At 41.3% G+C, this 144,179-nt stretch overlaps 1 protein-coding gene, 1 long non-coding RNA gene and 2 pseudogenes across 5 annotated transcripts; 1 reads left to right on the top strand and 3 right to left on the bottom strand.

Annotated features, from left to right (window-relative positions):
* Positions 1-4,966: 4,966 nt before the first annotated feature.
* On the bottom strand, positions 4,967-5,821 carry LOC147235571 (uncharacterized; annotated as a pseudogene).
* A 42,864-nt stretch (positions 5,822-48,685) lies between these two features.
* LOC147235570 (uncharacterized) lies at positions 48,686-52,275 on the bottom strand (annotated as a pseudogene).
* A 27,847-nt stretch (positions 52,276-80,122) lies between these two features.
* On the bottom strand, positions 80,123-124,950 carry tshz3b (teashirt zinc finger homeobox 3b). 4 transcript variants are annotated; one of them, XM_086143677.1, is made up of 3 exons: positions 124,616-124,950; positions 123,619-124,159; positions 80,123-85,252 (listed from the first exon to the last, which is right to left on the bottom strand). In XM_086143677.1, the coding sequence occupies exons 2-3, from the start codon at positions 123,656-123,658 to the stop codon at positions 81,609-81,611; spliced, it is 3,684 nt and encodes a 1,227-aa protein (XP_085999803.1). In that variant the 5' UTR covers positions 123,659-124,159; positions 124,616-124,950; the 3' UTR covers positions 80,123-81,608. The 4 variants fall into 4 exon arrangements, 3 of the variants coding, with proteins under 3 accessions (XP_085999803.1, XP_085999804.1, XP_085999805.1); XM_086143678.1 differs by having other exon boundaries at positions 123,619-124,016; XM_086143679.1 differs by having other exon boundaries at positions 123,619-123,868.
* A 155-nt stretch (positions 124,951-125,105) lies between these two features.
* Positions 125,106-131,699, top strand: LOC147235568 (uncharacterized). The gene is made up of 3 exons (XR_015104193.1): positions 125,106-125,325; positions 125,404-125,467; positions 130,354-131,699. It is a non-coding gene; the product is annotated as an uncharacterized LOC147235568 (long non-coding RNA).
* Positions 131,700-144,179: the final 12,480 nt, after the last annotated feature.

Below are 144,179 nucleotides of genomic sequence, written 5' to 3'. Positions count from 1 at the left end.
CCCTTGGCAGTGTAAACAAAGAGAGATTACACCCTGGTGAGTGGAGGCAGTCTGCTTGTGTGCTCCCAGCATTGATAGGAGAAACTGAGGATGAGTGGTTGCAGTAGGAGGAAAAAGGCAGAGAGAGCGAGAGAGAGTGAGAGAGAGCGAGAGAGAGCGACACGGAAGGAGAGAGACAGAAAGAGACAGAAAGAGAGATAAGGAGTAGGTTGAGTCATTGACATGCAAAAAAGAATAAAATAATGGCCAACAGGACATTTCATAGGTAAAATCCTTAGTCCCATCACTTATTTTTAATGAATGATATTAAAGGTGAAACAAAAAGAGGCATTTTGTATTTTTTGGTCAGCTTATATATGCATAAATGTGTCTGTATGTAAGTGTGTGTATGTGCACAATCATGTGCGTGTGTGCTTGTGTAATGTGTAAACATATTAATCTACAAAAGACTGAAATAAGCAAATAGCTGTCATGTGCAGGTAAGAGTTTTTAAAACATGCGCCAGCAACATCACGCAGAATGATTTGAATGTACAGTGTGTCCTACAAAGGGAGCCCTGTCTGGGAAGACTAATAGGCATAAATCTGGTTTACTGTTTGTCTCATGCTAGAATGCGTTGTTAAAAAAGTACAAATAATTATTTCTTTAAAAATTGCAATTCATGGCACCACCATTGTTTTACTAGGGCAATACATGCTGGGTTTGTGACATATCGAGGTTGCTCATCTTTACTTCAGCTTTCCGCTATGGTTAACTTTTACTCGGTACGGTATGATGTAAATGGTAATAATGCCACATTGTGCAGCTTTTGGGTGCAATTTCTTGTCCCAGGGAAACAAAGGGACTGATGCTAGTCTACATAGCTTTCAAAGGGACAAAAAGAGGAGAAAGACATGGGAAATTACTTGTGGATGCTCATAGCTTCCTAGGGGTTCCCGGCTGTGTTCTTGCCGCTTCTTGCCAGATGCATTTGACGCATTTAGCAGAGCTAAGCTCCTGAAAGGGCTCACATGTGCTACTAGTAATAAACAGGCACTAAAGTCAATAACCGTGCCTAGAGTTTTCTTTCACAAGCATATAACTGGTCCTTGGAGAACAACTGAACCCCACTCGAAGAAATGTCACATGCAGGTGACGCTGGACGTTCAGTCAATGAAGCAATCTGTAAGTTTGCAGTGAACAGTCAATGACAAAAAGTGGAGCAGCCTACAAGAGACTCCCACTCTCCTTTAGCATAGCATTTCTCTTTGTGTCTTTATTTCTCTTCATTTTGAAGGTCATTTGGACTTCTGTCTTCAGCGTTATCCTCCTCCCTCACGTCTCTCTGAGGGTGAAATGTGAAGGGCTGCACAGATTATATGTTTTTGCATCGTACGATGAATGAATGAATGGGACCAAGCAAAGAGCCAATCTTGTGATGTCACTACCCGCCTGCGTTATGACTTAAACAACAATGGAGACCTATGAGTGTAAAGGGAGCTTATGGCAGAGTATTGGAAAGGCTTTTGGCCTACACTATTTCTAAACCAGAGATGCAGCTATTATTGTATTGTTGTGTTGTGTCCTACTTTTAAAGGTTGCTTGTGTCTGTTTTTGATTCCACTGAGCCTGAGAGATGCTCTTTCTAAATTTCTTGCACTCTGTGTAATGACAACAAAAGTCTTGAATCTTGAACCTTGAGGAATCTTAGCTAAAAGAGAACAATAGATTACACCCATGTCATTGAACAGTGGATCCGTTTGTTGGAATATGCTCAGCTTCTCTACATGAGTTTGTGGACCTGGAGAAAACTTGTATAAAGTCTAAAAGTATGTATAAAGTGATGTATACAAAAACGAGGATGTATTCCCTGAATTGCTGTTTGAAGCCATCTGGTCTGCTCAAATGTGGCAAGAGCTGTTTCAATGTTCAACATATTTTCAAGTGGGAACTAGAATTCACAAAAGCTGCCCTTTTGTTCTGTTTGTGATCTTTATTGGTAGAATGTCAGATATGAGGATTGCAGAATCATGCTTTGGCTTTCCAAGTCCTGTTGACCTCATATTACTCATAGGACCTCCTTCCGGTAATGGGATTGGCTTAGAAATGAGTGTGAAGTGTTCAAAAGGAAAGTAAACACTCCCAAGTCAGGGGACATACCTTTTTTACATGAAACAAGTACCATGGTGGTTTGCCTTTTGGTAGCATTCAGGTTTGGATGGGACATGTATTGGGTTGGTGGATTGGTGGATTGGTGTGTTATCTGCAGTCATGTGGGTAATGCATTGACCAGTAGATGTCAAAGGAGATCAAAGGAAATCTGTCAATTCCCAGGGTCTTTATCAAAATAACAAGTACTGCTTACATGTGGCGGAAATCAGTTGTGTGTATCTATGTGTAATGCTCATATATGCGACAGTACATTGATAAAATAGAAATGCTATAATTGATCAATATCCCCAATATTACTAAGGGGGAAGTCAGAGCAGCTATGAAGAGAATGAAGAATGGCAAAGCAGTTGATCCTGATGACATGCTAGTGAAGGTATGGAAGTGTTTAGAAGGCAAGTGAATGAGTGTTTTTAAAGATTGTCCAATACTATCCTGGAGAATTATAGGATGCCTAAGGAATGGAGAAAAAAATGTGCCAGTGCATTCACAAGGGTAATGTTTAGAGCTGCAGAGCTGCTATCTTTCTAGAAAAAAATGGTGAAGGTTATGTTAAAATAAGTGTCACAATACTGAATTTGTCACCATCCTGAATTTGCTTTGGAAGTGGGGTTGTAGAGGTCCGCAGAAGGTCAGATAGAGCTGCATTGTGTCTTTGTGGATTTAAACTATGCATTACACTGAGCGAGTGCCAAAGGTGGGATTGATGTATATTATTAGGAAGACCGGAGAGTGAAGAAAATGCGTGAAGAAATGAGTGCAGGAATGTGGAGTAGATGAAGAAAATTGCAGTTTTTACCAGGAATGAAGGGAAAAGTTTAAGAGATGGTGATGAGACAAGCCTCTTTAAGTCTGGTGTGGAGGCAACAGCTCTGACAAAAAGATAGAGCCGGAGTTGGGAAGTTAAAGGTGTTAAGATTTTTTTTCACTACATCTACAAATATAAAGCAAGATGAAGTGGAGTTTGGTTTTTCGTCTAATAGGACGACAATATTTCGTACAATATTTAATATAACAAACAAAATGTAATTTTATGAATTAATCGAATTCCTTATGTCCTTGACAAACTTACAAAAATCAAGTATGACTTTTAAAGAAATAATTAAAGATTATTTGGCATAGAAATCACGCTTTGCAGCTAGTATAGCATCATAAATTTGTGGAGTGGTCTTGGCATGATTTTTGTGAGATCGCAGGTCACAATGAGCCTGAACAAGGGTTGAAGGTCAGAGAGGCAAGCTGCAATCATATTTATATTTAGGTTTATTGTATTTGTTCATAAATGTTGTTCCTCGTGTCAAACTGCTTTTCAATGTCAAATATAATTATTTCTGTCCAGGGTTGAATATAATTTTTCTTCCTCAAAAGCTTGATCAAGATCAATATACAAGCCTAACCCTAACCCAATAAGCTCAAGATTTCCCGGCAATGTAAATAAGTCATACACTTCTTAAACAGTAAGGGGATTTAATCCACACACAGTGTTTTGGTATGGACTGCAATAGAGTTCTCAAATCCCTTAATTTCATACATGAAGATTGCATTTGATCTTCTCCTTCTTCTTCCCCTTTCTGCTTTTCTGTTCAGGGGTCGCTACAGCAATCAACCTTCTTCATCTTACCCAATTCTCTGTATTTTCCCCTCTCACACCAACTACCTTCATATCCTCTCTCTCCGCGTCCATAAATCTTCTCTTTGGTCTTCCTCGAGACCTCCTGCTAGGCAGCTCCAATTCCACCATCCATCTACCAATATATTCACTATCCCTCCTCTGCACATGACCGAACCATCTCAGTCTGGCTTCTCTGACCTTCTCTCCAAAACATCGAACATATAATGTTCCTCTGATAGACTCATTCCTGATCCTAACCATCCTGGTCACTCCCAAAGAGAACCTTGGCATCTTCATCTTGGCGACCTCTAGCTATGTGTCCTGTCTTTTCATCATTGTAACTGTTTTTAGGCCATACCTGGAAACAGCACTCACAACTGTCTTGTACACCTTTCCTTTCATTCTGGCTGATCGTCTTCGATCACAGAGTACACCTGACACTTTTATCCACCCATTCCAACCTGCTTGAACCTGTTTATTAATCTTTTTTCTACAGTCTTTGTTGCTTTGGACTTTTGACCCCAAGTACCTGAAATCGTCCAACTTCTTGATCTCCACTCCCTGTAGCCTCGCTGTCACACCCGAGTTCCTCTCATTCATAAACATATATTCTGGCTTGCTGTGACTAACTTTCATTCCTCTCCTTTCCAACGCATACCTCCTCCTCTTTAGATTTTCTTCATCCTGTTCTCTGCTCTCACTGCAGATCACAATATCATCTGCAAACATCATAGGCCATGGGGATTCTTGTCTAATGTCATCTGTCAGTCTGTCCATCAACACTGAAAAAGAGAAGGGGCTCAGAGCTGATCCCTGATGTAGTCCCACCTCCACCTTGAACTTCTCTGTTACCCTGACAGCACACCTTACCACTGTCTCACAGCTAGCATACATGTCCTGTAACAGTCTAACATACTTCTCTGCCACTCCATATTTCCTCATACAATACCAGAGCTCCTCTCTTGGAACCCTGTCATATGCTTTTTTGAAGTGTACAAAAACACAATGCAGCTCCCTCTTGCCTTCTTTGTACTACTTTATTAGCATTCTCAAAGCAAATACTGCATCTGTAGTATTCTTTCTGGGCATTTAGCCATACTGCTGTTCACTAATACTGACTCCTTCTCTCAATGTAGTTTCCACTACTCTTTCCCATAACTTTATTGTATGGCTCATCAACTTTATCCCCCTATAGTTTCCGCAACTCTACACATCCCCCTTATTCTTAAAAATGGGCACATCACACTTTGTCTCCATTCTTCAGTCATCTTCTCACTCTCTAAGATCCTGTTGAATAATCGAGTCAGAAATTCTACCTCTTCCTCTCCTATACATTTCCACACATCCACAGGTATATCATCAGGACCCACTGCCTTTCCACTCTTGATCCTCTTTAGTGCCTTCCTCACTCCACTTTTACTAATCTGTGCTACTCTGTGGTTTGCAACAGTCACCTCTTCTACCCTTGCCTCTCTTTAATTTTCCACGTTCATCAGCTCTTCAAAGTACTCTGTCCATTGCCCATTCACTCTTTTACCATCTGTCAGTACATTTCCCTCTCTATCCTTCATCGCCCTGACATGTTTTACATCCTTTCCATCTTTATCTCTGTGTTTCACCAACCTGTATAGATCATTCGCTCCCTCTTTACTGTCCAGCTGAGCATCCAGGTCATTGTACGCCCGTTGTTTTGCCTTTGCTACCTCTATATTTATCTTGAATTGTATCTTCCTGTACTCCTGTCTGTTCTCTTCAGTCCTCTCAATATCCCACTTCCTCTTTGCTAACTGCTTTTTCTGTATGTACTCTTGCACTTCCTCATTCCACCACCAAGTCTCCTTTTCTACTTTCCTTCAAGATTTCACACAGAGTACTCTCCTCCCTGTCTCCCTGAGAACATTTGCTGTTGTTGTCCAAATCCTTTGGAAGCTCTCCCTGACCACCCAGACCCTTTCTCAACTCCTCCCTGAAAACCATGCAACACTCCTCCCTGTTCGGCTTCCACCACTTTGTCCTCTGCTCTGCCTTTGTCTTCTTGATCTTCCTTGTTACCAGAGTCATCCTACAACCAGCATCCTATGCTGTCTGGCTACACTCTCACCTACAACTACTTTGAAGTCACTGATCTCTTTCAGGTTACCTTGTCTGTACAAGATGCAGTTTAGGTCCTTCAAGATCCTTCGGGCTCTCAGCTCTTATAAGTAACCCTATGATTTTTCTGGAAAAAAGTGTTCGCTATTGCCATTCCCATCAATTTTGCAAAACCTACCGCCATCTGTCCGTCTCCATTCCTATCCTGTATACCAAATCTGCCCACCACTTATTCAACCCCTCGATTGTCTTCACCAATATGCCAATTGAAGTCTGCTCCAATTACCAGTCTCTCATATCTAGGGATATTCTGCATCACTTCATCTAGCTCACTCCAGAACTTCTTCTCCTCAAATTTACATCCCACTTGCGGGGCAAGCCACTAATGTGTATCACAACTTCAATTTCAAATATCAGACTCATAAGTCTATCTGACATTCTTTTCGCCTCTAGGACGTTCCTAACAAACTCCTCCTTCAAGATAACTCTTTTCAATTTCTCTTCCTGTCAGTACCGTGCTAATACAACTTAAAGCTTGCTCCTAAGCTTCCAGCCTTACTACCTTTCTGCCTGGTCTCCTGGACACACAGTATATCTACTTTCTTTCTCTGTATCATGGCGACCAACTCTTTACCTTTTCTTGTCATAGTCCCAATATTCAAAGTCCCTGCTCTCAGTCCCAGACACTTAACGCTTCCGAACACGCCTTCCTCCTCTCTTTCTTTGATCTAAATCAGCCCAGTTTCCATTGGTTCCCTGTAGGTCATTAGTACCAATGGTGGCCAAAGTTAACCCGGGCCTCAACCGATCCGGCATGATCTGGTTGTTATGATTGATTCGCATATTTGGTTTTGTCCAAAGTTTTACGCAGGACGCCCTTCCTGACACAGCCCTCAGCATTTATCAGGGCTTGGGATCGACTCAGGGAGACACTGGCCCATCCTCCCCGCGAGCCTGGTTTGGGGAGACACCAGCCCGTGCCTCCCTGAGTTTGCACTATGAAGGTTGCATTGGTTAATAGCTACAAAATAGTTTGCAGTTCCCGAATACCTGAAATTAGTCCCCAGATGTATCTCGCTAGTCATTGTTCCAAAACAAAATCATCAAAATTTTTGTAATTGAGTATTAGGTACTCCAATGAAAATTGCAAGGTTTCATGACACATATAAAGACTAAGGACCTATCTAAGGCAGTGACATGCAGTCAGTAGAGGCAGGTGAGGCTGGGCCTCACTTGGCATCATGGAGAGAAAAAAATCAAATGAAAAAATAATTTGAATGGTTCTATTTATTCAGTGATTTGTACTATAAAGTTATTTTCAAACTAACTTCACCATTTTTAGTCTTTTTTTTTTCAAAATCGCTGAAAAAAATCACAATTAGCGTTAAATATCAAGAAGAGCCGTGCGGTGACGCGGCAGCCAGCAGAGCTATGTAAAGAATGCTGATATGATATTTTAAATAAAACACGTTAACTGCTGCCAATAAAATGGTGAATAAGCTACTCCTTAGGGTTCATATGTTTGTAAATCTGACTGATGACGTCAGTGCCTCACCAGCCATGAGCCTCACCGCACGTCACTAATCTAAGGGTTACAGTGTTTTGTTTATTGAAATTTGACATTTCATGGGGAGCCCACTACAGGCCATTTGGAATCTATAAGCCATTTGGAATCAGCCTTCTAATCACCTTATAGGGCACCTATCAATACCCACTTTAGATTTGGGCAAAAACTTCCCTATTAAAGGCCCTCTTTAGTAGACCAAACTCAATGAAACCTGATAGAAAAATCTCTAAAAAATATGCAGCAAAAAAAAGTCTACATGCAAAACTATAATGCCATTGCACAGCGCTACATGAGGTTAGAAAGCAATGTTGCGTTAAGCAACAGAGATGAAGAGTGTCATTTAGCTGCTGCTCTTATTCGGTGCTGGTCGTTTTCAATCATCACTATTACCTGCTGTGCAACACATCCCAATTTAACAAGAGAGGGAGGAGATGGATTGTTTGCCATCAACTCTGTGTGTGTGTGTGTGTGCATGTGTTGTGCGTGTGCGTGCATCTGTGTGTGTGTGTGTGTGTGTGTGTGTGTGTGTATTCTTACCTTGCTTTTTTCCCGGGACAGCTGGAGAACGTCAGAATGTTTGTGTCAGTGAACCATGATTGAGACAGTGTCATCTTGCCTAGCCCAAAGCACCAAGTGCATTATGGGTATGTCACACCATTATCCCAGACATTTGGCATATCTGCAAATAATACTGCCGCCTTTCCATTTCTCTCTCCCTCCCCCTCTTTGACTGAACAGTTCATATGTCATTGCTTGAGAGCTCTCTGTTTCAACATCCCCATCTCTTCCTTAAATCATCAGCCTCTAGCTTACGGCTGCAGTTCTGATCCTTCTTGTACCCCAGAGTCAGTGAAAAGTACATCACAGCATATTGCCTCTTCCTGTCCCCATTTCACAGCACTGTTGGAAGGTGATATGTTTGTTACAGTAATGTATTTATTCTGCCAGTAATGAGTAACACAGGAGGTATCATGATTTTTCATCTGGCAGTCACTCATGCACTTGCTGTCATAAAAAAAATAAAAAAAAATCGAAACAAATCACTTGGTTAAAAGGTTCACAGTCACTGTCAACATGGCACCAAAACAATTATTGATTCACAAATAATGCACTGGTCAAAAACATGAATAAATAAATACTTCTCAGTTAATTGATACATATGTTGAGCTTTCTTTATACACCTGGACTTTGATATCCATCCTGAAATCTGTTAATTCTACCAATATATTGATTGCAACTTTGTAATGTCTGAATGCATGACGCCAAGCTAACAACTCTCAGGTTTTCCAACTGGAGCTTTGTAATTACATAGTAACCAAAAGAATTAAGAGCCCCGGAGAATTGTCAGATATCACTAATTGATTGAACATGTTAGAAAAAGGCTGGCTAATTCCAACAGGATAGTGTGAAGAGAGACAGTGCACCATTTTTTCTTCTTTTTATTATTTTAATTTCCATCCATCTATTTTCTACCACTTATTCTGCACTTAGGGTTACGGGGAAGCTGGAGCCTGTCCCAGCTGTCATCGGGCAAGAGGCGGGGTACACCTTGGACTGGTTGCCAGTCAATTACATACAAAGACATACAAAATTCATATTCATTCCCATTTTTTTTTCCAATTAGCCTGCCACCATGTTTTTGGACTGTGGGACGAAACCAGAGAACCCACGCAGACACGGGGAGAATATGCAATCTACACACAGAAGGGTCCCTTGGTGGAATCAAACCAGGGTCCTTCATGCTGTGAGGCCATAGCACTAGCCACCGTGCCGCCCCTTATTCTAATTTGAACTATTAATATACACAAAGACATTGAGGAAAAGACAGGAAGGAAGGATGGATTTAGCAGAGATGAAGATGTTATGGTTCCTCTTTGGAAGTGATGAGGATGATCAAAAATGAGTTCATCCACTACATGTTAAAGTGGTGGATATATTAAAAGAGATGCATAAAAGGTTAATGGTGACTTTCAGGTGCAGCATGGTGGCACAGTAGTTAGCTCTTCAACCTCACAGCATGAAGCACCCTGTCTTGATTCAACTTTTCTGTGTGGAGTTGGCATGTTTGTATCTTTGTTGGTTTCCTCTCACATGCTGCTGGTTAATTGGAATAATTGGGACAATCACCCTTTTGTGTGAATGGATGTCTGTCTGTATATGTGACCCTGCAAATGACAACCAGTCCAGGGTGTACCTCGCCTGATGGCAGCTGGGATAGGCTCCAACATCCGCTGCCAAACTTAGTAAGATAAGCGGTAGATAATGTATGGCAATTTTCAGTTCCCAATGTGAATAGGATGTTGATTGTATTTTGTGAATTTTCAGGCGTTAATTATACAAGTATCATTAAGAGATATGTGTATTATGAATCGTTTGGTTTTGCCTTCTCTGCTTCGCCTGGAGGGGGAGCACCGCTGAAGAATCGCTCACTACATGGTGAACTTGGAGAAGGTAATATCATGTCTGCGTTTATTTAGTTTTCACTTCCCCTTTACAGGTGAGTGTGTGGTCTGTGTTCTGTTGACAGAAACATCTAATCACAGTTGGGCCAAGCCTGTGATTGGAAAATGAGGGCAGACATTGGCAACGAGCTGGTGTTTCCTACCAAAATTGTCATCACAACCAAGAGAACTGACCTCGTGCTCTGGTCCCCATGTCAAGCTTACAGTACCCTGGGAGGATTCAGTGGAGGAGGCTTATGAAAGAAAACAGCTAAGATATACTGTGTTGACAGCCGAAGCACGATGCTGTGGCAGGGACACTGAAGTCCAACCTGTGGAAACGGGGTGTAGAGGTTTTGTGACAATGTCTACCAGCAGACTGCTGACTGATGTTGGAGTCAGAGACCAGAGACCAGTGGCCACTTCTAATCAGAGATGCCACGATAGAGACAGGGGCCAATGCCAGATTATGGACAGTGCGGAAATTTCAACCAGCATAACCACATACGTGCCGCCCAGCCCTTATTTCCAGCACGCAGAAGGCAATGTTTTATGTGCCTGCAGAGTTACAATGACAGCTATGTACACTGTTACGGGTGTGGAAACAGTGACCACTCCTGTCCCAGCTGTCCCAGCTGTAGGATGAGGAGAGCAAGACAGTTCACAGGGACTTCTTTAAACGAGCAGGGGTTGCTCCAGCAGGCTGGGAATGACTTGTCCTATGACGTCATCCCAGAGTTGTGCTCACTGGGGAAGGAGAGATTATAAAACACAGCTGAGACAATACAGCCTTATATGAAAAAGCACTTTATCGCTCCAAATCTTGCCAGGTTGGAGACACTCCAAGCCAAGTGACCAAAACAAAAAACAAACGCAAGAGTGGTGTGAGAAATTGGAAATGAATATTTAATTATTTCATCCAAGGTTAAATGACCAGTATGTTTTCTGATTCTGGGTCTCAAGTGACGATTATAGGTGGCTGAGGTTATTGTTCAGATGCTTGCCATGACAGCTGCCAGGCTATGGAAGCATATAGGTATCAAATTAAAATGCATCAGCAGACCGATTTTTCATTTTCAGAATGTGGCAGCACATTTTGACTCATAACTAAAATGAGTAATAAGTATTCCAAACTGTATTTTCAATTTATTCTTCCAAACTGCTCATTCTGTGACATAATCCAAATTTAAAAACAAAATACATTTATGATTTCATTTTCAAAACATACCAAGCAAATTGTTCTCAAATATCAATTAGAAATGTCAAAATGAAAAGTAAAATGCATGAGCAGAAATGCTTTTTTTCATTTTCAGAAGGTGGCAGCATATTTTGACTCCTAACTAGTAATCCAAACAACATTTTCATTTTCATGTCCCACCGCACAAAAAAGGTATCAAAATTCAATTTGCATTTGCATTCCCAAGCGGCACCGGAAAGTGACGTCAGTAGCTGACTTTTTCGCGGTTTGTTTGGGCACTAAATACAATACACACTCAGCTATTTATCTGCTAGCTGACCACAGAGTTTTGTTAGCATGACACTCCCTCACATTGTCCGGCAAATCACACAATTATAGAACCAGATAGAATTGCAGAACAACTTCTGAATTGGATGCCCCTGATAGACGTGAGCAGATTATAAAAAGCTTGGCTGAATACTCTGCCCTAACAGATGCTGTTATTACAGTACATTTCGATAGCGCCAAAAGGGATACTGATGGCCGGGTGTCCCCTTCCAGTCAGGACTGCACTGAGTTAATGAAGAACTGAGAAGAGGCTAGCTACAGCAATGTTGTTGATAATGTTGTCTATGAGGGAAAAGTGTTGAGCCAAGCTCTCTATAATCTGCTCACATCTGTCATGGGCATCCGATTCAATAATTGTCTAGCAGTGTAATGGCAGTGTACTGCTAACGAGTATCAGTGATCAGCAAGCAGATAAACAGCTGAGTGTGTGCTGTATTCAAATGCCTAAAACAGCTGAAGAAGAAGATCAGCCTCTGACATCACTCTTCTGCGCCACTCGGGAATGCAAATTGAAATTGAATTTTTACATGAAAATGAGACATGACAGACATGAAAATGAGAAAGCAGTAGTCTTTTTTTTGGTTGTTTTTTTAATTGTGACATGAAATGTGCATCCTCAAGAAGAAAATCAAAATGCAGTTGACGTAATACTCATTTTAGTTGACTCAAAATTTGCTGCCACATTCTGAAAGTGAAAAAAAAAGCATTCAGCTGTTGCATTTTAATTTGATTTAAGATACCTATGGGCTTCCATACCAGCCTTGCTCAAACCCATGATCAGCTTGATTGTAATGATCAAGAGTCTTATTGCAGCTTTTTCAGGTTGTGAGAAAAGTGAAATTCAAGCCTCAGCGAAACAAGTGAGTGTCTTGAACAAGCATTACATTACATTACATTGCATTACATTACATTTGGCAGATGCTTTTATCCAAAGCGACTTACAATAGAGTACATAAGGACTGCAACACTTGAGTAGATGGTTAAAACTCCAAAAGAGAGATTAAATCTGCCCAAACACTTTCAGTCCAAGTAGAATGTTGCATGCAAGCATCTACTTTTTCAAGGGAACACAACCCTCCAATTCAAGTTGGATGTGAATCCACAGTGGGCAGAAGGGTTCAATTTGCTAACCTGAGAAAAAGTGAAACCATTTATCATTGTTGATGTACAGAATCCAACAGAATTTTGATGGTGCCCATTTTTAAGAATAAGGGGCATGTGCAGAATTGTGGTAACTATAGAGGGATAAAGATGATGAGCCATACTATGAAGTTATGGGAAAGAGTAATGGAAACTAGACTGAGAGCAGAATGCATTAATTGTGAGCAGCAGAATGCTCTCATGCCTGTAAGAATTACTATAGACAAAGTATTTACTTTGAGAATGCTGGTAGAGAAGACCAGCGAAGGTCAGGGGGAGTTGCAATGTGTTTTTGTAGACCTAGAAAAAGCATACGAGAAGGTGCAGAGAAAAGAACACTAATATTGAATTAGGAAGTCTGGAGTGGCAGAGGTATGATAGAAAGGGGTAGGACATGTTTACAAGGTGTGAGACAGTGGTGGGGTGTGCGCTGTAGGTGTGACCGAGAAGTTCAAGGTGGAGGTGGGACTACATCAGCTCTGAACCCCTTCGTGTTTGCAGTGGTGGTGGACAAGACTGACAGATTAAATATGACAGGAATTTCCATGGACCATGATGTTTGCAGATGTCGTTGTAATACGTAGTGAGAGGGGAAGGGAACAGGTGAAGAAAATCTAGAGAGGTAGAAATGTGCGCTGGTAAGAATAGGAATGAAGGTTAGTCTCAGCAGGACAGAATATATGTGTGTGAAAGAGAGGGATGCAACTGGAAGAGTGAGGGCTCTCCAGTCAACTTAAGTCAAGCTGAAGCCTCGAAAATATGATCTGTTTAGGCAGGAATTGAGCTATTTGGGACATTTTTTATCTGAGGAGGGCAGCAAGATGGAATCTGCAGTTGCAACTGCTGTTACAACTGCTGTGAGAGCTGTAAAAGAGAAAAGACACAGCTTTTCTACTTTTCTTACTTTTCTACCACTCCAGACCTCCTCCTATATTATCAGAGTTCCTCTCTTGGCACCCCACCATATGCTCTTTCTTGGTCTACAAAAACACAATGCAGCTCCCTCTGGCCTTGTCTGTACTTCTCCAATAGCATTCTCAAGGTAAATATTACAAATATTACAAATACTACAATATTACTCTTTCCCATAACTTTATTGTATGGATCATCAACTTTACCCCTCTTTAGTTGTCACAACTCACAACTTGTCACAACTCTGCACCTCCCCTCATCACATCCATTCTTCGGTCATCTTCTCACTCTGTAAGATCCTGTTGAATGATCAAGTCAGAAACTCTACTGCTACTTCTCGTAGACACTTCCACACTTCCACGGGTATGTCATCAGGGACAAAGGGCTTTCTAATCTTCATCCTCTTCAATGACTTCCTCACTTCACTTTTATTAATATGTGCTATTTTGTTATCTACAATTATCACCTTTTCTACCTCTGCCTTTCTTTCACTTTTCTCATTCATCAGCTCTTCGAAGTACTCTTTCCATCTTCCAATCACTCTTCGGGCATCTGTCAATAGAGCCTTTAATCACCTGGACCTGTTGTACATCCTCTGTCATCTCTATCCCTTTGTTTCGCCAAGCTGAATAGATCATTCTCACCCTCCTTACTGTCTAACCAAGCATATAAGTCATCATACGCCCTTTGTTTTGCCTTTGCTACGTCTATCTTTATTTTACCTTTTATCTCCCTGTACTTCTGTTGTTCTCTTCAGTCCCCTCAGTGTCCCACTTCAGTGTCTCCCATTTCTTGGCTAACCTGTATACATCCTTGCACTTCCTCATTCCACCACCAAGTCTCCTTATCCACTTTCCTTCCAAATGATACACCATGTACTCACCTACCTGTACTCCAGATAGCATTAGCTGTAGTTGTCCAGTCATCTTAAAGATCTCCCTGACCACCCAGAGCCTTTCTCAACTCCTCCCTGAAAACCATACAACACTCCTACCTTTTCAGCTTTCACCACTTTGTCCTCTGTTCGAACTTTGTCCTCTTGATCTTCCTTGTCATCTTACAAACCGCCAGCCTATTCTGTATGGCTACACTCTCACCTACAACTATTTTGCGGTCACCGATCTCTTTCAGGTTACCTTGTCTGTACAAGATGTAGTCTACTTGTTTGCTCCTACCTCTGTTCTTATAAGTTACCCTATGTTCCTGTCTTTTCTCTAAAAAAGTGTTCACTACAGCCATTTCAATCCATTTTGCAAAGTCTACCACCATCTTCCCTTTGCGTTCCTATCTTGTATACCAAATCTGCCCATAACTTCTTCATCCCATCTATTGTCTCCACCAACATGCCAACTGGAGTCTGCACCAATTACCACCCTCTCATCCCTGGGGATATTCTGCATCATTTTATCTAACTCATTCCAGCACGCCTTCTCCTCAAACTCATATCCCACCTGCAAGGCATAGCCACTAATAACATTGAGCATCACAACTTCAATTTTCAGTTCCAGATTCATAAGTCTATCTGACACTCTTTTCACCCCCAGAACACTCCTAACAAACCGCTCCTTCAAGATAACTCAATCACTCTTACTCGTAATAGTACAACTTAAAGCCTGCTCCTAAGCTTCAAGCCTTACTATCTTCCACACAGTATCCTGGTCACACAGTATATCCACTTTCCTTCTCTGCATCATGTTGACCAACTCTGCAGCTTTTCCTGTCATGGTCCCGATATTCAAAGTCTCTACTCTCAGTCCCAGACTCTTGCCTTTCCTCTTCTCTCTTTGCTCCCTAACATGCCATCCTCCTCTCCTTCTTTGGTTAACAATAGCCTAGTTTCCGTTGGTACCCTGTAGGTCAACGGTACCAATGGTGGCCGATGTTAACCCGGGCCTGTTTATGCAGCTTGAGAAATTTCTTGACTGCTTGGTAGAACTGCCAATCCTTGCATTCCCAAATTTCACCATAGATTTCTACTTACATACAAATGCTTCTAATCAAGGCCTTGGTGAAGTGGCTGGAGTGGGCTGGAGAGAAGTAAGTCATCACATATGAATCACGCTCACTTACTAGGTCTGAAAAGAACTTGCATTTGAGTCAGGGCTCTAAAGCTGGCTGTCTGTGAGAAAAAGTGAAGATTACATGATTGCATCTTGCATGGGTGTCTACCTACAACAGTCCACTAACTTACGTGTTGCCCACAGCCACAACCATTCCACTACTGGATGCAGGTGGACAGCAGAGCTGGAAGATTTCCCTATTACCATCAAATGACGCCCTGGCGTCATAGGGCATCATAGATGCTGACAGTCTTTCCCTGATGCCTATTTATATTGAGACTATGATGCAGAGTGCATGAAGTGCAAGTTATGGCACAGTCTGTTGAAAAAAAAGTTTCATCACATCCCAATGTGACTGAGTTGGGATATCAGCCTTTTCCCCTAGAAAAAAACCCATTTGGCTCAAAAAGAGGATCAGTGCATCATCCCTGTTGTTGATAATATACGGTCTGGTACCACACCAACATGCCCACAACTGAATGAATTGGTGATGAGGATGATTGATATTATTATGTGTTAATTCACCCTGTACCACCAATACAGCCACAGGTAAAGGAAACTTCAGACTTACCTGAGATCAAGGATGTTATTGGGGCAGTGAACTCTGAATCTAGTCAGGATTCAGTGCCATAGAGAGATGAGGATCAAGGAGATTGACCTTGTAAGATCAAAATGACAGACCAAATTAGGTGAAAACTATCTTTCCAGATGAGTTTGCTGCAGAGAACAGTAGAATTGCTCCCACATTATCTAGTCTTGAATTTGTGATCCTGTGAAGACTCTCTGCAAGGGAAGGAGAGAGAGACAACCCCCAAAAGTCTTCACATACCATGAAACCAGCCTGCTGTGGCAACAGCCCCCCAGCTCACTATATGCCCAAGTATCAGCCATGGCCTCATAAACCTGAGGGGGAGTGTTTGGTTGAAGTATGAAAAGTGAATGGTTATTTTCAGCTAAAATCCATTCTCAGTGTAAATAGCATGTTTGTTGTATTTTGTTAATTTTCAGGCGTGAATTATGCATGTATTTTGTTAATTTTCAGTTGTTTATTGTACAAATTGAGTATCAGCAAGAGATCAATATATTTTGAATTGACTGATTTTGCCTTCCATGTCTTGTCGGGGGAAGTGCCACTGAACTCTGAGACAGTAACAACATGACAATGTTTGTTTACTTTCACTTTCTCTTACAGGTGAGAGTGATGTTAGAATCCATATTGAAATCACTGTGTTTTTTTATTGTGTGATATTGTGTCACACAAGCAGCTTAGAGCCACTTGCCAGAGACATGTTTGGTAGTGCCGGTAGCAGCCATTCTGTTGGTGTTCAGTCAATGTCTATGTACACAGAATGACTGTAGTTAAAACATGTTACTCACATAGATCTTAACTGTGTGTATGTATGTGTGCTAGGGTTACAATTGTCATAATGTAAATGAGGTTGATTCAAAGAGTGATGTATGCCTTTTTGTATATGATTATTATGTTCGAACTTTATTGGTGAACTGTACATGGCGAACTTTATTTTTCACTTCCCCTTTACAGGGGTACAACATTAGATATTTTGGAGATAAGGTTAGAGATGCCAGACCCAGATGGTTTGTTCATATACAGAGAAAGGACAGTCAAAATATTGGTGGAAAGATGCTGGGTTTGGAACTGCCAGGTTGGAGGCCTAAAGAAAGACCAGAGATTTAGGGATGCAGTCAAAGTGGACATGAAGTTGCTTGGTGTAAGAGAAGAGGATACAGAAATTACAGTTAGTTGGGCAAGGTTGATTTGCTGTGGTAACGCCTGGTGAGAAAAGCCAAAAGGACAAGACGAACATACAAAAAATTGTCAACTTTTTTTGTACTGTGAGAGAAATTGTTCTAACATTTGAGGTAACATTTAGATGATGCTGGCCACAGATTTGCTACTGTATGTTGCGAGTGACTGAAAGGGACCCTTCCTGTTCTCTGGCACCTTTTTTTAAATACATTTATTTATTTTCATATTTTTTCAACCTGGCTGGTGAAAGAAATATAGTTCTTGCTTAGAAAAAGCCACACAGTAATCTTAAAATATATCTAAAAACAACTCAGGTGTCTGCAAACACCAAGCTAAGTTCTGAAAAAAATAATGCAAGTTGTAACAATCCATTTCTGCAAACACAGCCATGCTATCCTGTGATAAATATATATATCCCATTATTAATTTGCTTTCCATTCGTCTGGTTCTTTTGTTTTTAGTTTCGCTAAATTTGACGTCACAACTTCAGCTCTTAAAATAATAATTTTGGGATTGATAAAAACGACATGGTTTTACTCAAACACCCTGAACCCAGCATGTTTTAAGTGGCAGGACATTGCTTTACCAGACAGTATGCTTCTTCTCTTACATTTACTTCAAACCTCCCTATCCCCATCATTCTGCTCCTATCAGGGGCTATCTCTGTCAACAGATCCTACTCTTGTCTATATTTCCCCCTGTCAGGGGCTATCTAAGTCAACGCCCCCCCATCTACCCCGGCTAATAGGCTTGTCAGTGTGGTGAAATGGTGAGGCTGAACCATGTGACAGTGCTGGACGTCAAATCCATTAACAACTGTGATGGGCCTGTAATGTCAGCACCATGACACACCTGATTCGCTCACTTCCACACCAACCATGATATTATGTTATTATGTCAGCTGAGGGGGTCAAAGTGGGGCGACCCTTATGAATACCAATCGGAAGTCAGAAGACATGTGAGTTTGTGCTCAGCTTTGAAATAGCAGGTGAAAATTTTCACATTCCCTTCAAAGACACAGCGAGGTCAGAGGAATCATTAGTGACAGGGAGCACTAATCATTTAATAATCTATATTAATGTTCATTGAAGGACCTCCATACAAGTTGAAAGTAATTTTAATAAAAAGAGCTACAATGGTTATGTTAGCAAGGTGATAAAAAAATAACATGAATATAATCAAGCTAAATAAATGGGGGTTGTCTAAAACCACAAAATTATCAAGAGCTGATGATGCCTGAAAATTAAGCAAAGTTGATCCATCTCTATGCTTAAAATAAAAAAAACAAAAAAAAAACTATGAAACTACATGTTATACAAACAAGTAAACAGTTGTGTAAGTTCATCCAAGATAGTTGCAGAGATGCACCATGAGAAGTAGGCTGCCGTCCATCAGCATCAGTTAGGGACTCAGTGTCTTGCTCAACAACACTTCGAGAAGCTGGAAATCAAGCCAGGAATGTTCAGGTCCAAAACAATTGCTCTACCTCCTGCGCCGCGCCACACCGCTTCCACATATATAGGTTTTCTCTTAGCGGCTCCCTTCAGGGATCATCACAGTAAATCAACTTTCTCCATCCAGCCCTATTTTCTATCTTTCATTGGGCATGATAAATTTCTACATCCGTTTCCTCCCCCACACTGCCCACCTCCTTCAGTCACTTTGAAGTGCCGTTCAGACAGGTAAAGGACACACTTAATTGGACTCCGGAACGGATACATGCTTTTGACGGGGCTAAGTGTGACCATCTTACAGCTATGGCTCCCATAGCATTGATGACCACTGCATCTGACGTTGCCGTTGGGGCCATGGTGGAACAGTGGGAGGCGAATGCGTGCCTCCCACTGCAGGATAGCAAGCGCAAATATAGAGTTTTTGACAGAGAGTTGTTGGCCCTGCGTATAGCAACGAGGCATTTGTGTTTTCCTGGATAGCCGCTCCCTCACGGTATATGAGAATCACCATATCTACAGTGGCTGAGCCATAGTCCGCTCACCCGCACCAACACAACAGACATTTGGCATGTGGCTGGGATGTCCAATCCGTTTGCTGATTGAACTGTTGCAGGTATTCTTGTTCCTTGTGCAAGTCAGGATGGATTTCTCTGCTATGGCCAACCCGGTAACGCGGACATCCTCGCCCCGAAGTTGAAGCACACTGGCCTCAGGCTGAAGGATGTGGTTGAGCCATTTCCAATCCCAGCCAGGCGCTTCGACCACATTCATGTCGACCTGGTCGGCCCCCTACCTCCTTCACAGGGCTTTATGCACATGCTCACCATGATTGATCAAACCATTGGGTGGTCGGAAGTGGTTCCGCTGTCTTCTAAGACGACTGCAGACGTGTCCCGGGCCTTTCTTTCTTCCTGGGTTGCCAATTTCGGCAACCCATTCGACAACACTTCCACAGTTTGTGTCGGAGCTCTGGACGGGCCTCTAAGGGTCTTTGGAGGTGACAGTACAGCCAAGACCGTCCTCGGGCTAATGGCTTTTGCAAGCAGTTCCACCGGTCCCTGAAGGCAGTGTTGCGGGCCGCTCTGGGTGGACAATTTTCTTTGGGTTATAATGGGAGTGCATTCAGCCCCAAAGAACAATGTTAATGTGTTGCCCGCCAACCTGGTGCTTGGTCAGCTGCTGCAGCTCCCAGAGAAATTTTTGCCTGAGAGGTCTGCTCTGCCAACCTGGCCATCTGACGACCAAATTGCACAGCCATTCTCGGTTTCCAAGCCCTGTTCAACACTGTTTCCCACAGTCTTTTGTGTCTGTGGCACTCCTGTCGGCTCAGTTTGCGTTTTTTCAAGCATGATGCTCACCGCTCGCCTCTTCAACCCCCGTACAATGGGCCATTCTTGGTTCTTGAGGTGCTAAAGTGTCATGCTGGATGCTGGTTGGCGTGGAGAGCGTGTAAAACTGGATCGATTGAAACCAGCACACAGGATAGCTCAGCGGTCGGGAACCTATGGCTCGCATGCCATATATGGCTCTTCCGGTGACGGCATATGACAATTTTGAGTTAAAAAAAAAAAAAAAATCAGTTTGGTACTGATTTTAAAATACTTGTAATATTTCCTCATAATGCTGTGTCATTTGCAAAATAAACAGAAATTAGCTTTGAAAATAAATTTCACAGGTATTTTGTTTGTCTCTTCACAGAAAAGGTAGCTAGCATCAGCAAGCAATTCAAAGACCCTCCCCCTGACGAGCACTCACCACAAGAAACCACTACCACTACTACCACACTCAGTACATTTACCCCACTCTCTGAAGCGGATGTCTCCAAACTGATCACTGAGAGTCGTCCCACTACCTGCCCGCTGGAGCCTGTGCCCAGCAACCTGCTTCAAGATATCGCCCCATCGGTGGTTCCAGCGATAACATGCATCATGAACTCCTCATTGTCGTCGGGAACTGTCCCCTCTGCCCTCAAACAAGCAAGGGTGACACCTCTACTGAAAAAACCCACACTTAATCCAGCACAGGTGGAAAACTATCGCCCTGTCTCACTCCTTCCATTCCTTTCAAAAATCCTGAAAAGGGCAGCTGCAAAACAGGTCACCAACTTTTTAAATCAGACTGGACAACTGGACCCAAAACAATCTGGCTTCAAAAGTGGGCATTCAACCGAAACTGCGTTACTGGCAGTAACAGAAGCTCTGAGGACTGCAAGAACCAAAAGACTATCATCTGTCCTCATCCTACTAGACTTATCAGCTGCCTTTGACACAGTCAACCATAGAATACTCCTCAAAATACTCACATCCATGGGAATCACTGGTGCCGTCCACTCCCGGTTCCACTCCTACCTCTCTGGCCGCTCCTTCAAGGTGTCATGGCAAGGGAAATTATCTTCAACTCTCACCCTCACCACCGGGGTACCCCAAGGATCAGTGCTGGGGCCCCTTCTCTTTGCAATGTACACCACCACCTCACTAGGAAATGTCATTAGAACACATGGTTTCTCCTATCATTGCTATGCCGATGACACACAGTTGCACCTGTCCTTCCACCCAGATGATGCCACGGTTTCGACTCGCATCACAGCCTGCCTCTCCGAACTGTCATCATGGATGAAAGAACACCGCCTACAGTTGAACTTGTCCAAGACTGAACTTCTGGTGATCCCAGCTAAAGAGACAATTCATCACAACATCAGCCTCAAGTTGGGCTCTGCTACAGTGGCCCCTAACAAAGTTGCAAAAAACCTTGGCGTCATGATCGACGATCAGCTGTCATTATCCAACCATATTACTTCAATTGCCCGGACCTGCAGATTTGTGCTGTACAACATTCAGAAAATCAGACCCTACCTGACCCAACAGTTGGCACAGCTATTGGTTCAGCCCATGGTCATCTCCCACCTGGACTACTGCAATTCCCTCCTAGCTGGACTACCTGCTTGTGCAATTAAACCACTGCAGATGATACAGAATGCTGCAGCACGGGTGGTATTCACTCAACCCAAAAGGGCTCATGTTACACCTCTGTTCATCCAATTGCACTGGCTACCAGTAGCTGCCAGGATCAAGCACAAGGCCCTGACCCTGGCATTCAAAACCTCCTCAGGAACAGGTCCAGCATATCTGAACGAAATGATAAGACCTTATGCTCCCGGCAGAGAGCTGCGTTCCTCTAATACAAACCTACTAGCAGTACCTTTTGCTCGCTCTAAGCAATCTCAGGCAAAACTGTTCTCAGTTCTACTACCTCAGTGGTGGAACAAACTTCCGGAAGCAACAAGACTAGCATCATCTCTCTCAACCTTCAAGAAACAGGTAAAAACTTTTCTCTTCCAGGACTTTTTACTGCGCTGATGCCCCAGATCAGGTTAGGCAGCAAGTTAGGCTATGCAGTGTGTGTGTGTGTGTACGTTTGTGTATGTCTTTGTCAAAAAAAAAAAAAAAAAACTCACTGACCCAAGCTTACTGTTCTGTTTATTTCCTGTGCATTGTGTATTTGCAAGTGTATTTGCAGTTCCTATGTCATCTATTGTAAGTCACTTTGGATAAAAGCGTCTGCCAAATGCAATGTAATGTAATGTAATGTTTGGTCGGGTTGGGAACCAATGGCTTCCGGGCATGTCCGGGTAGTGCAAAGGTGAAGAAAGAAAAAAAAAGACGATGATTACTGTGCATTCGAGGTTGCGTGGACAGAGGAATTTGCATTTGGATCTGTGGTATGTCAAGTATGCAATGATAAAATTGCATAGATGAAACGGTCAAATATAAAGCAGCACTTCAAGCATATCCATGCAGCGCCAGAGGTCGCATTAAAAGTAAGACATATTTAATTTATTAAACGTTAAAAATACTGTATGAGTCTCAATGAAATATTTTTAAGAATACTTGGCTTTTATGGCTCTCCCAGTCAAAAAGGTTCCTGACCCCTGCGATAGCTGGTCAAGGGATGCCTGAGGTGCCCTCTCATGGTTGCCCTTCTTCCAGGACTCCATTGGCACCTCCACAGGTCCACCGTCCGGTACCTCCTGCCATTTCAACAGAGACGACACAATCATTATGACAGGGTGACCACCAGGCCTCCCGTGTGGGACTAGTTGGTCTTACAGAAGTCCCTTCTGGGTAATCAAAGGTGGGCCTGTGAGGTGGACAGTAAGGGGCGTGGCCTCTCACCCCACTGGGTTGTGGGGCATGGTTAAACTGGGGATACATTATCCATCCCAAAAAATCACCACGAGTTGTTGTTTGATGAGTAAGGTTAGAACTCGCTTTCGTCTGTACAATCTTTCTGTCTGACACCACATTATATAATACTATACTGAAAATAATAATATAATTGATATACCCTGCTCATACCCTGCCAGGCAGGAGGTATCAAGGACGACCAAAGAGAATATTTATGGACGGAGTGAGAGAGGATATGAAGGTAGTTGGTGTGAGAGAGGAGGGAACAGAGAATGGAGTTAGATTGAAAAGGTTGATTCACTCTAGTGACCTCTGAAGGGAAAAGATGAAAGGAGAAGAACCGTCCCCATTGACATTGTTTTCAGAGTTCAAGGCAGAGGGGCTGTTGCGATGCAGTGAGCCCATCCAAAACCAGAACCAGCAGACAGCAGACTTTTCCTTGTTGACCCCAACTTAGATATCACTGAACTTGTCACTCTAAATGGATCTTGTCGTTTTTCACTTATGTGTGTGTCATGTTTAAGGAAGGGATGCCTGACCATAACGCAAGGAGACTCGGGAGGTAGGGTTTATTGACGAGGACGGTGAATGGATTGCTGAGCTGGGGCAGGGTTGTCTCCTGGGGAATGTCACGGGGGTCTCAGGAACTAGTCAGGGGTGACGGGAACCAGGGGCTGGCAAGGAGAGGGGTCAGGAGTCACAGGAAATAAAAGCTGATAAGAACAGGCATGGACCATCAGTAACTACGAGCTGATGAGGAAGCACAAGACAAAGAATGCAGGGGGTAAAGAACTAGTGAGGAACGACCAACAATTTGGCACCCAAGGGCTGGTGGCATGCTCTTCTTATCTTCCACAGATGAGCCGGCACCCCCAGCTGGAATCATTCACCCTCTCAATCAGGCACACTGGTGACGGGGGCTGCACCTGCCCCTGGATCCCAAGACACCCCCCCCCATCAACAGCCACCACCAAAGAGCAGTCCTCAGGCCCATAGCCCTCCCAATCCACCAGGTATTGCCACCCCAAGCCCCGCTAATGGGAATCGATAATCTGTAGGACGGAGTATGGATGGTGCCCCCCAACATCCTGGGAGGACAAAGGGGGCTCGGAAGGAGGGCACAAGGTACTCGTGCGGACAGGTGTGACCTGGGACCTGTGGAAGATCAGCTGAACACGGAGGTTAGGGGGCAGGTGGTTGCGAATTGCTGAGGGGTTGATTATGGATTCTACCTCAAATAGGCCAATATATCTTGGGGCCAACTTCCGAGAGGTGGATTTCAAGGAAATGTCATGAGAAGAGAGCCAGATCTTTTGCCAAGGCGAATAGACAAGAGCAAGAGTCCACCTCCATTCAGCAAAGCAATGGTTTTGCTCAGAGGTGTGCTGGGCCAGGGTGGTGGATCAGACACGCTTGCAGCGACAGATGTGGTGTTGGGCTGACGTCTCAAATGTGTCATTTGCAAAATAAACAGACAAATTTCCGGAAAAGTGGTGGTTGGTAACCCAGGGGGGCTTTCAAAGGGGTCAGACCAGTGGCAGTGGAGATTAGTGAATTGTGAGAATATTCAACCCAGGGGAGATACTGGCTCCATTTGGAGGGGTTGGCGGACATGAGGCATCTGAGGGTGGGCTCAAGTTCTTGATTCAACTGCTCCGTCTGACCACTGGACTGGGGGTGATGGCGCCGAGTGTGAGGGGAAACTGCCTCTACACCTGGGAGGTGAACTGAGGTCCATTGTCGGATAAAATTTCATGGGGGATGCTGCGGAGGCAAAAAACGTGCATGACCAGCAGTTGACCTGTCTGATGGGCTGAGGGGAGCTTTCTGAGGGGAACAAAGTGACACACCTTGGAGGACTAGTTCTCAATGAGGAGGATGGTGGTCATCCCCTTAGAGGGGGGAAGACCAGGGATGAAGTCAATGGCGATATTTGACCAAGGTCTCTTCTGAATAGTCAGGAGTCGTGCTGGTGGTTGGTGGGCGGACTTGTTGCGTGCATAGACCAGACACACAAGAAAGTAGTCCTTGAAGTCCTTCTGGATGGACTGCCACCAGAAGTGACATTTTATTAGGGCAATGGTCCGGCTGTTACCTGGATGGGCAGAAAACCTGTAAGAGTGGGCCCAGTGGATGAGATGACAATGGACTGAGGTGGGGACATATGTCTTGCCGAGTGGATTAGTGCCTGGTTCCGTCTGGAGCGCCTGGTTGAGAACATTTTCAATTGCCCAAGACAGAGCCCCAGCGGTGTGGTTGGGCAGCAGGATGGAAGCTGGGGTCTTGTTGGTGTCATCCGAGGACAACTGATGGGAATGGAGCATCCGGCATCTTGTGTTGGGTACCTGGACCATATGAGATGGAGCGGTTCAACCAAGAAAAGAAAAGAGACCAATGGGATTGACAAGAGTTAAGACATTTGGCTGAATGTAGATAAACCCTAGATATATAAACTTGTTTTTTGTGATCAGTCCATATTGGCACCAGATGCTCAGAACCATCCAACCAGTGTCGCTACAAGGAAGCTTGATGGCAAGGAGTTCCTGATTCCTAACACTGTAGTTCCTCACGGTTGGCGATAACCTGTGCGAGTAAAAGGTAAGGGTGAAGCTTTCCATCACAGTTCAAACATTAGGAAAGGACTGCTCAGAGGCGTCAACCTCAAGCACAAATTGTGGGGATCGGGCTGGACAAGGACAAGTGCCTGAGAGAACCTCTGGTTCAGGTCCAGCAAGGCTGAGTTGGCCTGAGAAGTCCACGAGAAGGCAGTCTTGGTGGATGTGAGGGCACTCAGTGGAGAAGCTGTTTGGCTGTAATTATATACGAAGCGGCAGTAGAAGTCAGCAAACCCTAGGAACCTCTGGAGTTGTTTTAGTGTTTGTAGAGTTGGTCAGTCCAGGACTGCTTTCATTTTTGCTGTGTTTGTGTGAGCTGTCTGCCCTCTACGATGTTACCAAGAAAGGCAATTGAGGGGACATGAAACTCACATTTCTTGGCCTTGATATAGAGGTGGTTCTCCAGCAAACGCTGCAGGACCATTCATACATGCTGACAGTGGTCTTAGAGAGACTTTGAAAAGATGAGAATGTCATCCAGATAGACAAACACAAAAATGTTGAGAAAGTCACAGAGTACATGATTAATCAGGGCTTGAAACACAGCTGGGATGTTGTAAAGGCCAATGGCATGACTAGGTGTTCAAAGTGCCTAATGGGGGTCTTAACGGTGGTCTTCCATTTGTCTCCCTGGCATGTCTGAATGAGGTGGTAGGCGTTGCTGAGGTGGAGCTTGGAAATAAGCAGTCACACCTTGGGCAGGTTCAAAGGGCGCCCAGAGCCCTTGCCCTGGATCCCAAAAGTGTGTGTTTGAGTGATAACACTAATCACCACCATAAGATCTGATCTCTTGCTCTCTCATTCTCTCTCTCTCTTCCCCTCATGCTACATCTCTATTGTTTGTCATATCAGTTATATATGCCTTCCGTGCTTTTCCCGTATTGCTGCTGCTGTGACTAACACACACACACACACACACACACACACACACACAAATACACTTGCTAATGCTAAAAAAGAGAAATACTCGAGGACCAGAGTTGGTGCCAATCACCCTTCACCAGTTGCGCTCGCCTTGACAACCTCCTGTCCATCGAATCATATGATTGTTGGCATCAGCACCACATTGTGTCTGATGAAGTTCAGTGTCACATACCAGCTTCAGCTTGTCATCCTCTATCCCTGAATTTGTCTGCCACTCCTCCATCACCCTGCTTTCAATGAAGCCTGTCAGTCAGCTTGTCCCCGAGGCGTCTTTTTGGGCTTTACATCTGTCAGCCATTAATTTAATTTGTTCCTTAGTTTGTGACTCCTTTAAATATCATGGGACCAAGCGAAACACCATGGCGCTTACAGCTCACCAAGCTATCAGGTGTCGGAGATTGTCATTCCATGATTGAACCTGACCACCTTAATTTCATGTGAGAATGATGGAAAAGGGCGGGAGGAAAGTCAACTTCATCCCCTCTTTCCCTCCTTTTCAATCTAACATTTCATGTCAAAACGTCAATTCCAAACCAAGGGGATGTGACAAGCTTCGGTGCCCAAAGGGACATCTCCAAATGGAGAGCCCCAGTGCAAATTGATCTTGATTTTTCCTTTAAATCAGTCAAAGTGTTTAGCTTTAATGCGCGCTGATCAGAGAGCCACTTTGAGCTCAACAGGACAGAAAGGGCGGGACAGTAGCTGGGGGAGATTAGTCCTGTCACTCCAGATATCAGCCCCAATTTCTGTCACTCACACACAGAGGAGCACACCAAGTGTGGCAACACACTTATTTGTGGATCCCCTGCACACACACTTTCAAAAAACACACTTTCCCCCCTTGTCATGTGTGTCAGTTTCAGAGTGCAGACAACAAGGTAGAGCACCGCTTCCCAAAAGCACAACTGAATATTTTATATTGCGCTACTTCAAACCAGAGGGGAGTCATGGCCATTTAAAGCTGGGATGATATTCGGAAAGGTGAAATAAGGATGCTGATAGTGTCAGGAATCTTCAGCCTAAAGTTTGTTCCATAGATGGACAAGTCAGGATTTAAAGATTAGTGCTGTGTATTTGGCCTCTTTAATATCCATTACTGTCAAGTTTATAAATGTTTGAGAGAGATTAGTTTTTCCTCAAGAGTGTAATGACATCTTGAAAATAAGATGGTTTGTCAAAGGTGCACATGTTTATAATATCCTTTTGCAAAAGAGAGATAACTATATGAAAATCAAATGCTGTTAACATGTGCAATCTATATTTTGGGTCTGAGGAAAATGTCACATCTTTGGGCAAGATGGACAAGCATTCACCACACAGTATATCTCCCAGTGTTCGTGGCTGCTCATTTACAAGGCCTTGATGGCCTTGAACTCTCTGACTGAATGGGAAGTGACAGCATCAAAGCCTGAGCCGAGCCTATCAAACTTTACAATTTCCCCTGTCAGTAACAACTCCCATAGGGACAGTGGGGCAAGGAAGTGCAGGATCGTGGATGAAGGAAAATAAAAAAAAGTTTTCAACGAGGTAACATCAATGCATAGAAACCCTTCTATTATCACGTATCGACTTGAGGTTCATCACATACTAAAAGGTAAAAAGCCTTTGAATAAATGCATGCATATGATAAATTCATGCATCTGTATAGTTCTTTTTTGGCGCCCATTTAAGCCTTGTTGTATTTCTTCATATTCTTTAAAATGCTAGGGAGAGGATGACAGGCCTTTTTGCCATGAGGTCAGCGCTTTCCTGCAGCACCATGCATAGGGTTTAAGGTGCTTTGTAATGCGCAAGTAGACAAGACCTGATAGATTAATACACTGGTTTTGACATGCTATTTGAGCGTGCAGACCCGCTGTAATTTGCCACGTCATCATGCATTAAATTAATGATATATAGAGGAGTGCCCTGAGACGAATGTCTTGGCTCGATCCGTCAGGCATCAGTGCAAAGTGCATGTGACAGGCCGTTCAGAAAGAAATGGAAGAGCAGCGATGTTGAGAGGAGGTGCTTCTTTATGGTATTACGCTGATGGACATCTGAGCTGTCCACTATGCTTTCTGGCCATCCACACGTCATGTGGCCGGCCATCAGGGTTTGTATTCATACCTGCTGTGACAGAAGAATCCACTGATTAAACTCAGGCATAAACCATGTTCATTACAAAACTTCCACTCCAAAGGTTTATTCTGGGGGGAATTCTGTTATGTGGGTGCATATATGATTGAAAATCATAATGCTAACATGAGCCGAAATACTCACCCTTGAACCCATATTCTACAAATATATTAAGAGTATGCCACCTACCAAGAAATGTCACAACCCTCACCAGGGCAGAGCTGTTACTCGTCCATCATTTGGGAGACCATGAGTGTTTGGACCTCAGTCCAAACACTCATGGCCTCACAAACCCATGCAAGCCACTTGTCAAAATATATTGGACTTTGACAATATATGTGATGCAATATTATGCCAACCTGTCATAAAAGGTAGGCTGCGCATTTATTCTCAAAGTGTTCATTGTCATTTGAACAGTCTGGACACATGTTTCCCTGTACAATGAAATCCTTACTGTGCCTTCCAACAGTGCATTAAGATTAGCGTTATTAACAAATAATAACTATAAACATACTGTAGTTACCCGGGCGTTTGCATGGTCTCCTCGTGTCTGCGTGGGTTCCCTCTGGTTTCTCTGGTTCCTTCCCAGTCCAAAAATATACAGCAGGTTAATGGAAAAAAATCGCCCCGAATAAGTGAGTGAGTGAATGATTCTTTGTCCCTGTATGTGGCCCTACAATTCATTGACGGCCAATCCAGGGTGTACCCTGCCTCTCACCCGATGACAGATGGGATAGGCTCCAGCAGCCCCTGTGACCCTGAGTCCAGGATAAGTGGCAGACAGTGGGTAGATGGATACTGTAGTCACATGATGTAATAGTCCAGGGAAATCAAAACAGTGCAGGGAAATGTAAACATAAGCAGAAATGTAAATAGTATTACAGATGTAAACACTATTGGTGTGCAAGTTTAAGTTGAGTGCAGCTTTGAGTGTGCAACTCACAAAGTGCAGGTGCATATTGTATGCATATAGTTTAACTAGGCAGTTAAGGTAGAACATGATTCGGGACACCTGTCAGTTGTTCAAGTCTCTGATTGCAGTTGGGTAGAACACAGTTGGGTCGTCCTACACTTTGCATTCCTATACCTCCGGCTGGAGGGCAGGAGTGTGAACAGTCCATATTGGGTCTGGGTGTGGTCCTTGGTAATAGGAGTGGCTCTCCTATGGACTCTGCGGCAATAGATGCTCTGCAGAGAAATCAGTGAGGTTCTGGTGATCTCTGGTGTCTTTACCACTCGCTGCATGCATCTGTAGTCCAGAGCAGTGGTGCCCTGATGGAGCTGGTCAAGGTGCTCTCAACAATACAGCTGTAGTTGTAGTTACTGAGGATCTTAGTTGACACACCAAACCTCCTTAGCTTCCTTGGATATTACAGCTGCTGTTTAGCCTGTCTGTGTGGTGTTGAGGGACCAGGTAAGGTCCTTACTGTTGTGGACACACAGGTATCTGAAGTTACTCATACTCTTAACCCCAAGACCTCATACTCAATGTCCACTGTCATTTCCTTTGTCTTGCATGTGTTGGGGTGAGGTCGTTGTCCACACACTAGGACACAAGACTGTACACCTCCATTCAGTTGGCCGCTTTGTTTCCACCAGTGATGCAGTGTCACACTGCAGTGTTATCTGTGAACTCCAGGATGATGTTGTCCTCGTGGGAGGCACAGTCTTGGATGAACATGGTGCAGAGCAGGGGTGGCCAGCCAGTCAGCGGCTAAGAGCCACAGTTGCTAATGTGTTACTACAAAGAGCCACATCATACACATGGACACACATGAACTACCCAAATCGCTTTCCCCCGCTCTCTCGCTCTCTCTTACACACAGAGACCTCTGCCCTGCCAGATTTACTATAAATGTCACACATCACCATAATAATGACAAAAACTGACTCCCACAGAACTGAGGCCGCAGGCCTGTCATTTTCAACAATGAACACTGTGTACACTGTATCACAAACAAACTCTCAGGTCAATGTTCAGTTCATGTCTACAAACAAAAATACGAAAATTTACAATAGCTTTTTTTGCTCTTACATGCATGTTGCTTAGTGGGACTTCTGGCATTCTTTGGCCTCAAAAAATCTTTTCAAATCAGGTTGATAGTCAGTTGTTACCACTTGAAGCAATTCTTTCACTTGCGTGTCTGTCAGAACGGAATGATGTTTTGATTTCTTGTTTCAAGGTAGAAAAACAAGTGATAACACAAAATATGGATTTGCAAGGTCAAACAAACACCAACCAAGTGAATCAATCTGTGTGCAAGAACACCCATGTTTCTTTGTATGATTAGATACATTTGCAACAAAAAGTGATATTTTAGTGTGCTCTTTTCGTATATTTTTCTTGCTGCTTGAGCAGAACACTTTCATCTTCCTGTCCTTACTGCTTGGGCAGACCTGACACATCTTTCTTTTCAAATCAGGTGGTCTTGCTGGTGTTGAGGCAGGGCTCGCTAAGGAGGGTCCTTGCACCGCTGCTGATAATGTGGACAGAGTGCTCTGTGAGGTCTTTAGCTGTATGACCAAGGCTGCTGCTTCTGGGTCTCAGTGCATCCATTCCCTTCACTCAATGTGTGGTGTGACAAGGGATTTCCCCTGCCCCTTAAGAAATACTCTCCACAAATGCATTATACACAGACACATCAAGAATGTTGAAAAATACAACCATTGGCAATATCCTGGTTATTTGCTGGCAAGTGTAGGTGGCAATAAGCTAATCAAGGTTGTCTACTCCTCCTTCGTTTTTGTTATAGTCAAGAATAATTTGGGTTTTTTTGTCACTTCCTGAGGACACAGCTGCTTCATTGTGAAGAGCAGACATAAGTAGCACACTCTTTCCGTTTCTTGGACAATATGAGACCACAGTGGTGGTGCTGGAAAAAACAAACTTTGAGGAAAGTGGAGCCCTGTCCTTCATCTGCAAGATTTCGGCAGGACAGCTCAGGTTTATTTTTCTTCACTGTGCACACCATTGTAAGTTTCCTCCTAAGAAGCTCTTGTCCAAGGCATAACTGTTGAAAATATTGTCACGAGTGACATTGTGACCATATCGTGCCCCAAACATTTTCCTTGGGGAGCAGCTTCATCACTGGGGACCTCCTCATCAGAGGTGTTGGACTTCGCTCAGCTGAGTGTAAATGCTTCCCAGATTAGTTTGGATTGGAGGAGAAATTAATAAAAAAGGCTCACCTTGAATTCTTCACCTCACATCGCCAACTGTATGCATGTATGTATGTATGTATGTATGTATGTATGTATGTATGTATGTCTGTGCGTGTGTGTGTATGTATGTATGTGTGTATGTGTGTATGTGTGTGTGTGTGTGTGTGTGTGTGTGTGTGTGTGTGTGTGTATGTGTGTGTGTGTGTGTTTGTGTGTGTGTATGTCTTTGAGGGGCATCAGTGCATGTGCAAATGTGTGTGTTTGTGTGATAAAAACTGACTCCTCTAATCTTTGAATTACTTCAGAAAAAGAACACTGACCTTTACACAGAAGTTATTTATAGTTCAATTTAAAAAGCCTCTAATTTTTTTTCTGATTTATTAACCTGAAATGTGAAGTTGACCCATTCATTTAGTGGAAACAAGGCCTGGACAAGAGATAAGTAGTACCTGTGGAGAATTTCCATCTTTGCTTTGACTCTGACAGTATGTGTTACTCACTTCGCACTTATTTCCCCGGTGAACACTTGGCTTGTATATTAGCTCTTGTGGCAGCTGAGAAATGTTTTATTCAGCGCAGATACTCATTCAGGCTCTAGTCATCTCTCGTTTGGACTACTGCAACTCCCTCCTTGCTGGTGCCCCAGCGGTGACCATCAGACCTCTGGAGCTTATTCAGAAAGCGGCAGCCAGCCTATTGTTCAACCGTCCCAAATTCCCCCATGCAACTCCCCTACACTCCCCCTACGTCCCTACACTGACTCCCGGTAGCCGCCCACATCAAGTCCCTGGTGCTTGCCTACCGGGCAGTGAATGGGACAGCCCCATCTTATCTCCAGGCTATGGTCAAGCCACATGTCCCTGCCCGTCCTCTACGATCTGCCACCTCTGGGAGACTGTCCACCCTATCACTCAGAGCCCCTGGTTGCCAATCTAACCGGTCTCTGCTCTTCTCAGTCTTGGCTCCTCAGTGGTGGAACGAACTCCCGAAAAAGAACAGAACAGCGGAATCGCTGCCCATCTTCGCCGTGAGATGAAAACAAACCTCTTCATAAACAAAGTATATGTACATATATGGTTCTGAGATAGGTAATTGGTTGAGTGGGCACTTCGGACTTCTGACTGCTGGTAATTTGGATCTTCGGTGACGGAATTGCTGTCACAATGGTCAAGAACTGATCAAGCTAGAATGGTTTATTCAAGGTCAGAAAATACACTTCTTGAGATATCCCAGGCCAGAGATATCCCAGGCCAAAATGAATGTTACCCCGGGAGGACTGTTCACCCCCTCTGGACATCTGCTGAGCTGCGTCCAGAGAATGAGCCAAGGGGGCGCGGTCATTTTATACCATTGCCTCAATTCCTTCCTAATAAGGACTTGTTTTACACACTCTTGGTATTTGGGCACTTGGGGTGGCGGGCCGCGCCCTGGACAAAACCGCGGGTTGCGTGATTGATTTGTGCAGGGGGTGTCAGTGGAAGAGTACAGAGTTGGGCATCCCTTTGTCGTCACATGATACGTTCCAACAGGCAAAATTTAACAATACGCGAGTTATCTATTCATGATGCATATCTCTTTATACTTCATTTCTGCTTAATAAGATGTTTTTTTTATAGCCATAAACTAATTACTAGGGGGTGATTCGGAGCACTACTGAAGGCCTCGGTGTGAAATTCACGGCCTGCCACTGCTAGAAAGAGTACTTCAGATGCAGTTTTTGCTTTGAGAAAGCTGATAGAGAAGTACAGAGAAGGCCAGAGTGTGCTGCATTGTGCTTTTGTAGACCTAGAAAAAGCATAAGACAGGGTGCCTGGAGAGGAACTCTGGTATTGTACGAGGAAATCTGGAGTGGCTGAGAAGTATGTTAGACTGGTGCAGGACATGTATTCGACCTTTGAGACAGCAGTGCGGTGTGCTGTAGGAGTAACAGAGAAGTTCAAGGTGGAGGTGGGACTCCATCAGGGATCAGCTCTGATCCCCTTCTTGTTTGGAATGGTGATGGGCAGGGTGATAGATGAGGTTAGACAGGAATCCCCATGGACCATGATGTTTGCAGATGACATTGTGATCTGTAGTGAGAGCAGACAACAGGTTGAAGAAAATCTAGAGAGGTTAGGGTTAGGGTTAGGGTCCCTCTTTTCCTGTTTTTGCTTTCTGTGTCGTTTTAAGTTTAATATCCCAGGAGAACTGTCCACATTGATCAAGAAGTTGGAGGATTTCAGGTACTTGGGGTCAACAGTCCCGAGCAACAGAGTGTGCGGAAAAGAGGTGAAGGGACAAGTTGGAATGGGTGGAGAAAAGTGTCAGGGGTACTATGCGTTAGAAGACTGTTTGCCAGAATGAAAGGAAAGGTGTACAAGACAGTGTGAGACCAGCGATGCCATGTGGCCTAGAAACAGTTCCAATGATAAGATGACAGGAGGCAGAGCTAGAGGTCACGGAGATGAAGATGCTAAGGTTGTCTTTGAGAATGACCAGGGTGGATAGGATCAGGAATGACTCTATCAGAGGAACAGCACGTTAGCTGTTTTGGAGAGAAGGTCAGAGAAGCCAGACTTAGATGGTTCGGCCATGTGTAGAGAAGGGATAGTGAATATATTGGTAGATGGATACTGGAATTGGAGCTGCCAGGCAGGAGGTATCAAGAAAGACCAAATGGAAGATTTATGGACATAGAGAGAGAAGATATGAAGGTAGTTGGTCTGAGAGAGGAGGGAACAGAGAATGAAGTTAGATTGAGAAAGTTGATTCGCTCAGGTGACCCCTATATATATATATATATATTTGAATTGTTAACACATGATGTTGAGACTTGTATGTGTACGTATTCGGCCCTGTGATTGACAGGTATCTAGGCATCTCACAGAATACCAGCTTGAATTGGCCCCAGCAACCCTAAAAATCTGTGCATAGAAAGGGTCATAATGCATAATATAGTTTGTAGGAATTTCTGTTTATTCTTATTTTTGCCATTTCCCAGTATTTTTAAGGCAAAACCAAGTTTCTTATTGCAAAAAAGGAGGTTAGCAAAAAGAGAACAGCAAACAACTACAAAAGAACAAAAAGGATGAAAAATAAGAAAGTCAATATCCAAATTCATGTTTTTTTTTTATCCGTACATCGCTTGCCTTGCATCACATGGACTTGGAGCCAATCCCAACTGACCTTGGGTAGGTTTCAGACTGGTAACTTGTCAATCACAGGGCAAATACATATGTGTATGTATATATATATATATATATATGTTGTTCAAAAATTGAAAAAAAAAGACATACTGACAATCCAAACTCCAAATAGTAAGAGACAATTGTGAGCTTCACGAGTATGTTAACTTCCCACTATTTACACTGGCCACGGGTCTAATTTCAGAATTTCAATCTGTCTTTCTCTGTGCAGCTAAAGGCAGGTTTATTTTCCTCAGCTGGAAGGAAAGGTGGGGCAGCTGTAGGCCTGAGTGGGAGAGGGTAAGACACTGAATGGACAGAGGTAAACAACAGAGATTAGAGGATGGATGACAGAGAGAAAGACAGAAATATGTTGGGGGTCATAGGGTGGGGGGGTTGGGGTTCCTTCAGTGAGCAGCCAGGCAACAATTGAAGCAGGAAGTTGGCAAGACAACAGAGGCAGCTTTATTCCACAGACACAATGAGTAAACGCCACAAAGGGTGTCCTGCTGAGAGGGGCGGCACTACAGTGCGCTGCTCACAACACCATTGGTCCCAGCGCACACTTCATGCAGCCACGGACACGTTACACACGCTCACACGCATACACACATACACATACATACCGAGATAGAAAAAAGAACACCAAACACAATCTAGTCTTTTCTGATGAACAGTGTCATGTTTGTTTTCATTTTAATGTTGGAATCCACGCAAGTTGGAGAGCCGAGACTGGCAGTATATTGCAAGTGTGTTTTGGTATTTACTTGTTTGTCATCTCTGATGACATCTCTGGAATCTACTGTCATATTCAATCCCAATGTCTTACATGAAGACAAAATGTGGCTACGGGGACCACAGTGCTGATAATTCTGGTGCAAGAACAAGCGAGGAAAATGTACAGAATGTACACGAAACATCTTAACTTAAAGGTTTAGTTTTCTGTAATATTTAAAGCAAACATAACTTGCATGTTATTGATAAATTTATAACTGAAATGTTTAACAGATTATACTGCTTTATTATATATTACTTTTCCTATATTGTGCTGGTATTGGTACTCCACAACCATATACCTGGTAGCTGTCATGGTAATGTCAATTTGTAACATAGACAGTATCAAATTGCTTACATTCCACTATAGTTGTGATATTCATACTATCAAATTTGCTCCTGTTTCTCAAATACAGTGTATTCCAACTACCAGAGTAGCAGACACGTCAAACCGAAGCCTCACAAAGGACCACAAGATATAGCCTACAGCAAGTTGGAAGATTTTTGATTTTTCACTGTGGTTGGTGGTTCTGTTACTGTTCCTTGCTCTTTTTCTCTTCATGTGTATCCTTCTGCACAATATGTTCATCAGATGAGGATACTAAGTATGGAGTGGTACACCTGGTGTGTGATGAGAGAGAGAGAGAGAGAGAGAGAGAGAGAGAGACAGAGAGAGAGAGAGAGAGAGAGAGAGAGAGAGAGAGAGCGAGAGAGAGAGAGAGAGAGAGCGAGAGAGAGAGAGAGAGAGAGAGAGAGAGAGAGAGAGAGAGAGAGAGAGAAAGACTGTGAGAGAGAGAGTGAGACAGATATATCAATCTTTTTCTGCTCCGGTACTTCAAATCACCTGAACAACTGTAATGTACTATCTGGACGTAATACAATAAAGAATAAAACTCAGTACAAAAAAAAAAAGATTCCCTTGGGCTTGCTATCCACGAGAGAGGCCATGGGGATCGGATGTGATTTGAGCTGGGTTGTGGCTGGAGTGGGCGGCCTTGGCAGTCTGATCGGTGACTGCAAAAGCTGGCTCTGTGAACATGGAATTTCACCTTTCTGGCAGGGAGGAGCCTGAGCTAATATGGGAGATTGAGAGGTTCCGGCAAGATATAATCATACTCAGCTAGACACATGGCTCAGGCTCGGGAACCAGGCCTCTTGAAAAGGGATGCGCTTCTTTCCACTCTGGAGTTGCTCCCAGTGAGAGGCACCCAGCAGGTGTGGGCATATTGATTGGCACCTGCATTTTGGCGCCTGTATGTTTTGGTTCAACCCTAGAGGGTAGCCTCCCTCCTCCGTCGGGTTTGGGGATGGCTTCTGACTGTTGTGTGTGCCTATGCAACTGACAACAGTTCAAACTGCCCAGCCTTTTTGGGTCCCTGAAGGGACTGCTAGAGAACTTTCCTGTTTGGTAATCCCTTTTCTTACTGGGGGACTTCAAAGCTTCAGTGGACAGCATCAACAAGACATTGAAAGGTATAATTTGGAGGAACGGTCCTCCCAAACTGAATCTGAGCAGTCTGGGCCTCTTTGCTTTAGCTGTTGCCCCCAAGACCTGATCCAGTATAAGCAGTATACAATGGATGAATGGATGGAGAAGAAAAAAAAATCAATGTATGTGTGGCAATCAAAAATAACCAGATGAGGATTACATCTAACAGATCAGCTTTTATATGGCCACCCTATAGTAAAGCATGTTCAATATGTGCTAATATGCTAATATGTGACTGTTTGGATGCCATTTGGACAACATCAACTATTCGGAACCTACCAATCATATAAGGACCCTGTAGCAGAGACCTGGGTGTGTGGCTCCAAAATGCTAACACAACCAGTTCTTTTATTTCTCACTTTAATCAGAAATATATTGTGTTTTATTTGAATTAGATTGTAAATATTATTGCTAATATTATATGGATTATTATTCCAGTCTACACATATTCTAGTTCAAGTTCTGATGCAATCCAGCATTTTGTGTATCAAGTGTAGCAAGTGTATCTAAGTCAAGTGAAGTCATTACCTTCTTTGTATGCATATGCATTATTGATATAGGGTCTGTAATGACTGTCTAATGGTTCTTAAGAAGGATTTTCTGCAGCACTGGAGAGCGATGCTGACACCTAAACTAGTTGCACAGGGTGAGATGTGACGCAATCTGCACTGATGTCCATTCTGATAACAGCCTGTCTAGAATATCAGATGCCCATTGTTGCGCAATATGTTTAAGTAAATTTAGGTTTTTTTATATCTGCTGTTTTTAATGTGATCTGAGTATTAAAGGTATATACATGGGATGGGAGGTTCATTGCATCAAAAAAAACTCTTCTCCACATTTTAATTCACAGTCCTCTCCTTTTCTCAGTACACCTGGGCTGCAATGACACTCTCAAGCTCTGTGTGTCTAAAGCTGTCAAGGCACATTTGCATAGAAAAGCTGTTTGCATATCAAACAGCTGTAATGCAGAGCTCACATCATCTTTCATTGATTTACAGAGAGATGTATGTTGCAGTGACTCGATGGAGTGTATGTCCCCTTTACCTCCAGATGCCCTTTGTTGGCAGATTTTAAACTGCCGGCGTGTACCTCTGCTGCAAAAACAGGGTGTTTGTGTGTTACCTTTGATACCACTGACACACTGGCAGTGGCCCGCCTCCCCACCCCCACCCCGACATAGTGCAGTGTTGTTGCTAATAAGGATATTCGTCAAGCTTTGACAGTGCTCTTGAGCCCAATTGTCCCTCAAATATGAACTTATCATTTAATTACACTCAGGGATGGACTTGATTGCCTTGTCAAGATGCAGGTTAGTTAAGAGGAGAGATCTGGGCCAGCAACAACCCCACTGCCCTGACAGCGGCCCCCAACCATCCCCCTACCACACAAACACACACACACACACACACACACACACACACACACACAAAAAGATCTGATTTCACCTCCTCTTAATCACAGGGTTTATAACTGATACAGCTCCAAAGAGAATTTGCCTGCCGGACATGATGCATTGACGCATATTTTCTGTTGCTGTGCATTTACTAATACAGCTCAGTATAAATTGTCATGGGTACATGCAAGGTTGCTGTGCACGATGCCTTAAAGTTTTCTTGGGTGATTTAACTGTGGCCCAACCCTGTCCTAGTCAATATAAGAACACAGCTTTTTGAGGAAAAGATGCACTGCTAGTGTCAAATAGTGCCTCCTATTTCTGCTTCAGGTCCTCTCCTCCTTTTTTATTTGATGATACATTTGTGAAGGCTTTGTAAAAGAGAAAGAAAATGTTGGATTACTCTGTCAGTGATGTACCTTTCCAATATCTTACACTGATAAAATTATGCAAATTAAGTTATTTTTGAGAAACATGTTTTTAAGTATTTTCTGCTATTCTGACCTTTAAAAAGATAGAGGATAGTCGAAACATAATGGATACATTAATAATTGAATAAAATTCCTTTCCATATTTAATCATTCTGATTCTTAAAATTTTTCAATTTCAGGAAATTTGTTTTCAAATCGCCTTGCCATTCCCTATCATTTTATCAGAATGATTTGCTATAAAGCAAGCTTATTTATTTTTTTCTATTGTAATTTAATTTATTTAACAACCTTTGCAAATTTAGAAAGAAAACAAACTAAATTATTAAACAAAAAAGTGAAGTCTGCGGTGAGACTTCTTTTGTAACCTAAAGTTGTTGCGGAAATCCACTCCTGCCCTTCCTCTAAATTAGTTTTGGGACTGAAATAATGAAAACACTCACAACATCAAGGAACTATGTTGGCATTCCTTTTTATTTCCCGTGCATTGCTTAAGAGTACTCCCCCAGGAGTACTGTTACGCTCTTGCCAATAAAATTCCCAACCTGGCACTGGCTGAGTCTTTGCAAATGAAGAAATATGTCATGACTAGAGATTGAGCAAGATAAAAAAAAGGCTGAGAACTGTTTTTATTCTGGGACATACCGCTCTATTAACTAAGAAGCCTCATAAATTCAACCTTTCCAATGAGACATAAATGAAATTTGAATACTGAAGTTTGAGACCTTTCTCTCATTGATGATTGGAATGAATATGGGGTAGTTAAAGTTTAATATCCTACTATGTGCGTCTGCTTAACTTGCCCGGACTGTCGGGTTAAAACTGTTTTCTCTCTCTCGCTCTCTCTTTCTCATGTGTTCTTATTCTGATTCTGATGTACAGTATATTGTAGATATACAGTAGATACACATATATAAATATTTATATAATTTTAAATATATTTTTTGTTTGGTGTGAAAATGAAACCAGTTTTGTAAACTTTTTTAACACTTGTCAGATTGAAATTAATATACACTATATGGCCAAAAGTATCCGCTCACCTATCCAAATAATCAGAATCATGTGTTCCAATCACTTCCCAGCCACAGGTGTATAAAATCAAGCACCCAGGCATGCAGGCTGTTTTTACAGACATTGGTGAAAGAATGGTTCTCTCTCAGGAGCGAAGTGAATTCCAGTGTGGTACTGTGATAGGATGCCACCTGTGCAACAAATCCACTCATTCCTAAATATTCCACAGTTTGCTGTATTATAAGAACATGGAAGTGTTTGGGAATGACAACAACTCAGCCACCAAGTGGTAGGCCACATAAACTGAGTGGGGTCAGCAGATCCTGAGGCGCAGAGTGCATTGAGGTCACCAACTTTCTGCAGTCAATCGCTACAGACCTCCAAACATCATGTGGCCTTCAGATTAACTCAAGAACAGCGTGCAGAGAGCTTCATAGAATAGATTTCCATGCCGGAGCAGCTGCATCCAAGCCACATATCATCATGTTCAATGCAAAGCATTGGATGCGGTGCTGTAAAACATGCCACCACTGGACTCCAGAGCAGAGGAGACACGTTCTGTGGAGTGACGAATCATGCTTCTCCATATGGCAACCTGATAGACGGGTCTGGGTTTGGCAGTTGACAGGAGAATGGTACTTGTGCCAAGTGTGAAGTTTGGTGGAGGGGGGATTATGCTGTGGGGTTGTGTTATAGAAACTTGGCTTGGCCCCTTGTTCCAATGAAAGGAACTCTGAAAGTTTCAGTATACTAAGACATTTTGGACAATTCCATGCTCCAAACTTTGTGAGAACAGTTTGGAGATGACCCCTTCCTTTTTCAATATGATTATGCACCAGTGCTTAAAATAAGGTAATTCAAGACATGGATGACAGAGTCTGGTGTGGATGAACTTCACTGGCCTGCACAGAGTCCTGACCTCAACCATATAGAACACTATTGGGATGAATTAGAGCGGAGACTGAGAGCCAGGTCTTCTCGTCCAACATCAGTGTGTGACTTCACAAATGCACATCTGGGAGAATGGTCAAAAATGACCATAAACACAGTCCTGAACCTTTTGGAGACTGCCTTCCCAGAAGAGTTGAAGCTGGTATAGCTGCAAAGGGTGGATGAACATCATATTGAACCCTATGGATTAGGAATGGGATGTCACTTAAGTTCATATGCAAGTCAAGGCAGGTGAGCGAATACTTTTGGCCACATAGTGTATGTTGATTTTTTTTCACCCTGGTCAGAGTTTTTTTTTTTTTTTTTACAATTTTTGCAGAGTATTTTGCTAAAAAATAGCGTAGATTTTTAAAAGCACAAAGACCAGAATGGCTAAAATAACATACTGTAATCTGATCTTAATCATGGCTGAAGCTGACGGCTATTGGTTTAAAACTTGCTGATTGCAGTTACTCCAGGAGCAGTGTTTATCGGTTTATCTGTCACTATTGTTCACACTCCCTAGATATCAGAAATTAGAGTGAAATGGACCAAATTTGCCTCGGTAATATCAAGCAAAATTTTGAAACCTGTTTAATTACAATATAATAACAATCTTGGTTAGCATTTTAACCAGTAGTTTGTGTTAACAACACAATCCATATCCCCGCTGATGTAATATTTTGTTTATACATCTCATCATCATTTTTTTTTTCCAAACATATAATATCTTGTAAAATTTCCATGATGTACTTTTGAAATCAGTTGTTGAGGAACAGTTCCCTTTTGCACATTAAAAAAATATATTTATTTCAAAACATATCATCAAAATCAACATACATTTTCAAAAAATGTGGTAGAAGGATTCCTTCCATCAGCTGGGAAAAGTAGAGAAATGGTAATCTTGAGAAAAATGGTCAAGAAAAAATATTGAGTTGTTTCTCACACAGATCTTAAATTAAACTCTTTTGTTCTCATGTTTCAGAAACGCAAAGGTTTAAAAATCAAACAAACACTGATATTACATTAGGATGATGGCATAGGGGTGCACAAAATTTTGGATAACCTGATTTCTAATCAATAATTATGGAATTTATCATACAACGTATGTCAGTCTGTGTTTCCACATCAACACTTGGATGATGTGGTAACTTCATAAACCCTGTAATGATGAATTAATTAGTTTTGGTGTAAATGCACCAATTAAACCTGTGAGTTAAACCTGCAGTTTCCATCAAAAAACATGTTTTTAGCAGCGAGAGTAAAATGAAAAAACTGCACAACTGGTACATAAGCTTACATGACACACAGCACAGACAGAACACATACATATACAAACATACAGAGTCCTGTCTTTCCATTTCCTTTAATGTGTCTTGTTTTTTTTTGTTTTTTTTAACCTGGCAGCTTTCTCCAACATAACTGCGATACAGTTGGTAATGCAACGGATGCGAAGTACAAACATTCCATATCTGCATCACATTTTGATGTGACAAGCGTGGAGGAGTAATTAATTACATTAATAATTAATTGTTGGTTCATAATTGGATCTGACTCATTTAAAAAAAAACTCTGGGTAATTGTAATGAAATAGTGTGGAAGAGAGGTAAGGAGAGAGCGCGAGAGGGATACTCCTGCAACTCTAAATCACAAGCGACTCATAAGATAGAGGCCAGCCTGGGAATGCTTTGTGCTGTTTTTGCAGTTCTCCAATGCGGATTTATATCTTTTGCTTTGGGAAAGGTTGCAATATTTCACAGGCAGCGATGGGAGCGCACATCAGGATTTGGAGTGGAAGGAGAGGGGGCTGCTGAAATACAGTATCAGCATATATTGTAATTTCATTTTGATAAGGCCATGCTCATAGCCGTGTTGGGCAGAGAGAAGCGGGTGTTATTTTACATATGCCCCCAGTTTGTGGGACACTGAGGGGTCGTCATTAGCAGGGCTGTGCTGAAAAGGAGGATACCATCTACAAATTAGGATAGGTGCTCAGTTAACCTTGGTAACACACCACGCTGGGATGCTGTGATAAACCAGATTCATCTCTGAAGTGTATATTTGATGCTGCTGAAGTTTATGTATATATGTTTAGTTTGTATGCAAATTATATTACACATTAATATTCCCACTCATCTCATGTCGTAATCCTGTGTATATCTTTCTTCTGTTTGCATGTGTGCTTTGCAGCTCTGTCAGAATATCCTCTTGGAGCTGTGTGATTGGGTCGGTCCTCATCAGCCTGTCACCGGCACCGGCGTTTCATTAGGGCTGCCGCTCTCTGTCCATCCGCTCCGCCAAGCACAAGAGCTCAAACACATGCGCGAATTAAATCGACATCCAAACTCACTCCCAAACACAAAGCAATTTAAATGATATTCATTAGAGCGATGACAAGTCCTGATGAGCCTTTCAGTACAGCCAAGAGGAAGGGAGAGAAAGAGACAGGGGGACAAAGTGAAGGGATGGAGAACTTGTCCTTTTTTTTTTCTTACACTGTCAGTTTTTTTGTCAACTCTGTTTCATGGGCAGTCGGCAAAATCATCCATCAATGCATGCATCTCTGCAAGACGAGACAAAAAAAGACAAAAAAATGTGAATATTCTTTGATACACTTACCTGTCACATCCATTTCATTTTGCCCTCATTTTTCTGTCTTGAGTTAACATTTAAACATAAAGCAGTTTCTTTCTACAATGAAAAAAATACTAGATATTGCACATGCTGCATTTAGAATGCCTGTGCATACATCATTGTTTTAGCTGGGATATAAAATTTAAAAGTAAAGAGTAAATGGATGGAAAGTAAGGAAACTTCATGCCAAAGTCCGCACTGAATGCACAACCTTTTAAATGGTATTGTTCAGATTCAAGATTTCAGTTTCATTTTTCATTGCTGTGATGCAGACGGTACTTCGTACTTCTGTTCACTCAGATCCATTAAACTGATACATTGTTTGACAATATCATCCACTGGACTGTGAAGAGAAATAATGCAGGGCAGCAACATCTGCCAAACTCACCATGAATGAACTGAGTTCATCGCTTTTATAATAGTTCGCCAGACATGTTAAATAGCACAAGAGTTGGAGGGTTAACTTAGCAGAAAGGTGAACTTTACCTCAGACAATATCCAATGTCAAAAGCTGAATTCTGCAGTTACACTATTCATCCTGAAAGTCCTCAATCTTGATATTTAGTCATATTGGAGCTCAGATTTAATCCTTAATGGCATTAAACAAAAAAAAAAAAAAGAAACAACAGAAAGTTGATGGTTCACATCAACTTTTTTCATTGTAAAATGGAGAGATAGCGTTACAGTCTAAATGTATTCAATCACCAAATGTTTTACACTACAGTTCTCCATACTTGTTTCTTCCTTTTGTCTTTTTTTTCCTTCTTTTTTTCTATATTTTTCCATTTATATATTCGATTACAGATTTTTCCAATGTTCATACAGTCATCTAATTTTTATTTTGCTATTAACTGTTCCTTTTTTTATCAAATTCCATGCCAGATAACTTTATGAAAAACAAAAAAGAGACGCACAGAAGTTGACCGGCTGCCATTGCGCTTAAAGTGCATATAAATCTAAAAATAAAGTTGATATTTAAGTTGAAAATACCTTTTGTTTAGCTAAAAATGTTTTGTGTGTGCTCTGTGTCCATCTTTACAGTAGTAAACTTCCTCATTCATCTATCCATCCATCCATCCATCCATCCATCTATCCATCTATTCATCCATCTTCTGTTGCTTATCCTGCACTCAGGGTCGCAGGGGATGCTGGAGCCTATCCCAGCTGCTTTGGCCGAGAGACGGTGTGCACCCTGGACTCTTCACCAGTCAATCCCGGGGCCACATATAGACAAACAACCATTTGCTCACTAACTCATCCGGGGCAATTTTTCCGGTAACCTGCTGTATGGTTTTGGAAAATGGGAGAAAACCAGATTACCCGGAGGGAACCCACGCAGACATAGGGAGAACATGCACACTCCATAGAAAAAGGTCCCCCCTTGTCATAATTGAACCAGAGTCCTTTCTTGGTTACTTGCTACCCTTGCTCATTCAGTGATACATCAAAGTTAATGTCAAAAAAAAAGAAAGAGGCCAATATGGCTGAGGAACAGCAACAAAAAGAGATCAGGCATTATTTTCCTTTTTAATAAATTAGATTATTTTTATTTGAGTGCAAACTTGAAATTGTAATGTATTATTATTATGATTTTTATTTTTTTATTATTTGCAATACAAACAAAGGAGATAAAGAGACACATTTAAGTAATAAAGTTATTGCAACAGTTAAACCTGCCATCAGGTCGTAATGTTAACAGTTGCAAAACCATGTAGAAAAGCTATAACTTTTTTTTAATTGTTTGTTTTTTTTCCAAATAAATACAATGTATGTCAGAAAACGAAGGGAAAAAAGCAGAAAACGAAATGAATGTTTTTGTTTTTAAATGAAGAAGAAAACTTGAAAATTGGATCTAGGAGGAAGAGAAGTCAATCACATAATTCGTAGGATAGGGAGGCTGAGGGTAAATAAAAAAAAGAAAAAACAAATAAAAAACATGCAAACTCTTAAAATAGTTTATATTTTTGATAAAGCAATGGCTATTGATCATTAATAAAAATAAAAAAAAACAATAAATAAACAAAAAACATATGTTTATTTATTAACAGTGCATTTCACATTGCATATGATTCATATCACCAATGTTATATTTTGGGGTTTTTGATAAACAGTTATTTTTAACCTAATTGGCCTTGATAAACAACAGATGCATAAGTCAGACTTCTCTCTTTCCACTTTTTATTTGATTTTTTTTTATTTTGTGTGGAGTAAATGTGGCAATAAGAGAGCCTTCTTGGACAAAGACTCAGACCTTGTCATAACTTCAAATCATCCAAAGGGTGAAAACTGTTTTAAAAATAGATAGGATCATCTGTGTCGGTATACTGTCATTGGGATAAAATGTTCCAGAGCCTTCTGTGACATTGTTGTACACAGCAAAATGCATTTAATAATTGAAATGGAAAATATTCATTTCTGCCTCCAATATTCAAGGGTTTAATATATGGAATATCAGCAGCATTAAGATCTAAGTGCTCCTGCAGCAGATAAGTGAGATAAATATTATATCTGGCCTCGTAAAGTCAGCAGTGTCTGATTCTGATGCATGACAACATCTCAACTGCTCTTTCCCTCCATTATTTCCTCCCCATCTTTCAGGCACAAGCCAATTAATTCTGGCCTCTCCTCATAGCCCTTAATTAACCCCTTCAGGACCGGAATCATGCATGGGACTGGTGATTGAAGCAGAGTTTGAAAAAAATGCATCCTGTTCTGCCTTCATGCTAACATTCATGTCATCGGCTTCAAGAGCGTCCCAGTGCATGTTTGCATCCCCTTGATTAACACTATCCTTTTATCAAAGCTGCCCGTCTCCTATTAGCATGTGCATAAAAAGCATTGTTTCAGAAACAAATACTGTATTCTATAGATGGTGTGTGTCGTATGTAATGTATTCCTCTCACCATGAGACCTGCAGGCCTTGCGTACGGCCGAGCTGGCTTTTGTTCCTGCAGAGGCCAGGCTATGTACACCCACAAAAAGCCTCTGATGTTGTAATCAATTTGTGCAGCCAGACATGGTCTGGACGTGTTTGTTAATTAACATTCTTATGGGAGTAAATCATTTAACCGTGATAATGAGCTTGAAGAGGAGCAGTGAGAGGGGTGTGATCTCAAACAGAGTTGGCAAACAGAACAGGGAATGCCAGAATTTTCCTATCCTAACTTCAACTGGTCTATTGTTTTTATTTTTTTTTCCTTTGCTAAGGAGAGGCAAAACTCAAATATATCTATTGTTATTAGAAATGGTCTTCATTTTTTTTTTTTTTTGTCTGGTAATTACCTGACTTTTTTTTTTTCTTTTCTTGTGACAATTTTCTAATTGTTTTTCTTTTTTGATCCATCCATCTTCCCATCTTCCCGCTTATCCAGAGTCAGGTCGCAGGGGCAGCAGCCAGAGCACTGAGGCCCAGTCCCCCCTCTTCCTCGCCTCATGGTACAGCTCCTCTGGGGGGATCCTGAGGCATTCCCAGGTAAGCCTGGAGACTTAGTCTCTCCGGTGTGTCTAGGGTCTTTTCTGTGGTCTCTGCCCAGATGAACATCTGGGATTACCTCCCCCAGGAGGCGTCCAGGAGGCATCCTGACCAGATTCCTAAGCCGCCTCGTTTGGCTCCTCTCTACAAAGAGGAGCACTGGCGCTACTCCTCCTGGATGACCGAACTTCTTACCCTATCTCTAATGGAGAGTCAGGCCACCCTGCGGAGGAAACTCATTTCAGCCTCTTATATCCGCAATCTCGTTCTTTCGGTCACTACCCACAGCTTGTGACCATAGGTGAGGGTTTGGAACATAGTATGACCGGTAAATTGAGAGCTTAGCCTTTTGACTCAGCTCCCTCTTCACCACGACAGACCAGCACAGGGTCCGCATCACTCCACAAATGCTGCACCGATCCGCCAGTCAATCTGATCAGATTTGGAGTTACTGATCTTCATCCGAGCCACTTCATGAAGCTAACAGCCACATGAAGCTAACAGAACCACATCATCTGCAAAAAGCAGAGACTCGATCCTGTGGCCACCAAACTGGATCCCCTCAATGACCTGGCTGTGCCTAGAAATTCTATCCACAGGGCTGCCCTGGCGGAGTCCAACTCTAACCAAAAACGGATCCAACTTACAACCGGCAAGGCAGACCAAGCTCCAACACCGTCCCATACAGGGACTAAACAGTCAATATGACGGGGTTCGATACCCCACACTCCTGGAGCACCCTCCACAGGATTGCCCGGAGGGCACGGTCAGATGCCTTCTCCAGGTCCACAAAACACATGTATACTGGTTAGGCAAACTTCCATGCCCCCTCAAGGACCCTGCCGAGGGCATAGAGCTGTTCCAGCGTTCTATGACCAGGACGAAAACCACACTCCTCCTCCTGGACCGAGGTTCAATGACCTGGCAGATCCTCTTTTCAGGCACCACTGAATAGACCTTACCAGGGAGGCTAATGAGTGTGATCCCCCTGTAGTTGGAGCACACCCTCTGATCCCCTTAAAAAGGGGGATCACCACCCCCATCTGCCAGTCCAATGGCACTGTCCCCGACATCCATCCAATGCGGCAGAGGCGTGTCAGCCAGGACAGCCCCACAGCATCCAGAGCCTTGAGGAACCTCATCCACCTCCGGGGCCAAACTACTGAAGAGCTTTTAGACTGCTTCAGCAACTTCAGCCCCAGAAATAGGTGTGTCCCCGGCTCTGATTCCTCATTGGAAGGCGTTTCAACGGGGTGGAGGGATTCTCAGAAGTATTCTTGCTACTGCTTTACAATGTCTTGAGTTGAGGTCAGCAACACCACGCTCCCGCTGTACACAGCAAGGGCAGAACTGAATAGCACTCCCCATTGTTCAAATTATGAAGAATAAGTCTCCCCTGTAATGAATGACTTCAAAGACGAGCACTCTGTAAGGGCTGCCAATGACTTTGCATCTTATTGCAACTGTTATTGTGTTGCAACAGTCACTTGCGAACAACAATGTGCAGATGCCTGGTTTACCAGCTACTTAAGCTTCTTTTGGTTTTAGGATACATCTTGTGATGCAGTTTCTTGGACACATCGTCAGTGATAGTACCTGGGGTCACGGGGGGTTTCGGGTCTTTCAACTTCAGACCCCCTCGCCCAGGCGACCCGGCCAGGAGTGATCAGTTCCCAACCTGTGTCCAAGAAGCGCTCATCCACTCTTTGTCCCTCTGGATCCAGAGCCATCTGGATGCCTTCTCAGCGGCCTCTGACGCTGAACAGATGGCTCTCCTTTTGCATGCCCCTGTGATGCCCAGGAGACTGTAGGCCTTGCAGAGAGACTTCCTTGCAAAGCCCCTTCCCCCGACCTCAATGGGCAAGCATCGTGCATGCCACCCCCTGATGCGGCAGTCTTCCACCAGCTCAGCATACTTTTCCTCCTTTCTTCTGCTGGCTTCCTCCATTCTCTCCTCCCAGGGCACAGTCAGCTCTAGCATGGTGACCTGCTTGGAGGACTCTGAATGTAGGACGATGTCTGGTCTTAGGCAGGTTTCTACAATGTCCTCAGGGAACCTCAGCTGTTTGCAGAGGTCCACCCTTAGCTGCCAGTCCTTTGCAGTTCCCAGAAGTCCTGTTTGGGTCTTTGGTTGGGGAGGAGTTGTTCCCCGGCTCTGATGAATGTCACACCCTGCCTCTGTGGCTGGAAGCGCTTGCTGTGGTCAATGGCAGAGTGGATGGACTCAGCAATTGCCTTAAGCACCTGGTCGTGGCGCCAGTGATAGCGGCCTTCTCCAAGTGCTTTCGGACAGCTGCTAAGGATGTGCTCCAGAGTTCCCCTTCCCTGGCACAATGTGCATGATGGAGTTTCAACCTTGCCCCAAAGAAAGAGGTTTGACGGGCTGGGCAAGACATCATAGACCGACTGGATGAGGAATTTTATATGGAATGGTTCAGCCTTCCACAACTCCGTCCACGAGATCTTCCTGTCCATGGCCTCCTTCCATCTAGTCCATGCACCTTGCTGCCTTAGCCCGACCCACTGGCTCGCACGCTGTTCTTCGACACCAGCCCGCACCTCGAGTTGGACCTGGTCCCGCCTTTCCTTGCCCTTACGCTTCCTGAGGTGCGTTGTCGGAATAGTTCCCAGGCCTGCCCGACCAGTTGCCACGGAACCAACAAGCTCCTTGTGGAACAACCGAGCTTCTGCCTGGTCCACCGCCTCATGCGCCTTCCACCTTCTGCCTGTCCTCACCACGATGCCGGCTTGAGCAACCTTTGGGTCCTTTGATTCCCTGTATTGGAGAACCTCTCTTGCCCTGGTGACCTTGAACTCCTCAGTAAGGCTGTTGATTGGTAGGGTCAGCTTGTTTTTATTGCCATAAAGGGCAATGCTGCTGAGACTCCAGGGAAGCCCTAACCAGCGCTAGAGGTGACTGCTGACCCTCCGCTCAAACCCTTCCACGGTGGATATCGGAAATTCATAGACGAGCAAGGGCCACAGTATCCTGGGCAGAATACCGTGCTGGTACATCCATGCCTTGAACTTCCCCGGGAGACCTGACTTGTCCACTGCTGTTAGCCAGCCTTCCAGCTGACTGTTGGTAGCCCTGATGGAGGCTGTATCCTTCAGGGAGCAGTCAAAGATCTTGCCAAGGCTTTTCACAGGTTTCTCCGTGACTGATGGGATCTTGGAGCCTCCTAGGGAGAAGCGGAACCGGTCGGTCACCCTTCCACCTTTCAGGACTAGAGACCTGGATTTCTCCGGCTTGAAGTGAATGCATGCCCAGGTGGTGAGCTTCTCCAAGCTCTGGAGGATCCATCTGGATCCTGGAACTGACGCGGTTGTTACCGTCAGGTCGTCCATAAATGCTCTGATGGGGGGTTGACTTGGTTGTGAGCCCTCTGCACTCTGGCTCGGCAGACTTGACTAACATGTTCATAGCCAAGGCAAAGAGTATCACTGAAATGGTACATCCAGTGATCATGTCAGGATCTCCTCTTGGCAGCCAAGAGGAGACACCTGATCTCAATTGATAATCAGTGGCAGCGGCCAGCTGCCGCTCATCAAGGTCTCTTTAAACAGCAGTGGCACGCTCCGTCTGGCGCCGGAGAATTGTTATTCTCTACCCGACCTTGGCAGACCCCCCTGGACCTTGAACCCTGATCCTGTGACAGCCCCCACTCTGGACCTTTGGACCCCGATCCTGCGAGAGTTCCGACCTATCAATAAAGAGACTTAATCAAATTCCAGTTCTGGTGGTGTGGTTCCCTGTCCAAGTTCTCCCGTGTCGTGACAGATTATCCCTTTCTCTAGCCGGTGCCGCTCTGATGTGACTGTTCCAGAGGAAAATCTCAGGTAAAAGCTGTTATAGTAGTCCATGATTAAGGCCTTGATGTTACATGGGACGTGGTGCCGTTCCAATGCCACTTCCACCAGCTTGTGGGGTATGGAGCCATATGCATTAGCTAGGTCAAGCCAAAGCACATATAGGTTCCCTTTCCCCTCTCGAGCCTCCCTTATCAGCTGTGTCACTACCCCTCTGTGTTCCAGGCATCCTGGTACTCCTGGAATCCCACCCTTTTGCACAGAAGGATCGATGTATTGATTCTGGAGAAGATAGTCGGCGGGGGAGGATACTGAAAAATATCTTTCCCTCGACATTGAGCAGTGAAATGGTTCGGAACTGCTAAATGGTGGTAGACTTCTCTTCCTTTGGGATCCACACCCCTTCTGCAGATCTCCATTGATGGGCAACCTCCCCCCTCCTCCAGATCACCCTTATGATTTTCCCCAGGCGCTGGAGGAGCTTGGGGCACCTCTTGTAAAGCAGGTATGGGACTCCATTGGGTCCAGGTGCTGAGCTGTTCCTTGCATTCTTGACCACAGTCTGAATTTCTTTCCAGGTGGGGGCTTTGGTGTTAAACTCACAAGCTGGTTCAGGTGGCTTGATCAGCTCTCTGCATTCTCATAGGTCCTCCTCCCTCGCTGCGTCGCTGTATGTTTCATGAAGGTAGGCATCTACCTCCTCTTTTGTGCAGGTTAGGTGGCCGCTGCGCTTCTAACCTAGCAGCTGTTTGGTGAACCCAAAGGGGTTTGCTAGGAACGCTGCGCGCCTTTTGGCTCTTTCCTTAGCCCGCCTCCTATGCCACTCAGCTCTTCTAAGGGTGACAAGCTTTTTCCTCAGGACGCCGCAAATTTCTGCCAGCCCCGGTCTCAGGTCCTCGCTTGCAACAGAGAACTGCTTCTTCAAGTCCCTGAGTTCACGACACAGCTGTGATATTCTCTCTGCCCTGCGATTCTTAGAGTAGGGGATTGCAGCAGCACGCCTCTCCTCTGTACGGAACCTTTCTGTGGAGAGGCTGATGACCATGTTGGCCATTATCTGGAGTTTCCTGTCAGCCCCTCCTTTCATTGTGGCTTCCAGAATACCATCCAGATCGTCATCGAACCTCTGCCACTCACTAGTTTTGCTGGCTGGAGGCCACTTGACCCGTTTTTGCTGTTGTGGGGCCTGGGTCCTCCTGCATCTCACCAAGGTCCTCCAGAGTATGTCGTTGGAAGGGACTGGAGGGCTCGTCGCCTCCTGTCACCTCCTGCCGCTCGCTGAGGCAGTTCCTTGTGCGCTGCTCTGGTTGCACTTTTGCCAAGCATCCCATCTTGGTCTGATGGATCTTCAGACCCCGCAGGTTTTTGCAGCTCTTCCCGCATATGCATGTGGCAGTACTCGTTGTTGGTTGTCCGTTTGCATGGGTCGCTGCCTGGTTGTCCGTCCGGTTGGGGTGCTCATTCCCCCCCCCTCTCGGGCTCCCCTGGGGGTGTGTTCCTTTAGGATTCTTCGTAGCTGAGTCGGGGTTCTTCCTCACGGAAGGTACTAGCTGGTAATAAATGCAAGCCTTTTTCTTCCATAGTCCTGCTAAAGCACTTTGCACTGATAGCCAAGACTCCTATAATTTTCTGATCACACCAAAACAAGATCAAACCTGCATGTTTTTTATGTTTCTTCACCTCAAGGCTACACATTAATAGAGTGATTATTGGCCAATCAATAAACACTCCAGGCTTCATTAAATGATCTGCTACAACAGCATTTAAGCTATGTATCTTATGCAACAATCTCACTGATAAATTTCCTAAAATGACCTATTTATATCTTAGGATGAAATGTGATTTTATCTAATCAGCCTAGTAAGCAATGGGGCTTTACTGTATCCATCAGTTATAGTCAGTCTGTCTTTTGAATGGGATCACAAATTTGACCTCATAATCCAGCACTATCTGTGTGAGGGAAGGCTGGGGTACTTCAGGGCAGCCATAGCCTCGTATTAATCTACACACATTCACACACACCACATACATACATCACCTGCGGTGGCATGCGAGCACCGAGGGAATGTTATTGAGAGGTGCTTATAATGATGCTGGGCACTTTCTCTTATCACCAGGGTCAGCTTGTGTCACCTCTGACTTCATGGTGCTCCGCCATCAATGTCTGAATTGCATCTTCACAATGAGCATAGAGTTTTAGCGAAAAATCAGTTCCAGGTATAAGGAGTCATGGGTAATAAAATCAAACTTCACTTGACCTTCACTTGACCATTATTTTTAGAACATTGACATATTTTGGAAAAAAATAGAGGCTCATATAAATTATTTGCCAGGTTGAATTCTATGTATTATTATCATTATTTTTTTTCTAATCTGTACAGAACACTGTAACTGCTGAATTGATCGGGAACAAGCTGCATTTTTGCATTTTTTTTCAATTTGTCTCATTTGAAATCATGTTTATCAATCTTATTAATTTACACATTTTTACACATTAATTTATACATTTTCCATATATTTTTACATAAGCAATATGTGTTTCCATGTTAAAATATGTAACAGAACCCAATGTTTCAACTCTATTGCACAAGAGTAGCCTGAGAATTAACATTCTTGAGTCGCCCTTACTGACCTTTACCTCCTGTTCCATCACTAGTGGGCAAGTTGTTGACATTGAGACTCACAAGTTTGCATCTGCTATAAAACTGAGATGATTGGAAGCTCTTTAGCTACTTACCTGAAATCGACAGGTTCTATAAAATAATAGCGGACACTTCTCAGATATCTCCGAGGCTGCATCACGTCAGGGACACCAATGTGGTACTCGGCAAAGAAATTAGGACGGAAAGAAACAATATATCAGTAAACTTCCACAGGTGAATATATACACGGCTAAAACCACGCCCCCCAGTCCCTTGTCCCCTGGAGTGACAGGCCATGCTCCTCAGTGTCTGCCACATTATCCAATTTCAAGGAATTGAAAGAAGCAGTCTTGACAAGTCTTGTGCCCTTGCTCTTTGGACCCACCGCATGTAAGACCAATCACATGTGTCTTGCAGTTTTCAAATCAATTGACACTGAGCTGTTTTTCATATAGATTACACATTTGCCACTACATCAGCCTTCCCTTGGCCAATTCTGGTCATACCTGAAGTGAATTGAACCTGAGAAATGAAGAAGAAATGAAGAAATTAAGAATTTGGGACTTACCTTGGGGTAAGTGGCCCTAATGTTGAATACTTGAATTAAAACCTCAACATTGATGGCTCATAAGTCACTCTATATCAAATTCCTCATTCAGATATCAAGGTCAATAATGTCACTGAGGACGATTGAAATAACTCCAGTGACGTAAATCACCATTTCGCCCTCCTTCACCCCTCAATCGCATAAGCTGCCTCACAAATAAATACTGTTTAGCCATCCTCTTGCGGAGATTGGATTTACAATGGAACATATTTTTGCACATTTTGTTATAAAACAAATATGTGTAACCTGAGTTGGATTAAGTGTCAGGGTCTCACACCTGGGTTCAATTCGTAATCGGCGCCAGCTGCAGCAGCGGCCGCTAATCAAGATCCCTATAAAGGGCAGCGGCACGCTCTGCCTGGCCCCGGGGGATTGTGGTTGCCCAACAACCCTGACTACTGTGGAGCCCCATGCCCCATGCCCCATGCCCCATGCCCCATGCCCCATGCCCCATGCCCCATGCCCCATGCCCCATGCCCCATGCCCCATGCCCCATGCCCCATGCCCTGACTGGACCTAGCTGTGGTTCCTGGACTCCCCCTTTGCCATGTTTATCCCCGCAACCTCCTTGTGGCCCAGGCCTCCCCTGGACCTTCGGACCCCGACCCTGCGAGAGCCCCCTCTAGACCTTTGGACCCTGACCCCTAAGACCCCCTGGTGGACCACCGGACCCTGACCCTGTGAGATCGGGACCCCCTGGTGGACCACTGGACCCCGACCCTTCGAGAGCCCCCTCTGGACCTTCGGACCCTGACCCCGTGAGACCCCTGGTGGACCACCAGACCCTGAGTGTGGACCGGGACCCCCTGGTGGACCACCGGGCCTTGACCCAGACAGAGATCCTGCCTTGACCCAGCCCGAGATCCTGCCTGGGGCCCCTCCTGGTGAGACCCAGCCTTGTGCGACTCTGTCTCGGGGCCAGGGAATTGCCAGCGACACCCTGCCTGCCTACCTGAGACACCCTGTCTACCTAAATAAAGCACTTCAACCCTGATGTCAGCCTTGAAGGTGTGGTTCCCTGCCCAAGTCTGCCCCCGCGACCCATGATAGAATCCCCCGGCCACCATGGACTCGGAACCACACCCACCCAGGCCAGCTCTGTGGGGCGCCAGGAGGCGCCCATTGGGGGGATACTGTCAGGGTCTCACACCTGGGTTCAATTCGTAATTGGTGCCAGCTGCACCAGCGGCCGCTAATCAAGATCCCTATAAAGGGCAGCGGCACGCTCTGCCTGGCGCTGGGGGGTTGTGGTTGCCCAATAACCCTGACCACCGTGGATCCCCACGACCGGACCTAGCTGTGGTTCCTGGACCACCCGACCCTGCGAGAGCCCCTTCGGACCCTGACCTCATAAGACGCCCTGGTGGACCACCAGACCCCGACCCTGCGAGAGCCCCCTCTGGACCTTTGGTCCCTGACCCCGTGAGACCCCCTGGTGGACCACCAGACCCTGAGTGTAGACTGGGACCCCCTGGTGGACCACCGAGCCTTAGCCCGTCCTGGTGAGACCAGCCTTGTATGACTGTCTGGGGGCCAGGGAATTGCCAGCGACACCCTGCCTGCCTACCTGAGACACCCTGTCTACCTAAATAAAGCGCTTCAACCCTGATTTCAGCCTTGAATGTGTGGTTCCCTGCCTGAGTCTGCCCCCGTGACATTAAGGTCAAAATCAGTGCCTGTGGTGAACTGAAATTTGAAATACAGCGCCTGGGGGGGGGGGCGCAATCGGTTCTGCAAGCCCTTCATGCAAAAAATAAGTGTTGGACACTGTTGCTTCAACAAATCAAATTTTGAGTTGGCGACACCAAAGCCCTCTAGCAGGCTTCAGCAACCTCAGCTATTCACACCTTCTGACTGCATAGTCACAGAGTGGACAATTGTATTAGTGAGGAGAAGCGTACTAGCAAGCCGCGAACAGAAGTATAGATAAGTTTTTTTAATATCGTTTTTTTCAACCCACAATGGCTGCAGGAGGGGAAGAAATGGATTTAGTTACTAATATATTGTCAAAGCGATTTTATTTTTGAAGAAAAGCTGGACATATTAAACAAGGGTCGGGCCACTCCTAAGCTTGCGAACCTGTCACAACCAGGAAAAGGATTTGTCCAACATTTTCAAGCCACAAACTACGACAGGTACCCATGGCTCACAGGCTCTGAGGCAAATTTTATTGCTGGCAGTAGTTTGAGGCGAAGCGCACGGATAATCTGTGCCACAGAATATTTGAACTCTGTTTGAGAAAGAAAGGAGGATGGATTTTGTCTACAAATTATCAAATTTTTATGAGTAAAATGTTGCTATTTTCCTAAATAATACTGCAAGTTTATCAGGTTATTATTGGTGCTTTTTATTTGTCGCAGCTGTTTGCTACAAAGACATTTATTGTGGCTACTGTTCGTTTGTGTGGCTCCCACCACGGGACCGGACTTTTGTTGACCCGGTGTGTGCAGGAACTGATCAAGCAAGAATGGTTTATTCAACGTCAGGAAAAAAACTTGCGAGATATCCCGGGCCAGAGATATCCCAGGCTAGAATGAATGTCACCCCGAGAGGATTGTTCTCCCTCTCTGCACAACCGCTGAGATGCGTCCACCGGATGTGCAGGTGAGGAGGTTCTGGCCCCGAGCTGAGGAGGCGCGGTCATTTTATACCATCGCCTCAACGGTTGGATTTATTTCCTATTATTTGAGCACTTGGGGTGCCGGGCCGCGCCCCGGACAAAGCCGCGGGGTGCGCGATCAATTACGCACGGGAGGTGTCAGTGGAAGAGTACACAGTTTGGCATCCCTTTATCGTCACATGATGCACTCCCGAATTTTAACACTACACGGGTTATCTATCTGCGGTGCACCTCTCTTTATACTGCATTAGATGTTCTTTTTTATAGCCATTTACTAATTATTGGGGCGTGGATTGATTGGGAGCACTACTGACCTTAGAGGTAAAATGCATGGCCTGCCACTGGTGAAATCCATTATCAAGAAATGGAAGGAATATGGCACTTGTGCTTAGATCTGGCCGCCCTTGTGACCCAGCAAGTAGGAGACTAGTGGGAGAAGCAACCAAGACCCCTACGACTACTCTGAAGGAGTTACAAGCTTCAGCTGCTGAGCTGGGAGAGACTGTGCATTTAGCAACTGCTGCCCGGGTTCTTCACTGGTCAAAGCTTTATGGGAGAGTGGCAATGAGAAAGCGACTGCTGAAGAAAAGTCATTTAGATCTCGACTAGAGTTTGCCAAAAAGCATGTGGAAGACTCCATGGTCAAGTGGAAGAATTATCTTTGGTCTAATGAGACCAAAATCGAGTTTTTTGCCCATCAGACAAGATGTCATGTTTGGCGGAAACCAAACACTGCACATCACAAAAACACACCATCCCCATTGTTAAGCATGGTGGTGTAGCATCATGCTGTGGTGATGTTTCTCTGCAGCCGGACCTGGAGTCTTGTAAAGATAGAGGGCAAAATGAATACTGCAAAATACACTGAAATCCTGGGGGGCAGTTTGCAAGATAACTATGGCTTGGGAGAAGATTATTTTCCAGCAAGACAATGATCCGAAGCATAATGCAAAAGCTACTCAGGAATGGTTAAAAAAGAACCAGGTAAATGTTCTGGAGTGGCCGACTAAAAGCCTAGACCTCAATCCTATTGAGAATTTGTGGCTGAACTTATAAAGGGCTGTTCATGCCCAATACCCACAAAACCTGACAGAGCTTGAGCGGTTTTGCAAGGAAGAATTGAGCAAAATTGCTGTGGGCAGAAGTACAAGACTTATTGAGACTTATCCACAAAGACTCACTGCTGTGATTGCATCCAAAGGTGCATCTACAAAATACTGACTGGAAGGGGGGGATTAATTATCAAACAATTATATTTCTTTATATATTTTATTTCATTGACATTACTTTGTAGAAATCTGTTTTCACTTTGACATTAAAGAGTTTTTTCCAATATTTTTTGTGATCATGATAAATCATTGATTTATGAAAGCACTAAAAGGGTAAAACATCCAAGGGGGGTGGATACTTATGATAGACACTGAAGTTAAAAGATTTTCCACACCATCATATCACTGTGTATTTTTTTCTTTTTTGGGGGGGGGCAGGGGGGGGGGGATTTCGACTGTTTTTATTTACTGTGTGGACTTTTCACAAGGGGAATTTGATTTTCTCTGAATAATGTTAACCTGTTTAGTTTGTACCACTCCCATTGTGAAACTGATTTTATAATTTTCCAACATATACTTCGACTTCCACATGCAAGTCAATGCTACCTGCTATACTGTATGGATATCCTTGATCACCACACATTTCCAAATTATCTTCAAATGACACAAGTGACAAATGTACTATTTCCTCATTTTACATCTGGTTGCTATACTCCCCGCCAGGGACTGGGTGGAAATCTTAAATGGGGCTTGAACACCATTCCCCACAGCAAGAAATCAATATGTTATGTAGTCTGAGGAGGCGACCTACAATCCGCCCTGGCTGTGATGGCAGTGCAGGGTAATTTCCTCTCATCGCTATAAAACCATCTCTGCCACTTCAGCAACAGCAAAGAATCCCAGTAACAAGCCCTGAGACACACTCTTAAGGAAATACATGAATTAGGATGTGTTCCTCCTCCCTGTGTTTGTTTGTTTGTTTGTTTTTTAATTTTGTTTTGTAATTTTGTACCAAAAGTTTTTTTTGGTATGTGTGTATATGGATGATGTTTTTGGACTTCGAAATTTGTTACAAAACTTTTACTGCTTGTTTCATCAAGTTAACACCTCTGATACCGTCCCATTGATGTTTACAAAAACTAGCTAGTGTGTATACATTCCTCAGAGGCTACCAAATATCCAGTTAAATGATGTAATTTAAATCATACTTATGTAATTATGTTACACAGTTAAAGCTGTGTTCTTATATCTGCTGTGGCCACACTCGTGAAATATTGTTTCAAACAACCCCTCCACCGAACCCCAGCCCCCTCCCAATAGCAAGCAGCATAACAGGGAAACATGACAAAATAAAGGGAATCAGAATCAGAATCAGAAAGTCTAGGTAGTTCTTCAAATACAAGTAATTTACTGTCGTTTGTCAGTGCTTGGCGGACAACATGGAATGATCATTAAACAAAAATCAGGACAAGGGTAACTGGTGACGTAAATGAGCAAGTGGTGCAAAGTAGTGCAAAAGTAGTGCAATAGAGAATGGGTCAACAAAGTGTCAGTGGAGGTTCCAGGTCTTATTGATGAGCCAAGCTGCAGATGGGAAGAATGGTGAGAGATTCGGTCCTGAAGGGCCACAGTCTCCTGCCAGAGGGGAATGGTTAAAAAAGTCTGTGTCCAGGAATGAGAGGGGTCATCCAGGATCCTTCCTGCATGCCTGTTGGTCCTGCAGGTATACAGGTCCTGTAGAAATCAGATTGTAGCCAATCACCGTCTTTGCAGAGCAGATGTTGCGCTGAAGTCTAAGGTTTGGACTGACTCAACTTCTTTAACCGCCTCAGGAAAAACATCCTCTGCTGCGCTTTAGTGGTGATAGAGCTGATGTTCAGCTCCCATTTGAGGTCCCAGGAAGTGGCAAGGGTCAAACATGCCAGCTGGGAAGTCTCTTGGGGTGATGTGGATGAATGGGACTGGGCTAGGTTCTTCCTGAAGTCCTAATGCTAATGAGCTCCTCTGGTGTGCACGAACTACCAGAAATTTGACAAAAAAAACTGAGTTCACAAACAAAACAATACACACCAACACAATGAAGCAGTCATCCATGGCACCATTAACAAAATGAATTTAGAAATGGAAAAGCGATCTGATTCGTTATTAAAAATGTAAATGTAAAGTTTGTTGTGGCAGTATTTTCTGTACAAGCACACAGTTTGTATGTTCTTATTTCTGTATTGTTATTTTGTTAGTGTGGGTGGAATATTAAAGAAGAATTAAAAATATTGTTTGTTTGTATTATCATAATGACTTTGTGCTTATGCAGCCTCAGGGCGGCGCTGGCCCTTGTCTCCCCAAGCCTGCCTTGGGGGGGCCACGGAGCAGTGTCTCCCTAAGCCGGTCCCAAGCCCGGATAAATGCAGAAGGTTGCGTCAGGAAGGGCATCCGGCGTAAAACTTTTGCCAAAACCAAACATGCAAATCAACTATAACCATATAATACCGGTACGGTACGGTTGAGGACCAGGTTAACAACGACTGCCATTGGTACTGATGACCTACAGGGTACCAGTGGAAATTTGGCTACTGAAGAACAAGAACAAGAAGAAGAGGAGGAGGGCGTGTTCAAAAACAGAGAGAGAGGAGGAAAGGAAAAAGCCTGGGACTGAGAGGAGGAACTTTGAATATCGGGACTATGACAGGAAAGGTAGAGAGTTGGTCGACGTGATGCAGAGAAGGAAGGTGGATATTCTGTGTGTCCGGGAGACCTGGTGGAAAGGTAGTAAGGCTAGAAGTTTAGGAGCAGGCTTTAAGTTGTACTATCATGGCACTGACAAGAAGAGAAATGGAGTGGGAGTTATCTTGAAGGAGAAGTTTGTTAGGAACGTTCTGGGGGTGAAAAGAATGTCAGATAGACATATGAGTCTGAAACTGGAAATTGAAGGTGTAATGTTCAATATTGTTAGTGGCTATGCCCCGTAGGTTGGATGTGAATTTGAGGAGAAGGAGAAGTTCTAGAATGAGTTCGATGAAGTGATGCAGAATATTCCCAGAAATGAGAGAATGATAATTGGTGTAGACTTCAATAGACATGTTGGTGAAGGCAATAGAGGGGATGAAGAAGTGATGGGCATATTTGGCATACAGGATAGGAATGCAGAGGGAGAGATTATGGTAGATTTTGCAAAAAGGATGGAAATGGCTGTAGTGAACACATTTTTCCAGAAAAAGCAGGAACATGGGGTAACTTATAAGAGCGGCGGTAGAAGCACACAGGTAGACTACATCTTGTATAGACGAGGTAACCTGAACGAGATCAGTGACTGCAAAGTAGTGGTCAGTGAGAGTGTAGCCAGACAGCATAGGATGGTGGTTTGTAGGATGACACTGGCGACAAGGAAGATCAAGAGGACAAAGACAGAGCAGAGGACAAAGTGGTGGAAGGTGAAAAGAGAGGAGTGTTGTATGGTTTTCGGGGAGGAGTTGAGAAAGGGTCTGGGTGGTCAGGGAGAGCTTCCAGAGGATTGGATAACAACAGCTAGTGTTATCAGGGAGACAGGGAGGAGGGTACTTGGTGTGTCATCTTGAAGGAAACTAGATAGAGAGACTTCGTGGTGGAATGAGGAAGTGCAGGAGTATATACAGAGAAAGCGGTTAGCAAGGAAAAAAGTGAAAAACTGAGAGGACTGATCTGTTGTGTAGGACTAGGTGTTGATATCCTTTGATGAAAGCATACCTAAGGCACTGATGAGACTCTGTGGGGTTTCACATGAGCGATGGCCTCCTTCGGGTTGTCAAGTGAGTGCCCTCCTTCATGGATGTTTCGCTGATTGGCCCACAACATCTCCAGAGGGTTCAGCAGTGAATCCCAGTGTCCAAGGTTCACTCCCTAGATGCCAACAGCTCACTTGAAGGCCCACGTTGGATCTCTTCTCTTCAGCCATAGCCACTGGCTCCCATTTTCATCAGCCCTGGAGAAGTCCTTGACTGCCTGTCTGTGGGCACGTCCTTTAACCTCCATCTCCCTGAGTAGCCTAGATGTTGACATGGCTATGAAATTTCCAGAGCCAAGGACATATATAACATCGATGCCGGCACGGTCAAACGTAACAAATTAGCATTTGTGCTCCCCCTAACGTCACTGATCAACAACTCCTTTGTCAACAACACCTTCCCTGAGGCGCTGAAAAAATCTGTGGTCACGCCAATTCATAAAGCGGGAAACACTCAAGACGTAAATAACTACAGACCCATCAGCATCCTACCGGTTTTTTCCAAAGTAATAGAAAAAACAGTGGCGAAGCAACTAACAAACCATCTAGAGGCCAACCAACTACTTCACCCCATGCAATTCGGATTTAGACCCAAATACTCCACCGAAACTGCATGCTGCCATCTAATAGAACTTATCAAAAAACATCTAGACAATGGCTTTAAGGTAGGCGCCATCTTTCTGGATCTCAGAAAAGCTTTTGATACCGTCAATCATAAAACTCTCATTGAAAAATTGAAACTCTTCAACCTATCTAATAACACACGTGACTGGCTCGCCTCCTACCTAAATAACCGAACCCAAACCGTAAATATCAACGGAAGCAGATCCACATTTGGAAAATGCACCATGGGACTGCCACAAGGTTCGACATTAGCTCCGCTCCTATTTAGTATGTACATCAACGACCTCCCAAGCATCTGCCCAAATATCATGACACAAATGTATGCAGACGACACAGTCGTCCTGGCTCATGCGAAAAGCATAAGCGAAATCAACACAACCCTAAACAGCGCTCTAAGTAGAATCGCGGGTTGGTTAGAACCAACCATTTAGCGCTCAACGTCAAAAAAACAATGGCAGTCTTGTTCTCAATCAGAGCACTACCACCCAACCACAATCTCACCTAAGGCACTGATGAGGCTCTGCGGGTTTTCAAGTGAGCGCTGGCTTCCTTCGGGTTGTCAAGTGATCGCCCTCCCTCATGGATGTTTCACTGATTGGCCCATGACATCTCCAGAGGGTTCAGCAGTGAATCCCAGCGTCCCAGGTTCACTCCCTAGATGCCATCAGCTCACTTGAAGGCCCACGTTGGATCTCTTCTCGTCAGCCACAGCCACTTGCTCCCATTTCCAGCAGCCCTAGAACTGAAGAGAACAGACAGGAGTACAGAGAGATACAACGTAAGGTAAAAATAGAGGTAGCCAGTGACATGCCTGAGGTTCATGGCTGGTGAGGCACTGACGTCATCAGTCAGATTTACAACCATATGAACCCTACTGAGTAGCTTATTCACCATTTTATTGGCAGCAGTTAATGTGTTTTGTTTAAAATATCATATCAGCATTCTTTACATATACAAACTGTAGCGTAGAAAAAAGCACGTAAAAAAACAAAATACGTTATCTCTTCCCTTTACTTATAAATGAAGTCCATGCGCCGCTGAGCGGCGCTGAGTCGTTTTCCTTTACCTAGCATCGTGGATGCTGATGTAGAGTCTTTGCTGTTCATTCAAAGCCAAGTCTATCAATGGCATCTCAAATGTTTTTAGCGCGATTTGACTTTGAATGCGAGTGGCCGACCGCTCATGTTTGATAGGCAGAAGGTGAGAAAAGAATGCAGGAAAAGCAGAAAAGGCACTTTCTTACTGAACATCCACACAGCCAGCCTGTACAGAGTCTTCCGTCTCTTAGTCAGAAGCAATCCGTTAGCACGAGCGTCGGTCTTACCTTACTTATTATCTCCTGCTTCAACTAAAAATCCAGTTTAGAAAATTCTTTCAGTTTAGCTATATAATCCTCCATTTTGGAAACAAAGCCAAGCAAGAGGAAAAAATAACTGGATGGCTGCACTTGACTTGCTAGCTGTTTACAGTAGCTTGCTGTTTCAAATTCTATTATTCTTTAGCCGAGTAGTAAAAAGGATCCCTGGGATCACCAGTGCCCCCTACCATGAGGCCCCATCACTGCGTGCCTCACTTAGTGTGTCTTCCCTGCCGCTTTACGATCGCTTGGCACGAGAAACACGTTACGGTTGTTGACGAAAAAAATTATACACATCAGCTAAAGTATGGAAAATTAGTTCACATATCAGTGCTTAAAAATTTTAATAGTGACATCCACAGAGACAGCAATATGGTCTCAGCCGCATAGCATGGCAGCGCAGTTATTGCGCAATCCATAGCAGGCTCCGCTGGTGTCACGTGACACATGGCGGACTTGGGCAGGGAACCACACCACAGAGCAGAAATCTAGATCGAAAGTGCTTTATTGCGTTGAAACGGCAGGTAGGGTGTCGCTGGTAAGGCCCTGGCCCCAAGACAGAGTTGCACAGGGCTGGGTCTCACGAGGACGGGTTGCAGATGGGACGGGTTCAGATGTTACACTGGCCAACTGGGTCCCGTCGTAACAGGTTTGGGGTCCAGTCGTGGCAGGGCTCTGCAGTGGTCTGAGAGCCACAATCCCCCGGCGCCAGGCAAAGCGTGCCGCTGCCCTTTATAGGGATCTTGATTAGCGGCATCTGCTGCAGCTGGTGCCGATTACAATTAGGATCAGGTGTGGAACCCTGACAGCTGGCTGCCGGGTCATCACACAGCTCTTCTTAATATTTAAACGCTAAATGTGATTTTTTTTTTTTTCAACGATTTTGAAAAAAAACACTAAAAATGGTGAAGTCAGTTTGAAAATTACTTTATAGTAGAAAATCCCTGAATAAATAGAACCATTCAAATTATTTTTTTCATTTTACTTTTTTTTCTTTCCATGATGCCAGGTGAGACCCGGCCTCACCTGCCTGCACTGACTGCACGTCACTGGAGGTAGCAAGGCAAAACAAAGGGCATATGATGACTTATGCTTGATTGGGTAGTATGGAGGGTGAGAATGATCTTTTCAGAGAGATAATGATGGAAAGGATGTACAACAGGTCTGGGTGATTATGGACAAAGGGGGAAATGTATTGACAAATGCCAGAAGAGTGATAGGAAGATTGAAAGAGTACTTTGAAGACCTGATGAGTGGGGAAAATGAAAGACAGGCAAAGGTAGAAGACGTGACTATGTAGACCACAAAGTTGCAGAGATTATTAAAAGTGAAGTGAGGAAGGCATTGAAGAGGATGAAGAGTGGAAAAGCAGTTAGTCCTGATGATATACCTGTAGAGGTGTGGAAGTGTCTAAGAGAGGCAGCGCTAGAGTTTCTGACTTGATTATTTAACAGGATCTTAGAGAGTGAGAAGATGCCTGAAGAATGGAGATGAAGTGTTATGGTGCCTATTTTTAAGAATAAAGGGGATGTGCACATTTGCGCCAACAATAGAGCGATAAAGTTGAAGAGCCATGCAATAAAGTTATGGGAAAGAGTGGTGGAAACTAGACTGAGAGCAAAGGTCAGCATTTGTGAACAGCAATATGGCTTCATGCCTATGAAGAGTACTACAGATGCAGTATTTGCATTGAGAATGCTAATAGAGAAGTACAGAGAAGGCCAGAGGGAGCTGCCTTGTGTTTTTGTAGAGCCAGTAAAGGCATTGGGCAGTGTGCCAAGGGAGGAGCTCTGGTATTATATGAGGAAGTCTGGAGTGGCAGAGAAGTTTGTTAAACTGGTGCAGGACAAGTATGCTAGCTGTGAGACAGTGGTACGGTGTGCTGTCGGGGTAACAGAGAAGTTCAAGGTGGAAGTGGGACTCCATCAGGGATTAGCTCTGAGCCCCATCTTGTTCGCAATGGTGATGGACAGACAGACAGATGAGGTGAGACAGGAATCTCCATGGACTATGATGTTTGCAGATGACATTGTGATCTGTAGAGAGAGCAGAAAACAGGTAGAGGACAATCTCTCTGAGGAATGCTTCCAGCACCTCGTTGAATCTATGCCACGAAGAATTGAGGCAGTTCTGAAGGCAAAAGGGGGTCCAACCCGTTACTAGCATGGTGTACCTAATAAAGTGTCCGGTGAGTGTACATAGTGTGTTTAAACACAGCTGTGTGAATGAGAGCCGAGGCAGAGCTATATTTTAAATGGCTATTTTTTTTTCGATACGTATTTTACATTTATTTACTCTTATTATTAGGATTATTAGGATGAGGTTAGACAGATGGACATTGTTATCTGCAGTGAGAGCAGTGAACAGGTTGAGGAAAATCTAGAGAGGTGGAGGTATGCTCTGGAAAGGAGAGGAATGAAAGTTAGTCGCAGGAAGACAGAATATATGTGTGTGAATGAGAGGAACTCAGGAGGAACGGTAAGGCTACAGGGAGTGGAGATAATGAGGCTGGAGGATTTCAGGTACTTGGGGTCAACAGTCTAGAGCAACGGAGAGTGTGGAAAAGAGGTGAAGAGACAGGTCCAAGCAGGTTGGAATCGGAGGAGAAAAGTGTCAGGGTACTATGTGATAGAAGACTATCAGCCAGAATGAATGGAAGGGTGTATAAGACAGTGGTGAGACCAGCGATACTGTATGGCCTAAAAACAGTTACAATGACAAAAAGACAGGAGGCAGAACTAGAGGTTGCAGAGATAAAGATGTTGAGGTTCTCTTTGGGAGTGACCAGGATGGATAGGATCAGGAATGAGTCTAGAGGAACAGCACATGCTAAATGTTTTGGAGAGAAGATCAGGGAAGCCAGACTTAGATGGTTCGGACATGTACAAAGGAGGGATAGAGAATATGTTGGTAGATGGATGCTGGAATTGGAGCTGCCAGGTAAGAGGTCTCGAGGAAGACCAAAGAGAAGATTTATGGACGTAGTGAGAGAGGATATGAAGGTAGTTGGTATGAGAGAGGAGGATACAGAGAATAGGGATAGATGGAGAAAGCTGATTCACTGTGGCGACCCCTGAAGGGAACAGCTGAAAAAAGAAGATCATAATGACTTAGTGCCAGCTTGGAAACTTTGATTTAACACTTGATCAACAGTTTGTTGTGTATGTATGGTACCAAGATTTTGAGTTTGAGGGTTACACTGCATGAAAAAGCATTGGCATAAATTTTTGATAGGATATGCTTTATAGAGGCAACATCCCAAATTATGTTGAGTATCATTGACACATTCATGGGGTACATTTTAAAATCCTGACAAAGAATGATGGCATTTTAGTTTCATGGAGGTTTTTCTGATCTGCACGGTGGCTCTACGGTTACCACTTCCACTTGACAGCAGGAAGGCCCCTAGCTCAGTTCCAATAGTGCACCTTTCTAAATGGAGTTTGCATACTCTTCCTGTGTATGCATGGGTTTTCTCCCGGTTGTCTGTTTTCCTCCAACGCTCCAAAAACATTCAGTCGGTTAATCAGAAACCCTTAATTGCCCAGACATGAATGAGAGGGTGAATGGTTGAATGTATCTATATGTGGCCCTGTGATCGACTGGTGACCGGTGCGGTGCAGGGTGTGCAGCTCTTCTTGCCCAATGACAGCTGGGATAGGCTACTGTTACCCCGACTGGAGGATGCATGGACAAGATAATGCATGGATTCATTTATTTATGTTACCTGACTCATTATTAGTGTTGACCCATTTTTTTCCCATTTTCTTTAATTAGCAAACAATTTGCTTTTGCCATTATGGCACAAAAAATTGGACACTAAAAAGAGGTATTATCTTCTCCATCTCTTTTCCTGAGGCACTACCAAAAATGAAAAATGTGCCTACTCAAACATAAAAGTGAAGTCCAAATTTGTTGTTCCTCTTGTATGAACCCAAGAAGGCATTTAAGTGTTACCCAAAGTATAAAGTCTTAACATTAACCTATGTAAGAATACTTAAGGTAATTTATCAAAAATGGAAACCAGCGTCACAATTTTCACTTCTAGGACCTTCTGATTATGATGTGGACTCCCCAGTCTATTGGCATGTTCCCATATTTATCTTAGGGAATCTTTCCCCAGGAACCTGCACAGCTAGAATTAACATATGCCACAACTATGAACTCAGACACTGCTCGCAGTAAAAAAGAAAACATCAGTTGTTCATCTCTGAGATGAGCTGCTCTGGTGAATTACCAGCTGAGAATCAGTAAGCCATCTTTTACTTTTTTGGAATTTCACGTGCAAATGGGATCAATATGGTCTGGGGTTCTTGTGTGTTCAGATTGAGTAGGAATTAATGAAAATGATAATCAGCCACTGCAGCTCAGGCTCTTTTATTCTTAACAGAATTAAAAAAGGGAAAAAATAACAAGTGGGAGACCAAAGAAATAATGAAATAAACAACAGATTTTGAATACTGTAGTTGTAAAAACTCAAACACCAGATGGCTCAGTCAAGATGCAAGATACACTTTGGGTTTGTTTGAAATACATCACTCTTACAACCAGAGACCTGATCTCACTAAAACCTGTTTGATTTGTGTTGTGTATGTTTTTCATGTTTTTAATAAAAGGAAGACTGAATGAAGGTCAAACCATTTATCCACTGGCGCTTTCAGGTTTTCCATTAGCAGTACAGTGTTCTACCATGGCGCAACAGTAGTGATTTGTTGACAGAGGCCTTCAGATTTAATGATTTTACCTAATTTTTGTGCTTTTTACATACATAAGGTGCAGTTTGACCATCAGTCTATTTTCATTGGATGTTATTTCTGCTATATTGTTCTGTTGTTTGTTTAGTTCAGTCTTTTTTTTTGTTTGTTTGTTTGTTTTTAAACATCAAAAATCAACCTCTTGTTAACAAGTGATGAAATAGAGATGACCCACGTTAGATTTCTGATCTGGTGTTGAGCTCTCTATAACACTGATTAAGATACATTATATGATGCAATGTGATTTGTGGATTATTGGGAATTGGAAATCATTGGAAATCCAACAAAAGCTACACTGCTTTTGTGCCTGACTTCCTTCCTCTCTTGATCATCCATGTGCAAGTAGTCCAGTAAAAATAGATTTGCTGTGTGGGTGGATAGAAGTAGAGTGGCAAAACATTTTTGCACTTGTGGATATGAAGGAACTAAAACAACAATTAGCATTTTGAAGCTTTTGCTTATTAATTTATCTTTCCAGAACATACCTTATATCATTTTTGATCACTGAACATTTTTGATCATTTTTTCCTCTTTTTTGCTATGACTTGTGGTAGCCAGCAATCAAACGTGGATTTAAAAAGTTCTAGCAAAGGAAGAAAACATATGTTTCCAAATGGATGTAGCTCCAAAATCACATACAATAACCCTCTTTTATAATAAAGGACAGTTTGTATTGGTTCTCATTACAATTCTCATCACAGCGTAGTTAAAAAACAAAAAGAACAATTATACAATAAACAAAAGTGAGTTCATTTAGGACAGATTTGTTATTGAGGACAGACCTGATAAAGCAAGAGTTTAGTATTTGACAAATACAATGTGTTCATACAATGCCGATATGTAAAAAAATGTAAAATAAATATACTGCATATATCAGTGGTCCCCAACCTTTGACGGACCGTACAACATTTGACAATTTTACCACGGACGAGGGGGGTGAAGTACACAAAGATTGGTTAGATTATTATAGCGAAGGTAATAATAAACATGAATCCGTCTGGTGACTGTTTTTTACTCATTTTGCTAGCTTGTAGGTGACATTTTTGGTGCTCAAGTGACCGAGATGTAGCAGAGAGATTCCGGTCATTTTTCAAAATAAAATATTTTCAAAATAAGATTGTTCATACTCCGATAATAAATCCAACGGAAATAATTTATTATTTCTTGTGCGGAGACTGTAGGTATATATACATTATGTTATATCCATAATACTTTGATCTGCTTTTTCAGTGCATTATCCAGTGGATTTGGAGCTCACTTGAATGGTTTTGTTTCACATTCCTCACATTAACTCAATTTTTTATGTCAACTGTTTCAAAATGTTACGACTTGAGACAAAAGTTCTTATTTGTCCATCAAGGCATTTTAATTTATCATCATCTCTCCATTCATTTGCTCAATGGAAGGACAAGGTTTTGTAGCTCATGGCAAATTGGCAAAATTGGCAAATTATATGCTTTTGAAAGGAAGCATCCAGATCCTGTGGTTACACATATACGTTAAATATGTACATTGGCTCTGTCAATGTTGAGATGTCCGTGCAATACATGAGAACAAGTATGGAGCAAAATTTGAATTGACCAAGTGGATTTCCTGTAATATCAAGAGGCTCATCAGGAAACAGTAAATTTCAACATTTTAAATTAGAAATTCCCAAGCAAAGACAGGTCTTCAGAGAAATAATGCATGATGAATATTGGTATAAATAATTTTGTCAGATAATCTATTCTGAACAACCACCCAATTGTTGAATTGTTTGCCAGAACTGGCATGACTAGCCTCTATGGGTCAGTTAAAATTATTTTGTTTACACCACAGGTTAAGAAGCAGGTTGTTTTCCTCTATTAGATCAACCATAATATGCTAGACATTAATCTAGGGAGCTGAGTTATTGTCTCAAATTGCACTGCCAGCAAAAGCAGAATGGATGCAGTCTGTATTGACAGCCTCCTCCAATGCGGGATGTTTCCATATAATTAGTTTGTACTGTCAGTGAGTCCACAGAAATGTCTCAGTGATGCAGCCCAAGAGCTACTTTAACATTTTCAATGGTAGCCGGAATCCAACACTACATCTACAGTACTTCGTGTGAATGTTACAGGAATAATGTCTTAAAATAACAAGGCAAAAACTGTGCTGTAAAATCTGTCTGAAAATCAATCTGAAGCGTTTCAGGTCAGCAAGTAGATGGTTTGTGTCTGACAATGATGAAGCAAAGCAGTGTAGCCTTTTAGAGGATCTTGGCAGATATTTGTTAGGAGGCCTTTTTGAGTTGAAAACACAGTCAATCAATACACACTGAGTAAATAAGGCAGTTGAAGCTTTGCATTTTGTTTACTGACATACAGAATAAAAGCTGGCAAAGAAAGTTGGCCTGTCACACTATTACAGTATTTGCGCAATAGTGAAACACAACCAGTAAGGGCATTTAATTCAAAGGGGGAAGAACAGCCTTTATTAATGCTTAAGAAACAGATGCCAGCTTCATAAAATATGAATTATTAATTAGGGTCCTTGCCAAAAGCGAAGCCGTCTGGGGTAAAATTAAGATGTGTTTTGTTTTGACCACTTGTGAAAGCTATTGAGGCTTTAATAGCAATCATTGTCATGGTTGGAATTTTTCTTTATTCCAGATCAGAGCTGTCCAGTACACCAATTCTGGAAAGCTCTGTGACTTAAAATACCTGTATAATGTTTAGAGTTAGGAATGTCTCCAGAATTGTTTGAATAACATAAATCAAATATGGCTTGCTGCCTACACTTCCTTATGATATCCTGGTTCCCCATAAAGCCAATTAACCAACAATATTTCTGTGCACATAAATGTGGGAATATTGTTGGGAAAAAACTAACAATATCAAAAGGCAAAATATAAGATGGATGACTACCTAATAAACTAAATAAGCTAATAACAATATTAATAGTAATGATGGTAATATTAATAATAATAATAACAATAATAATGATTGGTATGTAGAACTGCAACTACTTTGATAGTCAAAGAGGAAAGAGGATTCCAAGATCGCTCTGAACTAAAGACTGTCTTTAACTGCTGCCACTGTAATATCACAAATGTTAAAGAATGTTTGTTTGAAATCTGAAAGGCTGTTGAAGGCTGCGTACCCTGTCTATATCAATGTGTCCGTGTGCACAGGTGAAAGAATGAGCCTGAGAAAGGAAAAATAGGAACATATAAAACAAAAAGTCAAGACAAAGGAAGAGTGGGGCAGGATGCTTTCCCTTTGTTTCCTTATGCATGGAGCACTGTTGCTTGTACTCAGGCTTTTCGTTCATTCGTTATGCCTTGTGATTTCATTGTGAGGAGTAGATCCAGTGAGCTTGTACTCCCACTAGCATACCACCCCTCCTTTCTGCTTTTGATAAAGCTATTTGTACCTGCAGCACACCTTTCTCAAATGCATGTGAGCACTCTGGATGTTCTTGGCGTGTTCTGCCATTGCATTTGTCTGGCTTGCAACAGGAGCACAGTATGTTGGCACATTGTACCATTTCTAAAACCATCATTAAGATGTTAATATCCCCGGCATCATTTGCTGCAGTACTACAGTTCATTTATTAACAACATGTGGAATACTTTTCAATAAAGAATTTTATAGTCAGCAGATCAAGCACCCCTCCTCGAGCTGCTATCTTGTCGTGGTGGAAGAATTTGGTTTCCCAATGATTCGAGGAGCTGAATTGTCAAGGGCTTATTGCCTCAGGTAGGGTCCACGAAGTCATACGAGCCCAAGGAGAGGGACCAGGCAAACTGCGGTTTAGATGGTCTCCTAAGATGAAAAACACTTAAATCTTATTTTCCTTCACCAGCATGCAGGTCACTGGGACCACCTCTGGAGCCAGGCTTGGGGCTACAGCTTGATAGCGCACACATGGGTCCTGGCCAAATGCATCCTGAAGAGACAGCGTGTCTGACTTCCCATGGACTCACCACGTGAAGGAGGGACCAAAGGGGAAGGTGCACCCTTAGCTGGTGGTCAAAGGCAGGACAGTCTGATCCGCTGCTCTTCCTCTGATAAGGAAGGAGCCTGGGCTGGTGCACAAGGCCAAGAGATTCCAGATAGATATAGTAGGACTTACTTCAAAGCACAGCTTAGTCTCCAGAGTGGAATCTCTTCGACTCTGGAGCTGCCTCCCTATGAGAGGGACTGAGCAGGTATGGGCTGACTTGTTGCATATTGAAAGGGTCTGTGGGAATCACCAGACAGAGTAATTGTTCTTTCATGGTTTTTGGAGGGTGTACCTGACCCAAATGCAAAGACGCTCAGGAGGTGAGGCATTTTAAGGTGTTTAGGAAGTGAACGGATAACTGTGCTGGACTCAGGTTGCCCCTGGGGTTGTGTCACGGGTGGTGTCAAGTCGCAGGAACTTGCGAGGCATTGTTGTCTGGAAAGAGGATCTTGTGAGGGAAGGCGAGATGTCAAAGTCTGGAACAAGGAGATTAAGATACACCAGGAAGGGACGAAGAGGGGTCTGTGTGGTAGTACCCGCTCTAGACAAAATCTGGCCCAAAGGGCTGGCAGCAGGCTCCTCTAAAGCTCAGCCTGATGAGACCTGATGATCGCAGGTGTACACTGCATCCCATCTAAAATCTATTCTCCTGCAGGGCTGCTGAATCAGGCTAACTGGTGAAGAACTGAGGTGAAGGGAGCTACACACAGAACCACACAAAGGCTGTGGCCAGAGAAGCAGTCTGATTTTTTGCCCTGAATGAGAAACAGGAGCTGGTTCGGTGACCTGAGGTTTGGGTCTCTGCTCTTTGCCGTCAAGGTGATTCTCCTGGCCATGAGCTCCAACTTTCACTGGTTCACAGTTTAATGTGAAGCCATTTGGATTAGAGTCACCACCTGCAAATCTGAAACCACAGTACCTTTCAGAAAAGGTTGAAGTACCGTCTCTTGACCGGGGATCAGATTCTGGCCCAAGTGAAGGAGTAGAGGGAAGAATGGAGCACTGACAGGGGTCAGCATTGGTCTGTATGGTGAAGAAGGAGCTGAAGGGATTATATCAGGATTGGAATTCCCAAAGGTTGTCCTCAAAAGATCCTGACAAAGTGGCCAGTGAGAAAGTTTGGTCCGCTAATTTTTTTTAATTTCACATTTCACTCTGATATGCGTTAGTCATTTTTTTTTCAGGGTAGTCATGTGATTTGATATTTAATCACTTACAGTGAATTTGATGCCCTTGTGTTCTATATATCTACTGAGACTGTCATGTGACAATGCAACATTATGTAGCATAATGTCACTTTGCTACTTCTTGACACTTAAATTTCAAACTATTTCAGGGTTTTTCTCCGAGAGAAATAGAAATATCTTTTTAAATAAGCTGGCAGTATAAGTGTCACTTGTTTTGGATGAAGTTGCATAATTGAGAATTTTACTATGAAGTATATTATATTTAAAAGGGCTATATGGTAGTGCCATGCTTTTTAGAAGTGCCCTTTAATATATAAAGTAGGGGGTTTATTCAACTCATTTAAAAATCAATAACACTAGTGAAGTATTACAATGGAAAAATGTGTCTTAGTATGCTTTTTTTAACAGCATAAATTAAAAGTAAAACACATTGTTTAAATATTCAATTAGACTTGGCATGCATGTCACGTTTAAACAAAAAATGACAAGGCCGTACATGGTAAATTCTTTAGGAATGCCTCTTTAACTTACTCTACAGGCACAAGAATTTAGAAATTTTGAAAAAAAAGTAAATAAATTGCCCTACAAGGGATTAATTTAGGCATGAGGTGGTGATTATCTTCCATTACACCAACAAACATATTCAAATGTTAATAGCCTGTGCATGGACAATGTATGTGATGATAGAACTTGGTTCAAAATCATTAGCTTTCTGACTCTACCATATTCATTGGCCAATCATTGACATCTCTTACAGTATGAATAGGTTAGAAGTCAGGATAGTACACTGCCTTAGGTCATTGATATCATATGGCGGATAGGCTTTAATGCAGGTTGTGATTACACTGGCATCCATTTAAGTGCATAAATATATTTCAGTGCAAAGCCACAGCGACAGGGCTTCTTACGGTTCAATTTCAAGGATATTTTCTTTGAAACTAATGAGAGCCTTAAATATTGTGCCAGACTTCTGGTGCTCTGTTGAAGGCTGACATTTTCACACTCTATGGCACCTTGTCACTGTCAATGTAGCCCCTCAACCTGGCTGCTGAGCTAGATGTGCTTATGTGTGTGTGTTTGTTTGCCTCCTTTGTGCATGAATGTGAGGAAAATATGTTGGGTCATTAGTGTCCTTGCAATCACAAGAAAACATTTTGGTTTGCATGTTGCTTCTTCCTCTCTTTTTTTGTCTCTCTTTACAGTTTGGTTCGTCTGTCTTTTTCTCAAGCACTGTTTTTTTTATTGAGGAACGCCATTAAACACAATAATGTAGTTCAGGAATAAGTCCTGGCTCCTGGCTAACATATATATATATATATATATATATATATATATATATATATATATACACTCACCAGCCACTTTATTAGGTACACCTGTCCAACTGCTGGTTAACACTTAATTTCTAATCAGCCAATCAAATGGTGGCAACTCAGTGCATTTAGGCATGTAGACATGGTCAAGACAATCTCCTGCAGTTCAAACCGAGCATCAGTATGGGGAAGAAAGGTGATTTGAGTGACTTTGAACGTGGCATGGTTGTTGGTGCCAGAAGGGCTGGTCTGAGTATTTCAGAAACTGCTGATCTACTGGGATTCTCACGCACAACCATCTCTAGGGTTTACAGAGAATGGTCCGAAAAAGAAAAAAATATCCAGTGAGTGGCAGTTCTGTGGGCGGAAATGCCTTGTTGATGCCAGAGGTCAGAGGAGAATGGCCAGACTGGTTCGAGCTGATAGAAAGGCAACAGTGACTCAAATAACCACCCGTTACAACCAAGGTAGGCAGAAGAGCATCTCTGAACGCACAGTACGTCGAACTTTGAGGCAGATGGGCTACAGTAGCAGAAGACCACGCCAGGTGCCACTCCTTTCAGCTAAGAACAGGAAACTGAGGCTACAATTTGCACAAGCTCATCGAAATTGGACAATAGAGGTTTGGAAAAACGTTGCCTGGTCTGATGAGTCTCGATTTTTGCTGCGACATTCGGATGGTAGGGTCAGAATTTGGCGTCAACAACATGAAAGCATGGATCCATCCTGCCTTGTATCAACGGTTCAGGCTGGTGATGGTGGTGTAATGGTGTGGGGAATATTTTCTTGGCACTCTTTAGGCCCCTTGGTACCAATTGAGCATCATTGCAACGCCACAGCCTACCTGAGTATTGTTGCTGACCATGTCCATCCCTTTATGACCACAATGTACCCAACTTCTGATGGCTACTTTCAGCAGGATAATGCGCCATGTCATAAAGCTCACAAAGTTCACTGTACTCAAATGGCCTCCGCAGTCACCAGATCTCAATCCAATAGAGCATCTTTGGGATGTGGTGGAACGGGAGATTTGCATCATGGATGTGCAGCCGACAATTCTGCGCCAACTGTGTGATGCCATCATGTCAATATGGACCAAACTCTCTGAGGAATGCTTCCAGCACCTCGTTGAATCTATGCCACGAAGAATTGAGGCAGTTCTGAAGGCAAAAGGGGGTCCAACCCGTTACTAGGATGGTGTACCTAATAAAGTGTCCGGTGAGTGTACATAGTGTGTTTAAACACAGCTGTGTGAATGAGAGCCGAGGCAGAGCTATATTTTAAATGGCTATTTTTTTTTTCGATACGTATTTTACATTTATTTACTCTTATTATTAGGATTATTAGGATGAGGTTAGACAGATGGACATTGTTATCTGCAGTGAGAGCAGTGAACAGGTTGAGGAAAATCTAGAGAGGTGGAGGTATGCGCTGGAAAGGAGAGGAAAGAAAGTTAGTCGCAGCAAGACAGAATATATGTGTGTGAATGAGAGGAACTCGGATGGAACGGTGAGGCTACAGGGAGTGGAGATAAAGAGGCTGGAGGATTTCAGGTACTTGGGGTCAACAGTCCAGAGCAATGGAGAGTGTGGAAAAGAGGTGAAGAGACGGGTCCAAGCAGGTCGGAATCGGAGGAGAAAAGTGTCAGGGTACTATGTGATCGAAGACTATCAGCCAGAATGAAAGGAAAGGTATACAGGACAGTGGTGAGCCCAGTGATGCTGTAGTTCTAATGACAAAAAGACAGGAGGGAGAGCTAGAGGCTGCAAAGATGAAAATACTAAGGTTCTCTTTGGGAGTGACCAGGATGGATAGGATCAGGAATGAGCCTATCAGAGAGACAGTTCATGTTAGATGACCTGGAGAGAAGGTCAGAGAAGTGTCACTGAGATGGTTCCGTCATGTACAGAGGAGGGAATATATTGGTAGAGAGATGCTGGAATTGGAGCTGCCAGGCAGGAGGTCTCGAGGAAGACCAAGGAGACGATTTATGGATGTAGTGAGAGAGGCTATGAAGATAGTTGGCGAGAGGAGAGGAGAATGCAGAGAATCAGTTCAGATGGAGAAGGTTGATTCGCTGTGGCAACCCCTGAAGGGAAAAGCCGACTGGAGAAGAAGGAGAAGGAGAAGATTAGGATAATTTCTCCCTAATTTTGATGTTTATATCCCTTACATTTAAGCAACTTGTTTACCTGTAAATTTATGTTTGACATTATTTTCAGGTGAATTCTATTTTCTGGTTATTCAAGACAACTAAACCTTTTATTGATTTTTCTTTTTTCTTTTTTTTTATTCTAAATGAAAGACAACACAAAAAACCTTATGGGGTATTGCCTTTAAAATATGTAAAATGGAGAAATAACATCAATGTGTTTTTTCATTATCTAATGATGGTCTGGATTTGTATTTATTTAATCATTTGTTTAACTTTAACATTTATGTTTACTGGATTCTTAGGACAGTGTACTGATTTGAATGCGGGCGACAAATATTCAGCTGTATTATTACAATGTTAACATTTGTATTTATATCTGGAAACCAAGAAATATTGTAATACATTTTTTGCCCAGATCTGCCACTTCTAACAAGCAGATTTGTGTGGTCATTATGTTTTGCTCCTCAGTATTTCCTTGTTGCTGATACCACCACCCCCAACACACACACACCTGTCCTGAACAAATACATACTCCCCCCTTTGCTTTGACTTCTCCTCCTGTATTTTTATCACACTGTTATGCAGCATATACAGCATCGTCAAATTGATAGTGATACCGCTCCTACCTTCTCGTCACAGCTCCAGACAGGGAAGAAATATGAATAAATACACTTGAAAGGACCTGCTCATCTTGTCAGCATTGTTGTTCTCTTCCATGCAACCTAAACAAATATGTCTGCTAGAATTCTTACTTCAGGTAGAGTCCCCACAAAATGGACGTCAGGTGTAATTATAGAGCATGAAAGATGGTCTGGAAAATTTCTTGGTGTGTATATGTGCCTTTTTCTTCCGCATACCATTCAGAAAAAGGAGCTTGGACGTTTTCTAGTTGTTTGGTGACAAACAGTGAAGGTGTGATTATATTAGTTTAAAGTGTTTGATGCAGTGTCAGTGCAAGAAACCAGCATTTGTTTGCAGCAAATCAGTCTAGATATGCTGTTTGCAATTTACATTAGAAAGACAAAGAAAGAAAGTAAGAAAGAAAGAAAGGTCTTTAAAGAGATTTGCAATAACCTCCCGAGAGCAAAGATTTTGTTTATCATGCATTTTTGATGTCTCCTAGCTATTTGGGATCACTGGGACCTAAGCAAGCATATAAACTAAGCATTGTCTTGGAGCAGCTTTCATTTTTAGAAAAGAAGATATCCCCATGGGGATAGTATTATTTTACTATATAATGGTTACACACCATTTATTTTTGCCATGACTGCCACCCCAGCAGATCACATACAGTCAGGAGCAGGGTTCAGGGGAGTGCTTGGAATATGTGGGGGACAACATGATTAAGTTAAATCAACCCAACAACAGTGCTGACTCGTTAGTTGTGAAATAGTAAAGGGACGATTGGTGATTTTACGTCAAACTACAAACATCACAGAACATTAAAAAAAAAAAAAAGGACTCAAACTATGCACTGAGGAGTGTTTTATCTTGTCCTCTTTGGCAACATGATACTCTGCTAAATTAGATCATATCATTTTTTAATAACCAAGTAAAATAAATAAATACGTATAATAAAGCACAGGTTGTGTAATATCCCAGCATTCCTTCAATTTTCAAAATTATGAGAGCACATAATCATAGTTATATTATTTTCTCAAGCCAACGCATTTGTATCAATAAGCCCTGACATATAATGCAGACAATTTGGCATTGGTCGGCAGTTGTCTCTTTCTTTTCTCTAAAATGACTGACATTTGTAGGTACTCTTGAGTGTTATTTCTGTCTGATTAGGCAATTTTTTTTAGTATTTAAGTATATTTGAGTAATTTTCCTGTAATTTTTTCAAGACAGGTTGTTTACACTTGGCACACATGCTCACATTATATTTCCTATGTAATTGTCAACATTTTCCTCCAGGAAGCTGTGTGCACTTCAAATACCATTTTAAGTCTGCTTTGATGCTTTTGGGAGCCAATCAGGGAGCAATTTCACCTCCAATCATGTCAGAAAATGCTGTGAAAAATGCTGCAGTACATTTTTTGCTATTTGCTATAGCATTTGCTATTATGTAATACTGTTGGTTAAGGACTAACAGTGAAATGCAATCTTAATTTGATTGTTTCCTTTTTCAACACTGACCTTATTCTTCTTAAGGTCATCAGAATATGCCTTTGGTTTTGGACAGCTCATTTTAGAATATTGCAGTCAGTGTAAATGTAATCAGAGAGCAATCACTTTGGTCAAACTAACCACAATTGAGTTTTTAAATGACATATGTCAATTTTTTTTCTTATTTTTCAGTTTTACTTTTAAGCTTAGGTTTATAAGATGCAGCTGTTGTTCTCTAGCATGATTAGGTTTTTTCATGGCCCACTAACAAAATAATTTTTTTCCAAGATAAGAGGTAATTCTCAGGCAATCTTTATTTTGTCTGTTATACTGTGGGGACAGACATTGTCGTTCATCTTTAATGCAGATGTACACGTTCGGTTAATCTGTACCCTCATTGCCACAATGTTATTAGGTGTAATTTGATAGCACCACATACACCTTTTGTTAGTCCTTTTACCAAAAATTTACATTATTTCAACTATTGAATAACGATAGTAGCAGAATTAATACTTTGTGCCTTATCATGCTCCAGGAGTTACAATATTGGGGTAAAAGGAGGGAAGGGGGGGAATGAGTTGCCTTTAAATGTTTGTCATCGATGTTAAAGGTTTTGGTTTCGGTTTCGGTTTTGTCTGGAAAGTCAGGCTTTGATTGAACAATGTTGAACTGTTCTAACAAGAAAATAATTACTTTAATGAATTCATGTCTTTATTTTTATTTTATTTTATTTATTATTGTTCCTTTACCTAGTCCAATCTCTTTTATTTTATTTACATGCAGTATATGCTGTATAAAAAAAAGAACTTTAACGCTTAGAAATGGACCAACACCCTGGCTCAGAAATCTTCTATCTGTGGCATTTATGTTGATGGCATATTGCACCTTGATAAAAACTGCTTGGACAAAGAAACAGGCAACAGAGGAAGCACAATGATTCTGTGTTTGCATGTCTGCATGTCTGTGTGGGTGTGTATATTTGTCTCCTACACAGCCTCACTGCTGCCACTCATTTTAAACCAGTCTGCAGCTCGTCACAGACAGACGTTACGTTGACACACTCCCAGTCTAATGTGCTCATGAGGGACTGTGATGCACACATATAATTGATAGCTATGACACACACAATTCACTCACACATTACTGCAAAAAACAGGTTCCTTTTTTAATGCTGCAGTAGAAAACAAGGTTATATGAAGTCATATAATGGGGGTTCATTGGCAGGAACAACAACAGAAAACAAAAAAGAAATTAAAAGACTAACTGCACAGAATGCATAACAGTATCTGTGCTGTTTACATGCTGATATTTTACACGTAAAGATTTTTTCATTTGTTTTTTTCATTTCTTTACACTGGCAGCTGGCAGTTTCTTTAGCAAATTGACTGCCAAAAAGGTAGAAGTACTTGTAACTGAAGAGGTTAGCGTAACCATGGATACCTTTCATATACAAAAAGATAAAGCTGCAGTGTAGAATCATGGCAGAGTAATTAAACAGAGAAGAAAAAAAGACTAATCAAAAAGGTAGTCAACAATATGAAACAACTAAGAGTGCTTATAAATAACAGGTTGATGAAAGGTTTATGAAATATTTTCATAAAGTAACATTTTTTGTACAACCTGGAATATCTTTTGAATGTTTATATAGTGTTGCATGTCCAGTCTGGTAAAAGGAATCTTTAACCCTTTGAGTACAAGTTGGGACAGAAAGATTCATCAAATATTCATCTCTTGACATATGTTGCCTCCCTTTTTCGTATCACAATGATTAAATAAGACATTTATAAAGCTATTGTGCAACAAAAAAAAAAAAAAAAGTATTCATATACTGTGCACCAGCAGTCATAATTCTTTTAAATTAAAAATATAGAAATGAGGCATAATTTAGACAGCATCTAGGTATTATACTTTTATATACATATTTTACACAGACTTGAATTCATTAAGGTCCCTGATCAAATAAAGTTTTTTTTAATCTTATTAAAAATGCTCAAAGTGTGGCATCAGACAAATAATGTGCATACTGTCAATGTCACACAATAGCCTTAGTAATTCCCAATCTGAGCTAGTGTGTTTAGTTGAAGAAGTGCTTTGACGTACTCAGAGGGTTAAATTTCAAATGTTGTCTTGACGCAACAAATGATATTAATAAGAATTATAAAAAAATGAAAACTCTACATGATGCTGTTAGAAAATATTGAATTAATCAGTTTTGTTTTATGCATGCAATTTTTCACACTCTTATGATGTCAAAATAGAAATGAACTTAATTTAATTTACACATATTTCAAAATGCACACTGCTTCATTTTTTAAACCTTCATATAGTGTATCTTCTCAATGACAGCAGCTTCCATCTGCACATTTTGAGACAATCCCAACATAACTGCCATAAAAAGATAAGAAAGGATGCTTCTTTTTGAGTTGTCCTCACTGCAAAAAACAGAAAAAATCAATTGCTATAACACAAAAAATAAAATAATGTGCCAAAATTCAAAGCAGTCATTGTATGGCATCTTTGTGCAGTTCCATTAAATTAATGGTCCTTTTTCTTTTCTTCGATCTTCGAAAGAATTGTCTGTGAAGGCCTTAAGAGACATTAAGAAAAGAGAGTGGCATTATCTCTAGCCATTGCTACAGTTTTTCTTGCTCAGAGACAAACATGAGGTGATCCTCAGGGGACTTCCCGTGAGTTTTGCTCAGGTGAAGCTTGACTGCATGCTTACTTGCAAAAGTCCGGTTGCAGAGCTTACACTGGTACACAGCCCCACTGCTGTCATCCTCGTCCATGGAGGGTAAAGGGGATTCGGTTGAGGGTATTGGTGTGTTTAAGGATGAGGACAGGGACATTGGTAAGGAGGAGGGTACAGACGTAGGCAGGGAGGATGGAAGAGGGTGGCTGGATGGGTGTAGGCTAGGGAGCAGCTTTTCAGACAGTCCTTTGGTGTGCCGTTGTTGATGGTGCTGCACTATCTGACTAAGGAGCTGCTCCCCAGACAGTTTGGCCAGATCTCGCAGACGGAAACCTAAGTGGGATTCTAAGTGGCTAACATAAGTTGATGGAGATCTGATCTGTGAAGCACAATCACCACAGAAGAAGACTGGGTGACCTGAATCCAAATTCTTCAAGAACTTGGTGCCACCTGTCCTCCTCAGCTGATACTTTACATTAGCCAACCAGTGAGATATAGTTGTCATGGAGAGACCTGTGAAACGTGAGATATGCATTCTTTCTTGCGGACTGAGGTCTGACATCATGTACTTGCCATCATTTGTTTGTCTGAGACTGGAAACAAACTGGGCTTGGAGAATGAGAAGATGTTGGGGATTCCAGTTGGATTGGCGGCCTTTGCGCTTTTGAGCTGGTGACACATCTTCAGTTTCATCCTGTGTTGCCCCTTCAATATCCGACCGTTCAGAAAGGCTGGTTGGGGTGGATGACTTGGACACAGCTTGGCTCTCAGTCAGGTTTCTCAGCATGTCAGAGATATCTGAAAGTGCATTTTCTCTCAGTGGCGAGGTGGACATAAACGAGGCTATAGCAGCTGAAGCTTTGGTCATAGCAACTGTGGAGGCAGGTGAAATGGAGGATGGTGTTGATGTTGTGGACGAGACAGCCACAGAGCCCAAAGAACCACCATGCTTGTCCGTATTCTTGCCTTTAGTAAGGTCAATAGGTTGGTCATTGTTCAGATGCTGCTGATAGAAGTAACGATCCAAGTGCTCATTGCTTTGTTTTTTGGTCTGTGCAGGAGGGGTGGAAGCAGCTACCGCTGAATTCTCTGCCAGGCTGTTACTCATCTTGAACAGCATGCTCATTGGGTCAAGGGATGGCAGCGCAGGCTTGGCTGCCTTTCCGAGATGGACATTCATTACGGACTGCAGTGCACTGAGCGGATTGATGAATGGCTGCTCTGGAGGTGGGTGGTCTGTTATGATGGCTGTGCTGCCACAAAGGGACCCAGGTAGGGGGGACATCACAGCAGACTCCACACCATTCTGCACTGACTCCTTTATGGTAATGTCTCCATTTGAATCTTTATGATCTGACCCCCCCCCCTCACCAACCACTTTTTCCAGTTCACTCATAATCTCAGGAGTTTTGCAACGCCCTCCATTGTCTTTGGGGGATTCTCCCCTGGATGAATCCCCTGCTTCACTGTTGCATGGAGAGGGTGTGATACATCTCAGGGGAGATGTCCCTGTAATCCTGCCAGGGTCCCTCATTTTTTCCTCTACCTTTGCAACTTTCTCTGTTACCTTCTTGACCAGTTCCTCCATGGCATGAAAGTTGTTCTTAGACAGTGGAGGTGTCTGGTGGCTTGGAGGGGAGATCAGTGGTTGGCTTTTGCCAGAGGGAGAGAGGATATCACCTCCAGGGAACATGTATTTAAGTGGAGAGCTCTTTCCAGAGTTACCGAGCGAGAGTTTCATTATGTTTGGAAGCTGGTAGGCCGCATGGATGCTTGGGTATCCACCCCAGCTTGGAGCGCCATTCTGGGCTTTACTAATGGCTGAGGTCACTGTGTTCTCCAAGGATTTTAGGATGTCCAGACCTCCCTTAGGACTCTCATCCAGATCCTCCTCTGTCAAGTAGGTATATTTTGAAGAAATATCAAACTTCTCCTCAGGCTCATCTTCACATCCTACCTTCTTCTCCTTGTTTATGCCATGACCATTGTTCATGACTGATTCCTTTGTACACTCCTCCTCCTTCTCCTCTTTTTTAACTTCTACAGCTATGGTAATGGGGGAGATGCTGGCTGGAGGATGGAGTGTGGCAGGTGGAGGAGAGAAGGTTGTGGCCGCCAAGGGAACTGACTGGACTTTTTCTTCAGTTGTGGAATTCACTGCAAGGGCTAGAGTAGAAGGCTCTATAATGGGTTTGCCTTTCTTAATAGCAGAGTTGGTGACTTTAATAAAGTGTCCAGTCACCATCATGTGGGCAGTCAGCTCTTGTAGCGTATTGTGGGAGCTGCCACATTCCATGCATTTGAGAATTTGTGACTTCCTTGATTCAAACTGCCAAGCATAGCTGGCACCGTTCTGGTGTCCATATCGATTGTTGGGTGTAATGTAAGGGTTGGCAGATTTCTGGAGAATATCATTAGAGTCAGTGAGAGAGGCTGGCTTAGGTGTAGTGCCTCCGTTCGAGTCGGGCGAGCTTGGGATGTCTATATCAAGAGGGGCTCTTTTTCGACTGGAAGAGATAATTTTAGCTGCCACTGGTGTAACAGGCTCTTTCAGAGGCACTTTCTGGTAGTGTTTTGTTTTGATCATGTGGACACTCAGGTCCTGGAGGGATTCGAAGGAATGCCCACAGTACATGCACTTCAGAACTTTCTGTGCATCCTCCTTCCCCTCCATCTCCAACAGGGAACGCTTTCTTGGTTTTGACCATCGTTTTGCACCCTCACCATCTGTCTCATGGTTATCGTCACGATAGTGGCCAGTTTCGTTCATGTGCACGGTCAGCTCTACAAGTGTATCATATGCAGCACTGCAGTCCTTGCAACGGAACTTGCTGGCACCAGTGAAAATAGAGCCATACAACTTGGAGCTCTGTCGATAGAGCTGGACCGTACTGAAGAGATTGGGTTCTGTAGATGCTGTAGATACAGCCACTTTTGGGTGGTGAACCATGCTGAGTCTGTTGTGATGGTTCTGTGTGGCCTGCTGGAGCGTTTTGGCTATTGCTGTCTGGTGCCAATCATAGCCTCCACTTCCACAGCTACTGCTACTGCTGCTGCTACTGCTACTGCTGTGACTACGAGGTGGTTTCTCAGTAGGTGGCTGGCTCAGGTTCAAATTCAGTGTGGACCAGTAAGAGTTGGTCAGGAAGGATGTGTATATGGCCTTCATCTTCTCGAGGCTGTCAGCCACAGACCCTGTGGTGGCTAACATGGCCTCATCTCCGCTTGCTGGGGTTATAGTGCTGACAGCAGGCATCATGGAGGAGGCGGAAGACAATGAAAGGGTATTTGTGGGGTCTTTAAAGAGGAGAACGTCTTCCTCAGTTTTAAGTGAAGCACTCTCAAAGTCAGACATTCGGTCACTGGATTCACTCAGGTGGGACTCGCTGTCTAGCTCCTGACTAGAGAAGTCTGCTGCTTGAGGAGAGTCATGAAAATCGGTGGATCCTGGCCTGTCCTTGAGGAGAGAGTCCTTTTCCTGACACAGAAACTTGGCAGCAGGTTCCTCTCCTTCCTGGGCTGAGTCATCTCCATCCAGGTCCTCATCCAAAAAGGCTGCTACTCTCTCATCTTCGGGGACATATGCTGCACAGGAATAAAAGACACATAAAGAGATGATTTAATAGAAACTTCACTTTTCCAATGACGTTCCTCTACAGTAATTTTGTATCTAACATGCTGTTGTAACACTGATATTGTTTTTTCAAATTATAGAGAAGCTCCCACCCCCCCTAGGTCTTTGCTCTGTACTGCAGAAAATTAGCGACAGTAAGAGAGAGAGATAGAGGGTGGAAGGAGAAAGATGGAGAGAGGGACAGGGGAAAAATGACTCTTCAAACAGAACTTGCCACCTTATTCTTCTCAAGGGGCAACAGCTTGAAATTAAAACTAAATTTGAAATTAATGAAGCACATTCTTGCGGTGGCATTCGTTTCTGAAGTAATAAATTACTTGTATCAACCTTGGAGACAGCAGTTCCTGTCTGTCAATTAATATGTCTCGCGCTTCTTCTGTAGACTCTAATGCATTCCTTAACAGACACACTCACCATTTAAATTAAGTATGCATTTTCACTCATTACACAGCTCAGCCCTCGCCTCCTCATAAATAAAATGAATGTATGTACATTTGCCTGCAACAAATCTCTCCCTGCAAAAGCCCATTTGCTTCAATTACCAAAGATTAGAAAAAGTTTAGAGTGATTATTTACAGTTTAGCTTCGAGATGTAGGCTTCAGGCTTTCAATTTATATTCAAATCCCTTCAGTTTAAGTATAATAAAATACAGAGAAAAGATGTATCAAGACAAATTGCTGCCTCGCTTCTTTGTACATCTATGAATGTTTCCTTTTGTTATAAATCCATCAAAAGGAAAAGACATCAGATGAGAAACACCGCATGCTCACACTTGATTTCCACATAATGAGGGGAGAAGAGCCTAGCACACACAACCTTTTTGCTTGTTTTTACCCTAGTGAAGGAGATAAGCATGTATGCGTGTGTTTGTGTGTATGTTTGTGTAGGTGTGAACATCAGTGGCCTTGTGCTTAGCATTCCTTCCTGTACAGACTATCAGTCATCTAACCTGGTATGTAAACACAGGGTGCCTCGTAGTTTATATAACACAGTCAGACAGTGGGAAGGGTGTGGCATGGTGGCACATATGCAATCACAATCTGCTGCTACTCTCGACACACAAAGCAAATGTTTGAAATGTCTACTGGATGTTTAGGTGAAATTATACTAAATTTTAAAGAACACCCTGCAACATGAAAAGGCTAGGATCATCCTCAGATGAAAATGTATACATGTCTCAAATCACACCAAATTTATAAGTGTAACATTTTTTTGTTTGTTTTTTTTAAACCAAAAATGATGTGTGTTTATCTGTAAAAGGAACACTGGTCTCTTGATTAATTTTCTTCTTGTATTCAATTTCAAACATAGATTCCAGGGATACCCTTACAATGGATTTGAATATAACTGTATCATTTGGCCATTTACCAAATCAGAAAAAAAAGAATTTGCTTCTATAGTGCAACATATTACATCTAAGTGATTCAGATCTCTTTTAGTCTTTTTTTTTTGTGCAGATCCATTACATTTCCATTGTTTCAACAAATCCATTTATTACTTGAATAAATATAAATTTGATTTGTTTGTTGTTTTCTTTTAGAAAATGTGTTGCTTATTGTTAAAAAAAGAGGATAATCATGTTTTTTTTTATTTTTATTTTATTTTAAATCAGATGATTCATGGAAAAAGATTACAGTACAACTACTTCTGCAATTACTATTTGTAATACTACTGCTAATTAGAATCAAGATAATACTGGGCGGCACTGTGGCTCCCACCTCACAGCAAGAAGGGCCGTGGTATTTTTTTTTTCACAAATAAGTATGAGAAGGAGTTGACATGTTTGACAAAGTTCACTGAGTACAGTCTTTGATAACAGAAGAGAGGAAAGAAAATAAACTCCAAAGCAACTGCAGCATTGTGATCCTTACAACATGCCAAGGTCCACACAAAACACCTCAACTATTCTCTTGCACTTCCTGTGTGCGTGTTTGTGAAATACTCTCGCATCAGCAACACAGAAAGAAAGAGTCTCATTGTCAGGCCACTGGTTGCTATTGGTGATTATATGACACTGCTGTAGGATAAACAGATGAACGGAGAGATGGATGTCCCAAAGCCCATAATGCACATGCACAAACACACAAACACACACACACACAATAGCTGTTGTGCAACTGCTGCAGTTAAACAAGTCTGCCTCGAGGCTATCTCAGGAGCCTCACAGGAGTACATGCTGTCCGCACCAGTGCTCAACCTGACAAAAAGAAAGCACTTCAGAATTGTTTGCTTGGATTTAATGCTGTTGTGAGAAATGTAAAAACTGCTGTGTCTCTTTTCACACACACACGCATGAACACACATACACACAAGTATACACATATGCCCTGTATGAGTTACAAATGCCTTTTATTTTATTGATGCAGATTCAGACAGCCATGTGATACAACTCAGATTTGGGCTTTTTCCATGTTTCTCATCACCACAACCCAAACTATTCCCTCACCACCACCACCCCCCCCCCCCACACACACACACACACACACACAGACACACAGACACACACATTTCGTCTTGAAGATGCACAAATCCACACACCCACCCACACATACTTGCGACCGAGGAAACCCACATGTACATGCCATCTGTTCTGAATCAGCCAAAACGACAGCTGTTTAAGAGAACAATGCTCAGGCCGGGGAAACAGTTGAACACAGCAGCCCAGCTTACTCATCAAAGCCAAACACTTACTTTAAAGCACGTCCCCCAATAAATTAGCTGCTGTAATGTGATAAGAACACGTGAGTGTCGCCCATCTGTGTACCTGTAAGGGCGTGATATGTATAGAGACATGCAAGAGATAAGTCAGCATGTGATAAATAAATCCTGGCAAGGAATGAATGGATCTTGGAGTACAGGTACACTTTCTGGATTTGTTGAGGCACAATTGTTAAAATGTTAAAATACAGAAATATAATAACATGCATTGTTTCACCAAATAAATGTTGTGAATTGAAGTGAAAGGAAAGACAATTTAGGTTCATGCTCCACTGCTCCCTAATTCTTAGTAAGTATCAATACCCTTTTAATATGAGCAATTCATAATAATATTTCAAAATGACTGTTAAAAATTTCCACTTTTGATTAAAATGCTTGCCGTTGACTGGAAATGTTGCAAGCTTAGCTTTTAATCACAATCCAATTTTCAATTTTGAAGTTCATATGTGGATTTGAATTTTGTCAAGTGCTCTCTTTTAACTTAAGCAAACTGACCTGAACTTGAGTTTAAAATGCCTTTAAACTTGACACATAATTATTTGAGTAAAAAAAAAAGAATGCTTTTAAAATTATTTGACTACTTACTAAAGATTCCTGTGATATGTTTTACAGTTTGCCAGCATGGAAATGCATGATAACATTACTTTATCATGTTATTTTATTGAAGAAAAAATAAAGAAGAAAATTTATAAGACAAGAGACATGTATTCCAAATTGAGTCTCATTTTGTTTTCTATGCTCATCGCGTAATGAACTGTGCTCATCAAACTAAGTTGCTAGTTGATGTGCATTGAATGAGCTTTCGTACAAACTGACAAAATGGGGAAGAAAAGGAGGCATGGATGGATGTTACTGAAGGAACAAACTGGTAAATGTAGAGGTGGGCAGATGGGAGGGAAGCACTGAGATCTTGGTGGAAATTCAAGACTTGGCCCACACACACATGCACACTAAAACTTTCAGGGAGAATCCCTTAGGCCTCTGGCTTCAGTCCAGGCTGCAAGGGGGTTCATAACACTCTGACCCGTAATACTGTGATGTATGGAGAACCGCACACATACACACACATGGCATGGGCCAAACACTCCATGCATGCAGGTGCTCTTTTAATTAGCAGACAAAGAGCTCCAGACGGGTGGGAGCAGAGGTTGGTTCTCATTTTCAAGAACCACATGACTCTTGGAGACCAGAGTGGGAGCCATAGTGCAGTGACAACATTTTTTTTTTTTTTTTTTCTGACATCTGAGCACGATTACGATGCAGTGCTGTAAATGTAAATACAGCTAATAATAAATGTCATGTCTGAGTCAGACAAGGCAGAGATTATGAGGCCGTGATTACGCTGTGTGTGCCTATGTTCCGGTGGGTGAGTGCAGAGGAAACGATGATGCTCTCTGCAGATGTTATGGTGTTAGGAAACAGTTTATCATGCTTATATAACCACTTAACAGCCTTGATCGTACACACGCACGCACACACATGCATGCAAGAGCAGCCTGTTTACACGTGGTTTTAGATCGTTGAGTTTTCCTAAATGTGTGTGTGGGTCTATGTGTGCGTGAAGGACTGCTGTCTTGGAGGACATTAACGCTCGCTTACATACAATTGTTTGATGCCCTGTTCTGATGCGTTGTGTATATCTGATTATTTGTCTAGTTTTGAAGGAAACCCATGTCTGATATCAATATTTAGAATTGAAAAAAGAAGAAAAACAAAAAATTAACAAAAAATTAACAAAAAAAATGCAAATGAAGCAGGCAGAGGTGAGAAACAAAATAATGTGAACTTTTAGGCAGAACAATCATGCGGGAAACAGGCCATGCGTTCATGCCATTAAAGTGCAGAATGGTTCCATACTTCATGATGCCTGTCTCACTTTTACAGGGAATAGCCCATTTCTCCACTTTGGTGACAAACATATTAGCAGATATTCAATTCCTATCCAAATACATTTCAACAAATAAATGAGGCCTTCAACGGATGTGAGCATTTTCTGCCTTTTCCTGCTTCATGATACGTATCTGAACCAAGCCACATTGGAGGAAGCCACTGGAAATGTGTCACTTGAATTGCCTATGATGTGCTGCCTTTGTTGCATTTTAGATACAAAGAGCAGACAGTTTAAGACTTTGAGCATTATGACATGCTGTTATGGTTTCTATTATGAATCTGTTTCTCAGCTATAAACATTATTTCCTACAAATATCTTCTGATTTTAAAATGATTTATATTATTTTATGTTATATTTATATTTCATTTTTTATATATTAATATTAAATCTCTCTTTTTACCTTGAATTTCACAAGAACCATTGGATTGGCTGATCCAAACAGTGCAAATTTTTATATTTGTGAGTTATTGTGAATATTACCAAGATATTGTCTCAAAATAGGCATGACATTACCTTAATGAGTAGAAATGAACTGTTTTCTAATCTCTGTGTTTTGATTGACTGCTGATTCTCCATAGTGTGGTAATTATTATGCTAAAAATTGAGTGCAGAAAAAAAATACACCTACAAAATATATATCTATACTATACATATTGTCAGCAATCAATTATCCATCAGTTTTTAGACTATTTTTCACATAAATTAGAGTTTTGATGGGTTTGATTTTTCCTTGTAGTAATATGAGTACTATTGTTTCACAACCACATTAAACAGCCAGAAAATAAATAAATAAAAAGTCAAATCAATTAATCAACCTATCACTATATTAATCAACCAATAAATACATAAACCCATTCTTACTTCTACTGAAGTTGTGGTTTTTAATAAAAAACAATTACCTCATTTGCCAACCTCATTTGTAAACAACCCTAACTGTTAAATTCTAATTTGATGTCATTCTCGTCATTTCTCGTTTACTGTTTATAGTGTTCAGTCCTGCAGTAATATCTAACCGTCTGATCCAGCAAATGCAGGACCGTAGTAAAATCTTTTCAACTGATTTGTTAGTACAGGTTACATATTTTTGAATGTTTGTTTTAAAATGTTTTTAACACTATTAAATACTAACAGAGGACATATTTGCATAAAGTGATTGCAAGCCTGTAAGTGCATGTTTGCACATTTGCAAACGTGTGTAATGTGTGTGTGTGTGTGTGTGTGTGTGTGTGTGTGTGTGTGTGTGTGTGTGCGTGCGTGTGTTTGTGTATGACTTCATCTGTACGTTTGCAACAGAACCCATCGTCTTTTTTCAGACAATAACTCGGTGTGTGAGTGTGTTGTGTTCATACATATTTTGCACAGTGTGCTCCTTCCTCACCCTTGTGGCTGCAATTTGATGCATTTTAATCTTATCCCCTCCTGCCAACACCCCTCAACCAAAGCTGTCCATTTCCAATCACCAGTGTGTGGCCAATGTTAATGATGTTAATTGAATCTGAGATCAATAATGCTTAATTATTGTGATTTGACATGCACTGACAAATTGGTGGGGTGCTCAGGCGTGTGTGTGTGTGTGGTTACAGGGACAAGGCTGTCTACAACATACGCTGTGGAATCAACCAGGCTTGCTATCGATCCTAAGAAGCATCAGAATTGATCACAACACCTGATGGATGGATATGTTCCTTCTGCTTTTCAACTACTAACATGCATATGGATTCATTTGGATATAATACTAATGTCACACACGTCGCACATACATTGGGCTTTGCAGTACTGAGAGAAAACAAAAGAGCAGTTTACATTTCTTAGAGATCTTTTAAGTGTCTTGTTTGTCTGCTGCCAATTAACACTTAATTTAAGGTATTTATTAATTGATTGACTAATATTGATATAAATATATATGAATATATTTGTCAATCAATCTTTGTTTGTTTTTTATCTTCAATTATGGGATGACAGTGATATTCTTTTTTGCAGAAAAAGCAGCATTAAACACCCCGGTTCTAAAATTTGTTTGCATTATGGGTGTCTGTAAATCCTGAGTGATAAAGATAAAACATCACCAAAATTCAAATTCAAATGCAAATTTCTTCAAAGATGAGCAGAATAAAAATCTAACTAAATCTACATTATTTTATGAATTGGCAACTTGTAATATGGTACAATTGTGTCAGCAATAGTTCAAGAATGTTAATGGAAATGTGATTTAGATCCATTTGCGACAGGCACAAAAGTCACAGATGCAATTATTATTATTATTTACAATTCATTTATCTATTAATTCATTAAGTCAAAAAAACAGCTCACAACTTTATTAAGGAAATACATTTTGGTTCAAATCCTATAACCGGAGGTTTCAGTGACGTTCATTGAGCAACAAATTAAATGTCTCCAAATTTAAGTGATGGGAATCTCAGTATTTTAGGTTGATGTGGGGCTCTGATTCAGGTACTCATCTTCAAATGGGAAATCTAATGTTTGTGTGGCACCAATCATCATCAGCATCACTTCTGATGTGGACTGTCATGGTCTTAACAACCCCCATTTCACGAAGGCTCTACGACAGCGCTCTTCCATCTGTCTCTGTGACGACCTCGATGTGTTCCATCACTCTACCTCTTTCCTATATGTAGAGAGACCTAACAGTGGTGTAATATTCCTGGCATGAAGCCTCTTGTTTAAGAAGGTTGACAACAGTAACCACCACACACTGCACACATTCGATCATGCATTGCTTAAAAAAATGATACCGCTTGATTCCATACAGTGCCACTATGTAATGAAGTCATAGTCATTTCCAGTTCTTAGTATGAGATCATACTGTTAAAAAGATGAGGGGCTTGTTTATCACAAAAAGATAAATAACAGGCTTAAGGTTGTTCATTGTTGTGAAAAGCAGCTTAGAAAAAAAAAGAATCAGATTGATAAAATCCAATAATCCACTATGGTGTCCAAAATGGAGGAAATTACATTGATTTTAAGCTGGTTGGGCCTTATGATGGTTGTTGCTGTCCATTCAGGTAAAATCATGTCAATTAGAACATCAATTGTAGAAATAATGTTAAATCAAAGCCATAAAAATTCTAAATAGGTAAATTGATATCTGAATCATCAATGAGCTAAAAAGGACCCCCAACACGCAGCAGAGGCTGTGTGTTCAGAGTGAGAGATTTGGAGGGATAACAGTTTGAGTAACTGTCAGTGAAACACTGGAACATTGATTACTCCGCGACAAAGATGACATTCCAGTTCATGTGTGTATGTATATGTATGAGTGTATGTGTGTCTTGGTGTAAGAACACACATGTGTGTGCGTATGTGTATGTATGTTTGTGTTAGCAATCTAGCTAATCATCTCCTCATGCCACTCAGCTGAGGTGGTGGTGCTGACAGTGTATTTCAAGGGTGGGAAAACTTTTTGGCTCAGGGGCTGTATTGACTTTAAAAAATTGACAGATTGGCCGGGTCAGCACATGATACGATACATATTAAAAAAAAAAAAGGCATTTCTTAACAGTACATATCAGACTCTTGTGACATTTGACTGAATATTGTCTGTAAATACTTCACGTGTGCACGCACGCAAAGTATTTACAGTATTGTGCACAGTATTTACTGAGCCTTGAGAAGAAATGTAGACACATTTCAGGTATGTTTGTGTGATCTACAAAACAAGGTTTGCTTTAAGAATCAGCTTCTTACAACTGGAATTTCCCTTTTAAGATAACAGATTCTTTATGAAAAGTGGGTAGCGCTTCGCCTTTTAATAAGGAGGCTTCTGGTTTTAGTCTGACAGTGGGGCTTTCTGCGTGGCGTTTTCTTACAGGTTATGGGGAGTTTGTGGTTTATAACTGCTGGGGTTGGATTGAATGGGGTTTGTTGAGCAAATTATGAGCCTTATTTATAGAAGGCAGGTCAGTGATATTTAAAGATAATAGCATGAGTCTCTTTATGAGGCTGTGTATGTGTGCATACATTTACATTTGTTTGTGTGGCGACAAAAAGTGTAAAAACTTAAACTTCCTGCCAGCTAATTATCAAGTCAGCATGTCCAGCTGTGTCTGACATCTCAAACCCACAGGAGGGAAGTGAATGCTTTGCCCCCCCCCCCCCCCCCCCTTCCCACACACACACGCACACACACACACAGACACACACACACACACACACACAGACTATGTGTTATTAGCACCTGGCTCATTAAACTACCCATCTCATTGTCAAGCTCCTCCTCAATGTAAAAAAAATATCAAAGTGTGATATATTATTTCTGTTACAACATAAATTCATTGCTATTGTTTAGTGAGACTGGATTAACTGCTTTAAAATGCATGAGTGAGGGGAAGGTCCTCACATGACACGACCAGTTTCATGGGCAGCTCAGTGTTGCTCAGCCTGCCTTTGTTGGTCAGGCAGTCATCTAACTAAGCTGTGAACATTTGTCTCATTAAGTCTGATGAATAACCAGTATGTAAAATAAATTGAAAATAAATAAATACATACTCTATCCCATTTATCGTTCCATCCTGAGCAAATACTTGAGCTTTCTCACCCTGCCTTTTCTTGTCTGTTTTCAGTCTCTTCTAAGTCCTCCCTGTCTTCCTGCCCCCTTTCTGTCTTGTCCTGATCCTCCATGCCTTCATCACTTCACACATGTCCACTTCAGTAAAATTATCTGAAGCTGTGGAAGCTAAATTAATGTCCCGCAGTGGTTGCCTGACTATTTGAGAATTCCCAGAGGTAGTTACCGCATAAAACATTTTGTAAGCAGACACATGCACACACCTGCACACACATACAAATGCACACAGTGCCCTGAAAAATCTAAAAACATTTGAATAATCAATTATAGTCAATTATAGGGGTATAATTTTTATTATAAGTGTAGTATTATTTGAGTCAACTAATCAATAAATTATAGTGTGTTTGATTGCATATTGTGTATAGTTTGGTCTAGTTATAAAACAAGTGTTCACCTCATACAACTTTGCAGCTCATTTAGTCTTTTCTGTTTCCCTTTAACAATTTGTGTCTTAGCTCTATGTTGTTATTTTTGCTGCTTGGAGTAAAGAAAACATCTGAGTGGCTTGCTCTGGCTGCCTAGGAGCTCAAACATGTGATAAACAAAACAACATCATTGCACAAAACAACAACAGCGTGGCACTGTTATGCCAGCAACAATTACCTGGAGATTTGTTAAAACTGGAGAATCTATTGATATAATCACACACACAAACACTAAGGCAGCCTGGATAGTTCCTAGGTATCTATTACCTGCCACTCAGCTCTGATCTCTTTGGACAGCTCTGATCAAAAGATGTCATCAGACCTACTCCGCTGGTTCACTGGTTCACTGGGAAAGAAGCATGTTTGGGTGTAAATAAAATGACAGGATCACTTTAAGGTCCAGTCAAGTAGCCAGGGGGTGATTATGATAACACCTGCTCTGCTGCAAAGCAAATGGACAAAGTAATATTCACTGGCCACACTGTAATATGCATGATATAACACTTTTTCTTGGTCTCCCCAATCTTTCCATTACCTCCAGTCCTTATGGGGGGGTGAGGGGTAAACAACAGGTCTGACAAACCTCAAACAAACCTTCTTCATACCTTTAATATCAGGACTGTCATCAGTATGTATGCATGCATGCATACCGATGACAGTCTTGTTGCGACCATGCGTATGCACACACACACACACACACACACACGAACACACACACACACACACACACACATACATACAGACACACACACATACTCACTCTCTCTGATCATATACATACTCTGCAAGCATGATATATTGAAGTATTTTCTTTTCACAGGAAAAAGGTATTTGAAATTAGAACAGAGACAAAATGTGAATAAATTAATAAACTAAACAGCTAAAAATGTCAGAACTATTTAGTTATTTCACTGGCAGAACCCAAATTTGACATAAAAAGGAACATCAACAAAGTATCATGAAGAATTCCAAGCTAACTGGTTTACATATTTTTCTTTTTAACTCCACAGCGTTTCAAAATAGAAGACCTGTATTAGAAGTGAGCAAATACATATGCGTTTGTGACACATGTATTAACCATCACTGCTTAAGGACAACTTAATGTACATTTCATTTACAGTTCTGAATTACAATTATTATTGAAAAGCATTTCTAGATTATTTATGATTATTATCATCAATTGTTATGAACAATGATTGAGTATCTCGCTTGTGGTTGATGTCTTGATTTTCACTTATTAAGACTAAAAATTCAAGCATATGAACTTTAATGATAAATCACAAATATGAAAGGACATAAGTAATCCTCCCTTTTCTTCATTATGATGTACATTTGAAATGTTCTCTATATTCTACACAATAAAGCGTAGGAGTAATTTACATATCCACCAGAAAAGACCCCAAAACACAAATGGCAAAATGGCAAATGTGAACAATAAAATCTGTAAAATGCAAGAGGTTTTAGAGGAAAGAAAAACGACAGGCAATAAAGAAACAGAAAACAGCCAAGCTGGGAGGCAATTTAGAGTGCAAAACACAAACCATTAAGTTTGTGCATTATCTTTTAATTTAATCTTGAATGATTTATAATCCATCACGCAAGGCTTCAACCATATCCAATTATTTTCCGCTGCTTGATTGACAACAAAAGTGATTTATTAAGCTAATAAAAACCCATGTGCTCCTTGCTACTAGCTCTGAGGATAACCAGCTGGACTGACATACACTTACAGAAATCCATCTGCATCATTTGATCAATGCCATGTATGTTTATTTTGAAAGGGCCTTTTTATGGAAACATACAAAACAAAACAGCTTTTTAAAGCTTTTAAGATAGTTTAAATAGATTTTCCCATCCAACATATTCATTTTCATATTCATATTCATACTCATATTCATATTCATAGTGTTATTATTTCAAATTGATAAGTTAGGTTTTGAGATCACCACTTCGATGTCGCTGGCTCCTCTTTTTTTTTATAAGATAAGATAAGATAAGATAAGATAAGATAAGATAAGATAAGATAAGATAAGATAAGATAAGATAAGATAAGATACTCATTGAATTAGTTAAAAAAAAAAAAAAACTTGTTTGATTACATCAGAAAGTTAACACTCGGGCATATATTATGCTCACATATCCATAACAGCAGCTCTGATTTAAAATTTGTTACCAGCCACCAAGCACATTTTTTGAGAGTAACTTCCTTCACCAAACCTGTCAAAAATAAAAGGAGCAGTTGAATGCATGCTGTTTTTTCTCTATTCTCTCTAGGCCGAGTGATTATATTAGGCTTTAATTCCTATGTCCACAGCGTCTGAGTCATCTTACTCCGAGCTTTATCTCTTAATGTTACGCTCAATCATTTGATATTAATGGAAAAACAGAAAGCTGGGGAGGGGGTGGGAGGTGTAATAATGGCAGCGAGTTTATATGTGTGTGTGTGTGTGTGTGTGTGTGTGTGTGTGTGTGTGTGTGTGTGTATGTGTGTGTGTGTGTGTGTGTGTGTGTGTGTGTGTGTGTGTGTGTGTGTGTGTGTGTGTGTGTGTGTTATACGTACGCATGTGCCTGTGTGTGTTGATGAAGAGGAAGGGGGTTACAGCTCAGAGTTCACATGCATATCAATGCAGACGGGTTGCCATTAAGAAACATTAGGACGTTTGCAACAACAAGCTATGTATGATGCTAATTTAATAAGGCATAGACTCAAAGTCACATGTTTCATCAAGAACGGGCAGACTGATCTACACGTGAACGGGCGCACAAACGGTGCGGCTATTCGTATGTTTTCAGATTTGGACTGTATGAGGGCAATGATCCGAGTCACGGCAGTAACACTACACTTATCGGAAACAAATGTGGGAAACAGAAGAGGAAGAGATTGACAGGTAAAATGTGAAGACAGTTTAAGTTTCATCACATCCCCACTGATTGTTTATGGTTAAGATAAGGTTAAGGTTAAGGTTAGATGAGGTCAGTTGTCAAGACAAGGATGTTGAGGAGGTATTTAAATGTGATGCATGTGTGCAAGAAGAGTTGTGTTACTACGTTTTCCTATGTAGACAATAAAATGTTTCTGATTGTGTTCTTACTTGCCACTGGGCCATTCAAGCAATTTTATTTACATAGGGCCATTTCTTACCAAAGGAAATAAAAAGAAATGAATCATAACTGGAGAAGGATTCCTCCCCAACCACTCACCCCTCACCCCCACCCACCAACGCAAAGACTGCTGAAACAAATTTGTCCTATATGAATTCATTGCAATTTATAGTGTAATTTTTGCTTTTTGGGCAGTATATCTGTTTATTTTTGTTGTAATGGGAACCTGGTTAAATATTAATCGGTGTGTTATTCTTTATGCCAACATATTTAAAAAAAAAAGCTTGTACCAAAAGCTGAACTGATTCAGCATATACACTCTCGCCCCTGTATACAACAATGTGTTAAACAAATTCATTCATGTCATGAGACCACAGCCATACACAAGGCCTTAGGATAACAAATAACGCACAAACAAACAAGCAAGCAAGCAAGCAAGCCCATAAATAAATAAACAAACTAAAAAACACTTGATAAACAGTGCAAGATGATATTCTAAATGCAGGGGGGTTGTAGAAAACGTTTAACTGCAGTGACATTATCTACGTTGACAGAACAGGCGCTGCATTTGCCGTTAGAAGTACTAATGCCTTACAGATTTCAACATAATGGTCTAACTGAAGGGTTTTAAAAAAGTCTTTATTTTTGCATTACTGTCTGAAGACTAAAATTCTTACAACAAAGTATAGGTCAAATTAGCGGTTAAAATAAAAGCAGTTTTCAAGTCTGTAAGTGTCTCTGTTTCATGTGAGGAAAAACAGTAAAAGGAAGACAGTGTCCAACATAGTGAGGAGTGAACTCTCTGAAATTTGGTGAAATTATTTGTTAAAACAGCCAGTTTTTTAAACCTCTATCTGACGCAAGTGCTCAGTGGTGAAATCTTTTCACTCCCATAACTTCACGATCACATACACAAGCATAATTTATTTTCCTGTGAATCCTGATTAATTTCTTTTTTTTTTTCATTTGGTATTCTGCAATATTTCACACTAATGAAGAAAATAAGAATTGCAGAGAGAAAGAAAATGCAGCATTGGAATATAAAAAACTGACAATCGTCAAAAATCACAACATGAGGATCAAAAAGGCAAAATGGGGCTGTCCTTAAAGGGGAAATAAGAGCGTGACTGATATATTATTGGGTTTCCTCTAATATATTTCATATCAGTGTGTGTGACTGTGGATGAAAAATGATGGAAAATGGAAACTTGTAAGATCAATAGTTTCAAATGTTATTACTTGTATGCAGTCTGCACAGCAAATGCTGTCATATTGGGTTTAATGAGTAGATTTAATGAGCAGATTTAATGAGCACACTGCGTGGCTCAAGGGGCTAAAGCGGTCATCTTTTTAACCGAACATTTCTGGTTCCTCCTAGTCTGTCAGAGTGTTGTTGGGCAAGTTGGTCCTTAACTGCCTTCGGAACATGGTGCATTCACAATGGGTTAAATGCTGTGGTCAAATTTCATTGATGTTGCGCTCTATGCATAACTGCATGTGACAATAAAGGCATTTCTTCTACACTACGTTTAGAGTACCAACAAGATTACCTATCAATAATGTGAAGTTTAAAGAGTAAAATCAACATCTACCAAATGTGAGTATGTTACTAACTATCCGTTTCAGCTAAAAATCTGTCTCATGTCTGTTGTTAAATAAGTGTATATATTGTCAAGCGTATGACTGTCTGATGTCAGATGGACTTATTACCCACTTTAAGTCGCCATGTTTCTGGCAGTGAATTAAGGTGTTTTTGAAATTAAACTATCTTGTAATTCTCTTTCCTTTTTATTGTAAATTAGCAGACAAATCCAAAGACTGACATCAACCAGCAGTGTCAAAATCACTCTTGTTATGGCTGCCTATCTATAAAGAAATTATAACAAAAAAAGTCACAGGGGACTTCGCCCAGATTGCAGGTGGGTTGGCAGAGCCAAAGCTCTGGTGCTATTATGGCAGCCAGGTCTTAGGGGAAACCGATGCAAACATCTTACCCTGTTTTGCTCTGAAATAAACTCTGTGCCATGACTTAACATTTATCTGCAGATGATGCTGTACAGGGGCGGCACAGGGGAGGCGCAGGGGAGGCTTCAGCCTCACAGCATGAAGGCCCTTGCTTCAATTCTGACTGGTTCAATTTTTCTGTGTGGATTTTGTATGTTATTGCCCATGTGTCTCTGTGTCTGTGTGGGTTTCCTTCAGGTTCTCCGGTTTCCATAAACATGCAGGTTAATTGAAAAAAAAAAACTGATGAGTGAATGAATTAGTGCGTGAGTGAATGAGTGTTTGTCTATATATGTGTCCCTGCAATTGACTGGCGACCAGTCCAGGGTATTGCCCGCCTCTTGCCCGATGTCAGCTGGGATAAGCTCCAGCATCCACCGTGACCCTGACTGCAAGATAAGTGGAAGAAGTTGGATGGATGGATAATGCTGTACAGACTTAATGATACTTTTCAAAAAATAATTTCAAGCAATAGTTTGTTTTGGGCACATTTTCGGGTCTTTTTATCTAGAATTTTACTTAATTTTCCAACGAGTTGTCAGATACATTTTACAATGATCAAATTATTATTTAAGATTATTTTCAAAAACGAGGAGCCCTTGGGCATGCAAGTGGTGATCTCAAAATCTGAGGTTGCCAGGTGTTTGATTAAGTGGTTGATCAAACAAATGCCTTTGTCATTGCTAGACAGTTCTTCTTAAGCCGTGCTTTTCTGACTGCTTATCGTTCCTGACCTGTATGGTCATAGAAACAACTAATTAATTTCAATTTTTGTTTTTGTTTTTTTAATATCACGGCAGGTTTTTATTGCTTATTGTAAATTATCTATATCTATAGAACTAAAGAAGCCTCTCCTATGAGGGGTGAAATTTCTTCAAGTGAGGAAATTCAAGATTCAAGCCCTGTTGCCATGAGAAGAAAATTTCGACAAGAGTATCTATATTAATGTATTTATTTATTTTGGCTGAAATCTTTTGTTAGGAATCAGTAAGAGTGTTCACACTTAACCCCCTAAAACTTTTCTTACCACCTGACAATAGCCCTGGCTCATGTAAAAGGCATGAACTCAAACACACACCAACACATAGATATACATGCACACAGGCACCATACACATTAAAGCTGTGGGGCTGCAGACTCATAATTGTGATTTGTGACAGCTGTGTGAAGGACATCATGTGAAAGCTGGATGTGTGAACACACACATACACATACAAACACATGCAAGAATACAAAGAGACATAAGTGGAAACACAAATAAACACTCACAATACAAAACAGTGGTCACTTGGTGTGCAATGCCTTAACAAATGCAGCAATTGATTACTTTGATTTACAACATAACTCTCCCATACAAAGACACATACTGGCAGGCACACTGCTGACAATAGCTGTTCACGTGTGTATTCACACACACACACACTCACACACACAAACTCACACACACACACACACACATACACACATTCGGACACACGCTACCAGTCAAGTTCAACATAAGTTCTTTTTAGAAGAATGCACAATGCAGATGTGTCTGCAAAACAAAAGTTCTTGACCTCGTGCTGCTTGATTAAAAATGCCTAAAATAAAATGAAGGGGCTTTTTTGCTGCCAAGCAAAATCATACACGACACAAAAACACATTTGTCCCCCATCGCTGCAGGCAACTAGCCAGGGAACATTGGGTTGCATTTACGGAGTGAAATACTCCCAAATTTGACAGGGCAATTTCGTCAAAATGCTGAGAGTAAGAAATGTCAGGGCATTAAAAAGGAAAATTTTGTCTTCAAAGAGATGCTTAATTGAACATATCTGACAATAACCATATTTATGTTTTGCACATAGCCAATGAAAGAGGTGTTCCATTCATCTTGTGAAAAGTATTTGTGAGGAACAATAGAAAACCATTTAAATCCATGTTATTATCATAATTATTATTACTACTATTATTGTTGTTGTTGTTGTTGTTATTATTATTATTATTATTATTATTAGTAGTAGTAGTAGTAGTAGTAGTAGTATTACTATTATTATTATTATTATTATTATTATTATTGAACAATTCACCATATTAAACTTTGCCCCATATCTTACCCTGGTTGTATTAGAATATTTTTACCCTGAAAAGAATTATCACATGTCTTTTCACAATGTTTAGGTCTCATTTGTCGAATTTTTTTATTGTTTTTAATGCGTCTCACCTCACTTACTTTACTACTTAGGCATCATAATGTTATTTTATTATTCAATTTAACTGTATTTATATTTTATTAGCCTCTATTCATTTAATTAGATTTCACAGTTTTACCATCTTATTTTTGCTGAAATGCTTTTACTATGTCATGTTCACATTCTATATTCATTTTCTTTAGTGTATCATTTTTTTTTATTTTAATATTTTTAATCAAAAAATCTTCACATGAATATAATTCATGTTATATGTTGTTGGATTTTTAACAGTGAATATTTAAGATTCAACTTCAGCCATACGGACAATTGCATAAGACTATCTTTTTTTTTTTAATTATTTTTCTGTTAATTTTTTCACTTTACTTATTTAATTACTTATTTTTATGAATGGGGTATGTATTGTTTACTTCAACTGTGGATTCAAATACATTTTTTTTCATAGAATGGAAAATGGAGAAACTATTCTTCTTAATTACCGAAAATATTGACTGAGATGTGTAATTGCTACTTAGCTGAAACCATGTGGTCTAAATTTCATGAGGTCGAGCCTACTCAAACAAAGCTTAGGGGACATTATGGTGTCGTCCGTTACAAAAGATTGACATTTTACATCATCATGACTCTAGTCCTTTAGTCCTCCAGTAAAAGTATTTTCCCCAAAGGAATGCCAATGTCTTTTATGCTCTGGCATTTTCGGCATTCTGATTATAAATATAAAATTGCAGGGTGAATCATAAGTGAGAAGTTATCTGTTTATCCGTTTTAAAGAGAAGTGACACAAAACTTGAACTTCTTTTTTTCTGAAAATATGTTGATACTTGGTGAGTCTTTTCTTTTTCTTTTTTCTAATCATTAAGGTCATTAATTCAATCAGGACAGGCACCAACGATATGCCCACTTGCTCTATGGCTCATCCTACTCCCTGATCACGCTTCATTCACTGCGGAAATGTTACACATGGAGTTTCAAGAGAAATTATTGAAAATAAATCAATCAATAGATAAAATACAGACAAAAAAAAAATCATTTCAGTAGTGTCCAGGCATACAGTAGCAGCCTCTTAAAAGTGTGTTTAGGGCTGAGGCTGTTTCTCAAGGCAGTTTATAATGGTCAATGAATCAATAGCAACATGTTAACCCATCAAGTCTCTATTGACTGGATTATAAGTGCTAATGAAAGGGAGGCACACATTGGTACATGTACGCTTGTGATTTTGTATGCTGGAACATTCCTTCATTTAGTTCAATCAAAAACACAGACTTTCATTTGTGTTCACCACCTCGTGTGATGTTGACAAGATTGAATGAAAGTCAGAGGCAGAGACGGCATTCAGCGAGACTGGATATAACCTGAGGCAACGCTGCAGGCAGAATTCATCCTGGAAGAGCAGCAGAGAAAGGTAGAGCGCAACATGTTCAGCGCTGACTGACGTTTTCTCTGTGCAGCAACATCTCTATATCTGTCCTACCTGGCTGTATGTGTCCAACCTTCTTCCTTTCATTAATCTATTTGCAATGAAGGCACAGCTCAGCCAAAAATGTCCAGTTGGTTATTATCTACAAACAGCACAAATGAGAATGAAGGTTTTAAGTGCATGAATAAGAACCAATTTACAATTTTCAGAAAAAAACTTGATGATGTTTTTTTTCCAGCGGGTTGGGATGAGAATTTTTTTAGGAAACCCCAAACTAAAAATCATCATTATTTTAACCAAAAAGCAGACTAGAGTTAAGTTCTAATCAATATATTTGAATTACATGAAAAAAAATAAAGCTATTCTATAGTGTTTTGACATAATATGTTTCTGAAAATGCCCTGACTTTAGATTTTTCTGAAAAAGATTTATTATGGGTTCATTTCTCATCCCTCATTCATTTCTCTTAAAACTGTTCCATGGTGAAACCAAAAAGGGTTGAACAACATCCTGTTCAGTTCTCAGCTACCTTGAATAAAGATAAAATGATTGTGATGGTTTTTGAATTTTAAAATGCTATCAGACCAGATGATAACATTTTCAGCATTTCTATGGGTTTTATAATAATCTTTCTTTTTCTTTTTTTTTTTTTGTACAGCCACAAATTCCACAGTCTAATGCTGGACTTACACCTCACGATTTTCTAGTGGCAGACTTAAAACTGGCATTCATAATGAAATCTTAAGGATATCTTAAGAGTCGTATAGCAGACCCATCATCTCAGTTGTAAAGAGTGAGGTGGTAGTCTTGAGTTTTAGTGGACACGTGGCTAAGTCTTCTTCTAGTCATAGGCTTACGACAATATCCTATATGTAGGATATTATCACAAATCTAAGCATTTCATTACCATAAAGACTGATTCAACAACCAATAGATGAGCTCCAACTAAAATAAGCCGAAAACGTTGTGTGTGTATAAGTACATATATATATATATATATATATATATACATATATATATATATATATATATATATACATATATATATATATATATACACACAAAACTTAGTAGTTCGACACCTTGGCTTTCAGCTGTTCCGTCTACTTGCCACCGACTACAAATTAAATGTTTAATTCAAGCACATAAAACCTGATTATATCTTGTATAATATTCAACTGCAACGAATGCAAAGTTTTAACAAAAGCTTATTTTAAAAAAACCCTAAGAGAACTGCCACCTTACCTTGGTGGAGGGGTTTGTCACCCAAGGCAAAAAGGTCCTAGGTAAGGGATCACACTAAGCTCAGAAGACCGCCATGAAGAAGACTATTATTGGACCCAGCTTTCCCTTGCCTGGATGCAGGACGCCCCCCACGGAGCCAGGCCGAGTACGAGGCTCTGCAGCGAGCACCTGGGGGTCAGGTCTTTAACCATGGGGCTCGGCCGGGCATAGCCCTGAAGAACGACATGGGTCGCTCTTCCCCTGGGCTCACCACACACAGGACGGGCCAAGGAGGTCAGCTGTAGTGCGAGCTGGGCGGTAGCCGGAGCGGGGTTTCTTGGCAGTCCGATCCTCGGCTGCAGAAACCCAACTCTTGGAACACAGAATGTAACCTCTCTGGCAGGGAAGGAGGCTGAGAGATTCCACCAAGATATAGTCGGACTAACCTCGATGCACAATCTTGGGTCTGGAACGAGGCCTCTTGAGAGGGACTCGACTCCTTTTTACTCTGTAGTTGCCCCCGGTGAGAGGCGATGGCAGGTGTGGGCATATTGATTGCCCCCCCCGTCTCGGCGCCTGCACATTGGGATTCAACCTGGTGAACGAGAGGGCAGCCTCCCTCCGCCTTCAGGTGGGGGGACGGGCTCTGGCTGTCTTACACCACAGTTCTTTGATTGACCTTGTGGTTGTATCGTCAGACTTGTGACCGCATGTTCTGGACACTTGGGTGAAGAGAGGGGTGGAGCTCTCAACTGATCCCCACCTGGTGGTGAGCTGGCTCCGATGGTGGGGTGGGATGCCCATCAGATCTGGCAGACCCAAACGTATTGTGAAGGTCTGCTGGGAACACCAGAGTAACCTGTCAGAAGAAGTTTCAACTGCCACGTCTGGCAGAACTACAACCATGTCCCAAGGGAGGGTGTGGAACATTCAGTGAGAATGGGTCATGTTCTGTGCTTCCATTGTCCATGTGGTTAACTGGAGATGCAGCCATAAAGTGGTCAGCACCTGCTGGGGCAGCAACCCTCGAACCCACTGGTGGACTCCAGCAGTGAGGGATGCCATCAAACTGAAGGAGGAGTCCAATCGGGCCTTTCTGGCTTGTGGGGCTCCAGAGGCTGCTGACAAGTACTGGCAGGCCAAGCGGCATGCGGCTTCGGTGGATGGCAAGGCAAAAACTTGGGTGTGGGAGGAGTTCTGGGGGACAATGGAGAACGACTTCCGCAGGGCGTCCAGGAGATTCTAGTCCACCATCCGGCGGCTCAGGAGGGGGAAGCAGTGCTCCGTCAACACCGTGTAAAGTGGGAGCGGGACGCTGCTGTCCTAAACTTGAGACATTGTAGATCGATGGCAGGAATACTTATGAGACCTCCTCAATCCCATTGAAATGCCTTCTAATGAGGAAGCAGAGTCAGGGGACTCTGAAGCGGATACACCTATTTCCGGGGCTGAAGTTGCTGAAGCAGTCATAAAGCTCTTCAGTAGTGGGGCCCCCAGGATGGTTGTGGCCACCCTGGGTTCCTTAAGGCTCTGGATGCAGTAGGGCTGTCCTGTCTGACACGCTTCTGCCGCCATGTGTGAATGTTGGTGACAGCGCCGCTGGACTGGCAGACAGAGGTAGTGATCTCCCTTTTTAAAAAAGGGGATCGGAGGGTGTGCTTAAACTACAGAGGAATCACCCTCCTCACTCTCCTTGGTAAGGTCTATTCAGCGGTGCTGGAGAAGAGGGTCTGCCGGGTTGTTGAACCCCAGATCCAGGAGGAGCAGGATGGTTTTCTGTCTGTTTGTGTAACAGAAGACCAGTTCTATACCCTCAGCAGGGTCCTCGAGGGGGCATGGGAGTTTGCCTAACCAGTATACATGTGTTTCATGGACCCAAAGAAGGCATTTGACTGTGTCCTGCCGGCAATCCTTTGGGGGGTACCAAACCCCATCATACAGGATGTCTGGTCCCTGTATGATCGTGTGAGAGCTTGGTCTGCATTCCCGGTTGTAAGTCGGACCCATTTCCAGTGAGAATTGGACTCCGCCAGGGCTACCTTTTGCCACCAATTCTGTTCTTAACTAGTATGGACAGAATTTCTAGGTGCAGCCAGTGCGTCGAGGGGGTGCAGTTTGGTTGCCACAGGATCGAGTCTCTGCTTTTTGCAGATGATGTGGTTCTGTTAGCTTCATCAGGCCATGATCTCCAGCTCTCAATGGACAGTTCAGCAGCCGAGTGTGAAGTGGCTGGAATGAGGATCAGCAACTCCAAATCCAAGACCATGGTGCTCAACCCAGAAATGGGTGGAATGCCCATTCTGGGTTGGGGAAGAGGTCCTGCCCCAATTGGAGGAGTTCAAGTATCTCTGGGTCTCATTCACAAGTGAGGGAAGGATGGAGTGGGAGATTGACATGCGGATCGTGCGGCATCTGCAGAGATGCGGACTCTGTACTGGTCTGTCGTGGTGAAGAAGGGGCCAAGCCAAAAAGCTGAGGCTCTCAATTTACCGGTCAATCTCTGTTCCCACCCTCACCTATGGTCATGAGCTGTGGGTAGAGACCGAAAGAACAAGATTGTGGATACAAGCGGCCAAAATGAGGAAATGAGTTTCCTCTGCAGGGTGGGTGGTCTCTCCCTTAGAGATAGGGTGAGAAGTCCAGTCATCTGAAGGGAGCTGGGAGTAGAGCTGCTGCTCCTCTGCTCCTCAGCCCAATGAGGTGGTTCGGGCATATGGTCAGGATGCCTCCTGGACGCCCCCTGGGGGGAGGTATTCCGGGCATGTCCATCTGGGAAGAGACCACGAGAAAGGGACACGCCGGAGAGATTATCTCTCCAGGCATACCTGGGAACGCCTTGGGGTCTCCCCAGAGGAGTCAGACCTTGTGGCGGGGGCAAGGGAGTTCTGGGCCTCACTGCTCCGGCTTCTGCCCCCATGACCCAACTCCAGATAAGCGGGGGAAGATGGATGGATGTTTGCAAATATTTCACTCTGAAAATTACCCAAAGTTGTGTTCTAAAAATGCCATTCCAAAATTATCGAAAAGACACACGATGGGCTTAGACAAGTATAAATTTACTATGTGTTTGCAGTACTTACGTGTTTGCTCTGTGAAAAACCACAGAAAGTGTTTAAATTATTTCTCTATTCTGTGAGACGATTCCAAACCAGCTACAATTAGTCTGCGAAAACAATTGTCTCCCATCTGCCTGTTTGTCTATCAGTATGTGTGTCTGTGTATATGTCTTCCCATTGCTGTTGTTATGTCTCTAAGCCTGACTGCGGATGTGTATGAAACACAGAGTTCCACTAGTGCTCACCTTGTTTCAACACCAGAAAACAAATCGGGGTGTGAAAATGAGGGAAGTCAAAACATACAGGACCTGGTTCTTGTAGATGAAAGATTTGACACGAAGAGACAAATACGGAGATCTTATCTGGCGGTTCATCCCTGATGTGTATGTTTGAAGACGACAGGGATTGTACAAGAGAAATTATCAAACTTAAAACATTTTTTCTTATTCCAAGCTAAGGTTGTGTTTAACTTGAAAATACCCATATAACAATTTGTTATGCAAAAGAATAAAAACACCAAAAACAGTTAAATCTTCATTGTAGATTGCACTGCAATTATGTTTTTTGTAAGTGGCAGGACCTCTCTATTCAAATCAGAATAATGGGTGATTCAGACTATCAATTTTAGCATTTATAGACACAAATGACTTCTAAAGGGAGTTGTAAAGCAAGACTTGCTGAATGCTTATTTCAGTAAACCAGCACTTTATGTATATAAGAAAGAGCATCACATTTTCGGGTTTTGTGACCCCTAAACTTTGGTGCACTGCATTTTTTCCCTGTCATAAATGAAATAGAGTGAATCAACCTTTACAAGAAAAGACAATTCAATTTTATAATTAGAAGGGTAATCCATTTATATAAAAAAATGTTCTAATGAAGTACATAACACCAAATTTGAGGAAAAAAGTACTGGTATACGGCATATACTTAATTACAACAGCAAAATATCAGAGGCATATAATTGTTTTTGGGACTTCTCAATGAGATTTGGATTCTAATCAAAATTTGATACACATGATACACCCTCATATACATAAATGGGTCCAATATTACAGTATATTAAAGAATACTTGGATGCTCTGTGTTAAATGTCTCAAAGAAAAATCAGATCCCTAATCTGAAAAGGCAGATACTCTAAATAACATGGTGCAGATCACATTTGTGGTACAGTGTCTCAGTAAGAACATTCAAATTAAGACTAAAGTTGTTGTTTCATGAGGAGCATGGCATTCCTTTTATCTATTTTATTTTCTGGTTTAAACCTGATGTTTGTTTGTTGATGTTGACTCAGGTTCAGAATGAGTTTCATTCTTTTCCCTTGCCAGTGTTTGCACATAGAAGTCCACATAAAACACATTATGCCTAAACAAGTCCATCTGAAGGCCTGACAAAGCAGGTACTTATTACTCAGACTCTGTGAAGCTTCATGATAGTTGACAAATGACCAATCTCAAGAGCTCTTTCATTCTTTCCTGCCTCTATGACTTTAAAAAGGAAAAAAATGATTTCTGTTCTTTTTTTCAGCCCATCACTTCCTAATTAATTAGAACATTGTCTAAGAAGAGAGTGGGCTTTATCAGCACTCGTCCCACTCCTCCATGTCCTTCTAAGTGTTAAGGGGAGAGAGAAGAAGACCAAACCTCCAGGAAAGTCCATAGTCATCTAACACAGCATTTTCTCAGGTTAAATTTCTAAAAGGGTGTAATGACAATCAAAGGGTCTCCGCTTCTCCTCTCACATTTCCTCTATTCCTCCCCTTTCCCTTCGGCAAATTGTGGACCAGTACCAAGAAGGATCATATCTTTTTAATTATCTTTCCCTGCCTTTGATTAATCATTCGGTGTGACAACAGTGCGTTGGTAATGCTTTTCACCTGCCGCCGGTGACTGACGGCCCCTCCGTTGAACTCAAAAGCAAACAGCTGCTGCCATGATTGCCTAGCAACCAGCTGGTGATGGATGAGTTTGAGATGGATGGCCACAATAAATCACCAAATCTGCCTCGATACTATAGAAACCCAGGAAGTGGGAAAGGGGATTAAAGGGAATGTAGGGCATAGAAAAGCCTGGAAAACGTACTTGTTGATTAAAGAATAATTTGTGGAATATAAATGTTTCCGTTTCTCCCTTTTTAAATGTCTGTGTTCCTTCTATTTATACAGAGTCCCAAAGAGGCACAGTATGTTATTCAAATGTAAATTTTTCAATGTGTCTATAAAATCCTGAAATTAGATCATGCATGATGACAGGTGATTGATCCATGTTTCAACACACAATTTAATCCAACAAAAGACAAACTGCTGGTGCACCACCTGTTACCTAAATACTGTGCACAGTAGAACGGGAACTTGAAAAAAAAACAAAAAAAGACAACATGAACTTACATGAACTACAGTAAAACTCATTACAACAAACACATAATTGCTGAAATAAGGCCATTTATTGTAGTTCAGTGAAGGAGTTATTGATTGGTTGTCAGATTGTTTGTGTCAGGAAAAAAAGGTCAAGGGTCATCCCTGAATGTTTTCCTGACCTGGGCTACTTCATTTAAATAACTGGTTTATCACAATGACTCTCAAAAACTAACCTCCTGGTAACAAGTTAATCTCCTTTGGGGGCAAGAAAATGTAACAACTTAATGATGTAAGGAGAGCTAAAAAAAAAGTAATGCAGCCAATAATGAAAAAAATAATAAATTCACTCCGTATTTAAAAATGACGACTAAATAAATAATTTACCTCCGTAAATGACTAAAAATTCCCTCATCACCACCAGTGAATTATCTATAATGAGAGATGGCCACTTGATTAAGCTTGAATTTGTCCAGGGTTTCTGCCTGGTAAAAGGCATTTTTTTCCTACCCATTGACACCAAGTGCTTGCTCATGGGGGCATGTTGGGTATCTGTAATTTATTTTAAAGAGTATGGTCTAGACCGGCTGCACATGTTAAGTGCCATGAGACAACTGTGTTGTGACTTTGCGCAATAAAAATATAATCGGACTTGTCTTGACTATAAGTAAAAAAACAAAATGTATAAAACTGTGAGGGGAATTGACTGTATTTTTGACTCACTGAAGACTTGCCTTAAACAGCCATCAACCACTCAAACTTTTTAAACTGTACGCCCATGTTTTATTTGCTCCAGTTTTATTTTACTCATTTGACTTTTATTCTGCATCCCCTGCTTAACTCTAACTATCCCCCTTTTTTCCATCTTCAACAGTCCACACACACAGAAAACACACACGGTAAACACACACAGTAAACACACACAAAGCTGCAGCTCATGTTACAGCTCTGTAGCAATCCATTCGAAATAATACAGCAGTGATGAATGGCAGGGCCAGATTCATATCCATCAACAAACCCTTTTTTAAGGAGCATCCATCTTCTCTTAGGCATCTCTTTGAATCAGACAGACTGTGCTGCTGTGTGTTGTGTTGTGGGTTTATGTATGTATATGCTATGGTAACTGATACACATTGGCGAACCACCCTGAAGACACATGAGCTCAGTAGAGAGACGTACACAGATTATTATTGACATACAAACATAAAGGCACGCCTGCACATATATCTTGGAGATTAATGGGGGGATGATTTACAACCTATACATATTCATGATGTTTAATGTGACTAATTGCATATAAAATACTGTTTCAGGTGGAAATATCAATATTGTCAAGATACCAATACAACACATGCACAACTGTGGGTTCTGTTTCCTCAAACAAAACAGAATCTTCATTTTATTCTTTCTGATGTTTAGTCTCTAAGTCTGTCTTTCCTGTAGTTGTGGGCCTCAGAAGCGGCAAAAGGCCACCCCTACACGCACAAACACACACGCACACAATGTGAGGCCCGAGCATGGCCCAGTTTGACAAATGACATTCGTCATTGTGTCAGTGGAGAAGGGTGGTTCAGTGATGTATGGCTCGGACGATGAGAAGGGGAAATCGACTGTTTGGCAGTCGGATGTCGACTCGCTACACTCCTGCTCCAGTTTCTGGACACCTCAAACACTCTGTCCAACATGTGGGTTTCTTCCTGTCTTCCAGGAAACCTCAAATCACACAGGAGTTTCAGAAGCACTGTCATTTATCTCCCCAGAGTTACGGATTTTATCAATTGCACTTGTTTTGCAATTCCATCTTGAGTAAGAAGTTTTACGTGGTTCAAAAGTAGGTTTTGTGTGTGTGTGTGTGTGTTTTAATACTGTTATGGATGTAAGCTCCTTCTTTGTTGTCCTGTACCTTAATGTTAAAGTATATTTCTTCATTCTGTCTTTCAAGCTTCTAAGGACTGAGAGAGTAACAAACAAACAAAAAGCTTTGGTCCTATATGGTGTTAATACTCTGGGGTTTTTAGTTGGAGGTAGACAGAATGCTATAGTGTTTTTGCTCATACCATTCATACATCTTGACCTTTCTACTGTGAAAAAGACGAGACGAAGTGGAGCCCATAGTTAGCAGAGAGTTTTCCTACAGGTTAAAATTCTACCCTTAATGTACACAACAACACAATAAGTGTGTGTGTGTGTGTGTGTGTGTGTGTGTGTGTGTGTGTGTGTGTGTGTGTGTGTGGGTGGGTGGGTGGGTGGGTGTGGTGTGTACAATTTTGGAGATTTTGTCCCTAAGTTAACTAACACAGAGAAGCTAGTGTTAGCGCGAACTGAATAATACTAGCTTTGTGTGTGTGCATGGGCACATGAATACAAGCGCAAGCAATTGAACAGTTTAAATTTTAAAAAGGGGCCATTTTTTTACTTTATGTTACAAATCATTGTTACAACCCAACTGGATTTTTGAAGCGTAACTGAGAGACTTTGAGAGTCTTGAAATCTAAAGAGAAATGAACAGCAGGTGTGCATTGGGTGACAATTCAGCTAATTTAAATACATGTACTATTCCATAATTAGCAACTACTTAGAAAAAGTACTGTTGTACTATTGTAAAGTACCTATATCACTCTTTTGGTGTTCTACTTGTGGAAAAAGATATATACCGTTATATATATACATATATATATATATATATATATATATATATATATATATATATATAAAGAGAGAGAGAGAGAGAGAGAGAAAGAGAGAGAGAGAAAGGTGGAAATAAAAAATATACAATTACATAAATTAACTATGGAATGAAGCCTAAACAACTGTGCCAGATTTGCCCCGGTGGAGAGAAAAGCTATCCCTACTTTTCACTAGCATTTTCTTCTCTTTGCCTATTTCTTTCCCTCCCTGGCCAAGTTACAAAGACGAACAGGTTCACGGCAGAGAAAAGAAGGCAGAGGAGACAAAGCAATATCAATCACACTTACATTTGCCACCAGTGATACTAGTATTTTAAATAAAACAGCCAAAGGCAGACAAATGGCTGTCACGCAGGGTAGTAACCTGAGCAACCTCCCACCCCACCATTCAAACCCACCGAGTAGCCCCAAATTAAACCCACCGAGTAGCCCCAAATTCTTAATAAAGTATAAAAATACAGAGGCTTCAACTATATGAATTGTGTTTGTTTGTTTATTCATGTGTTTGTTTTCTCATTGTTTTGTTCATCTTAGACTACTATCCCATTGCCTCTTTGTTGCTAGCAAGCAAGATAGCTGACATCTGCGGAGTGCATTTAAAGAGGAAAAAAATGTGTCAGAGAAGTGTGATGCACTCTTTGCACACATGCACACACATGGGCACCCCCCTTTGCTCAGTTTCATTAGCTCACTGGCAGGGTGGCACTTCTCAAGCTCATTACTGAGGAAGGATTTATGGTGCAGCAGCCAGTGGCGGAGAAAAGGCATCTGTCAATAATTGCAGGGAGCAGCAACTCCCATCTCCACCAGCTTTGAAATCTCATTAAGTATGCAGTTATCAGGCATAAAGATCAAAAACATTACTCAGCTCCGACAGAAACCCACCAAAACATTAATTAGCAACAGGCCTGAGCAGTATAAAATAAAACAGTCCTCTTCCATCGCTCCCTTCATCCTTTCATCCTTCTCTCTCTCACTTTCTCTCTCTCTCACCTGAAAACACACACAGAGACAGAAACACACGTTGGTTTATACGCACATAGTCACAAGTGAAGATAGACCAATAATTTCTCTGGTTAACTCTCAGATAACACATACAAACACATTTCTAATGTGTGTTGCCTTGAATTGTTTAACTGTGTGATTTTTTTAACTAATCATACTTCTTTATGCCAAGAAGTATGATTAAAAAGAAACCCAACAAATTTATAAAATTTATAATCTATCTAAAATGGGTTGAAATGGTATACTTTTATTTGTGGATAAGGTTCAGGATATGTTGGGGTCACAATTCTTTGACAAGTGCAGGGGGTGAAATATTTAAGAGCCCCTATTGTAGACATTGAGATTTTTTTTCTATTTTTACTTTTTTATTTCCAGCATCTGAGACTGATCAGAACATTAAACAAGGGGGAGAAACGGAGAGCGAGGGGCACTTTGGACTGTCATTTGCAGTGACTGATTGGTGGCCAGTCAGTTGAATTGTGTGTGTTAGGAAAGAAGCGGAAGGTGCTGTCAGCCTAAAAAGGATGTCAGCTCAGGCTGGCTCTGATTACCAGACAGGCCCTCACTGGCTCCCCTGCCTTTCATCATAGCCACCATCACATGCACACAAGTGCACACACACATATGTGTGCATACTTACAGACACAAACAAACACACACACACACTCAGGAAAGCACACACAGACACCCACACACCAGACTGATGGCTGCCATTTTCATCTTGGTTCAGCCAAATCTGCCGTCGGAAAGGGGAAGCACACAAACACACATACTCCCAGACATAGAGGTGACCCCCGCCGAGGACAAGAAGAAACCCAGACCTGGATTTGAGCCCAGATGACACTCAGAAGATGGTCTCTCTCTCTCTCTCTCTCTCTCTCTCTCTCTCTCTCACACACACACACACACTCACACACACACACACACACACACACACACACACACACACACACAAACACACACACACAAAATCGGGAAACACATACTGCTTGTTTTGATTGGTTCATTCTCCTGGGAGGCCACTTCCTTACACTCCATAGGACATAGACACACAAATGAACACACAAACATATAATCTATAATCCAGTTTGTCCTGAACAGGACAGGAAGGCAGAGCATGCGATGGAAAGCAGCTAAACACCAACACTTAAAATCTCTTACTGAATGTTTCTACATTCATTTGACCGTATAAAACTCAACCTAAAATATAATGGTCTGATAAGCAGAAAAATATTAATTGAAAAATAATAATTCTAGATTGTGCTTCAGTCAATCTTCCTGCTTTAACATTTACATGCTAATCAAGTAACAAACTTTAAGATCTTTGTCATTTTGTATTTTTTTAATTTTAAAACAGAATTAAAGTGTATCGACCCAAAGTTAGTTGACATACGTCATCAGAAGTCTATAATTTGGATATTCAGCACAGCAATGGGACAAATTTGCCGGTAATTCCACTCCACATTGAGAGTCTCACTCTGCGTGTGTGTTGAGCTTTTGCTCTTATTCAGGGCAGGAAGCCATAGCTCTTTCTTCACAGAATCATCTGGGGAGTTGAAAAAGAAAGTCAGAAGATTTGGGGAAGCTTTGTAGAGCAAGAGAGAAGTAAGGGACGGATGCAATCTTGTGAGCCAATTTAAGAAATAACTGCTGATGCATCAGCTATTGACTGTTTGAGCACTTGTGATGGCGCTCAAGGCGAAACTGGGAGCGAAACGACGGCATCAACTGACTGCAATAACTTGGGTGCGGCAGACCAAGGGGGCTCTAATTGACAGCTGTCAACCTAATGGGAGCCATGACGGAATTTCTGGCAGCGGAGGAGGAAGAAACACTCTTTATAAACCATCAGCCACTTATCCTCAAGGAAGAAGGGAGAGGATGATGGGAGTTGGGGGGTGGGGGGGATGAGGGGTGTCCAACTGCCCTCCCTCCCCCTTCCCTCTCCTCCTATTTCGTCTGTCAATTATTGTCGTTTATCTACTCACATCCCCTCCTACTCTCTCCTGCCCCTCACACATTATCTTTTTTACAATCTCATTCCCTTTCTGTCTCTCCTCCATGATGGAATATTTAACTATGCATCCACTGTCTCCTCCCTCCGAGCTTCATTGTGGCCAGGCGTCACAGGCAAGAGCTTGAAGAAAAGCAACGATGGCCAGAACTAATCACAGTGTCAGTGAGCAGCCTGGGAAAGACTCACTCGCCACTGAAACTTCAGGTAGTTTCATGCCTAAACTGTTGAGAAAAGGGGTGGCTGAAGTCTTTACTTCTTGTCTCTCTTCATGCCACATATCCTGTCATCTCTCACCTATCCATATGGAATAAAGATCTGCAAATAAACTAAGAAAGCCGGAGGATACAATTGACAAAGTGTGTTAAGGATAAACAAATGTGGGCCATGGTCTAAATCGGTCTTAAACTTTCTAAAAGGAAAGAACAAAAGGCAGTTGACCCCAACAATCCCAGACATTGAGTCTACATAAATAAGCCTATGCAAACATATTTTAATTAATATATCTTAAACTGGTTAGGCACTGTTTCTTTCGTATTATTGCTTTTATTTTCCTTTTTTATTATTAAATAGCATTAAGCTATTTAAAATATATATATTCAATTCATTTCATGCCGTACATTGAATGGGAATGTCTAATGAAGTAAAATCCACAACTCAAAGAATATTGGACGAAAGCTATGCGGACACATGGACAAGGGCAAAAATTTACACAGAGTAACCACCAATAGCTAAATGAAAAAAAATAAGCTTTAAATAATGCCCTTTACTGCAGCAACAAATAGGAATAACTGTACAAACTGATGGGGGATGCAAAGTATTTTTACTATTAAGTAAGAACTTGATCATAAATGGTTTGAGATGTGGAGACTGTAGGCCTTTGTTTATGAACTCCATTAGTAAATAATTATTAAATACTAATAATATGTTAAATCATGCTAATTACTGCACTAATGGCTGCTAATTATAGCAACCTCATTGAAAAGTGTTTCCAAAGCTTGTCCTGCATCCAAAAATGTAATTACAGAAAAACGTTGAAACACAAGACAAAGGTAATTGGCTATGTTCTTATGATAAATATCAACAAGCGTTTTTATACACATTATGGCTAATTGTGTACAGAGCCGAAGTCCATATTAAAGAGATGCTGTTTTTGAAACAGCCTCTTAATGATCACTAGAATCATCCTGCTTCAAACAAGGTTAATTAGCTTCATTATATTTGCGTGTTTCATTAGCCTTCACTTCTATCCAGTGGAGGAGAGGCCAATAAAGCATAATACCTCATATTTTTGAACATCATAAACCTAATAAACGTTAGTGCAAAAACAGCAATGGGGTTGTCTCTTTGTAATAAATATATATATATATATATATATATATATATATATATATATATATGTTTTTTGTTTTTCTCAAAACACTTGGACTCAGATCCAAACAATAAGTGTGTGTGTCTGCAGTAAGTGAGTACACTTAAAGCGGCGACTGCATCTCCTCTCAGATCCACTGCCAGTCCAATGGTAACATGCATCAAGCATGATTAATCTCCCACACACAGACACATGCGCACTTACATGCACGCACGCACACACACACGCACGCAAGCACGCACACATGCATGCACGCACGCACACATGCACGCACGCACACATGCACACACACACACACACACACACACACACACACACACACACACACACACACACACACACACACACACACACACACACACACACACACACACAGGGAGCATTGAGAGGCAAAGGAATCACAGAAATCGGCTGCTTGTCCTCCTCGGGTGCCATCCATCTCATGTTTGACAGGACCAGAGCTGTCTTAATGCTAATATTTACATAAATCATGCTTAGCCACTTTGGGCACCATGCTGATATGTGTTTCTTGAACTCATTACATACTCAATAATATATATTTTTTCACTCATGGTCATGGGGGTATCAATATATTAATATATATTAATACTGTATATTAAAAGTAAATAAATGAATACTCTTACTCAAGAAATTGAGCGGCTTATAGAGAGTGGTGTTAATGTCATCAATTCACCACAGAAGCACACACTTAGGGCTATGACACTGCCCGACATCATCGCAAGAAAAAGATGACAATATGCATTTTTTTATTTTTAAAGTTGCTTTTAAAAAAACGGATCACAGTGTCAAGTCAAACCAGTTGTGTGTTGTCTGTTGGAGTAGGTTTTTCAGTTTAGTTTGACTGACCTGTTGTTGACCTCAAGGATCACTGTTTTGGATAATAAATGAAAAAAGAAAATTACAAAAATACCTGAAAATCATAGCAGGAATTAATGAAACACATTACAAAATAAAAACAAATAATATAGTATCTATTGATTATTGAAAAAAAAAAAAACTTTAATCACGGGAAACCAACGGGGGAAAAAACTAAATAACTAAAATAATGTTTGTTTTTTTTAAACAATAGAATATCATATATCAAATGAACAAAATTAAATCAACACACACACACACACACACACACACACACACACACACACACACACACACATACACACACACATAAATAGAAGAGGCGATGAGAGAAGTGTGTGAGACATTACATTTAGCTGAAATATCATAAACAACAACAACTCTCTTTTATGGCCACAATGCTTCTGCTAAACGACGTGGTGCTACTAAACAATGGATTTGCTCTTGTGAGAAAAATAACATAATATTGGAAAAGCAGAAAAAGAAATAAACTCAATGCCTTATGCAAATGCTTCCTCCTCTGTAACAATGATCTGTTTGGTCTAAACAATCTTTGAAGCAGATGGACACGAACCCATTGCTTGCCCTTAGCTTTGTCGTTGCTCCCAACAAATAAACTCAGGAAATGTGCATGTGAAGCAAACAGCGAGATATTTTGAGACAGATTGAAACCAAACAAACCGACAGATTTAGAGAAATCCTCACCTGTGTTGGGTGACGGAAGGGGTTTATAGCATGAGGTTAAGTGCGGCAGACGAGGCAAGCACAAGTTGTAGCTGATTACATCAAAAATTCCGCGGACCTAATTGGCGAGCATGACAGTGTGCAGAGCCTGTCATTTCTAATCATTAGGCCTGTCAGACACCAATCAGATGCTCAACTAATTAGAAGGAAGCTAATGACGCTGGCAAAACAACTTCTCTTTTCAGATGCCTGGTCCATCATCAGGATGGGTGGATGCATGGGGTATCATGGGAGGGTCACAGAGAGGATAAAGAAAGAGAGGATTCTAAAGGATTTCTGAAAAATGTTTTGGTTTCAAATAATTTCGATAAACTATCCTGGTTGATTTGGGCCCCTGGATCCCAGTATGAAAGCTGCTCAAGACCAATGACCCCTCAACAGCTATTTGTACATTTTTATGAACATAGTTCTTGCTACCCTATCAATTAAATGTAAAGGTCATTATTTCTCCTATTTGTATGACTATTTACTATTTACTGGACTTTGTCTAAATGAATGCCTGCAGAAACTTGCGCCACATATTATTTTAATGTGCTATTATTATTTGCTACAAGAGAGTTCTGTCTTACAAAACTGTATTTGATTTGATTTTTAAATATCATAATGCAGGCCCTGCAATTGACTGGCACCCAGTCCAGGGTGTACCCTGCCTCTTGCTCGATGACAGCTGGGATAGGCTCCAGCATCCCCCGCGACCCTGAGTGCAGGATAAGCGGTAGATAGATGGATGGATATCATAAGGCAACGCTTCATCCTCAGTCTTGCGACCTCCTAGGGGGATCTCGACTCCTGCTTTGGAAACCCCTGATAATCAAATGCAAAGTAGAAGAAAGAAAAAAGAAAAAAAGATAAATATATAAATAAAAACAGAACAATTAAAGGAACTATTTTTCCAATAAACATAGCAACCTTTAACCTGATTTTCCAGATTATCTCATATTAGCAAATTTGATGGTTGAATGGATCACTGCAGCCCAGTGTGGTCCACCTACTGTTTCTAACCACTGACACTTCAAGAGTGCATCATGTTTGGGGTGCAGAGGGCGAGGCAGCAACACAAAAAGAGAAGAAAAAAAAGAGGAAGAAAGGAATATTTTTTCTTCTCCCCTAGGTTTCTAATCAAGGCCTATCATTTGCCATCCTCCCATAACTACTGCCATCATGACGGCAATCAATTTGTCATCACTCTCTGTGTGCCCTTGCACCTCATAACTTCACCATGGGAGCAAGAGAAAGGGAAAAGGAAAAAAAGAGTTGAAGTCACCAGAAGTCTGAAGTGAAACTACGACTTGTACTTTCCTTCACATCTGTTCATCGGAGAAATAATGATTTCCACTCACTCTCTCATTCCAAATTAATAACAAGGCTCTCAGTCATCTGTCCATCCATCCGTCCAGCCATCCATCCGTTCTTTCATCCACACCCATTGTGTCCATTAGGGCTAAAGCATTTTGATCAAGTAAGGCCCTGGGCTCCATGTGTGTGTTTGCGTGTGTGTCTGTGCGCACACACAAGCGCCAGCCTCTGATTGACCATTAGGGCCATTGATGAATGTGGTTGTCAGAAGGCACACAATTAAATCAAATATGAAACGAAGTCTCTCTGACGGCTCCTTCTGATGGAGTAAACCAGTCTTCCGCCTCACGATTAGACTAATAGTTACATTTTTCGTGTGTGTGTGTCTACTTGTTTGAGTGCATGTTAAAAGTACTGACCGCTTGTTTATATGTACAGTAAAGTCACTGCAGCATGTCTGGCATTTATGCGCCACTGCACACATGTAATTAGGTGTTTAAGAATGAGTTTATGTGTGTGCTTTGGAGGATATACTTGAACAGCAGTTAAAAAAAGTTACTAAGGTCAATTAGCTGAAAATCCAATATAAATGGTGCTGAATTCATTGCAATAAAAGTGACTGGAAGTCTCCCATGTCATGCAATGGGAAATTACAAAAATGCAAATTAAGTAAAATGTGATCTCTTAATGGAATTCAGAATGTCTTGTTAAAATCTTACTCTTCAAAAAACAGCTCTTTCTGTTTGACTGTGTGATATGGAAAAAAAATGTTACATTGTTACTCTCTGTATAGATTGCTGTACTGCACATCCCTGACACTTCTGGATTTATTGTCAATGGTGTTCAAGGAAAACTGATGATTTAAGAAGGAAATAACCTGATTCGATAATAGATTTAAGACTTTGAAAAATTCTTGACATAAATGTCACAAATTGTAAATATATGTTACAAATTGTAAATATATACAAATAGAGCATAGAAAGAAATATTTTTTTCTTGAACTTAACATCAAAACAGCAAATGAAATGTAAATGTTTCTGTGGATGAATCAGAGTTGTTTTCAAATGTGTCTGTGTGTGTGAGTGTGTGTGTGTGTGTGTGTGTGTGTGTGTGTGTGTGTGTGTGTGTGTGTGTGTGTGTGTGTGTGTGTGTGTGTGTGTGCATACGTGTGCATGCATGTGTGTGTGTGTGTGCAGGAGCATGCACATGAGCGTTATCATGTGAAAATGTATTTGAGACACCAGATACTATTACTATTATTACAGTATTGAGTATATCAGCAAGCATATACATGTCAGTCAAACCTTATGTGAGCAATTCTTTATTTATACTTGTCTTGGCTGTTATATTTATTTTTTCCATTATACATGTTTACGTTTATATAGCCTTTTATTTCACTCTACATTTTTTTTTGGCCTACGTTGGGGTGTGTGTGTGTGACCAATACAAAAAGGGGGCCATATTCCTTTCTTGCACACACATTGATTTTAGATTTTGTGGCCACAAAGGTGTCATACTTCAGTGTAACACTGCCAGAAAACAACCTAAATGTGAACGTACCAGCAAGAAGGTTGAGCATTTTTGGCGACCTGTGTCTGAGTGTTTACAACGAAAATCCTACTGGCTGTGTTCTCTACGTCTTTTGATTCCCGGCCCAGCTTAGACCTGTAGTGCAAGACATCCCCCTCCACATCTGTCTCTTTATAACTGCCCTATCAGATAAAGACCCCTGCTTTTCAAAGGAGAGTGAGTGGAAGGAGGGAAGCTGTCAAAATAAAGATGCTACAAGTAAGAGGGCTGGAATAAAGGAAGGGACTACTTTGCGCCCCTTGACCCTCATTTGTTTGAGTCACTAAACTCTGCTCTCGAGCTCTGAAGAAGTGGTTTCCAGCCATGGAGTGCTGACTTCCAATCTCATAACATAGTTCTTCTACTTACTACTTTAATTCAAGTGTAGTAAACAAGGGAATACTCATGCATTTATAAAAAACAACCGAGAAGGTCCACAGCTTTCATTCCTTGTCACTGTACTTAACTCTGTACTTAACTGATAAGTGTCCTTACGAAACCAAAGTAAGTGTTTATAAGCGAGAAGGGTAAATAGGCACGCTGAAATAATGGCTAGGATGTTTGTGACAGCAGGCCCTTCATTTCTAGCAGAGCGAGGCAGCAAGAGACAGGAGGGTGGGCCGGGGGGTTGATTTATTGACACTTATCGGGAATGAACAGATCAAAGGCTCAGTCACATGACAGGTGATCAATCAGGTGTCAAATCAAAGATGGCAATCGCCCATTAATTCTCTCTTCCAGAGCTCTCTCTCTAGGCTTAAAATAATCTTTAGAAGGGGGCAAAAGTACTTCTGAGAAAGGACGACAGATGAACCTTGAACCAAAATGGACAAATTATTTTAGGAATTTTTTCAAGTCTTTCTATATGTACCCTGCAGGCATAATTTATTTACTAATAGCACAAAAAAACTCAACACACAGAGGGGGAAATAAATGACCTCTTTGGAGAATCTCAGTAACACTGCGGTATAACAGCATTATTTGCTGGGCCATTAGACACACCAAAACCAGAGCTATTAGACTATGACAAGAAATGTTTTAAAGTCAAGCGTCACTCCCTGCAAACATTAAAAATATCAAAAGCCTCCAAGACAGCTAGGGGACCCCTGACAAACTTCTCAGTATAGTGCCATCATGCCGCAGTAAATATGGAGGAGAAGGAAGTGGGGGAGTCGAAGGCTTGAGAAGTTCAGAAAGTTGAGTAGAGAAGTGAAGTGTTTCAGAAAATGCAGTCCTAAAACTTTTGATTTTAATGGAAATTGGGCTGAGAGGGGGATTTCTTTTTTTAAGGTAAGCGCTAATAAATTGGTAAAACAAGCCATTATTTCATGGCTGTGATTTAACAAAGTCCTTTGTTAAAATAAACAACATCAGGTTCTTTTGGGAAAGCTTAACAACGCACATTAATGTACAATATAGTGACTCCTGCATGCAGGCACAGTTTATGTGTAAGACTCAAGCAACTCATGTTTAAAGCACTGCAACAGACAGGAATAGGTTCGAAACGTAAAGCGCAAAAAGACAGTTTTATGATAAAGACTAACCAGAATGACCAAAGCGGATTGTTGGATATAGATGACAGATCGGTTATTTTGAAATTCCTGTGACAAATGAGAGGTTTGTAAAGCTGTGTCACTAAACTTCTACACACACGTACGCACACACTTTCAAACTCGATATGAATAACAATGAAAACAAGTGAATGAGTGAGGGGAAGAGGGCGCAGAAAGAAAGAGTGTTGGGGCGGAGTGTGGGAGGGGAGGACCACATGCAAACCGGAGCCAGTGCGTACCTGCGGCGCGCCGGGGCGATTGCTGCTTCCTTCGCGGCATGTCAGCTGCTGGGATCCGGCAGGAAGTTCGTCTCAGGCCCCTGTGATCTGCGGCTTCCTGGGGGATCCGCGGGACTTTGACACAATGTTCCTCCTTGGTTCGCTTTCAGGGCTCCCACATAGATCGCGTGAGAGTGCGTGTGTGGTTTTATGTGTGTTTGTGCGTGTGTGTATATATGTGTATGAGGGGGGTGACTGTCTTACACACTCACTGAAACAAAAACAGAAACAAAAACGAAAAAAAATAAAAATAAAAAAGTGGTAGAGGCCGCTAACTGGAATGATTCCCCACCACCACACACAAACACGGTCCTTGCTCGCTCCTTCCGTCGGCGTCTCTTCTCTCTCGCCCGCCTCCACTTGGAAGGTAGTGGTGAGAGCAGAAAAAAAATTGACAGAAGTTTTTGTTATTGTTTTGTTGTTGTTGTTGTTGTTCTTTCTTTCAAAAAAAAGTTTATTTTGCCACCGCGTGGTCCTATTTCATTTGGCCGCAACAGGCGAGCTTGAGAGGACGAAGGGAAAAAAATATAAAAATTCGTATCAGTCAAAAGTCCGCAAACAAGGGGGGCAGCATATCGCGAGCTGACAGAGCCGAAGCCCTGCGCCTCCTCTACACGGCTCTCCGCTGCTGATAGGCGTCACGTAGCTGGCCGTCTCTCTCTCCCACTCTCTCCATCGACCCCCCCACCCCCACCCCCACCCCCCACCAGGATGCCTCTTCCCTTTTCTCTATCACTCGCTGACTGATTCGAATCCCCACTAACACCACCACCGACCTTTCCTCCCCGAAAGAAAAAAAAAATCACCTGCAGGTTAAACGGAGGATGATGCGTTGTTGAACGACGCCGATCTAGAACAGGACAAAATGCCGACGCACGGTAGCCCGGACGCGGCAGAGGCGCGCGATGTTGCGGCTCCGCGCGCTGACAGCGTGGTCGAATCGGAGATGCATACTTACTTTACGTGGCTTATCCTCAGTGGCACAATGGTTCCCCCCTCCCGGTAATCGCACCGAAACGTGCCTGAAAGCATCCTAGAAAAAAAAAAAATCCAGCCGAAACAGCGAGGAGGGGAAACCACATGCAGCTCTGTTTTCCTTTCTTTCTTTTTCCTCTCTATCGCAGTTTGTTATTCTAAGCAGTGAGCGAGCGGAGAGGAGAAACGAGGAGGAGGAAGAGCAAGAAGGTCGCACGATACGCTGCCCCCCAGCTTCAGCGCGGTTACGTTATTTAGTTGTGGAGTGGTTTTGAAAAAAGAAAAAAGCTCAAGTCGGAATGCCCTCGTGCACGTGTGCAGCATCGAGGCGCGCGCGTGCGTAAATCGATGTGATACGTGCTTGATTAGGTCTCCCTTGCTGTAATAATGTACATGAGGAGGAGGCGGTGGGGGAGGAGGAGGAGGAGGAGGAGGAGGCGGATGAGGAGGCTGCTCCCATGCACGCAGCCTGGATGGAGCGCCGGAGCACTTTCTTGGCCGCTCTTTTTTAAGTGCTCCGATAGCAGCTATTTAAATCAGCCACGCAACGAATCAGGCGTATCTCAGAAAACACCGCGCTCCCGGGCCGAGTTATCGGTGAACAGCCAATAATAAAAAAAAATGTACACATATAAGTTGAAATGATACTTGGAAAAATCCCGCAGATGGATGAAGTTCTTCTGTTCTTTACAGGTAAGTTAAAAATCTGCCTGCTCTTTTTCACTGTTCAATAAAAGTTTGAGGATGATCGATACCCTCCTGTGATTTCAGATATAATCCTCGACGGGTCGTGGTGAGAGGATTGGAGATGGGTTGGGGGGGGCGGCTGGTAAGGGTGAGTTGTCTTTCTCTCTGCCCCAGATGTGCCGCTGCTGCGCCTTCGCGGAGAAACAGCTCCGTCTGATCCGCAGCGAGAGGCGATCTCGATCGTCCACGCTGGGTCTCCGCGCAGCTCCACGATGGGGAGTCTCCGCCGGACACCTGCGGTTTCCGTTTCGCCGGGTGCGGGGCGAGGGGTTGGGGGAGAGGGCGATAGGTTCTGTGATTCGGTGACTCGCCGCCGATCGAGGATGTTTTCGCCCTAGTCTCGCCGCGACTGTGTGCGCCGCTCCAGCACTGCGCGCCGTTAGATCCGCCCAAGCATCTGTCCGTCTCCATCGGCGCATCCATCAGTGTCACTCGCACACACACGCGCACGCACACGCACGTCCATAAACACATCACACATTCCTTCCTTTCGATACTACAATACCCCACCCACCCTCTTACGCCACCGCGATGCGCACACGAACACACACAATGCGCGCGCGCTCGATGGAGAGCTCGTCTCTCTCTCCTCTGCCTGACTGACATGGCCCGCGTCTTTAAAAAGCTCCCTGCGCTTTTCTTTGGCAATTACCCTTCAGGCTTAGAGTCCGAGGATTGTTGTTTTTCTTCTTCTCCGGAACACTATCTGGTTGTCGATTTTTTTACGGAAAAAGTATTTAGCACTTTGTTATTTATATTCATATTTTTATTATTTTTATTATTTTCTTTTGAAGTTTTCTTAGATCCATTCACTACATGATCACTTTGGTTTATTTATCCCCCTCCCTTTAAATATTAATTTCTGTGCCTTGGCCAGACACATGTCATCAAAAATATAGGCTGACAAACCGTAGTCCACACTTCTATGGATTAACATACTTAAACACACGCACATACACTCTTTCCTCCCTCTTTTTAAAAGAGTGGAGTTAAATGTATTTTTGTCACTGATTGGTGTTTTTCATTTTGCTTTCAAACTTTTTCTGAATTTTTCTTCCTTCTTCTTCGTAAACATAATAGTGTCATTTGAATAAACTTCACTGAAAGAGGCGCACCCCTGGTCACATTCGGCACAAGCTCTTAGTATTTCCCCCCCCAAAAAAAACATGCGCGGACTTTATTCCATAACCAACCCGTACTGTTCAAACTTCCTTTTCATCCTGACGCTTGAGTCCCGGCGAATTCACCGCGGTAATTCAGTGTCTAGAAGAGCCTGTAAAGTTCGAAGCTCCGCGGGAGCGCTATCAGTGCGACTTTATTCGATAACATCGTGGAAATTAAAAACACATAACATCGTGAAAATAAAAACGCATACAGCGTGACGCGAATGTCTTTATTCGATTGTCAAAAGATTGTGGAGGTTTTACGTATTTTTTGCAACTTGGCGGGCGCGCCAGTTGTCGAAAAATATTTTTTTTCTATTTTTTGGATGATTTCTAGCCAAATCGGCATTTTATCATTTCAATAATATATGCATTTTTGGAAGCTGCAACGCGGGTGGGGCACGTTGCCTTTTACAGCTGATATTTCGGTCTGAGATAAACGTTTTCCAGAGTTTTACCTGAAACTGATGTCAAACATGCGCACTTTGTCTTAATTCGAGACGCAAAGCGGGAGAGAGAGGGGATGAATCTTTAGCAAAAAAGAAGAAAGAAGTGTAGATTGAAAATAAGTCCGTGGCCGTGGAATCTGTATTTTTTATATATTGTAGTATTTTCCCTCAAATTGTTTAATAAGTAAAAAGTGTGATTTTTGAAGATGTGTAAAACGTAGAACTGGTAAAACTGAGCCAATCTAAAGCAATCCGTCATGTTTCAAAGCGCCAGTCAAGGATGTTAATTTGTGGTTCATGCCGTAAAATAATTCAAGTCCAGGGCTTTTCGTGAATCCCTACAAATTCCTGTTTGATTAACTTATTGCTGGGCATTTTCTGAACCAAACGATATGATTTATGAATTTAGTACTATTATTTTACGCAAAAGAGTTGCTCTTTTAGTATTGTTGTGCTTCCCACTTAAACGCTGCGGATATTTTCAGCACTTTGGGCTAAATTTTACAAACAACATAGTAACTGCTTTGAATAACAACTTGTGGTGATAAACAACGGGCCATTTGAAAACAATCCGTTAAATACATAATTTTCCGCACAGTATTCTAGCTTGATTCTAAAAAATCAATGCAAATGACGCCTTTCCTGCGTTCGCCACCGTGGGCGAAAAAAAAGTTACTTAAATGTGAAACATTCGTGATATTCTTTAAGTCCCTCGCATGGTGTGGATCCTTTCACTTCAAGCAGCCAACTTCCCGTTTTGACATTTTACGACTCGTAAGTTGGAAGTGAATTAGTGCATACGGCGCCGCAGCTTCTCGGAGGACCAGGGGTGAGAGAGGTAGGGCGGGGTGTTTGCAAATTATGTAATGAACAATAAACGATAATACTGGAGAATTTGAATGAAAGAGTTGAGCGTGAAAGGCTGCAAAAAATAAGGTTCAGGTTTCACAACCGCTTGTTTATTTCACATTGGTCAGTTATTTGCTGTGCGCTTTTACGCGTGTGCGCCCGTTTGCACGTTTGTGTCTGTCTCCCCCCTCAACGTTTGAGCGTGTGTGTGAACGAGCTTCTGGTCGCTAGACAGTCTTCCCGCGCAACTCAGCGCTGCAGAAGCTCCACTGGCGTGTAGCGCGGCACGGGTCACTCGTCTTTGCCATTTTTGCTTTATCTTGTATTTCATTTCATTTTATATATTCAGTCTATTTTTCACCAAGTACAAGACACCCCTTTCAAAAATGCAGGAATGTTTGATATTAATTATAATTTAAGATCTACTGTTGATACATTTAGACAGGAGAGATGCGTTCCAGACTTTGTGCAATTAATGTAGAGGTTCTTCACATCGCCATATATTAAACGAACGTAAATATATGCACTCCACGCGGGACCCAGGAGGCTTTCCGTGCAACTTTAGTGATTTATCTCTGAACTCGGTCACCACCCGTGATTTCTTTTCCTTCCCTCTTCCCTCTTCCCGCGACGATCATGTTGTGCGGAGAGTTGGCGTAGTGCACCGGCTTCACGGCACATTGGTTTCTAGTAGAGTGGATAAAGATGGGTTGTGAAGGTGGTGATGGTGGGGGCAGTCCTAAAAGCTGTGCGGGGGGTTGAAAGGATAAAAAAGTTCGTGCTCAGCTACCTAAAATTCGGCTTCACGTTTCACCGCATCCTACTTGTATTCCGTTTTTATCTATCTATCTATCTATCTATCTATCTATCTATCTATCTATCTATCTATCTATCTATCTATCTATCTATCTATCTTTATAATTATATGTAGCTAGATGCAAAATAACGAAAGATAAAGCTACTTATTACAGAGTTTTGTGTTATATTATTATCCAGTTTTGACCCTCCCTAAGCCAAGACCTCAAACCAGCAACACACTGTATGTATAATATTGTATCATTTTATTTGGTTCATTATAAATCTTGTAATGAAACTTGGTGGGACTATATTAAATTTAGTAGAATATAGGAGTGCATATCTACATATAAACTTTTTGAAGTCAAAAATAAAGACATTCATATATATATATATATACATACATCGAGAGAGAGAGACAGAGAGAGAGGGTGAGCGAGAGATCGTTTTCATGTGAGCTGTGAGGGAGATGGAGGTTCACTTCTTAAATCATCACCACCCAAAAACATGGTACCTAGCTAGAAATGACAGCATGGATGATCTCTGCCTCCCCAGCCTCGCTCCTCCAACCTCACCCTTTCCCGGCCGGTGGTGCAGAGCTAGCAGGGTTGAGAGGGCAAGTGCTGACCAGTCCTCTTTCTCTCTCTGTCTGCTATTTCTAGGTCACGGCACACACACACACACACACACACACACACACACACACGCACACACACACACACACACACACACACACACACACACACACACACACACACACACCTCTGTTCGCGGTCAGCACGGCCACAAGGGAGAGGGGTAATTTAGGCCCTCCTTGATATAGCCTATTCATCACTGTCCCGGGGTCTGCACTTCAAAATTAAAGTCTGATCTACAAAGTTAGAGTGAAATGAGATAAAAACTGGCAGAGGTCATGGGGGCACGGACTGTCCGAACACACTTCCCTCCCCACCTCCACCAGGTGCCCCCTTTTTATTACTTTCTTTTGTATTCTGCAGGAGGTATAAGTTCTATGTTTGCAAGGCTTTAAAGAAAGGATAATCTGGCAGGATGTTTCATCCCGATGAGAACATGTTTTGTGTGTAACTGTCCGCACTAATCTTTATTCCTATTGACCACTTAATAAGGTATTATTAACAGACTCCTGTCCTACTGAAATTAGATTATTCCAAGACACCATGCTATATAGCATACTGTCTTGTTGAAATAATACAGGACTACAGATCAATAGATAGCAGAAACTTAAATCCACAGATACAGTTAATAAGAATGTCCAAAAAATGAAAGAAGGATCATGCATTTATATTTATTACTGGATTTAATGAGGCATCATACCATATTTTACAAATGGATGCTGTCTGTCTAAAGGGTTCCCCTCCCTTGAGAGTGGTGGGGCATAAATGGTAGGGCATGAGTTAATTTATGGAACATAAACATTTGAATGGTGTCATAAATCGCTTATTTTTTTAAAATCTGCTTTTCTTGTACCTACATTCTTATCTGGGCACTAAATTTGTTGCAATATTACAATATTGACATTAGGTTGGACATAGCTTGCAATGTAATTCAGTTGACATTGATACTGGGTTATTTCAAGATGCATTGTAAAGCAACCAAATGACAAGACTTTTCGCAAACTGACGTCTAGGCAATATGTTATAATCTTTTAGTGTTGTGTTCAATTCCATCCATCCTACTGCTGCTTATCATACACTCAGGGTCGCGGAGGATGATGGATCCTATCCCAGCTGTCATTGGGCGAGTAGCGGGGCACACCCTGGACTGGTCGCCAGTCAATCGCAGGTCCACATACAAAGAAAGACATTCACTCACTTGGAGTAATTTTCCAATTTTTTTTTCCACGTTTGGACACCTTGCACATTTTTGGGATGTGGGAGGAAACCCGAGAACCTGGAAGAAAACTCACACAGATAAAGGGAGAACATGGAAACTCCACACGGAAAGATCTCCTTGTCATCCTTGGGGTTATGAGGCCAAAGCGCTAATCACTGCACCACCACACCACCCATGTTCCAGTCCAGCTACGGATTTTATTTTCAACATATATTTCATTTTCAATTTTTTATCAGATACCAGTTATAAACTCTTCCCCCCAAGATCTTTTGATGCTACATTAATAACATCATGTTCCTAAACTGAAATATTTTAACATGCTCAAAGTGATATCTTTTACGTGTTTTCATCTTGGTCAAGTAAAGCTGACATCTTTCTGAAATCAAGATGGTGTTTTCCTCATGTGAAGTTGATTCTCTTCATGAACATTGTTCCGACATTAAAATAGGCCAGTCTGACTTTCAATGTCAAATTTCAATTTAAATTCAGCAAAAATGTCTAATTAGGCAGGAAATGTATAATAAATAGGAATACAATCAAGAAACAATAATATTGCCTGATTGATAAGTTTTACTATTTAAAGTTTTACTAGATTTTCTGACTGCATTAAAATCAGATATTCTTACTGAATAGCGATACTTGTTCCAAAGACATCCAGTATCAGTCACACTCAGATAGATCAAATTAATGAATTGCAAGTGCATTTATCTGTAGAATACCTGCCCTGCAGAACGAGACACAGAGCACTAAATAAGTTAACAGGATACACGATATTAAAACACTGCTAATATGAAAATAAAGACAAAAAATGATAAAGACACACAAGAAATGGCTATTGATACTGTTTTTACAGCACACCTACAATAATTATATTTCAATTCATACAACACTTTTTTATCAAACATCAGAGGCTGTAAAACAAACAAGTTGTAAAATTTGCAGAAAGGTGAAAGTTTTCAGCGGCTGAAAAAACACAGGTCAGAAAGAAGGTGCAAAGGAAATCGTAAACTTCTGTTGTAATAAAACATAACGATGAGATATTATGTGCAGTTGTTAGTGCTATAAATGAGGCACTATTGTTGAGTTTTAAGGAGAGGATGATGCCATGATCTTACTGTGAATGATGACAAATGCATGGATAAATATATGACATGGTGTATTAATGTCAATATCAACAAGATTGTAATAAAGGAAAAAACACACAATCTCATTTGTACTTTTGTCCTTTTTTAATTGAAATTCATAACTGTCATTATAACAAGATGAGTTGTTTTTTTTTTTATACAGAGGTTAACACATACATATGAGGAAAACCAGATAGATGGATAGACGGATAGATCAGAGATTTGATTGGATGCTTGGTGTAGCTAAATGAGTCTCCAAGTGAGACACGCCCCCTGCCTTTACATCAGGAGTCGGGGGGTGAGGGAAAACAGATTTTTTTTGACACCTCATCCTCAAAAACTAATCATAAACAAGGGCGGAAGTGGTCCTCTGGAGGAGTTTGATCAGTCACATTCACCTGCTTGAGGGCAACTCTTTAGAAACAATTGAGGAGGAAGGGGGGTTTTTTAAATGTAAATTGCAGTATCTGAAATTTGGTTGTAGTTTTACAAAAGGCTTGAAAGAACAACTAAACTTAAGAAGACTGATTTGCTGAAAATGAGGTAATATCTTTTGAAAGGCAAAAAGAATTACTTTTGGCCTGTGACTGAACAGAAGTTTGATTTTATAACACTTTAGTTGTTTTTTTTTTTTAACTTTCCTGGCTTTTTAAACCAATTGTACCAAATTATTCTACATGTCTGAACTTAAAGAAAAACACAACAGTTTAAAAAGACACAAAACACAGAAAATTAGCTTTAGAAGAAGTTGGGTGTGTTTTAATGATTATCATTAATTAATTGCAATTGTAATACAATTATAATGATAGTCAATGAAAGACATTAGGAAATCCAGTTTATATTTTTATCTGTTTATTCATCTTTTAATTATCATGGTCCAAATCATTCAGTAGGCCATCTGGAAACCTCTTACTCCACCAGATCCCTGACTTAGCCGAATAGACAATGAATGATTCTCACATTTTAATGTTTTTATTGTTTCCCCTACTCTTTCTTTGTCTTGTATGTATAGTACGTTGATGAATATCACTTCATAAATATATCCTCAATAACATATAAAATCCTAATTGTTCAGTAAATAGGAATTATTGTGAATTTTTTTATGATTATGCCATCTCTATAAAATGGCTGTGTATTTTTTTATTTATTTATATGCTGTTTTCAAAATAACCTCTGGATGTTTTTGGACTGTGGACGGGAAATTCAAAAACTTGGAGGAAACACACACAGAAAAAGCAAGCTCTCCAGGATCCCTGAAGGAATTGAACCAGTGGCCTTTGTGCTGTGAAACTCTAACATTAACCAGTGCACCACCATGCCTGAGAGATTACATTTTCAGTAAGTTTGATCAGTTACACTGTTTGTGAATGTACAGTGTAATGGTGCCCTCACTACTGAGTGACTCACTACTTCCTCCCTATCCTCTGCATTTGTGTGTGTGTGTGTGTGTGTGTGTGTGTGTGTGTGTGTGTGTGTGTGTGTGTGTGTGTGTGTGTGGAAACCATGCTGACAGCTGCAGCTCATTACAAGCACTATTACTGATGGGGACTGCTGGGGGAAATTCCTCCTTCCACCAAGCAAACCAGCCTGTTTACCACACACAAACATGGAGGTTGCACTCAGCTTTACTGTCCAGTGCCAACATCTGAGGCTAAGATACAAACCAGCAATAAATTTTTACTTAACATTTGAAAATGAATAAAATATTGTGAACAGATAAAGGTGATACTCAGAGTATGACGGATTGTCTGACACCTCTGTATAGGTATATAGACACAAAGCCTCAAGGTTAGTTAGGCAAAGATGAGATGACATCACTGGACATCTAAGCCGGACTATTCTGGCACACAGACACCAACACATTCCTACACATGCACATGCACATGCACATGCACATGCACATGCACATGCACATGCACATGCACATGCACATCCACATCCACATCCACATCCACATGCACATGCACATGCACATGCACATGCACATGCACATGCACATGCACATGCAGTTATATAGTATACAGTGTCCAGTGATGTTAATGAGAACGCTGAAGGCCAGACACACATGCATGAGTCATTAGGGAAGACTGCAGGCAATTACACTCAGATACTCAGATATTGTACTTCATGGGCAACAACACCAAAAAAAATAAAGAAAGTGTATATATGTGTATGTGGGGACACACACACACACACACACACACACACACACACACACACACACACACACACACACACACACATACACACACACACACACACACACACACGCCAGGACTACTCTAAGAGCCCCAGGGGGCTCTACTTTAAATAAAGTAAAGACCCCTGCATCAGATTTATTTATTTATTTAATGCACGGTGCAGATGAATGTCTCTACTTTCAGTGACTGCAAGTTTCTCTCAAACCAGTTGTTACATATATGCATATATAATGGGTCTATATTAATGATTGTTAACATTGAATGATCAATATATTCTGGGGGTAGTTAGGCCTTGTTAGCCTGTTGTAACATTGTCATTATGTATCTTTGATAAAGCATAATGAATAATTATTGTGTTAAAAAAGGAGGTTTAATATTAATATCAAATAGTTTAGTATTAGAAAGCCTTCTATTAATTCTCACTTAAGTGGCCAAACAACAATTACCATCAATTAAAGTTTAGCTAATATGTATTTTATAGTAAAGCAAATATTAACCTTGATGAAGTAACACATGATCTATGGAAATGATTAACATTGATCAGCAAATAAGTGTGTTAAAAGTTGGCTACAAATTATGGTTCTTTTCTCAAGGTAAACTTTTATATTAAAGAAATGAAATATGTAAAAGTCAATGCTTATATCTGGTTCTAAAAGGTAATGAGAGAATTACAAAGGATCTACCCAATTAAATTAAAAAAATATGAAAATAAAATCATTTGATCATTAGTATACAACTAAAAAGAACAGATTTGTATCTGTACTTACATTTTTTATGCTTGACTTTTTGTGACTGATACTGGCTTGTATCTAACAAAAGCCAAAACATTATTTGACATTTGATAAATATTAAGTTAGCATGTAACAGACAATGATGTATGGACTGAGTAGACCAACAAGTAATCTAAGACTTAGTCGTAACATAAATTATTGCATTCAATTAAATTCAAACCCTTTTTCCTCCTGTATAATGGAAGGCATAATGATTACTATCCTGTTTTTAAAAACAGGTTTCTCGTTTCAGTGGTGCTTTATTAGATATGAGTTAATTATAAAGTACTGTCCAAAATGCCAAATTTCTTATTTTTCTTTTTCTGTGCTCTTCATCTCATTCAAAATTGTATAATTATCTGGAAATAGTTAAGATTTGTTCACATGTTAATAATGTAAAACATTCATTTTGTTTAATTAATAATGCCTTTAAAATTATATATAATTAAGTATTTTTCTACAAGCATCCTTACGTTGACCCAATGACACTAAAAAGTGTTGTTCATTACTTCATGATTTGATAACTGCTAATTAGTCATGGGGCGATGGTACATAGAATATGTACAATATGAAGGTTTTACTAAAGTAAAGTGTTGCTATATTTATAATGGCATGGTTGGTAAAAAACAGTGTAATGTTGGTAAGTGCTCAACAAAGGATAATAAGGCTTTTTTAGACTCTGCTTTCTGTTCACTTATGTTTAATTGTGCTTCTGACAAGGTTACCATGTTAATGAGTCTGAAAATAATTTATGTGAAGTTTACTTTTCGCTTGACAAAGTTGATAGAATTAATATTTTTGACATTTCTTTTGTCTCATGGAAAACACAATTGATCAATCTTGATCCATCTTGATTGACCCATCAAGTAGGAAACAAACAAGTTCAAAACTTAAAAGAGGCCTTTTGGATGAGAGGTGAAATGTCGAGACATTTAACAGGCCGTAATTGTCCAAACATATTTTTCACCCATCCAAAATTGTCATCCCCATACCTAGTTATTATTCATAAACTGAAACATTTAAATACACAGGGATGTTCACATTTCAAATATGAGTTCTTTTGGTGTACAACATTACTGAAAAATGGTGGTGGTGGTGGTTAGTGTGTGGAGAGGGGGGAATTCAGAAGAGAAAAGGAGTTTCTTAAATACATGAAACTATTTTCATTTTAGGATATGGTAGTTTTAATTTTCATCAACATACAGAGAACATTAAAAAGGACCCAGATTTTCCTTGGAGCCTAAATAGGTTTTATAGGGTTGCTAATATACAACTAACCTCCATATAAAATTAATGTTGAACAGTATATCAAGCATATTGTGTTGACATTCAAGAAAAAAAATTGTATATATGTTATACAGTATAAGCTTTGACAAAGACAAAATCTATAATATGTAGTGTGGAAAAATGAAGATCACCAGAATTACCATATAATAAATAAAAATATAAATAAATAAATTACTTCTCACTTTCTAAATAATTGGTTTTCCACTCTACAATCATTACTTTGTGTTTTGATGGTGCATTTTGATAGTACAGCAGGTGGAGAAAACTTGAACATAATTTCAGATCAATATTTATTCATGAACTGACAAGGGCTTACCAATTAAAACATGTCTATTTTCACCAATAAGTATTCTGAACAAGCCATCACAAATGATGAAACTGCCAGCTTTACATCCTGTATGAACACAAAGAAATGCTGCATGCTGTGATGTATCTGTTTCATTAATGAGCTTCTTAAATTGGAACGGTCGGCTTATGTTAATTATGTTGAAGGTGTGCACAAGAGGTCATCTCCCAGTCATCCTGCCCTCCTCTCTTAGACTATGAGGAGGGAGAAACTAAGCGCAAAGTGGGAAATGTAAGAAATGCAAGGTAACAATGTATTTTTTTCCGAATTTGGTACAGATGCTCAATGTTAAAATGCCATCAGCAGAATGGCCTGAGTTTAGCTGGAAGTGAGTGGGGAAACATTAAAAGAAATTAACAACTGATCACCGAAAAGTCAACAAAAAATAATTTTGTATCATTAAGACAGGAATCTGTCAACACTGGGAAATAGATGACTCAATGTAAATAAATAAATAAATAAATAAATAAATAAATAAATAAAAGCCCACGTTGCCAAAATAGCAAACATATTTATCTCACCCCAACACACACAAAAAAAAAACATGAAAAACTGAACATTTGCAAGACATGAGCAAACGGTCATGGGAAATGGATCAAACTGGGATGCCTCTGAGTGTAATAAACATCTCTTGTAAGTTTTTCAAGAAAGTTATTTTTTTCCCATGGTTTGAAAAGAAAAATATGAGGCTAGTGTCCTGGTAGTCCCGGCATCTTCAGCCTCAGCCGCTGTTTATCTTACCATGACATTTTCCCTGTCATGGCAAGGTCTCCCTCCTCAAACCACCCACGTCCAGTCCTGCGCCACCCCATACAGAATACCTGCTAAATTAGGTGAATTATACATCTGAAAAGAGATGGGCTTTTTACCTCTAACATAATTTTGACACAGCTTTTATTTGACTCAGGCTATTTTTCCAATAAGAATCAAACACAGATATAGGGGAAATGGGGATTTGGGCCTATGGGGATTTTCCATGTGTTTGATTGTACCGAAAGTATGAAAAATGCTATCTATCTATCTATCTATCTATCTATCTATCTATCTATCTATCTATCTATCTATCTATCTATCTATCTATCTATCTATCTATCTATCTATCTATCTATCTATCTATCTATCTATCTATCTATCTATCTATCTATCTATCTACAGTAAGAATCATTTGCTTTAAAGTCCTAATGGTATGTGATTTCCCACCAAAAAGGAACAACAAAATCAGCAAAGAGGTTTCAGTGAAATAAAAAAAAAGTATTTAGTCTGAAAAAAGGCCTTAGCCCATTACACAGACATGGCCTTGTCAAGTTACTTAGAATAAAGAATTCTAATAATATTAATTTGTATTTTCCCACATTGTATCTCCTATTGCTATGTGTCTTGATCTGTGATTTTACCCATGTTTTTCTTATCCCCACCACCAAAAATAAATGCCTCAAGGCACAAATTGATAAAGATTAATTGCTTTTTGGAGCAGTAACTGCTTCTCCTAACACTCTTATCATACCTAACAAGTTGCAACAGGCATCAGTAGGAAATATTATTTAGAAATAAAGACTTGCAACAAACTGTCTCTGTCCGACAAGAGAAAGACTTGTCAATTGAAATTAGTATAGCATCCACATATCCACCTTCCAAGTATTGCTGAATTTCCGTCGAGCTGCATACACAGTCAAGGGGAAGGATTTACCCTTTAGTTCAGATTTTGCGTTACAAACTGGCAGATTTTGCCCTCAGCCCACAAGGAGATGTTTGCTGAGCTGATGTCTGCATCAAGGAGTCTAGCAGCCACACACCCATCCAGATTACCAGTCTGCTGAAAGACATGGTGTTTAGGTCCACCTCCAGGGGACATGAGGGGAGAGAGGTCAAGATGCTCTCATGGTTACTGTGGGAAGCGAGAAGCTTATGGTTTACTGACATGATGCTTCCCCATCACTTCGTGCAGTGAAATGTGACTGATAGATGTAGAAATAGGAGGCAACATTGTTGACAGTGAGCAGATGCTGGCCAGCAGATCACAATAAGTAGGAGGTTGAGGATGGTGTCTTTTTGTGTGTGTGTCTGTTTCTTCAGGCTTTCTCTCTGAATTGTCAATCTCTATGAGAGAGGCTCAAGTGCTAAGCTGGTGACTCATTGGCTCAGGTTGTGTGTATATGTGCATGTGTATGTGTATGCATGTGTGTTGGTTGTGGTTTCAGCATTTGAAGAAATTGATGCATCCTTTTATCTGTTACTAAGGACAACCACAAGCTTGACTGGAGTCACAATGCACAACTAAATCCACACACTGAAGCAATGAATCTGTGCCTCTGTGTGTGTGTGTGTGTGTGTGTGTGTGTGTGTGTGTGTGTGTGTGTGTGTGTGTGTGTGTGTGTGTGTGTGTGTGTGTGTGTGTGTGTGTGTGTGCGTGAGTGTGTTTGTATATTAGAGAGAAGGCCCTGCCTCCTGAGGGGGAGTTGAGGGGTCAAACACACACGTGGGGGTCAGTGAGCAGGCTGGCAAGTGGAACAAAAACCTTGAGACACATGAAAACATTGCTTGGTTGCTGTGGTGTGATTTCCTCCTTATATCTTTGACCATTCAACAAAACCTGTGTCTGTGTTTGTGATTAAGAAATCTTTGAAATATTAAAAAATGAGAAAATAAGATGAAATGCTATTTGTTTTACACATTATTTCTGCCTGGCCTTTTGATCCCTTAAATTCACTGTATTGTAGAGGGACATTTTCTTGAAGAATTTTAAGAAACTGACAAACTACAAGCAAAGTGCAGGGATCAGATGCAATCTCTATTTTATTTGCTGAATTCAAATTTATATACATCAGAACTTCAGCTTCTCACAATCTCAATGTGGTCAAGGTTATCCCCTATTATTATAATAAGAGGAAAATTACAAATGTTGGTATTTTGTTCATTTTTTTTGTGTGTAATAGCCAGCAGATACATGTTTGTCTTTTTATTTTTGTTTTGCCTTTATTTGAATGCATTACTGTTAGATTTCGGTTGTTTATGGCCCCCCTGCAAAAGGCAATTGATGTCAGAGGTTAGTCCTGTCTATTATTTAATAATTTCAAACAAAGGGTAGGACTTCATCAGGTTTTAGCTTATGTATGTATATATGGTTATAAGTTTGGGGTATTCATTCATTTTTCAGTGCAATAAAATATGCATTTTAATATGCACATGATTATAGATATGAATATGAACAGTGCAATACAACAGTGGCAGTGCAATAAGACATTTGAGTGCAGTTTGGTGTGCAAGTCACAATGCAGGTGCAAGGATGAGTGCAGTTTAAATGGGCAGTAGTTACATGTGCAAGAAGAATGAGTGTCAGCTGCTTCAGAGTCTGATGGCAGAAGGAGTTTTCTAATTGAAAAAAGCTGACATGCGGCTGCAGAGTGAGCAAACACGTCTGCCAAGGAGGGTGTCATGTTGTATCTAGTTTCATTTATTTCATTTCATTTAGTGTTTCAAGTTTCATTACCTCAACATCACGGTGACCTGGTTTGAAAATGTTAAGCACAAGCAAAAGACAAGCACATTAAAAGGCTGAGTACATTAATGCAGATATTCTCTGAGAATCTTAATTTTTTAGTTCCCTTTCTATGAAGAGAAAGCACCTCGACATTTTTTGTTGCAAAATAACTCATGCCTTTTCTCATCTGATCAGTTTGACCCAAAAGATGATCAGTTTTGTTATTTCCAGCATGCTACAGGTTTTTTTCCACCTGACCTCCATAATCTGAAAGCACAGCACATCTCTCACACATTGAAAAATCTTTTTTTCTTACAAAGACAAAAGAGAACTTTTTCGATGTTTTATTCTATTTGCATACTGACATACTTGAGCTTGCAGCAGCCACCCCCACATAGCCAAATGCACACTCACCCACACACACACACACACACACACACACACACACACACACACACACACACACACACACACACACACACACACACACACACACACACACAGATTTTGTTGAATGGTCAAAGATATGAGGAACAAAATCACAATGTTAAGAGAGCAGATTTCTAAATAAACAGCACAAGGTCATACTCTTTTAAAAGGGGCATTTTGTTCTGTTTTTATAATTAGACTGAATTTGATAATTTTCACACCATGCTGCCTGTAGCAAGATCTCTATCAACACTAAGTTTTACTAACAACAGTGTGTACTGGGTCACTTCTGCTGAAGACATTATTTGCAGAAATATCAACACTGTGTGAGTGAAAATCACATTCTTGCACCTTCTTTAACTTAGCTGTAATGTGTTTTAGAGCCTCTTTCCAGTTAAGAGGGAAACATCTAAAAATATGGGATACTTAAACATTTTAAGGCAACTAAAAAAATACTAAATACTGAAATTATCATATTGATTTTCCATGTGATATATAACATTTTTGTTAATCTCAATTAATGTTTTATGATTTATTGAGAAAAGAAACGTATATAAAACTATATGATAACACTGAACCTAGGGGGCATAAGCAAATTGTAAGGGGACAGAAATAACCTGGAGCTAGCATATACTTTTAGAATTTTATCTTGCAATGAAATGCATTCAAACAAGCTTCTCACAAACTCACACAATTTAAGTCTACACGTCTGCTTTGAAAAAGGATGACTAAGCAAAAGCAGAGCTAGAATATTCACAAAATTCAGTATTGCCTTTGGAATTCACTATTGGTTACATTACATAAGAAGGAAAATGTCACCATGCTAGCCCCCTTCACAGCACAATAATAAGTTCCATCCATCCATTATCTACTGATTATCTTACTAAGAGTCGTTGTTAATGTTAAAATAAATGACGGAAAAAAAAAAATCTTCCAATAAAATCTACATTAAATCTAAAATATTCCAAGATGACCCTATCAACATGCAGGGAAAAAAAAAATGTTGAGGTATTCCTTCAAAACAGACCAAAGTTAACTTTAATACAAAGTAGTATCACAATTATTGGATGGTGCTGTAATGTACCATGGAGCTATTGGTGGAATCATTAACATTAAAGGAATGAGGAATACTACATATCTGAAGGAACAAGTTGTTAATGTCCCTGTCATTTTGCAAGATTTTCAATAACATTATATAATAGGCATTTGACAATACTATCAAACTGCTGTTTTGGCTACATACAAAGGTAATGCAACTCAAAACTGAGCAGAAACTAGGATACCCTACTTTGTTACCATCCATACCTGAGAACCATCCCTCTTGATACCTTTTCATCCATACTCTCCTGTACAAAACATGGTAAACTCATAGTATGACCTGATCCGAGCTTGTCATTTTAGGATGGACAAGACAAACCTCAACAGGATGTACCGGTTATGGCATGTATTCATTGCTGGTTCATGGGATTGTGCATGTCATTGACAGGAAACGTGTGAAAAGCCAAACTGTGTTTTTGGTGGAGTTTTCACAGTTGAGATCTAAATTACAACAGTCTATACAACTGTGAGGAAAAAAGGACATCACAGTCTCTTCATCTCTGCTTTCTTTTGAGAGGCAGAAGTGGGGATTTGCCAAGCTGTATGTCATGTTCAAGCTCAGGCCTCACCAACAGATTATAGACACATGGATAAACACACACACGCTTGAAAACAGCATTCATGTAAGTGGTACTTTCATTAATTTTCCCTCTCTGGTCTTGACTGCTACTCCTGATTATGACACGTTTAATTCTCATATACACAAACATTCTGGGTCTCTTTCTCCCTCTCTCTCTCTCTCTCTCTCCCGATCTGTTACATGCAAATGCACACACACACACATGCACACACACACACACACACACACACACACACACACACACACACACACACACACACACATGCACACACACACACACACACACACACACACAAAAAAAAAAAAAAACACTTACTCACACATGCAGACAGACTCCGCTGTAATCACTTTATCCCATAGACACAAAACTGTACATCTTCACATTCACGAAAATTTCACATCACTTGTCAGATATCCCAGAGTCAAACACACACTCCCTTTTTTCAAATGTACAGACACACACACTCACACTGAAGTATCAGGTATATTGTTTAAGCTGAAGTGGGGGGCGGGGAGGTGATGATGTACAGGGGAGACAGCTGGGAGGAGGAAGTACACAGGAAGTACATTAGTAATCACTCCACCTTTTCACATCTTATCAGCACCTGTCTTCTCAAAGCCTGTTCAAACTGCTTCAACACACACTTTGTCCTTTTTTTCTTTTTGCCCTTTCTTTCACACACAGACATACACAAAAAAAAGCAAAAATGCGCACACACGCACACACACACACACACACACACACACACACACACACACACACACACACACACACACACACACACACACACACACACACACACACACACACACACACACACACACACACAGACTGTTCAGAAAATGACTGCTTTGCTTTAATGTCAGGACCTTGGATCCAGATGACACTTTGCAAGCTACAGAAGCCACAAGATAAGTGAATGAAACATTCAAATGAAAGACAGCAGAACAGTTGTGTGTGGTGGGTGGGCACATACACAAAAAGGCTACCAACAAGAGTAGAACATTCAACAGTCTTAAGTCAGAGCAACTGGGGAATAATTCCTGTTATTAGCCAAGCGTGATCAGAACAAAAATATTGAAATAGTTGTTGGGAAAATGCTACTTTAGACATACCTCTATTCTTACCCTATCTAATCTCTTATTATGCAAATCATGCACATGTATATGCCTGTTGAAATTAAGTATGTGTGAGGAAATTCCCATCTGATATCCTTATTTATTTATTTGATTTACCCATCCATTGTGCCATATATTCTCTTTGTGGGGTCACAGAAAGCTGGAGCCAATCCCAGCTGATACCATTTGAGAATTAAGATTGACCTGGGCAAGTCACCAATTGAGCACAACATGAGCAAAGCTACGCGGATCTACCACAATTCATCCATACAGCTACAAATAATTCGGTCTTCAATTAACCTGCTGCATCGTATTTTGTTGTATTTGTTATTTATAACCTCAATATCCTCTATAACACTGTCGAAAAGTCAAATCTGTCAAAAAAAAATGTGACCATTCCATCGTCTGAGATATATATTTTAAGAAATTCAGAATACAACATTAAAGAATAGTTACATGATTATGTGATTATGTGTATGTACAGAATGTAAAAGCAAAAATGTTTAACAATTAAGGAAAAGTTATAAAAATCAAAAAAAAAAAGAATTAAAACAAAGAAACAGAAACTTTAAGGTCACAGAATTGAATTAAATTGAAAGGCAAGTACATTTTTCTTTATGAAGAATTGGTTAAAACTACAGCGCAATGATCCGGGTGATCATTATCCAGATGAGACCCAACTAAATCCTGGATTACTGCTTTCATGGTTTATTGAGTCAACTGTTTGGCAAATCTTTTAATAAAATACTTTTTATTTCCTGCTGCAATTTGTCTAATATTGTGTTGTTTCCTTCTTATGATTTATTGATACTTTTTTATACTTTGTTTTTGTAATTTGTTTTTGTATCATGCTTCAGATTTATGCATAATTACAGTATATTCAGTATATATATTACAGTATATTCTGTGAATTTTTAATTTTCTTAAACGAAGAAGTTGAAATTGATACATCTTATTTTAAACTGATAATGTGTAATCAGGTAAATTGTTAAGTAGTATTAATGTGCATGGTCTTGTGTTGAAAATCTCATCACATTTCAAGGAGATTATAATATTTTCTTGCCATTTCATTTATTTTACAACTCTGATTTATCCTCACGGTAAAATTAGACAAAAAAATTCATATTGTCTTACATTCTTTCTCCAGAACTTTGCTATCATTTTTTAATATATTTGCTTTTCAGTTTGTTTGAAAAGACAGTATATCAAGTGTATTAAACAAACACCTTGGAAACTTCAAGTCCTTTATATCCAATGC

This window comes from Fistularia commersonii, chromosome 3 (assembly GCF_037954325.1).
Source record: "Fistularia commersonii isolate RoL2024-O1a breed Wild chromosome 3, RoL_Fcom_v1.0, whole genome shotgun sequence".
In the NCBI taxonomy this organism is placed as follows: Eukaryota; Metazoa; Chordata; class Actinopteri; order Syngnathiformes; family Fistulariidae; genus Fistularia; species Fistularia commersonii.
This window is presented reverse-complemented; position numbering and strand designations above follow the sequence as displayed.

Coding starts and splice junctions, on each gene's coding strand:
- tshz3b (XM_086143677.1), bottom strand. CDS start 123,658: ATGCCGCGAAGGAAGCAGCAATCGCCCCGGCGCGCCGCAG. Junction 85,253..123,618: donor ATCGCCCCGGCGCGCCGCAG/GTACGCACTGGC, acceptor ATTCCTGTGCAG/CATATGTCCCCGAAGATGAG.